At 43.0% G+C, this 130,242-nt stretch overlaps 5 protein-coding genes across 8 annotated transcripts; 2 read left to right on the forward strand and 3 right to left on the reverse strand.

Moving 5' to 3' along the window:
* The first annotated feature begins 46,127 nt into the window (after positions 1 to 46,127).
* cckb (cholecystokinin b) lies at positions 46,128 to 50,856 on the forward strand. The gene is made up of 4 exons (XM_041901954.2): positions 46,128 to 46,195; positions 47,233 to 47,353; positions 47,669 to 47,827; positions 50,439 to 50,856. The coding sequence occupies exons 2-4, from the start codon at positions 47,233 to 47,235 to the stop codon at positions 50,573 to 50,575; spliced, it is 417 nt and encodes a 138-aa protein (XP_041757888.1). The 5' UTR covers positions 46,128 to 46,195; the 3' UTR covers positions 50,576 to 50,856.
* Positions 50,857 to 65,832: 14,976 nt separating this feature from the next.
* Positions 65,833 to 84,530, reverse strand: trak1b (trafficking protein, kinesin binding 1b). Its single transcript, XM_045226081.1, has 16 exons — positions 84,387 to 84,530; positions 84,016 to 84,210; positions 73,883 to 74,076; positions 73,461 to 73,564; positions 73,156 to 73,337; positions 72,663 to 72,793; positions 72,490 to 72,564; positions 72,249 to 72,386; positions 72,046 to 72,122; positions 71,650 to 71,898; positions 71,168 to 71,445; positions 69,910 to 70,028; positions 69,634 to 69,829; positions 69,209 to 69,314; positions 67,282 to 67,413; positions 65,833 to 67,090 (listed from the first exon to the last, which is right to left on the reverse strand). Exons 3-16 carry the CDS (start codon positions 74,048 to 74,050, stop codon positions 66,400 to 66,402), a joined length of 2,646 nt encoding a protein of 881 aa, XP_045082016.1. The 5' UTR covers positions 74,051 to 74,076; positions 84,016 to 84,210; positions 84,387 to 84,530; the 3' UTR covers positions 65,833 to 66,399.
* Positions 84,531 to 92,406: 7,876 nt separating this feature from the next.
* Positions 92,407 to 98,140, forward strand: si:dkey-166k12.1 (organic cation transporter protein). 3 transcript variants are annotated; one of them, XM_041903431.1, is made up of 10 exons: positions 92,407 to 93,670; positions 93,810 to 93,913; positions 95,001 to 95,155; positions 95,585 to 95,753; positions 96,165 to 96,311; positions 96,384 to 96,458; positions 96,826 to 97,037; positions 97,208 to 97,316; positions 97,391 to 97,603; positions 97,948 to 98,140. In XM_041903431.1, the coding sequence occupies exons 1-10, from the start codon at positions 93,293 to 93,295 to the stop codon at positions 98,039 to 98,041; spliced, it is 1,656 nt and encodes a 551-aa protein (XP_041759365.1). In that variant the 5' UTR covers positions 92,407 to 93,292; the 3' UTR covers positions 98,042 to 98,140. The 3 variants fall into 3 exon arrangements, with proteins under 3 accessions (XP_041759365.1, XP_041759363.1, XP_041759364.1); XM_041903429.1 differs by having other exon boundaries at positions 96,165 to 96,279; positions 96,358 to 96,458; XM_041903430.2 differs by lacking the exon at positions 97,948 to 98,140 and having other exon boundaries at positions 96,165 to 96,279; positions 96,358 to 96,458; positions 97,374 to 97,502.
* A 7,724-nt stretch (positions 98,141 to 105,864) lies between these two features.
* On the reverse strand, positions 105,865 to 114,841 carry zgc:110239 (uncharacterized protein LOC550326 homolog). Its single transcript, XM_041903432.2, has 11 exons — positions 114,683 to 114,841; positions 113,577 to 113,642; positions 113,281 to 113,373; positions 112,569 to 112,741; positions 112,206 to 112,467; positions 111,926 to 112,121; positions 111,575 to 111,768; positions 111,216 to 111,307; positions 107,052 to 107,213; positions 106,633 to 106,822; positions 105,865 to 106,334 (listed from the first exon to the last, which is right to left on the reverse strand). The coding sequence occupies exons 1-11, from the start codon at positions 114,726 to 114,728 to the stop codon at positions 106,147 to 106,149; spliced, it is 1,662 nt and encodes a 553-aa protein (XP_041759366.2). The 5' UTR covers positions 114,729 to 114,841; the 3' UTR covers positions 105,865 to 106,146.
* A 5,766-nt stretch (positions 114,842 to 120,607) lies between these two features.
* On the reverse strand, positions 120,608 to 126,808 carry sytl1 (synaptotagmin-like 1). Of its 2 annotated transcripts, none has more exons than XM_041901956.1 (15): positions 126,684 to 126,808; positions 126,084 to 126,206; positions 125,285 to 125,433; positions 125,087 to 125,195; positions 124,440 to 124,497; positions 124,322 to 124,355; positions 124,162 to 124,205; positions 123,938 to 124,042; positions 122,712 to 122,878; positions 122,501 to 122,603; positions 122,147 to 122,308; positions 121,882 to 121,960; positions 121,683 to 121,782; positions 121,308 to 121,513; positions 120,608 to 121,204 (listed from the first exon to the last, which is right to left on the reverse strand). In XM_041901956.1, the coding sequence occupies exons 2-15, from the start codon at positions 126,200 to 126,202 to the stop codon at positions 121,062 to 121,064; spliced, it is 1,578 nt and encodes a 525-aa protein (XP_041757890.1). In that variant the 5' UTR covers positions 126,203 to 126,206; positions 126,684 to 126,808; the 3' UTR covers positions 120,608 to 121,061. The 2 variants fall into 2 exon arrangements, with proteins under 2 accessions (XP_041757890.1, XP_041757889.1); XM_041901955.1 differs by having other exon boundaries at positions 126,680 to 126,808.
* Positions 126,809 to 130,242: the final 3,434 nt, after the last annotated feature.

Here is a 130,242-nt window from a genome sequence, read left to right on the forward strand (position 1 = left end):
CAGGGGTTGTAACTTACCCCTGGGCAAGTGTCTGGGCGCCTTACACTGGGCACACACTGAGCAGGAGGAGACATAAATCCTCACATCCCTGGCTAACGTTGGCCACCAGTACTTTGTACTAAGGCAGTGCACCGTCCGGCCAATACCTGGATGCCCAGAGGAGGGTGACGTGTGAGCCCAATAAATAAGACGATCCCGGACCTCGAGCGGGACGTACGTCCGACCCACCGGACACTGTGGAGGGCTAGGGTCGGTGCGTAATGCCCGCTCGATCTCCGCATCGACCTCCCATACCACCGGTGCAACCAGACAAGACTTAGGTAGTATGGGAGTGGGCTCCACGCACCTCTCCTCCGTGTCATACCGCCGAGACAGGGCATCTGCCTTCCCGTTCTGGGACCCAGGGATGTAAGTGATCTTAAACACGAACCGGGCTAGAAACATAGTCCACCGAGCCTGGTGAGGATTCAGTCTCCTAGCTGCCCGAATGTATTCCAGGTTACGGTGGTCAGTCTGAATGAGAAAAGGGTGTTGAGCCCCCTCAAGCCAATGCCTCCACACCTTTAGGGCCTGTACCACGGCTAACAGCTCCCTGTCCCCTACGTCATAATTACGCTCCGCCGGACTGAACTTTTTCAAATAAAAAGCACAGGGGCAGAGTTTAGGTGGTGTGCCGGACCGTTGTGAGAGAACAGCCCCGATACCGGCTTCAGACGCGTCCACCTCCACTTGGAATGGTAAAGTGGGATCCGGGTGCGCCAGCACTGGAGCCGAGGTAAACAGGTCCTTCAGTCTCCCAAAAGCCCTGTCCGCCTCAGCTGACCACCGCAAGCGCACTGGACCCCCCTTCAGAAGGGACGTTATGGGAGCTGCCACCTGTCCAAAACCCCCGGATAAACCTCCGGTAGTAATTGCAAAACCCAAGAACTGCTGTACCTCTTTAACCGTGGTTGGGGTTTGCCAATTACGCACGGCTGACACACGGTCAACCTCCATCCTCACCCCTGACGCAGACAACTGATAACCCAAAAAGGAGACCGACTCCTGGAAGAACAGACATTTCTCGGCTTTGACATACAGGTCATGCTCCAACAACCTCCTCAATACTCTGCGCACCAGGGCTACATGTTCGGCCCGGGTAGAACTGTACACCAGAATATCGTCTATGTACACCACTACTCCCTGCCCCTGCATGTCCCGGAAAATCTAATCTACAAAGGATTGGAAGACTGATGGAGCATTCATTAACCCGTATGGCATGACGAGATACTCGTAATGACCGGAGGTAGTACTAAATGCTGTCTTCCATTCATCGCCCTCTCTAATGCGCACCAAGTTATATGCGCTCCTGAGGTCCAATTTTGTGAAGAACCGTGCCCCGTGTAATGACTCCGTCATAGTCGCAATCAGCGGAAGTGGATAACTATATTTCACAGTAACCTGATTTAGACCGCGGTAATCAATACACGGGCGCAAACCTCCATCCTTTTTCTTCACAAAAAAGAAGCTCGAGGACGCGGGTGAAGTGGAGGGCCGTATGTATCCCTGTCTCAGAGACTCGGCAATGTATGTCTCCATTGCCCTCTTCTCCTCCTGTGACAACGGATACACATGGCTCCGCGGGAGCGCAGCTCCTGCCTGGAGGTCTATCGCACAATCCCCCTGTCTATGTGGTCCTCTGTAGCTCAGCTGGTAGAGCACGGCGCTTGTAACGCCAAGGTAGTGGGTTCGATCCCCGGGACCACCCATACACAAAAATGTATGCACGCATGACTGTAAGTCGCTTTGGATAAAAGCGTCTGCTAAATGGCATATTATTATTATTATATTATTATAGGTGGCAACCTTGCCGCTCTTGTCTTGCTAAACACGAGTGCCAAATCCTCATACTCGGGGGGAATGTGCAATGCGGGCATCTGGTTCGGACTCTCCACCGAGGTCGCCCCTACGGAAACACCCAGACATAGCCCCTCACACTGAGCAGACCACCCTTTAAGAGCCCTCTCTCGCCACGAAATAGTAGGATCATGGGTACTCAACCAGGGAAGCCCCAGTACCACCGGATACGCAGGAGAGTCGATCAGATAGAGCTGAATCGTCTCCTCATGACCCCCCTGCGTCTCCATCCTAAGTGGCGCTGTGACCTCCCTAATCAACCCGGATCCTAACGGACGACTATCTAGAGCATGTACAGGGAAAGGATTATTTACCGGAAGGAGGGGAATCCCTAACTCTACACATAATTTGCGATCTACAAAATTCCCAGCTGCGCCTGAATCTACTAGCGCCTTATGCTGGGAACGAGGTGCAACCTGTGGAAAACAAACAGGTATGGTTATGTGTACGACAGAAAGCTCTGGGTAAGTGGGGCGGCTACTCACCTGGGAGGACTCCCCAATGTGTGGCCTGCCTTCTTCTCCACCAGGGGACCCTCCCCAGCACCTAGCCACGGTGTGCCCTCCACGGCCACAGTTGGTGCAGGGGACGGCCCCCCTCGGGCTCCTTCTTCTCCTTCCTCTAGCGCCAGCACCTCCGAGCTCCATCGGGCTCGGCTCGGAGGTGCTGGAGGGTGGAATGGGCGACCCCCACCTGGGACGTCCGCGGGTAGCGAGCAGGGTGTCCAGCCGAATGGCCATGTCAACCAACTGGTCAAATGAAAGCGTGGTATCCCTGCACGCCAACTCTCTGCGGACGTCCTCCCGGACGCTGCAGCGGAAGTGGTCTATTATTGCCCGCTCATTCCACCCTGCATCTGCCGCTAGAGTCCGGAACTCCAGTGCAAACTCCTGAGCGCTCCTCATCCCCTGTCGGAGGTAGAATAGACGCTCCCCCGCCGCCTTCCCCTCTGGTGGATGGTCGAACACAGCACGGAAGCGGCGGGAGAACTCCGCGTAGGTGATAGTAGCGGCGTCTATTCTCCTCCATTCGGCATTGGCCCACTCCAACGCCTTGCCGGTGAGACAGGAGATGAGGGCGGAAACGCTCTCGTGTCCCGAGGGCGCCGGGTGTACGGTGGCGAGGTAGAGTTCAACTTGTAACAGGAACCCCTGACACCCGGCAGCGGTGCCGTCGTACGCCCTCGGGAGCGAGAGCCGAATCCCACTGGGTTCCGGAAGTTGGACGGGGAGGGCTGACCGATGGTGATGGTGCGGTAGGTGGGGGTGTGGGTACCCCGCTGGTCTCCCATCGATGGAGGGTGTTCATCACTCGGTCCAGGGCGTGCCCGATTTGGTTGATTCTGTCCTCCTGACCACGAAGGCGCTCCTCCATGATCTCAGTGGGTGCGGGTGCTCCTGCTGATTCCATAGAGATGGTGTGTAATTCTGTCAGGGTTGAGTGTAGAGGGAACGTGGAATCACACGCAGGACACAGAGATTCAAAAACAGATGTCTTTAGTGAAGTCCGACAGTACAAGCCAACACGGCAACAGGCCACAGGCGAAACAAGCGTACACTGGACTGTCCAAAGTAAATGTGCACAACGTGTAGGACTCTCTCAAACAATACGAAAATACAGAGAGCACAGAACAGCGGACCAACATCTACACGTGACATCGAACAATTACACACAACACCTGACCAAACACAAGAGAACTAAATAGGGTGCCTAATGAACACTTAACAATGAACAGATGTAACAAACAGACAAAACCAATCAAACATGAAACATCGAACGGTGGCAGCTAGTACTCCGGAGACGACGACCGCCGAAGCCTGCCCGAACAAGGAGAAGGAGCCGCCTCGGCCGAAACCGTGACAGTGTGTCCAAACTTTTGACTGGTACTATATATATATACTGAACAAAAATATAAATTTCAAAGATTTTACTTAGTTATAGGTCATATAAGGAACTCAGTCAATTTAAATAAATTCATCAGGCCCTAATCTATGGATTTCACATGATTTGAATACAGATATGCATCTGTTGGTCAAAGATATATTTTTTAAAAGGCAGGGGCGTGGATCAGAAAATCAGTCAGTATCTGGTGTGACCACCATTTGCCTCATGCAGCGCGACACATCTCCATTGCATAGAGTTGATCAGGCTGTTAATTGTGGCCTGTGGAATTTTGTCCCATTCCTCTTCAATGGCTGTGCGAAGTTGCTGGATATTAGCGGGAACTGGAACACGCTGTCGTACACGTTGATCCAGAGCATCCCAAACATGCTCAATGGGTGACATGTCTGGTGAGTATGCAGGCCATGGAAGAACTGGGACATTTTCAGCTTCCAGGAATTGTGGACAGATCCTTGCGACATGGGGCCGTGCATTTTCATGCTGCAACATGAGGTGATGGCGGCGGATAAATGGCACGACAATGGGCCTCAGGATCTCGTCACGGTATCTCTGCCATCTGCCTGGTACAGTTGAAACCGGGATTCATCCGTGAAGAGCACACTTCTTCAGCGTGCCAATGGCCATCGATGGTGAGCATTTGCCCACTGAAGTCGGTTATTACGCCGAACTGCAGTGACGTCAAGACTCTGGTGAGGACGACGAGCATGCAGATGAGCTTTCCTGAGTATGTTTCTGACAGTTTGTGCAGAAATTTGGTTGTGTGTCATTCGGCAGTTTTTCTCTTGTTATGTCAATCACTGACAGTCACTCAATTAGCCATGTCAGCTAACAATTTTTAGATTGGTAGTTAGTCTAGCCAGCTATCTAAACTTGTAGTAATCATGGCCGAATATTTCCCAGGCACGCAGGGCACGTGCCCAGGGTCCTGACCTTCAGGGGCCCCCCATTGATTTTGTTAGTCACTCAGATATTATATTAACATGGCATAGGTCATGGCAAAATCTTTCTTAGGGCCCCCAAAAGTCTAGATCCGGCCCTGGCTCTGTGTTATGATCAGAACCGACTAGGTGACAAATCTGTCGATATGCCCTTGATCAAGGCACTTAACCCTAATTTCTCTTGTAAGTCTCTCTGGATAAGAGCGTCTGCTAAATTACTGTAAAAATAAATAAATTATGTACTGTAACCGCATTAGTCATCGATAGTACTACGAACAGGCATTGTCATGATGATCCTGCATGGTTAACATTACCATGTTGAGTGTGGATTAAAAAAACTGAAGAACATATGCACATCCAGGTACTTTCCGCAGGTGCTGGAGTTGTAGACAAACTCATGGAAAACAGAAAGGAAAAAACGTTGTTATTAATAAAAATCACCTGGGAGCATGAGCATCAGTGTGCTGCGTTTTCCTTTCTGTTTTCCATGAGTATGGATTAAAGACATGGATGTGAGTTAATCTGGGTCTACAACCCTGCTAGCCAAATGTCACTCATTAAACACACAGGGGATGTGCCTATGACATGTTTTTACAACAGTTATCATGTTGTAACTCACACAAACACTCAGAGAGAGAGAGAAGGGGATGAGAGAGAATAGAGAGAAGGAGAGATCCTATCACTTGTCTTGTAATTAACAGCTCTTCAACATTGAGTTCAGACTGAAGCGTGTGTGTGTGTGTGTTTGTGTTGAAATGTCGGAAATGGGATCTAGGAGTGGTAATTATTGGGTCGTGTCACAGAGGAGAAGAGGCACATTCATGTGTTGCAGTACTGCAGTCCACACACACACAGGAATTAATCTGGAGAGGTAATTGGATATTCCCCCAAGCAGAATAATTATGCATTTTTCTTATTTCTTTTCTTTTACACATTTAGCAGACACTCTTATCCAGAGCGACTTACAGTTAGTGAGTGCATACATTCTTCATACTGGCCCCCCTTGGGAATCGAACCCACAACCCTGGCGTTGCAAGCGCCATGCTCTACCAACTGAGCTACAGGAGGGCTATTTCTATGTATGTTTCTGTGTGTGCATGTGCGTGCGTGTGTGTGTGTGTCTGCATGCCTGCCTGCGTGTGTGCAAGCGTGCAAGCGTGTGTGTGTGCGTGTATACTTGCACGTGTGTGTGTGTCTGTGTACTTGCTTGCGAACATGTGTGTGAATATCCCACAGACAAGCAGAGGACGTCAGTGTTTTGTAGAAATGACTGAGCCACGGTCATGTCAAAGTGGCCATTATGGAGATGTTGGGGGCACAAAATGGTTACTGTTCTTCAAATCAAATCAAATGTTATTTGCCACATGCGCCGAATACAACAGGTGTATGTAGACCTTACAGTGAAATGCTTACTTATAAGCCCTTAACCAACAATGCAGTTTTTAAAAAATATAATTAAAAAAATAAAGTGTTAAGTAAAAAATAGATAAGTAAAAAATAGAAAATAGAAAATAATTAAAGAGCAGCAGTAAAATAAAATAACAGTAGGGAGGCTATATACAGGGGGTACCGGTACAGAGTCAATGTGCGGGGGCACCGGTTAGTCGAGGTAATTGAGGTAATATGTACATGTGGGTAGAGTTAAAATGACTATGTATAAATAATAAACAGAGTAGCAGCAGCGTAAAATAGGGGGTTGGGGTGGGGTGGGGGCAATGCAAATAGTCTGGGTAGCCATGATTAGCTGTTCAGGAGTCTTACGGCTTGGGGGTAGAAGCTGTTAAGAAGCCTTTTGGACCTAGTCTTGGCGCTCCGGTATTGTCACGCCCTGGCCTATAGAACTCTAGCTAGTTTGGTCAGGGTGTGAATATATTCTAGGTTTTGTATTTCTATGTTTGGCCGGGTGTGGTTCCCAGTCAGAGGCAGCTGTCGCTCGTTGTCTCTGATTGGGGATCATACTTAGGCAACCAGTTTTCCTGCCTGCGTTGTGGGATTTTGTTATGTTTATGTTTAGGCTTGTGTGTTAGCCTTTGGACCGTCAGGGTTAAGTTTGTTGTTTTGGTTTCTGTTTCGTGTGTTTATTAGTTAATAAACATGTTTGCCGTTCACGCTGCACCTTGGTCCGACCTGCTTCTTAACGTATGTGACAGGTATCACTTGAAAATTTCCTGTAGTCCACAATCATCTCCTTTGTCTTGATCACGTTGAGGGAGAGGTTGTTATCCTGGCACCACACGGCCAGGTCTCTGACCTCCTCCCTATAGGCTTTCTCATCGTTGTTGGTGATCAGGCCTACCACTGTTGTGTTGTCGGCAAACTTAATGATGGTGTTGGAGTAGTGCCTGGCCATGCATCCAGAACATGAATTTCTAAGGGCCGATTCAATCAGCTCCGCTTTAGCTGACATCTGCATATCTGATGTTTTGACGGTGTTGGACCTGCAGCTGTCAAATCCACAAGCGGCTCCTGGCATTATACCTAAAATGGACATTGCATTGGCTGCACGGAGTCGCATTAACAGAAATCCCATGTAGCCTTTTTTACAGGTTTGAATACTGGAATGTGAGATGTAATCTACACCTCGATTAGGATGATAGAAATCCTCATTATTTCTTCTGATATTCAATACGAGTGTCATTATTTATTGTTCTGAACTTCTAACGTGAATGGGACGGGTGTGGCTTCCTGACAATGATCACAGGAGCAGCTGCTCACCGATTTTACAGCTCCAACACAGTTCCACCTCAGACACCGCCAAAACAGCTATGCAGGTGTCTGCTATCACCGGTAAACGCTTGATCTTATTGAATCTAGGCCTAAATGGAAATATCATGAAACTGTTGTTGATTATAATGACTAGGGAGAAGATACCAGCGTTGAGCACAGATAAATAGGACAATTAAAATAAATAAGACCATTTTTGAGGCTAAAAGTATTTCACATTTTCTGCATCTCCTGTTAAGTAATCTTAGGCCCAGACACGCACACACATACACATTTGTTTGACTATACTTGTAGGCACCAAACAATTGATTCCCATTCAAAATCCTATTTTCCCTAACCCTAACCTTTAACCTAACCTAACCCAACCCTAACCCTAACCCTAACCCTAACCCCAAACCCATAACCTAACCCCTAAACCTAATTGTAACCTTAAACCTGATCCCTAAACCTAAAATAGCCTTTTTTCTTGTGAGGACCAGCGAAATGTCCCAACTTCTCAGGATTGTCCTTTTTTTACTATCCTTGTGAGGGATTCTTGTCCCCACAAGGAGGAGGGCTTCTGGTCCCCACAAGGAGGAGGACTTCTGGTCCCCACAAGGATAGTAAAACCAAACACACACACACACAGGAATTAATCTGGAGAGGTAACTAGATATTCCCCCAAACAGAATAATGATGCATTTCCATTCTTGTTTCTGTGTGTGTGTGTGTGTGTGTGTCTGCATACCTACCTGCCTGCGTGCGTATGTGCGTATGTGTGTGTGTATGTGTATAATTGCATGTGTGTGCGTCTGTGTACTTGCTTGCAAACATGTGTGTGAGCGTGTGTTAAATGTCTGCCAATATCCCATTACAGGAAGTATTCCAGAACTTTCAGCCACAGATGAGCAGAGGACGTCACTGTATTGTAGGAATGACGGAACCACGGTCATGTCGAAGTGGCCATTACGGAGATGTAGGTGGTACAAAATGGTTGCTGTTCTTCATCCAGAACATGAAGTTCAAAGGGCCGATTCAATCAGATCCGCTTTAGCTGACATCCGCATAGCTGATGTTTTGACGGTGTTGGAACTGCAGCTGTCAAATCCACAAGCGGCTCCTGGCATTATACATAAAAAAGACATTGCCATTGGCTGCATGGAGTCACATTAACAGAAATCCCATGCAGTTTGAACACTGGAATGTGAGATGTAATCTACACCTCAATTAGGCTGATAGAAATTCTCATTATTTAGTTGAATGATTTTCAATTTGAATGTCATTATTTCTATATAGCCTACACTTTCTCTTTCTGAACTTCTAATGCGAGTGGGACGGTTGTGGCTTCCTGAAAATGATCACAAGAGCATCTGCTCACCGATTTGACAGCTCCAACACAGTTCCACCTCCGACACCGCCAAAACATCAGCTATGCGGGTGTCGGCTATCTAGGCCTAAATGGAAATATCATGAAACTGTTGTTGATTATAATGACCAGGGAGAAGATACCACCGTTGGGAACAGATAAATAAGACAATTAACCTCTATGGGATCGGTGTCCCGTATACGGGACAGTTGAGCTAACGTGCGCTATTGTGATTAGCATGACTGTAACAGCAAACTTTCCAGTACATAGACATGTGTTATATGGGCAGAAAGCTTAAATTCTTGTTAATCTAACTGCACTGTCCAATTTACAGCAGCTATTACAGTGAAAAAATACCATGCTATTGTTTGAAGAGAGTGCACAACAACTGTAAGGTCCTGTATTTATTTTCTTTAGTTCACCTTGTGTTCTTGAACGTAGCCCTGTTTCTTTGTGTTCTTGAACGTAGCCCTGTCTTTCATTTTTGTTCATTGATTTCACCTGTGTTAGTTACTCACCTGGTCTCATCAGCTCCTTATTTAGTTCAGTTCTTTCTGTTTGTGCCTTGTGAGGTATTGTTAGTTTTGACTCTACTAAGCCTTTTCCTAGCTCGTTTGTGAGAACCAGTTTTAGCCTTCGGTCCTAGTTTTGTTTCACCTGCCTGTTTACCTACCTGTGTATGACCATTGCCTGCCTGTGACCACGATTCCTGCCTTCTGCGAAGGCGTAATATACACCTGCCGCGCTCTACGCATGAATCTACACCTTTTTCTCCATGAGTATTCATTACAGAATACCTCACCAAAAACGGAATGGATTCAGCGGAGCTACGGTGGCGCCTAACCTGGCAAGAGGAGCGTATGGAGGTAATCGGCCATCTTCTACGCCAGCCTATCCCTACTCCTCCGATGCCAGGTATCGTAACCCATAGCCCTCCTTCATTCATATCCATGCCTGGAAAATATGACGGTTCACCTGGGAAATGTCAGGGATTTCTGATGCAATGCAGCAAATACATTGAGCACAACCCCACTAACTTCGCCACCGACAAGAGCAGGGTGGATTTTGTTGTCTCTACTCACAGGCAAAGCCCTGGATTGGGCCACCGCCATATGGACTGCCAACAGCACAGAACTCGGATCCGAGGCCCATTTCCACACCCTCTTCAAAGAGTTATTCGAATACTCTCCTTCCGGTCGTCCTATAGGGGACCTCCTCATAGACCTTCAACAAGGACGCAATTCAGCTGCCAAGTATGCCCTCGAGTTCCGCACCATGGCTGCAGGGAGTGGATGGAGTGAGGCTGCTTTACTTAACATCTTCCGAAGAGGGCTCAACAGGGTACTTCAGGCAGAGCCAGCCTGTAGAGGTGACCTTCAGGATTTAAATCAATACATTCGTATCTCCATCGCCGACTGCCGAAGAACTCTGCCACCCAGGAACCCGAAACCTTCTCTTTCCATGATCCCGTCCGAGTCTTCCAGAGCCCATGCAGTTGGGTCATGCTCCTCTCCCGTGTATCGAACGTCAAAGGCGGATCCTGCCTATACTATGGAGGGAAAGATAATCTACTCAGCCATTGCCCTGTTCGCCCCCCACGGAGAGATGAGAAGGGTCCCTCCGCTGCCATGCAGGTAGACGGGTCCGTATTTCTAAATATCTCCCAGAAGCAATTCTCCATCCCAGTATTGATAACCGTGAAGGGGGTTACGAAGTATGTAGAGGGCTTGATAGATTCGGGAGCAGCAGGTAGTTTTATCGATCACCAGCTAGTACAAGAGCTTGACATTGATCTTACACCTGTCACCCCTCCCTTAAGGATTAACACCCTGGACGGGCAGCCACTGGGCACGGGCTTCATTACGCATCTGACACAGAGCGTTATCCTCCAGATTGGAGTCTTCCACACTGAAACCATTCAACTCATGGAACTCTCATCCCCCAAACAGCCACTCATCCTCGGACACCCCTGGCTTTGTCGTCACGACCCTGCCACGACCCTGCCGTGGCGACAAGGTGAACTACTGTCCTGGTCTTCTACCTGCTTCACCAGTTGTCTCAGCCTACCCTGCAGAGCCACCACCATTGAGGCCTCTGCAGTGCCACCCACCATACCATCTGAATACGCCCAGTACAGCAATGTCTTCAGCAAAATCAAGGCCTCCACTCTGCCACCACATCGCCCATGGGACTGTGCTATTGACTTACTCCCTGGAGTGTCCCCACTGAAGGGCCGTGTTTACCCACTATCTATCCCGGAAAATGAGGCAATGGAGAACTACATTGATGAAGCACTCAAACGGTTTCATTCATCCTTCTTCCCCGGCTGCGTCCAGCTTCTTCTTCGTTGGGAAAAAGGACGGTGGTCTTCGTCCATGTATTGATTACCATTCCCTGAATGACGTTACGGTCAAGAACCGTTTCCCTCTTCCTCTGATCCCAGCGACCCTTGAACAAGTGGGCCACGCGAACATCTATACAAAACTCGACCTGCAGGGTGCTTATAACCTTGTCCGTATACGTGAAGGTGACGAATAGAAGATGGCCTTTATCACCACACGAGGGCACTACGAATACCTGATTATGCTCTACGGCCTTATTAACGCCCCCGCCGTCTTCCAATCCTTTATGAACTAGGTTTTCTAGGATATGACCAACCGCTTTCTCATCGTTTACATTGATGACATCCTGATTTACTCCCTGAAGGAACACATACAGCATGTACAAAGGGTTCTTCAACGGCTCCTTGACCATAACCTTTATGTAAAGACTGAAAAGAGCACCTTCCATGTAACCTCAGTAAACTTCCTCGGTTTCGTACAGACACCTGGAGGGGTCAGCATGGATGAGAACAAAGTCACCGCCATCAGTAACTGGCCCAAACCCACCACCGTTAAGGAACTCCAATGTTTCATTTGGTTCTCTAACTTCTATCGCCGGTTAATTCTGAACTTCAGTTCTACTGCCGCACCCCTTACTGCCCTTACCAGCCAAAAGACCCGGACCCTTCAATGGACCTATACTGCACTGACTGCTTTCAACACCTTGAAACGCCTCTTCACCTCAGCTGCTGTCCTTCGCCAACCTGATCCAACCCTTCCTTTCACCCTGGAGGTGGATGCCTCTGAAGTAGGAGTACATCCTTGTGCCTTCATCTCCAGGAAGTTATCCCCCACTGAGAGGAATTACGATGTGGGGAACAGAGAACTCCTCGCCATCAAGCTGTCCCTCGAGGAGTGGCGCCACTGGTTGGAGGGTGCACAACATCCCTTTCTCGTCCTAACACATCATCGTAATCTGGAATATATCAGAGGGGCCAAGAGCTTAAACTCCAGACAAGCCCGCTGGGCTCTCTTCTTCACACGCTTCCATTATCATGTTACTTACATCCCTAGAAAGAAAAACATAAAAGCTAATGCTCTCTCCTGCCAGTTTGACATTCCGACCAGTATATCAGACCCTACATACATTCTTCCTTCCTCTTGCATTATGGGACTGGTACAGTGGGAGGTTCACTCTGCCATACAAGAAGCCCTAACCTCAGACCGGCTCCTTCTGAGACACCAGCTGGGAAGAGTTATGTACCAGCAGCTGTTAGACCCCAACTGATGTAATGGTGTCACACATCCTTATGGTCAGGACATCCGGGCATTACACGAACCACCCAACTTCAAGCCCGTAAGTTCTAGTGGTCCTCACTGGCATCCGACGTCAGGAATTACGTACTCTCCTGTCTAGTCTGCGCCCAACCAAAAGCCCTCGTCATCTTCCTTCCGGTAAGCTTCAACCTTTGCCAATCCCTCACAGACCCTGGTCCCACATAGCTGTTGACTTCATCACAGACCTTCGTGAATCCTTTGGTAACAGCACCATCCTTGTCATAGTAGACCGTTTTTCAAAAATGTGTCGTCTGGTTCGTCTTCCTCATTTACCTAACGCCATGGAATTGGCTGAGTATATGTTCCAACAGGTGTTCCATCTGTATGGGATTCCGGAGGACATCGTCTCTGACCGCGGGCCCCAGTTTGTCTCCCGGGTGTGGCGAGCCTTCTGTGACCGACTGGGGGTCGCCCTCAGCCTCTCCTCCGGGTACCATCCCCAGACCAACGGGCAGACGGAATGCCTGAACCAAGAAATAGGGAACTACCTCCGCCAACAATGTTCTGCCTCTCCACACGACTGGAGTCGGTATATGGCCTGGGCCGAATACGCTCAGAACTCACTCATGCATTCATCCCTCCGCCTTACTCCGTTTCAGTGTGTCCTTGGTTACCACCCCCCCCCCCATGTTTCCCTGGGAGGCGGAGCCTGGTACTGTCCCAGCTGTCGACGACTGGTTTCGGCATAGTGAGCGGGTATGGGAGACCGCTCACCGGCATCTGCAGGAAGCCTCTAATACCCAGAAACGCTTTGCTGACAGACGCCGCCGACCTATGTCACTCTTTCACCCCGGACAGCGTGTGTGGATCTCTACCAGAGACATCCGGCTCCACCTTCCATGCAAAAAGTTACTGTAAGGTTCTGTATTTATTTGCTTAGTTCACCTTGTGTTCTTGAACGTAGCCCTGTTTCTTTGTGTTCTTGAACAATAGCCCTGTCTTTCATTTTTGTTCATTGATTTCACCTGTGCTAGTTACTCACCTGGTCTCATCAGCTCCTTATTTAGTCAGTTCTTTCTGTTTGTGCCTTGTGAGGTATTGTTCGTTTTGACTCTACTAAGCCTTTTCCTAGCTCGTTTGTGAGAACCAGTTTAAGCCTTCAGTCCTAGTTTTGTTTCACTTGCCTGTTTGCCTACCTGTGTATGACCTGTGACCACGATTCCTGCCTTCTGTAACGGCGTAATAAACACCTGCCTCGCTCTGCGCGTGAATCTACACCTTTTTCTCCCTGAGTATTCATTACAACAACAAACGTATCACGGCAACTGGTTTGATACATTCACCTCTGAAGGTAAATAACATACTTACATTCAGTAATCTTGCTCTGATTTGTCATCCTGAGGGTCCCAGAGATCAAATGTAGCGTAGTTTTGTTTGATAAAATCAAATTTGATATTCAAATGTAGGAACTGGGTTCTACAGTTTGAACTCTTGCTGTCTCTGGCTCCACACCCACCCCGCCCGGCCATCTAGATGTGTGAAAGTTAGTGTATAAGCTAGTGATCAATCATGTATGACATTCCTGGGAGTGTGTAAACTTACATTTTGTATTACCATATCATTTCTGTATGTTATATATAGTTATGTACTTGAAAATGTATCAATTGACCATTTGGGAAGACTTCATACAAAATAGTCCAGTATTGCAACGCTTCACTGGATCAATCTGAAACTTTGCACACACTGCTGCCATCTAGTGACCAAAATCTAAATTGCGCATAAACTACATTATATTGTGGCCTTTCTCTGGCATTTCAAAGATGACGAAAAATATAAATAGAAAACGCATGTTTTTTTGTTTGTATTATCTTTTACCAGAGCTGATGTGTTATATTTAACCACATTAATTTCACATTTCCACAAACTTCAAAGTGTTTCCTTTCAAATGCTATCAAGGATATGTATATCCTTGCTTCAGGTCCTGAGCTACAGGCAGTTAGATTTGGGTAGGTCATTTTAGGTGAAAATTGAAAAAAAGGGTCAGATCCTTAAGAGGTTAAAATAAATAAGACTATTTTCTAGGCCAAAAGCATTTCACATTCTCTGCATCTCCTGTTAAGACATCTCAGGCCTACGCACGCACACGCACACGCATACACACAGATGCACGCATGCACACACACAGACTCTTGCCCAGCGGCCAACAGTAAATATGGGAAAACTTAGCTTTCATTTTCCTCTGAAAAGGAGCGCTTCTCTTTGACCTGAAATCACCCCCTTGGATGTAAACATTGTATAAATATTGTGCTTTCACTCTTCCCTGTAACCTTCATAGCTTTATAATCAATTACATAAATCTCTGATCATGTAACATTAGTAGTAAGCCGTTCACATATTCATATATTCCCCAGAGCAGACAATTAGTGTTGAATATGAATGGCATCATTTACTAAGGAGAGGAAATCATTAAGCTATTAAAGCAACACTTCAGGGGATGTAACGTGTCTTATATGAATCATTACCTTAGTTAGCATCTTGCTGTTCGTTCCGAAGCAATCAACTGGGTCAAAGCAACTAGTTTCTCTCCTTTAAAAAAACATTACTCAATATACAGTCACCTACAAAATTATTGTCACCCTTGATATACACTACCGGTCAAAAGTTTTAGAACACCTACTAATTCAAGGGTTTTTCTTTATTTTTTATTATTTTCTACATTGTAGAATAATAGTGAAGACATCAAAACTATGAAATAACACATATGGAATCATGTAGTAACCAAATTTATTTTTAACAAATCAAAATATTTTTGTGTCCTTTGGTCTGGAGTCCAAATTTGAGATTTTTGGTTCCAACCGCCGTGTCTTTGTGAGATGCGGTGTGGGTGAATGGATGATCTCTGCATGCGTATTTCCCACTGTAAAGCATGGAGGAGGAGGTGTTATGGTGTAGGTGTGCTTTGCTGGTGACACTCTCTGTGATTTATTTAGAATTCAAGGCACACTTAACCAGCATGGCTACCCCCGCATTCTGCAGCGATACGCCATCCCATCTGGTTTGGGCTTAGTGGGACTATCATTTGTTTTTCAAAAAGAAAATGACCCAACACACCTCCAGGCTGTGTAAGGGCTATTTGACCAAAAAGGAGAGTGATGGAGTGCTGCATCAGATGACCTGTCCTCCACAATCCCCCGACCTCAACCAAATTGAGATGGTATGGGATGAGTTGGAGCGCAGAGTGAAGGAAAAGCAGCCAACAAGTACTCAGCATTGTGGGAACTCCTTCAAGACTGTTGGAAAAGCATTCCAGGTGAAGCTGGTTGAGAGAATGCCAATAGTGTGCAAAGCTGTCATCAAGGCAAAGGGTGGCTATTTGAAGAATCTCAAATCTCAAATATATTTTAACACTTTTTTGGTACTACATGATTCCATATGTGTTATTTCATAGTTTTGATGTCTTCACTATTATTCTACAATGTAGAAAATTGTAAAAAAAAATAAAGGAAAAACCCTTGAATGAGTAGGTGTAAAAATATTTATAATAATAATATAATTTCCCAATTTCTTTGAGCATACAATGTAGCTCAGTTTTTGTATTTTTTATTTTATACAAATACTGTTTACTGAACAAAAAAATATAAACGCAACATGTAAAGTGTTTGTCCCATGTTTCATGAGCTGAAATCAAAGATCCCAGACATTTTCCATACGCACAAAAAAACGTATTTCTCTCCAATTCTGTGCACAAATTTCTTTACATCCCTGTTAGTGAGCATTTCTCCTATGCCACAGATGCCTTAAGGTTTGAGGGAGCGTGCAATTGGGTGCTGACTGCAGGAATGTCCTTCAGAGCTGTTGCCAGATAATTTAATATTCATTTCTCTACCATAAGCCGCCTCCAACGTCATTTTAGAGAATTTGGCAGTACGACCAACCGACCTCACAACCGCAGAACTCGTGTAACCACGCCAGCCCAGGACCTCCACATCCGACTTCACTTGCGGGATCATCTGAGACCAGCCACCCGGACAGCTGATGACACTGAGGAGTATTTCATTCTGTAATGAAGCCCTTTTTGTTGGGAAAAACACATTTTGATTGGCTGGGCCTGTCTCCCCACCAATGGCTGCGCCCCTGCCCAGTTATCTGAAATCCATAGATTAGGGCCTATTGAATTTATTTCAATTGACTGATTTCCTTATGTGAACTGTAAAATAGTTGAAATTGTTGCATGTTACGTTAATATTTTTGTTCAGTATAATTTAAACAAAATCTCAAATAGATAATTGTCAAAATGATTGGCATCGCTGTTTTCAATACATTTTGCACCCTCCCCTTGCTAGGATAACGCCACTTATCCTTTTTCTATAATGTTTTATGAAATTGGAGAACACATTGGGAGGGATCAAAGACCATTCCTCCATCCAGATTCTTTCCAGATTCTTGATATTCTTTGGTCTGCGCTTATGGACTGCCCTCTTCGATTCACACCACAGGTTTTCAATGGGGTTGAAGTCAGAAGACTGAGATGGCCATTGCAAAATGTTGATTTTGTGGTCAATTAACCATTTATTTGTAGATTTTATGTGTGCTTGGGGTCATTGTCTTGCTGGAAGATCCACTTCCGGCCAAGTGTCAGCCTCCTCGCAGAGGCAAGGTTTTTGGCAAACATTTCCTGGTTCTGGGTAAAGTTCATGATGCTGTTGACCTTAACAAAGGCCCCAGGACCAGTGGAAGCAAAACAGCCCCATAACATCAAGGATCCACAACCATATATTACAGTAGGTATGAGGTTCTTAGGTTATTTTCTGCATATGCATTCTTCTTTCAAGGCCAAACACACCACTGGTGTGCGTGGCCAAAGAGCTCTATTTCCGTCTCATCTGACCATGGCACCCGGTTCCAATCCATGTGACAATTCCCTATAGCAAACTCCAGGCATTTACATTTGTTGGTTATTCCCAATGAAGGTTGTTTTTTATGGCAACCCTTCCAAATAGCCTTTTGGCATGGCCGTGGCGTCTAATTGTAGATTTGGAGACTTGGTGACTCCAAGATTCGACCAAGTTCTGTAATTCTCTGTGGCCATGGTACTTTTCTTCGCCTCCCAAACCATCTTTCTCACTGTGTGTGGGGACAGAATACACATGCATCCTCTACCAGGCAAGTCTACCACTGTTCCAGTGGTTTTACATTTCTTGTTTGTTGGGTTATGGGGCCAGTTGGTTGTACACCTGTTGTAGGGGGTTATGTGGCCAGTTGGTTGGACTCCCTGCCGTAGGGGGTTATGTGGCCAGTTGGTTGGAATCCCTGCCGTAGGGGGTTATGTGGCCAGTTGGTTGAACCCCTGTCGTAGGGGGTTATGGGGCCAGTTGGTTGGACTCCCTGCCGTAGGGGGTTATGTGGCCAGTTGGTTGAACCCCTGTCGTAGGGGGCTATGGGGCCAGTTGGTTGGACTCCCTGTCGTAGGGGGTTACGGGGCCAGTTGGTTGAACCCCTGTCGTAGGGGGTTATGGGGCCAGTTACATTTACATTTAACATTTTAGTCATTTAGTAGACGCTCTTAGCCAGAGCGACTTACAGTTGGTGGGTGCATACATTTTCATACTGGCCCCCCATGGGAAACGAACCCACAACCCTGGCGTTGCAAGCGCCATGCTCTACCAACTGAGCTACACCTGTTGTAGGGGGTTATGGGTCCAGTTGGTTGTACCCCTGTTGTAGGGGGTTATGTGGCCAGTTGGTTGAACCCCTGTCGTAGGGGGTTATGTGGCCAGTTGGTCGAACCCCTGTCGTAGAGGATTATGGGGCCAGTTGGTTGTACCCCTGTTGTAGGGGGTATGTGGCCAGTTGGTTGGACACCCTGTCGTAGGGGGTTATGGGGCCAGTTGGTTGGAACCCCTGTCGTAGGGGGTTATGTGGCCAGTTGGTTGGACACCCTGTGGTAGGGGGTTATGGGGCCAGATGGTTGGAACCCCTGGAGTAGGGGGGTTATGGGGCCAGTTGGTTGGAACCCCTGGAGTAGGGGGTTATGGGGCCAGTTGGTTGGAACCCCTGGAGTAGGGGGTTATGGGGCCAGTTGGTTGGAACCCCTGGAGTATGCGGTTATATGTGAAGTCGGCTGTGTTGACAACTATGCCGAACTCCAGTACTTTGTAATTTCTTCAATCCTATCTATCTATGCCTTGCTGGTTTTGTCCACTGTCCATATTGATTCTCAGTCGATGAGATCATGACTGTTCATATTGATTCCAAGGTATAATTACATAATATGCATAGAGGTATTCTCAGGAAACTCAGGTACCATAAACCATTAAGGCATGTTGACCCAAGCACATCCCTGACCTAACACAGCTAACAACTGCTAATGTCAAACCCACATAGGAATCAATTATATAGAATCATAGAAATCAATACCAAAGCTGAATCATAGAGTTCTGTAGATCAGCTGATATTTACCAAGAGATTATGTTGGGTCGTCACTAGTTTCCATCCCCACAATATCATAAACCTGTGGAATCTTACTTTGTGGATATAGCAGCTAGTGGAAACCATTATGTTGTGTACTTTAGCTATTTAATACCAAATGTTACATCAGGGTCTTTCTCACGAAACTGCCCCAAAAAAACAAAAAAATATCAAGTGTACTTTTTCACAATTTTTTTCTAAATAAACAATTGTATAAGGTGATAAGAGCATTTAATCCAGAGCATGTTGGTAATGAGAATTTGGGCTGAAAATGTACAAAATTCTGGCAAAAATGTAAAATGGATTTAAAATAAGACACTTTCCCAAAGACTACACATCTTAGTCCTCAGAATGATAGTAGATTTTTGCAGATGCATCATTTTAAAAACTAGTTTCATGATGGTGCTTGTTATGATGGATTTAAAATAAACCAAATAGGATTTATTAGGTAGTTACGTAGTTGCTACAGTTTTCATGTGTAATAACTAAGTAAATACCAAACAAATAGTGGACTGTAAGATACAGCACTATCAAATCAATTTCCAAGGAAAACAGCCAGAGAGGGAAAGAGAATTCCTCAATTATGTAGGGCCAGGAAAAACTCTTGATTTTCCTCAGGTCACATGGAAAACTTCAAGCCCGATGTTAAAACATCAATTAACTAGTTAGGGCCCAGAGTATTTCCTACATCTAGAAATGAGGTGCACAAGCAACATATACATAATTGTGCACAATCTATGGCTACAAAGCTAGCTGGCTAGCAACCTACTCTGTAAGTTAGCTTGACGTGCCAAAAAGTCATAGAAACAAGTTGAGAAAAAAAGTTACTAAAATAAACCTGTTTTATTTTCTTCTGAACAGGGATGTAGTGCTGCTGGAGCGCGAGGGAGCGGCACTCCATCACTTTTTTCAATTTGAGAACACATATTTCTGGAAAATTATTTCTGAAGCTGAATCAATGTCCCGCATGATCACATAATGATGAATGAGTATTTTACATAACAGAACCGAATGTAATAGCATAGCATAGTAGGCCTAAAATGTTACTGTGTTACACCAAGAACACCTAATTTCTAGTGAGATTTTAGGATGGTTAGCTGAAACTGAATAGTTGCATTTATTTTCTCATGCAGCCAAAACTCAACAGCGTGCCCCACTAGGCAGGATATATGCTTTGTTAACACCATCTGCTCTAATTCGCTCACCAAACAGTAATTCAAGAAGATCTAAATGTATATTCCCATGAAACTGATTGAGATCAAATGATTGGCATGCGGATTCAGTTTGGACATTTCACCGGTAAAACTTGAAGAACTATCATTCCCGATTGACAGTGATGATGGCCTATTTAGAAATGAGCCTAACTTGGTGTTTGAAGGTATTAAAAATATACAATATGTGTGGGCAGAGGCAGACGTTGTAATTGGAGGATGCAGTTTATGCATATTCCATAATAATGATCAATAGCCTATATCTGTCAGTACAAACTTTGATTGAGAAATGATGTAAAAAAATAAAATAAATTGGATGCCGCACCAACAAAATTGCACTACACCACTGATAAATCAATTTGTTTCTCCTGTCTTGAATGTAGAAGTTCTATTTTGCGATCTTCCTAAATAAATGTGATCTCTTTGAGACATTCAGTCAGTGAATCAGGCCATTTCCATGGTAACCAGAGACTCTTTCTACCATACATGCCTTTAAACTACCATAAAACCTCTCAAGTATGCCCTTATGCATCATACAGGCTGCATTTCTATATTTTGGAAGTTATATATCTTGAAAACGTGATTGCTGCCATAAAAAACATTGTAGGACTATATCAATAATGAAACGAATATATATTTTTTTAAAGATCGTTTTTAGGTGGAATTTTCCTTTAAGGTAAACCAATAAGGAAATTGTTTTATGCAACCGGGCCCAGAAATGATTGCCTCTGATCTAACCATTCAGTGGTGGAACTGAATTGAACTTTGAGCGCTGTTAACCTCCCAGAGGCAATAGGAGAAAATAAGGAGACTAAAAGATGTAGACTCTCCATGACAATGAAAATGTCAACAGAATCATTGTGACTGCTTACTACTGGTGGATAGATTAGAGTATATGTTATGATACAGTTTCTATTGGTCAAATAACAGTAGGTTATTGCGTAGGGAGAGGAAATGAGAGAAAGAGAGAGGAAGAGAGAGAACATTGTCTCCAAAAAGGGGAGATGATGAAAATACAGAGGGACGGATGAAGAGGAAAGACCGAGAGATGGAGAGATGGAGAAATGCAGTGATGGAGAAGAGAGGTATGCAGACTGACAAAGAGATAGAAAGAGACAGAGGAGATAGAGGGAGGAGGAAAGAGAGAGAGAGAGAGCAGGAATGCAATGCCAGACGTTTATAATAGCTGCAAGAGAAAGAATGAGAAAGAGAGACAGAGGGATAGAAGGAGGAATAGAGAGAGAGAGAGAGAGAGAGAGAGAGAGAGAGAGAGAGAGAGAGAGAGAGAGAGAGAGAGAGAGAGGGAGAGAGAGGAGAGAGAGCGAGAGAGAGAGAGAGAGAGAGAGAGAGAGAGAGAGAGAGAGAGAGAGAGAGAGAGAGAGAGAGAGAGAGAGAGAGAGAGAGAGAGAGAGAGAGAGAGAGAGAGAGAGAGAGAGAGAGAGAGAGAGAGAGAGAGAGAGAGAGAGAGAGAGAGAGAGAGAGAGAGAGAGAGAGAGAGAGAGAGAGAGAGAGAGAGAGAGAGAGAGAGAGAGAGAGAGAGAGAGAGGGAGGGTACAGGTGCACATTACCAAGGCGGTGGGAGCCTCTCCATCTGCTCAACAAGCCCTGGCATGCCAGATATGAAATATTCATCAAGAGCTTAAACACACACGCAGCATTTGAGTGCCGTAGGCATAAAACATCCATATGTGATGAGTTTGTAGGAGGTCGAGACCCACTAGACCCTTAGGTAAATGAGACCAACCTGTTGTGTTGGTGTGTGTGTGAGTGTGTCTGTCTGTCTGTCTGTCTGTCTGTCTGTCTGTGTGTGTGTGTGTGTGTGTGTGTGTGTGTTATACCTGGGGGATCAGAGTTATCTATTGACACACAACAGATGGGACTGTCTCTTTGTTTATGGATGAATGGCTTCGTGATACACAGCAGTCACAGACCAACACACATACGAGCCACTGCTAGAGACCACCTCTGTTGAATCACAGATGCATTGCAAGTGTTTAACTGGCACTTCTCATTCTCAGTCCATGGTGAACAAGATGAGACATACCCAAAGAAAAGATTTGTCCAATCTGCATAATTCATATTTGTAAGTCTGGTCAAGCCAAATTATTCACTTTGCCACTCTCTTAGCGACTTGTTCCTTGTTTCAAAAAAAAAGTAGACTACAACCCTTCCTCAGGAAGCGGCGCAGGTCATAATCCAGGCTCTTGTCATCTACCATCTAGACTACTGCAACTCTCTGTTGGTGGGCTCCCTGCTTGTGCCACAAGCCACCTCTGGTCTCTTGGTCGTCTCCCCCTTCCACCCAGTCAAAGCTCTTCTCTGTCCTGGCACCCCAATGGTGGAACCAGCTGCCCCCTGAAGCTAGGACAGCAGAGTCCCTGCCCATCTTCCAAAAACCTCTGAAACCCTACCTCTTCAAAGAGTATCTTAAAGGTGCAATATGCAGAAATCACTCCGTCATTTCCTGGTTGCAAAAATTCTAATAGTTCGCCTAATTTCAGTTTATGTGACAAAACAAGCAAGCGTGTAGAGAATCATTGTACTATCTAAACTTATTTGAAATACCTTTTCAATAACCAAAAATATTGTATTTTGAAGTTGTTGTACAAAACCGAAAGTAAAAGACGCAAAAATGAAACACACACACTGTTTTGAAATAGCGTACATAGAACATATCTACCACTTCTTAGACTTGCTTTCAATGAGAATGCCAGATCTATACGTTTTGGTTGGGTCACCCAAAAAGTAAAAGTACAAAAAGTTACAGTACACATTGCAGCTTTCTCTTAAAAAAAATATGTTTTCCTACTAGAACTGACTGCTGATGATTACTTTATTTATAGAAAATGTACTTGCTACGACTGTGATATGTGGTTGTCTCACCCAGCTACACTATACACTACCAGTCAAAAGTTCGGACACACCTACTCATTCAATGGTTTTTCTTTATTTTGACTATTTTTTACATTGTAGAATAATAGTGAAGACATCAAAACTATGAAATAACACATATGGAATCATGTAGTAACTGAAAAAGTGTTAAACAAATCAAAAAATATTTGAGATTTGAGATTCTTCAAATAGCCACCCTTTGCCTTAATGACAGCTTTGCACACTCTTGGCATTCTCTCAACCAACATGAGGTAGTCACCTGGAATACATTTCAATTAACAGGTGTGCCTTCTTAAAAGTTAATTTGTGGAATTTCTTTCCTTCTTAATGCGGGTGGGGGGGGGGGGGGGGGATACAGAAGATAGCCCTATTTGGTAAAAGACCAAGTCCATATTATGGCAAGTACAGCTCAAAGGTCAGTCAATCCGGAAAATTGTAAGAACTTTGAACGTTTCTTCAAATGCAGTCGCAAAAACCATCAAGCGCTATGATGAAACTGGCTCTCATGAGGACCGCCACAGGAATGGAAGACCCAGAGTTACCTCTGCTGCAGCGGATAAGTTCATTAGAGTTACCAGCCTCAGAAAATGCAGCCCAAATAAATGCTTCACAGAGTTCAAGTCACAGACACATCTCAACATCAACTGTTCAGAGGGAACTGTGTGAATCAGGCCTTCATGGTCGAATTGCAGCAAAGAAACCACTACTAAAGGACACCAATAAGAAGCAGAGACCTGCTTGGGCCAAGAAACACGAGCAATAGACATTAGACCGGTGGAAAGGTTCCAACTGCCGTGTCTTTGTGAGACGCGGTGTGGGTGAACGGATGATCTCTGCATGTGTAGTTCCCCCCCATAAAGCATGGAGGAGGAGGTGTGGGGGTGCTTTGCTGGTGACACTGTCTGTGATTTATTTTGAATTCAAGGCACACTTAACCCACATGGCTACCACAGCATTCTGCAGCGATATGCCATCCCATCTGGTTTGGGCTTAGTGGGACTGTCATTTGTTTTTCAACAGGACATTGACCCAACACACCTCCAGGCTGTGTACCAAGAAGGAGAGTGATGGAGTGCTGCATCAGATGACCTGGCCTCCACAATCCCTTGACCTCAATCCAATTGAGATGGTTAGGGATGAGTCGGAGGGCAGAGTGAAGGTAAAGCAGCCAACAAGGGCTCAGCATATGTGGGAACTCCTTCAAGAATGTTGGAAAAGCATTCCAGCTGAAGCTGCTTGAGAGAATGCCAAGAGTGTGCAAAGCTGCCATAAAGGCAAAGGGAATCTCAAATCTCAAATATATATTTTTGGTTACTACATGATTCCATATGTTATTTCATAGTTTTGATGTCTTCACTATTATTCTACAATGTAGAAAATAGTAAAAAATAAATAAAAACCCTTGAATGAATAGGTGTGTCCAAACTTTTGACTGGTACTGTATATACAAAAGTATCTGGACACCCCTTCAAATTAGTGGATTTGGTTATTTCAGCCACACCTGTTGTTGACAGGTGTATAAAATCGAGAACACAGCCATGCGATCTCCATAGACAAACATTGGCAGTAGAGTGGCCTTACTGAAGAGCTCAGTGACTTTCAACATGGCGTCATCATAGGATGCCACCTTTCCAGCAAGTCAGTTTGTCAAATTTCTGCCCTGCTAGAGCTGCCCCGGTCAACTGTAAGTGCTGTTATTGTGAAGTGGAAACGTCTAGGAGCAACAACGGCTCAGCCGCGAAGTTGTAGACCACACAAGCTCACAGAATGGGACCGCCGAGTGCTGAAGCGCTTAGCGTGTAAAAATCGTCTGTCCTCGGTTGCAACACTCACTACCAAGTTCCAAACTGGCTCTGGAAGCAACGTCAGCACAATAACTGTTCATCAGGAGTTTAATAAAATGGGTTTCCATGGCCGAGCAGCTTCACACAAGCCTAAGATCACCACGCGCAATGCCAAGCGTCGGCTGGAGTGGTGTAAAGCTCACCGCCATTGGACTGTGGAGCAGTGGAAACGCGTTCTCTGGAGTGATGAATCATGCTTCACCATCTGGCAGTCCGACGGATGAATCTGGGTTTGGTGGATGCGAGGAGAACGCTACCTGCCCCAATGCATAGTGCTATCTACCCCAATGCATAGTGCCAACTGTAAAGTTTGGTGGAGGACAAATAATGGTCTGGGGCTGTTGTTTGTGGTTCGGGCTAGGCCCCTTAGTTCCAGTGAAGGGAAATCTTGACGCTACAGCATACAATTACATACTAGACGATTCTGTGCTTCCAACTTTGTGGCAATAGCTTGGGGAAGGCTCTTTCCTGTTTCAGCATGACAATGCATCCATGCACAAAGCGAGGTCCATACAGAAATGGTTTGTCGAGATCGGTATGGAAGAACTTGACTGGCCTGCACAGAGCACTGACCTCAACCCCATCGAACACCTTTGGGATGAATTAGAACACCAACTGCGAGTCAGGTCTAATTGCCCAACATCAGTTCCCGACCTCACTAATAATCTTGTGGCTGAATGGAAGCAAGTCCCATATTAATGCCCATGATTTTGGAATGAGATGTTCGACGAGCAGATGTCCACATACTTTTGGTCATGTAGTGTATCTTAAGATGAATGAACTAATTGTAAGTCGCTCTGGATAAGAGTGTCAGCTAAATGACTAAAATGTAAATGTAAAAATGAAATCACAAGTGAAGTTTGTGTTACACACTGATTTCCACAGTCACATTAACACAAGCAACTACATGAGGGACAGCACATCAGCCAATTATGCACGCTATCCCCCATCTCCCTCTCAATAGTGTTGGAGATGTATTGTGACAAGAATCTGGTGATTATAGTCTAATAAAAAGCATGAGCTGGCGCACACCCAGAGAAAATGATTTAGTGTAGAGGTGCTGACTAACGGGGAATAAACTGTAAGCTATAAAAACAAAGGGAGTCGCACACTCTATGTATAAACTCCCAGTAATGTATTGGGTAAACCACCAAAGTTTCGGCATCACGTTGCCTTCTTCAGGGTAATGTCATGAATGCTTGAACCTGGTTATGTAGACAAAACAGTGCAATTAGTGCAACCAATGTCATAATTATTAGGTTGATTAGAATGAATTGAGTGAAACTGTTGAAAGACAATAGTTTACAGCATATTGAATACATTAGGCTATTGTTATCATTATCATTAGCATAAGATTAGCATCAACATACATTATTGTTTAATTTAATTTCACATATATATTTAATTGTTTCCAATTTCATTACATTTTTGTTACATGTAATCTTTTGGTTCAACCATAATGCATAATAAGCATCATCAACAGGGGGAACATATTGGGTGTACGTGGATAAGATGTAGAAAGAAAATATAATTGTTCATAAGAAGGGTATGAGATCAAAGTCAATATTCAGACCACTAGGGGTCAATGTTTTTAAATAGGATATCCAGTAGGATCTCGATGTTACCTCCTCTCCTTGGTAGAGCAACATGCTCAATTCCTGTGTGTTGGAGATGGGATGGTTAGCTTCAACAAAGTGAGCTGCTACTGGATAGTCAGTGTTCTTACACCTGACTAAGCTGCGGTGTTCAGCTATGCGTTGTTTGTATGAAAAATAATAAAAAATAATGTATGCACTCACTAACTGTAAGTCACTCTGGATAAGAGCATCTGCTAAATGACTAAAATGTAAATGTAAAATGTTTTAAAGACAATGATGCATTACATACAGACTTATACACAAAGCCCACAGACCGCAATACCCTGATAAGTGCGGATAGTATGCATCCTGTTCACCTCAAGAATGGTCTACCGTATAGCCAGTCACGCAGGGTTAAACGAATCTGTGGCCACCAGTCAGATTTTGACAGCAATACATTACTGGGAGTTTATACATAGAGTGTGCGACTCTCTTTGTTTTTATAGCTTACAAGAATCTGGTGATTACCAGAAGAGACATGCCCGACGTGACTTAGAAAGACTCGGACACACACACTTTACATTTTAGTAGACACTCTTATCCAGAGCGACTTACATGAGCAATTAGGGTTAAGTGCCTTGCTCAAGGGCATGTCGACAAATTTTCTCACCTAGTCGGCTCAACACTCTTAACCGCTAGGCTACCTGCCACACTCACACACATGCACGCATGCACACACATATGCATGCATACACACAGAGCTGCACACTTACACACACCAGTGGAGGCTCCTCAGAGGAGGAAGGGGAGGACCATCCTACTCAGTGAATTTTAGAAAAATATAAAATTGTGAAACATGAAAAAAGTTGTCATTTTTAAATAGAACTACATTAAATATATTTAAGTCACCAAATAATTGATTAAAACACACTGTTTTGCAATGAAGGTCTACAGTAGCCTCAACAGCACCCGTAGGGTAACATCAAGGCATTGCCAGAGGACAGCTATTTTCCGTCCTCCTCTGGGTACATTGACTTCAATACAAAACCTAGGAGGCTCATGGTTCTCACGACCTTCCGTAGACTTACACAGTAATTATGACGACTTCCGGAGGACGTCCTCCAACCTATCAGAGCTCTTACAGTATGAACTGACATGTTGTCCATTCAATCAAAGGATCAGATAATGTACTGAAAGCACATAGTAAACTTCCGGTTTTATAAATGTATTGCCACCGGGGCCAACCAGTGTAACTGCTAAACTGCTTGCTGGACGCTGTACTTTGTGATTGCACACATGGATTGGATTGTGGGTTTACTAACTATAACTTTAATATGGTGACAACGATGTAGGCTGTGTAGAGGTTATGGTATGAAGGTTTGGCTTAGAGAGGTTTTTGCGGCGGGTTACAGACAGCTGTTGTGAAGAAGAAAGGTGGAGACCGTGTAGATGTGAGAAGGAATTATGCAGCATGCAAAGTGATGATGCTGTATGTGGCTGATATTTACATTTTAGTCATTTAGCAGACGCTCTTATCCAGAGCAACTTATAGTTAGTACGTGCATACATATATAATTTTTTTTTTCATACTGGCCCCCTGTGGGAATCGAACCCACAACCCTGCCGTTGCAAACGCCATGCTCTACCAACTGAGCTACATCCCTGCCGGCCATTCCCTCCCCTACCCTGGACGACGCTGAGCCAATTGTGCGCCGCCCATGAGTCTCCCGGTCGCAGCCGGCTGCGACAGAGCCTGGATTCGAACCAGGATCTCTAGTGGCACAGATAACACTGCAATGCAGTGCTTTAGACCACTGCGCCACTCGGGAGGTGGCGGTGCTATGAAAGTGAACTGTGTGTGCGGGTGATCAGGGGTATATTCATTCCGCTGATTCTGTTTCAAAATGTTTATTAAATGGAAACAAATGGAATGAAACGGGACCTACCTGAATTTGTCCAATAGAAACTCTCGATTTGGACTAATGATTACACCCCAGATCAGCTAAATGCAGGTAAGAGTGTGCAAGGCGGTATTGAATGTGTCAATGTCTGTCACGTTGATTACTCAAATTTTTCTCTTGACCTTTGCACCTACGTTATAAACTTTTATGTGTAGGCTAAGTTGTAGCAACCTCATGATGGGTATAGGGCAAATTCGAGTATCATGTAGTAGCCTAAATCTATCAATGTTACGTTGAGCTGGGTGAATGGAATATGAATGACATTCACCCAATATGCTGTAATAGAAATAAGGCCATGCTCATGAAAAAAAACAGTTATCCTTCATTTTAAACGGCACCGACTGACACTGACACACACACCCCCCTTAGACATTGTGCTGTACCTCTCAAGTCTTGACTAATTTGAAATAATTTGATAAATAGATTGCATCACTTGGGACTAATTTGATCAACATTATTTTCCCAGCCTGTCGATACTAAAGTCAACACATACTTACAACTCTGTTGAATATCCATTACTGTTTCAGTCAATACAGTCTAAGTGATCAATTTAGCCGTAATTGGACAGCGATTGATTTTAGTTAATGATTTCCCCATGACGTGTATAATGACTGGTTAATACTTAATGCCTAGGTGATCCCTACACAAATGCTCGCCTAAAGTCGTCAGGACGTTGTGTCATAGTCTTGTGGAGGTTTTGTCTAGTTTCCAGTTTTTCCGGGGACGTCCCCAAGGATGTTTATAGGACCCTCTTAAAATGCTCTGTCATCGTCCCCTGGAGGTTTCTGATGGTCGCAAAGAAGAAGAAAAAAATAATTATACCCAGGGCATGCGCACCCTAGTTTCATTACACAGCACCCATTGTTACTGTTGCCAAGCCCATCAAGGCCCTTATTGGTGAACCACTGATCCATTCACAGCTCTTTGTCTGTTGGCAATGTTGGGAACACCCACACAAACAGTTTTCAACATACAGTTGAAGTCAGAAGTTTACATACACCTTAGCCAAATACATTTAAACTCAGTTTTTCACAATTCCTGACATTCAATCGTAGTAAAAAAGTACCTGTCCTAGGTCAGTTAGGATCACCACTTTATTTTAAGAATGTAAAATGTCAGAATAATAGTAGAGATAATTTTTTATTTCAGCTTTTATTTATTTCATCACATTCCCAGTGGGTCAGAAGTTTACATACACTCAATTAGTATTTGGTAGCATTACCTTTAAATTGTTTAAACATGGGTCAAACGTTTCGGGTAGCCTTTCAAAAGCTTCCCACAATAAGTTGGGAGAATTTTGGCCCATTCCTCCTGACAGAGCTGGTGTAACTGAGTCAGGTTTGTAGGCCTCCTTGCTCGCACACGCTTTTTCAGTTCTGCCCAAAAATGTTCTATAGGATTGAGGTCAGGGCTTTGTGATGGCCACTCCAAAACCTTGACTTTGTTGTCCTTAAGCCATTTTGCCAGAACTTTGGAAGTATGCTTGGGGTCATTGTCCATTTGGAAGACCCATTTGCGACCAAGCTTTAACTTCCTGACTGATGTCTTGAGATGTTGCTTGAATATATCCACATAATTTTCCTTCCTCATGATGCCATCTATTTTGTGAAGTGCACCAGTCCCTCCTGCAGCAAAGCACCCCACAGCATGATGTTGCCACCCCCGTGCTTCACGGTTGGGATGGTGTTCTTTGGCTTGCAAGCAACCCCCTTTTTCCTCCAAACATAACGATGGTCATTATGACCAAACAGTTATATTTTTCTTCCATCAGACCAGAGGACATTTCTCCAAAAAGTACAATCTTTGTCCCCAGTTGCAAACCGTAGTCTGGCTTTTTTATGGCGGTTTTGGAGCAGTGGCTTCTTCCTTGCTGAGCGGCCTTTCCGGTTATGTCGATATAGGACTCGTTTTACTGTGGATATACATAATAGTGTACCTGTTTCCTCCAGCATCTTCACAAGGTCCTTTGCTGTTGTTCTGGGATTGAGTTGCACTTTTCGCACCAAAGTACGTTCATCATACATGATTACATTATTTATACAGTAATTATTATTTAACATGTCCTCACTTGGGATTTGAACTCACAACCACTTGGTTGACAGCATTCCAATCTGCCTGCTATGTCTGTGTCAATGAGTGATTTCACCTGTATTCCTACACTTCAAAGTAAATCTTACTATTATGTTTATCATAGTGATTCAGGAGTAACATTAAAAACAGAAAATATGCTCCACCAACATAAGACAACTTTCTAGAAAAACCCAAAATTGCTGAAATAAGTAAATTAAATAAATAATGAGAGAATAGTCAGATTAACTGATAACTATTATAGCAGTGCAGATGGCACTCTTTAGCTAAGTGAGAGATCTATTACAGGTAATGAATGTGTAGGGCAGGGATTATCAACTACATTCCGCAGCGGGACAATTTGGTCTTGAGTGGATGGTCGGGGGGCCAGAACATAATTACAAATAATTTGTAGACTGCAAATTGACCGCAAGAAGCCCAAACTATCAAGGCTCAGGCTAAGACCCAGATGTAGACACAGGAGGTGGATAGTACGAGTCTCAGAGTTTATTACATAACAAGGGGCAGGCAAAAGGTAAGTCCAGGCAGGCAAAGAGTTGTAATCCAAATCAGAGTCAGGCAGGTACAGGACGGCAGGCAATCGGTAGGTCAAGGCAGACAAAGAATCGTAATCCAAATCAGAGTCAGGCAGGTACAGGACGGCAGGCAGGATCAGGGTCAGGACAGGCAGAAAGGTCAGAACTGGGAAGACTAGGAAAAACAAAAACTAGAGCACAGGAAACATGGGAACATGCTGGTAGGACTTGACAGGACAAGACGAACTGGCAACAGACAAACAGAAAACACAGGTATAAAATACACAGGAGATAATGGGGACAAATGGGAGACACCTGGTGGGGGGTGGAGACAAGCACAGGACAGGTGAAACAGATCAGGGTGTGACACAAACAGATATAATATTTGACTAATACATAATCATTTCAAACCTTGCTTACATTTGTAAACGATCACGTGTCTCTCTCTGTATTATGGGAATGCTTGGAACAGATTTCCAAAATTAAAATCACTTGGAGCTGATTTCCTGTTGTTTTTAGTATATTATGTCCAACAATAATACAAAATATATACAGTACCAGTCAAAAGTTTGGATACACCTACTCATTCAAGGGTTTTTCTTTATTTTTACTATTTTCTACATTGTAGAATAATAGTGACGACATCACAACTATGAAATAACACATATGGAATCATGTAGTAACCAAAATAGTGATAAACAAATCAAAATATATTTTATATTTTAGATTCTTCAAAGTAGCCACCCTTTGCCTTGATGACAGCTTTGCACACTCTTGGCATTCTTTCAACCAGCTTCACCTGGAATGCTTTTCCAACTGTCTTGAAGGAGTTTCCACATATGCTGAGCACTTGTTGGCTGCTTTTCCTTCACTCTGCAGTCTAACTCATCCCAAACCATCTCAATTTAGTTGAGGTCGGGAGATTGAGGAGGCCAGGTCATCTGATGCAGCACTCCATCACTCTCCTTCTTGGTCAAATAGCCCTTACACAGCCTGGAGGTGTGTTGGGTCATTGTCCTGTTGAAAAACAAATGATAGTCCCACTAAGTGCAAACCAGATGGGATGGCGTATCGCTGTAGAATGCTGTGGTAGCCATGCTAGTTAAGTGTGCCTTGAATTCTAAATAAATCACAGACAGTGTCACCAGCAAAGCACCCTCATACCATCAAACCTCTTCCACCATGCTTCATGGTGGGAACCACACATGCGGAGATCATCCGTTCACCTACTCTGCGTCTCCCAAAGACACTGCGGTTGGAACCAAAAATCTCAAATTTGAACTCATCAGACCAAAGGACAGATTTCCACCGGTCTAATGTCCATTGCTCGTGTTTCTTGGCCCAAGCAAGTCTCTTCTTCTTATTGGTGTCCTTTAGTAGTGGTTTCTTTGCAGCAATTTGACCATGAAGGCATGCTTCACGCAGTCTCCTCTGAACAGTTGATGTTGAGATGTGTCTGTGACTTGAACTCTGTGAAGCATTTATTTGGGCTGCAATTTCTGAGGCTGGTAACTCTAATGAACTTATCCGCTGCAGCAGAGGTAACTCTGGGTCTCCCATTCCTGTGGCGGTCCTCATGAGAGCCAGTTTCATCATAGCTCTTGATGGTTTTTGCGACTGCACTTGAAGAAACTTTCAAAGTTCTTGAAATGTTCCATATTGACTGAACTTCATGTCTTAAAGTAATGATGGACTGTCGTTTCTCTTTGCTTATTTGAGCTGTTCTTGACATAATATAGACTTGGTCTTTTTCCAAATAGGGTTATCTACTGTATACCAACCCTACCTTGTCACAACACAACTGATTGGCTCAAACGCATTAAGGAAATAAATTCCACAAATTAACTTTTAAGAAGGCACACCTATTAATTGAAATGCATTCCAGGTGACTACCTCATGAAGCTGGTAGAGATAATGCCAAGAGTGTGCAAAGCTGTCATCAAGGCAAAGGGTGGCTACTTTGAAGAATCTAAAATAGAAAATATATATACACTTTTTTGGTTACTACATGATTCCATATGTGTTATTTCATAGTTTGGATGGCTTCACTATTATTCCACAATGTAGAAAATAGTACAAATAAAGAAAAACCCTTGAATGAGTAGGTGTGTCCAAACTTTTGACTGGTACTGTATATTTATTTTCTCAGAAAACTTGGGGGACTGAATTTGGCCTGTAGGCCACCAGTTGGAAAGCTGCTGTAGGGAATATCTGAGAATGCTACAGACTATGTGGCGCAGCAGAAAGATCAGCCTGCTGCAAATCCAGAGGTTGTGAGTTAAAATCCCAGGTGGGGTCATGTTGATAAGTCAGTAATCATGTCAAATGTAATCATATTGATCTAAGATTTGTGAACAATTTTAGCTGTACAGGGTACCACTTACCTTAAAACCCCCATACCATTTCATTAGTTTACTTATAATGGGTTGGGACACTTGGGACCGTCACGTGACGTCCTGACCTCCAGGGGACCATGAGACAACATCCCAAGCACGTCCTAAAAACATCCTCAGGGACATAACCAGAACAAACCGGGAGCTAGACAAAACCTCCAGGGGAACATGACACAACGTCCTGACCACTTTAGGTGACAATTTTGTGATGTTCCGGAGTTTTCCTAATGACTCATTTTGTTTGCACGGACGTTCCCTTGGGACCAGCATGCAATGTCCTAATGACTAGTAAAATGAAAGTCCTGAGAACGCCCTAAAAAGGTCCTGACATGGTCCTGACAAGGTCCTAAGCGATGTCCTGGTAACTTACAGGGAACTAGACAAAGGTCCCACCGGAGAATGTTACCTTGGGACTATCACGCAACGTCATAATGACTAGTAACATCCTAAAAAGGTCCTGACATGGTCCTCAGTGATGTCCTGGTAACTTACAGGGAACTAGACAAAGATCCCCCAGAGTATATTCCCTTGGGACCATCATGCGACGTCCCCTTGACCATCATGAAACGTCCCCTTGTGGTCGTTGAATGTCCCATGGATAATGTCTTATCAGAACCAAATAGGAACCTTTTCGTAACGTTCCCTAATGGACATCAAAATACCTTATTACAACGTTATACTGCGACAAAACCGGGACCTGTACTGAACGTCCTCTTATGGTCCAGAGGTTAACGTCATGTTTTAATGTTCCTAGAACGTTCTCAGAATGTCAGTGGGATAATGTCTTCCCAAAACCGTTTAAAGGACCTAATGGGAATGTCGCCTAATGTCGTTAGGAGGTCCCCTGTTTGCTTGGTAGTTATTCACAATACACACCATTCATCTTACTATTGTAATTCCTTTTGTATACTGTTGCTATTTCTGAACTGTACTATTCCATCATGTAGAATTAAAGATAACAGGGGCTGTTGAGTAGGAAGAAAGTCTTCAGATAGTTTTGTCATATTATTATTAATGACAGTCAGTAAGCCTAGCTCTCCTGAATCCCTCTCTCCGTTTTGACCAGACCTTTCTCTGACACTGTCTCTGCATCAAAAACCTTTTTAATTGCAACGAGTTTCCGAGTGTAGAATAATTGACCCTTATCAATTGAATTAGATAAAAATGCTTAATGTACACACACACACACACACACACACTTTCATCAGAATGTATGTGGTTGGTTAAGATTAATTGTTCAGGGATCTGACCACTACCTATTAAGTAATTGGAAAATAAATGCAATTCCAATGGCTCATACACTGTGGACACCCCTTCAAATAATTGGTTTTGGCTATTTCAGTCACACCTGTTGCTGACAGGTGTATAAAATCGAGCGCACAGCCATGCAATCTCCATAGACAAACATTGGCAGTAGAATGACCTTACTGAAGAGCTCAGTGACTTTCAACGTGGCACTGTCATAGGATGCCACCTTTCCAAGTCAGTTTGTCAAATATCTGCCCTGCTATAGCTGCCCCGGTCAACAGTAAGTGCAAAACTCACTACCGAGTTCCAAACTGCCTCTGGAAGCAACGTTAGCACAAGAACTGTTCGTTACATTTTTTATGCTTAGCAGGACAGAACATTTTCCATTTCACGCACTTATCAAGAGAACATCCCTGGTCATCCCTACTGCCTATGATCTGGCGGACTCAATAAACACACATGCTTTGTTTGTAAATTATGTCTGAGTGTTGGAGTGTGCCCCTGGCTATCCGTAAAGAAATTTTTTTTTAAAAATAAGAAAATTGTGCCGTCTGGTTTACTTAATATAAGGAATTTGAAATGATATAAACTTTTACTTTTGCTTTTGATACTTAAGTATATTTTTGCAATTATATTTACTTTTGATACTTAAATATATTTTAAACCAAATACTTTTAGACTTTTACTCAAGTAGTATTTTACTGGGTGACTTTCACTTTTACTTGAGTCATTTTCTATTAAGGTATCTTTACTTTTACTCAAGTATGACAATCGGGTACGTTTTCCACCACTGTGTAACAGTGAGAAAAAAAAGGTTTATACGGTAAACAATGCATATGTCGGCTCAATTGGAAAATACCTTTACATTTAAAATGCGCTACAGCGCTGGACTTCGGCGATCAAGATTGAATCAAGCCCCTTAACTGCTTCACCCTCTGATGACTTGTGACTGTACTGGGCTTCCATATAGCAGAGGCAGTTTGGTGTCTTGCCTGATGAGTAACCTTGCTTGAAACATAAAGACTTGTGTTAGCTCCTTAATGCCTATGCTTTATTTCAAAAGGCAAACTCAGACTAGGAGTTGTGAGCACCACCCAGATTCGATACCTGGCCAGTCATACAAGCAGACTATCCACACTCTCTTTTCAGAAGCTTGAGGAGATAACATCTGTCTCCAGATCACCATGTGAGCATAGAATGCCAAACCACCTCCAATACACATATTATACAGACAGACCTACAGACTGTCTGAGGAGCGTCAACACCATGCAGGACATCAAACTGTCTAATTAGTATTCCTTATTCAACTTCACACTGGAGATTCAGTGACAGAGAAATGACTGTAAATGTGACTGTGTGTGTGTGTTAGGTCAAAGTAACCCAGTTTCTCCACTTCAAACTGAATTAATTCTGTCAGAAACCTCCCTTCTCCCATCAACACTATCTAAGCATAATTATGCGCACGTAAATTATATATGTAAAGGGTTCAAACCCTGGTTGGTCTATGTGCCACAAGCCCGTGTTTAACCCTCTGAGCATAACTGGGTTCAAACCCTGGTTGATCTATGTGCCACAAGCCTGTGTTTAACCCTCTGAGCATAACTGGGTTCAAACCCTGGTTGATCTATGTGCCACAAGCCCGTGTTTAACCCTCTGAGCTAAAGCCTCTGCATTAACTAGGGGAGCCAACAAACGTCTGACAGTCTGTTCCCCAAACCACCTCTGTTACATGAATAAATGTTGTTTGTTTGTTTGTTTGTTAGATCATTGTCCTCTAACCAGTTTCTGCCCAGTTTTTATGTTTTCTCATAAGAATTGTTGTTATCTCAGAATGATGCATTAATAACGTGCGCGCGCCTGTGTGTGTGTGTAAAGGTGATGCTACAGAGATAGATGCATTAATACCCCGGTGAATAATTGATTGGATTGTGTTTACTCGGAAATGGAGGCTCTGTCTATAATCTGTCATTTACATGCCCTCTGCAATGGTTTCTCTCTCTTTCTCTCCCTCTCTCCATTTCATTCTGTTTCTGTCCCCCTCTCACTCTGTCACTCTGTCTTTTTCTTTCTCTTTCCACCTCCACCCTCTCTCTCCCGTTGTCTTATTGCCCCCTCTCACTTCTTTCTCATTCTTCCTCTCCGTCCCCCTCTCCCTCTCCCTCTCTCCCTCCCTCTCTCTCTCTCAAATGTGTTTACATCGATAGAGGTATGAGGAATGGTTGAGATGTTTCAGCTTTAGGAGTCTTTCTATAGCAGTGGAAGGTTTCTATTGTTAAAATAAAATAAATCTCATAAAGAATCTCTCTATGACTGAGCAAAATACATTCTGGATCCTACATTCAGAGTGCCTTTTATGTCCTTCAGACATTATGTGTGTACATTTTGATAAAGTGTTCAATTTAACAGCTGGATTACATACTGTACATCTATGCTCTAGAACAATTCTATATCAGTGTGTTTCCATTCAAATAAAGTTTTTCTCTGAAAATCCCCATTTTGAAATGTTCCACTCCTACGTCATGTTTGTCCAACTTCTAGGAATATTTTAACACACTTAACCCCAAGATTTTCCATAGTTTTCACCATCATTATAAAGGCCTAAATTCAATCAGATCAAGCATTAACCGGCGATAGCAGACACCTGCATAGCGGTGTTGGAGCCGTCAAATTTGTGAGCAGCTGCTCTTGTCATCATTGTCACGAAGCCACACCCGTCCCACATGCGTAAAATTGCATGAAAATAACCCCTAGTTATGTTGTTGCTTTGGGAAAGTAATTTCTGAAGATTTGTACTTATTTAAAGGGAAAATCTGCAGTTGCTGTTGCTACATACATTTGGGGATTTATACATTTATGATATGTACCCATTGATTCCTGGAGAATATAACTTATAAATGCCTCATGAGCTTAGTTCAATTGTCGTACACCATCAGAACCCAAAATATAAGCTTGTTTTACTACAATGTTTGTAAACAAAGTAAATGTAAACAAACACCATACAGCCTCAAAACATGGTTAAATCTATATATTTTACATCATGGATGGCCAGCCATTGCATCCATACAGTAGCTCTGTCTATGAATTTGAGAGTGGTAACATTTCTTCAGCCCCATCCCTTAGCTTGTTATCGAAACAGGGGTGGGGAGTCCACTTTGTTATAGTTTCAACTGCTGATTGCCGCTTTAAAGCGATTAGTGATTTACATTTTTTCCATAGGTGTAAGGTCAACCCTGTAACGTGAACTGACCTCTTGTTTTAATAAGGTAAAACTGTTCCTTTTTAAATATTTTTATCGAAAGAAACATTGAACATCTAATAGGCATATTATAGTGTTAAAGCAGGTGAGCTGGTTCTACACAGTTTTGCCATTTTCTGGTGTTTTGTGATGGAAAATTGAGCGTGTCGAGCATCACACGTCAACCCTGTAACCCATAGATAGACAGGTTAGAAATAAAACATTCCCAGGCTTGCATTCAATTGCCCCTCCCTGTTGCGCACAACACACTTCCATTCTCTTGTCACAAGGGGAGTTATGACTGACTTAAGATGCAAACATAAACCCTGTCACTTTACAGTTTTTCCCAATTGCTAAAACACAATTTTGCAAACTAGGCTGGTTTTATCAAAATACTTAACACAATTCACAAAACCACACACCCAAACTGCAAAATACCTCATATATCCTGCAAAATGAAACACTGCAACCAAAACTACATATAGCATTATCAAAATCAAACATTTGCACGAAATTGCACACCCTTCATTCATATTACCAGATTTTTGTCTAACCAACTACACACTGTTGGGCATAATGAAAAGCACTCTCATCTTCAGTATGCTTTGATATAATACTAAAATAGTTCAAATTGTAGAAAATTATTCAGATTGTTCACATGCACAGAAATATTTGCAGATACACACACATGCTGTTGAAACATTTATTATTTGATTTTTCACCAAACAAGTCAGTGCAACATATGCACAGCAGATATATTTACATTGGACTGAACAAAAATATGCTCACAAAAAACAGTAAACTGAAAAAGAAAATTGAAGAAAAAATGTGCAGAAAAAATATATAGAAAAAAAAAAGAGGCAAGAAAAATAATTAGGCAGCATCTTGCCGCACAGCTGGGTCTGGCCACAACGCCTCGTCCACATCACAGGCAATATCTTCCCTTGCCAGACATCGAGGGAAGAAGCGCCTTGAGTGCCTTATCCATCCCTGAATCGCATCCACATCAATCTCATCACATAGCCTGCACAAGAGGCATGCGCACAAAGGGCTGCCGGTCGTATACCTTCCACCGCCATGCCAAAAATAACTATTCTATGGGGTTCAGAAATGGTGAGTATGGTGGGAGGTATTGCACGAGAAATGGTGGGTGGTCAGCAAACCAGTTTTGGACTGGGGCTGCACGATGAAAGCTCACGTTGTCCCATACTACAACGTACCGGGTTCTTTGATGGTCTGCATCATTCATACGCTCTGGTGGTATGAGAATGTTGTGGAGTCTGTCCAGAAATGTGAGAATATGGGCTGTGTTGTATGGTCCAAGGTTGGCATGACGGTGGAGGACACCATGCGTATTGGAGATGGCAGCGCACATTGTGATGTTCCCACCACGTTGGCCAGGAACATCTATAATGGCTCTGTGGCCAATGACGTTTCTCCCCCTTCTTCTGGTCTTTGCTGAACCCAGCCTCATCTATAAAGATGAACTCATGTGGGATTGCATGAGCATCCATTTCCAGTACTCCCTGAAAACAAAGAACAAAAGCAGTCAATCCAGTACACTGGGAAACAATGTTGCGTGTAGTGTACTGCAGTCAATATTGTACTTACATCCACATATACTCGTCTGACCTCTTTGTTTCTTTGAGAGTTTCTCTCAAACGGCACCTTATAAAGTTGTTTCATTCTGATTTGGTTTCGCTTGAGAATGCGAGCCAATGTGGACAGACTGACTCGTTGAATGTTGTTGAATATGGTGTTGTCTTGGATGATGTGGCTTTGAATTTCTCGTAATCTGATTTCATTATTTTCCAAAACCAAGTTTACAATGGCAGCTTCCTGTACCCCGGTGAACATTTGGCCCCTTCCTCCACCATGGTTGCGTCTCTCAGTCCTTTAGAAGAAAAAAATATATATACAGTGGGGGAAAAAAGTATTTAGTCAGCCACCAATTGTGTAAGTTCTCCCACTTAAAAAGATGAGAGAGGCCTGTAATTTTCATCATAGGTGCACGTCAACTATGACAGACAAATTGAGGAAAAAAAATCCAGAAAATCACATTGTAGGATTTTTAATGAATTTATTAGCAAATTATGGTGGAAAATAAGTATTTGGTCACCTACAAACAAGCAAGATTTCTAGCTCTCACAGACCTGTAACTTCTTCTTTAAGAGGCTCCTCTGTCCTCCACTGGTTACCTGTATTAATGGCACCTGTTTGAACTTGTTATCAGTATAAAGACACCTGTCCACAACCTCAAACAGTCACACTCCAAACTCCACTATGGCCAAGACCAAAGAGCTGTCAAAGGACACCAGAAACAAAATTGTAGACCTGCACCAGGCTGGGAAGACTGAATCTGCAATGGTAAGCATCTTGGTTTGAAGAAATCAACTGTGGGAGCAATTAGTAGGAAATGGAAGACATACAAGACCACTGATAATCTCCCCTCGATCTGGGGCTCCACGAAGATCTCACCCCGTGGGGTCAAAATGATCACAAGAACGGTGAGCAAAATCCCAGAATCACACGGGGGACCTAGTGAATGACCTGCAGAGAGCTGGGACCAAAGTAACAAAGCCTACCATCAGTAACACACTACGCCGCCAGGGACTCAAATCCTGCAGTGCTAGACGTGTCCCCCCTGCTTAAGACAGTAAATGTCCAGGCCCGTCTGAAGTTTGCTAGAGTGCATTTGGATGATCCAGAAGAGGATTGGGAGAATGTCATATGGTCAGATGAAACCAAAATAGAACTTTTTGGTAAAAACTCAACTCGTCGTGTTTGGAGGACAAAGAATGCTGAGTTGCATCCAAAGAACACCATACCTACTATGAAGCATGGGGGTGAAACATCATGCTTTGGGGCTGTTTTTTCTGCAAAGGGACCAGGACGACTGATCCGTGTAAAGGAAAGAATGAATGGGGCCATGTATCGTGAGATTTTGGTGAAAACCTCCTTCCATCAGTAAGGGCATTGAAGATGAAACGTGGCTGGGTTTTTCAGCATGACAATGATCCCAAACACACCGCCCGGGCAACAAAGGAGTGGCCTCGTAAGAAGCATTTCAAGGTCCTGGAGTGGCCTAGCCAGTCTCCAGATCTCAACCCCATAGAAAATCTTTGGAGGGAGTTGAAAGTCTGTGTTGCCCAGCGACAGCCCCCAAAACATCACTGCTCTAGAGGAGATCTGCATGGAGGAATGGGCCAAAATACCAGCAACAGTGTGTGAAAACCTTGTGAAGACTTACAGAAAACGTTTGACCTGTGTCATTGCCAACAAAGGGTATATAACAAAAGTATTGAGAAACTTTTGTTATTGACCAAATACTTATTTTCCACCATCATTTGCAAATAAATTCATAAAAAATCCTTCAATGTGATTTTCTGGATTTTTTTTTCTCATTTTGTCTGTCAGAGTTGACGTGTACCTATGAGGAAAATTACAGGCCTCTCTCATCTTTTTAAGTGGGAGAACTTGCACAATTGGTGGCTGACTAAATACTTTTTTTCCCCACTGTATATATAGGGCTTGGACAATGCAGCCTAAAGATATTTCCCCCACAGTAGAGTAAATTGTACAGGACACTTGTGCAGTTAGTGTATGACATCAGCCATTCATGAAGTAAACAGGTGTCACCCAACTGATACACTATGACATGGGGTGTACTGCATAGTGTGAAAGAAATGTTGGTTACATACCTGTACTCCAGTCTAAATGTCCGGATGACACTCTGTCCAGCCTCTCGCATTGTCAGCCCATGGTTGATGACATGATCAACTAAGGTTGCTCTGATTTCATTTGAAAGTTGTTGTCTTCTTTGGCCATGAACTCCTCTACCAGCTCTACCCCTACCTCTCACTCTTCCTCCCCCTATCATTCTCTCTCACCCTCCCTCTTCCTCTTCCTCTTCCTCTCTCTGCAACGTCTTCCATTGTTGTTGTAAAACAAAAGGTGCTCACCTGTGATCTTTTCATAGTGCTTACTTCCTGATTGAAGTGGTAACAATTAACCATTGAGGTGTTTGGCCAGGTGGCACATGTATTGGCCAATTAGCTCATGTAGTGTCATTTTGAATGGCAGTGTTTTGAAATGGCAAAAATGTGACTTTATGTCAGATTGTTGTGTCTTATGCAGAGAACCGTGTGCAGTGCATTTAAAAAGTGCCATTTTGAATTGCAAAATGTGTGTAAAGCAGAAAATGTGTTTAGACTTTTGGAGACTTGAGAAGAGGTTTTGCTCTCTGTGTGTCAGTTTAAATAATTGTGCTGTGCATGTCATTTTAGTGTATTAGCAATTGGAAAAAACTGTAACTGTCACTTTTATAGTCAATTTTTCTTAAGATGGGAAAACATGTGCGTTATGAAGTTGAACATGTGCTCTTTATGGCAGCATTTTAAAATTAGGTTAAATAAATAGTTATTTTTGACAAAATGACACTACCCAAAAGGTACTCTATTCGTAAAATGACACTTCACTTTCAGCAGGTTTATATACAGTGGGGGAAAAAAGTATTTAGTCAGCCACCAATTGTGCAAGTTCTCCCACTTAAAAAGATGAGAGAGGCCTGTAATTTTCATCATAGGTACACGTCAACTATGACAGACAAAATGAGATTTTTTTTCTCCAGAAAATCACATTGTAGGATTTTTTATGAATTTATTTGCAAATTATGGTGGAAAATAAGTATTTGGTCAATAACAAAAGTTTCTCAATACTTTGTTATATACCCTTTGTTGGCAATGACACAGGTCAAACGTTTTCTGTAAGTCTTCACAAGGTTTTCACACACTGTTGCTGGTATTTTGGCCCATTCCTCCATGCAGATCTCCTCTAGAGCAGTGATGTTTTGGGGCTGTCGCTGGACAACACGGACTTTCAACCTCCCTCCAAAGATTTTCTATGGGGTTGAGATCTGGAGACTGGCTAGGCCACTCCAGGACCTTGAAATGCTTCTTACGAAGCCACTCCTTCGTTGCCCGGCGGTGTGTTTGGGATCATTGTCATGCTGAAAGACCCAGCCACGTTTCATCTTCAATGCCCTTGCTGATGGAAGGAGGTTTTCACTCAAAATCTCACGATACATGGCCCCATTCATTCTTTCCTTTACACGGATCAGTCGTCCTGGTCCCTTTGCAGAAAAACAGCCCCAAAGCATGATGTTTCCACCCCCATGCTCCACAGTAGGTATGGTGTTATTTGGATGCAACTCAGCATTCTTTGTTCTCCAAACACGACGAGTTGAGTTTTTACCAAAAAGTTATATTTTGGTTTCATCTGACCGTATGACATTCTCCCAATCCTCTTCTGGATCATCCAAATGCACTCTAGCAAACTTCAGACAGGCCTGGACATGTACTGGCTTAAGCAGGGGGACACGTCTCGCACTGCAGGATTTGAGTCCCTGGCGGCGTAGTGTGTTACTGATGGTAGGCTTTGTTACTTTGGTCCCAGCTCTCTGCAGGTCATTCACTAGGTCCCCCCTTTGTGGTTCTGGGATTTTTTGCTCACCGTTCTTGTGATCATTTTGACCCCACGGGGTGAGATCTTGCGTGGAGCCCCAGATCGAGGGAGATTATCTGTGGTCTTGTATGTCTTCCATTTCCTAATAATTGCTCCCACAGTTGATTTCTTCAAACCAAGCTGCTTACCTATTGCAGATTCAGTCTTCCCAGCCTGGTGCAGGTCTACAATTTTGTTTCTGGTGTCCTTTGACAGCTCTTTGGTCTTGGCCATAGTGGAGTTTGGAGTGTGACTGTTTGAGGTTGTGGACAGGTGTCTTTTATACTGATAACAAGTTCAAACAGGTGCCATTAATACAGGTAACAGTGGAGGACAGAGGAGCCTCTTAAAGAAGAAGTTACAGGTCTGTGAGAGCCAGAAATCTTGCTTGTTTGTAGGTGACCAAATACTTATTTTCCACCATAATTTGCAAATAAATTCATTAAAAATCCTACAATGTGATTTTCTGGAATTTCTTTCCTCAATTTGTCTGTCATAGTTGACGTGTACCTCTGATGAAAATTACAGGCCTCTCTCATCTTTTTAAGTGGGAGAACTTGCACAATTGGTGGCTGACTAAATACTTTTTTTCCCCACTGTAAGTACTAGATCACATTGATTTAGGTTGTGTGCTGTTCTTACAAGTTGTGCGCTGTCCATACAAGTTGTGCACTGTCCTTACAAGTTGTGTGCTGTTCTTACAAGTTGTGTGCTGTTCTTACAAGTTGTGTGCTGTTCTTACAAGTTGTGCACTGTCCTTACAAGTTGTGTGCTGTTCTTACAAGTTGTGCACTGTTCTTACAAGTTGTGCGCTGTCCTTACAGGTTGTGTGCTGTTCTTACAAGTTGTGTGCTGTTCTTACAAGTTGTGTGCTGTTCTTACAAGTTGTGTGCGGTTCTTACAAGTTGTGCACTGTCCTTACAAGTTGTGTGCTCTTCTTACAAGTTGTGCACTGTCCTTACAAGTTGTGCACTGTCCTTACAAGTTGTGCACTGTTCTTACAAGTTGTGTGCTGTTCTTACAAGTTGTGTGCTGTTCTTACAAGTTGTGTGCTGTTCTTACAAGTTGTGCACTGTCCTTACAAGTTGTGTGCTGTTCTTACAAGTTGTGCGCTGTTCTTACAAGTTGTGCGCTGTCCTTACAAGTTGTGCGCTGTTCTTACAAGTTGTGTGCTGTTCTTACAAGTTGTGCACTGTTCTTACAAGTTGTGTGCTGTTCTTACAAGTTGTGCACTGTCCTTACAAGTTGTGTGCTATCCTTACAAGTTGTGTGCTGTTCTTACAAGTTGTGTGCTGTTCTTACAAGTTATGTGCTGGTTGGCTCGACACTGCTATGGATCCAATCCCACACACCCATACACCCACACACACACACAACCAAACACACACACCCACACACACATACCCACAAACACAAAACCACACACACACACACAACAACACACACGAACGCACCCACACCATCACACAAACACACACCCAAACACACACACCACACACAACCACACAACCACACACACGCATGCACCTTCGCTATCACACAAACACGTACCCACGCTCACACACACATACATACCTCCTACGCCACCCATAGCAGGGCTAATCAATTCAAATTGGAACAGGCTTGGCTGCGCCTCCCACACTAGTGTATGTGTGTGGCTACAGCCAATGTTACACCATCTCCACCTAAAGACTGAAAGACAGAAAGACTGTGTGTGTGTGTGTGAGTGCAGAGTGTGAATTACAGGGGGGAGGTTGTATGGGTGTGTGTGTGAGTGAGTGAGTGAGTGAGTGAGTGAGAGAGAGAGAGAGAGAGAGAGAGAGAGAGAGAGAGAGAGAGAGAGAGAGAGAGAGACAGGAAGGAGGAAAGAAAGAGCGTTTCTAGCGAAAGAGCGGGAGAGATAGTTTAGAATATGAGAAAAAGGAGAAGGGGGAAGTATAAGAGAAAGACTCTCAGTCCACATGCTTACAAGCTTCATCTGTGGTAATGATATCATAATATAAGTGGCTTGAAAGGGTCCTTGGAGCTGGAGGAGACCAGTGAAAAGACAAGTGAAGACTTGCTCTCTGTGACAGCGTTGTAAACCCTCTGATAGATTGTTAGGATGTTGTTCCCTTAACGAGGATATTAACCTGAGACAGCTGATCAATGCCTAGTGATTAGAACTGATTGATCAGGTCACCACGGTGATCGAAGAGTCGCTTTAATCCCTCATATTCCCATCCAATCAACTGAAAGAGAGCAAGAGAGAGATAGAAAGGGAGGATGGAGGGGGAGAGAGAAAGGAGAAGGAGAGAGAGAGAGGGGGAGAAGAGAGAGAGAGAGAGGTGGTGGGGAGAGAGAAAGGGGGAGACATAGTGAACATAGCTGTGTAATTGTGGGACTGGAGAGGTAGATACCAAGGGCCATTCTCTTCTCTCTCTCTCTCTCTCTCTCTCTCTCTCTCTCTCTCTCTCTCTCTCTCTCTCTCTCTCTCTCTCTCTCTCTCTCTCTCTCTCTCTCTCTCTCTCATTACATCTGGAAGTCTGTCATACCTAATTCAAAATCTAAATTCTACAATATGTGTTTACTGGTTGCAATCCAGGTTAGCTGGTCTGGTCTAACATATAGGTAATGCCCCCTAGAGGGCCTAATGGGCATAACCAAGCTCACACAAACACACACCCTTAGAAAACACAAAATGACACACAGACTGAGTCATCATTGAGGTAAAAGCTGACACAAAACATAGCGCACACACACACTGGTTGGAGAGCAGGGGTGTATATAAGGGGTGTCTCTCTCTCTGAGCGGAGAAGTCCCTTCATCCCTCTCTCACTCACTCCTCCAACACAAGGACTCTCTCTCTTTCCTCAAGGTAAGAACAGAAATTCTTCCTTTTTTCTCTTGCTCTATGAGTGTTTTTCTCTCTATTTCTCTACTTATCAAACCTTTATTCAGTTCATTGAGAACAAATGAATTACCTAATTGGATGTAGTTGTTCTTGAGTCAGGTATAAGAACAAGAAATCTGGAGAACAATCTTTTAATGTAATTAAAATGCTATATTTTCTTGTTAGGTTGTAATAATAATAATATAATATGCCATTTAGCAGACGCTTTTATCCAAAGCGACTTACAGTCATGTGTGCATACATTTTTACGTATGGGTGGTCCCAGGGATCAAACCCACTACCCTGGTGTTACAAGCGCCATGCTCTACCAATCGAGCTACAGAGGACCACAGTTGTGTTTGATCAAGTAGATCAATTATGTAGCTTGGACTGCCGTGTGTGTAATGAGTGATCTGTTGAAGTGTATGTGAATGATCGGTTGAAGTGCATCAGCTTAAGTGTAGGTTTAGTGATGGGAACAACTGACAGTGACCTCACTGGTCTCCCCATAGACCACATTACAGACTGCTGACATTTATCAGCCATTCAGATGGACAATTAATGTGCCATACTTAACTTTGTGTCATTTTGTCTTTTAGGGTAAAATATGTCAGATTTTCCAAAGATCACTTTAGTCTCCATTATATTCTATTCTGGTATATTCTATTGTAGCATATTTTATTTTGACTAATAATCAGTAATTCAGTAATATTCTGACTCAATGAGTGAAGAGATCTCTGAGGGGAGGGAAGAGAAAGAAAGATCAGGAGTGAAAGAGGAGGAAAATGATTTTTGCGGTTTTGCTAAGTATCTCCAGAACAATTCAATGACCTTATCACATCACTAATGCCTCTTTTGGATAAACAAGTCAACACTTACAGTAAATGAGTTAAGTGGTAGCTTGGTTTTTCCCGGAGCAGCGCTGAACATAGCAGACAGAAGAAAGAAGCAGTTTACACCTTTATGTCACAGTCCTCTCCACTCCTCTCACCGCTACCCCTCTTCCGCTCTCTCTCCCCTAGATGACTGCGGGGTTGTGTGTGTGTGTTCTGTTGGTGGTCCTGTCCACTGGCTGTTTGGGACGACCCCAGTCCTCTCCCCCCCTCCAAGAGGGCCGCCCTGCCATGCTCCCTTCTTCTGAAGGTAAGAACAGGGAGATGTACCACATCTGGATGTCAAATACATTTCTATCAAATACCTTCAAATACCTGAGCTGCGCTTGATTCATCTTTCCTGGTACAATGGAACCGATTAATACATTTTTGTTCAAACTGGTGTCCTGATGATATGATTAATGTTTATGCTTTTTATGGCAATCCTTGGGCTCTAGAAAGAGGCAATAGCAATAAAAGATTATATCCATTATATTATCATAATTTTTGTAGCTATGTCATTGAATTGCACCAACCCAAGACAGTAGACAAAAGCTAACAAGGTGTTTCGTATTCCCTTTGATAGCACGTCTTGAAGCCAACGCCCACTACCTCTCCGAGCCACGCCTCAGACAGACACGCTCCGCCCCTTTGGACAATACCATCCCATATACGGTAGAAGAAGGTGGAGACTCCAGAGCCAACCTCAGTGAATTGTTGGCTAGACTCATCTCCTCACGGAAAGGTGGGTGAGTGAGTGAGTGAGTGAGTGAGTGAGTGAGTGTGTGAGTGTGTGTGTGTGTGTGTGTGTGTGTGTGAGAGAGAGAGAGAAAGAGAGAGAGAAACAGGCAGGAGAGAGAGAGGCATGAGGGAGGGAGTGGAAAGAGAGAGATGAGGTAGAGAGAGAAGAGAGGGAGAATGATAGAAGATATGAGGGAGAGAGAGAAGAGAGAGACAAAAGGGAGAGAGAGAGAGAAGCGAGAAAATATGAATAAAGCTCACATTGTTCTCTTCAAGTAATTTTTAGAACCTCTCCCTCTCTCTTTCACTCTGATCGCTATTAAAGTGAGAGTGTGTTGTTTGGTCTAAATGGCTTGTGGTTTTGAAAAGCTTTCGTGGTTTGTACATGAAAGTGTGTGTGTGTATATCTTTCTGGTCTTTGGCTTTCGTTCCATCTCCTTAAATGTCTCTGCTTTGTCAGTGACAGGATCTATAAAGACACTTGTTCTGTGACAGGATCAGGGGAGATCTCAGTCGGGGCTTTTACACTAGCTGACAACAACTGTAGAGATATTCTGTCCGAGCTTTAGATATTCTGTCTGAGTTAGTGTGATGTTATACACACACGCACACACATACACAGACACACACACACACCTCCGTTCAGAAGATAACAGACAGAGAACAGCATGATAAAGACGTGGACGGATAGTACCATGGGGCTACTGAAGATAGCCTTGGTGTCATCACAGTCTATCTAATGAGTTAGTTTTGGCATGTATTCTGTAAGAGGTGCCGTTATACTCAAGCGGTAGAACATTGTAAGTGCCCACTTCAACAACTACTTATGATAAAGTTCACAAAACAATCCGAATTTACTACTTCCATCTGAGATAAATATATAAGTGCTTCAATAGAATAGAATAGCTTCTTAGCAAAGGGCAATTTCTCAAGCAAGAATTTTGCTGGGACTGTTTGGATTGGTCTGAGTGGGGAGGGGGAAACAGAAAATTAGCTGTTATTGACAGAGAGGTTTGGAACACTTTCTTATTGGTCTATTAACTAATTTACTACATTACGATGTCACCTAGCCTGATGACTCACACTAAATTCTTCCGCTGCTCTGTCGTTCGCTACATGCTTTAGTCTGAGACCGCCATCATTGAAGTCGTTTGTGGTGAAGAGGGGCGTTGTACAAAACAAAGTCATCATCGATTGGATTGTCTTTAACCCATCAGTGTATCAAAGCCTATGACCAATTTTCAAACCCCCGCTTTATCCCCGTGTGTTCTGGCTCTGGCCCAACCCATTGGTTTCTGGACCAATCACACGGCCCCAAATGTGTTCGCATTCGGTGAAGGGTTGGGGAGGAACTCAGATCCAGACACATTGCGAAGAAGAAACTAAAGTCTGTGGGCGTGGCGTAGCATTTGGCCGGAGCAAGGAGTCTGGGTAGCCAGGCAATATGTCAACATTGAAGGCCAAAACTCCATCACACCAAAACAAGCTGACATTTCTGGCGACCTTTTCAAACAGCTCTTACACTGAAAGGGTATTATCATAATTTTCACAATTTCACAATATTATTCCAACCTCATAGTGTGTAAATATATATAAAACACAGGAAAATCTAGTTTTTGACAGCACTGGGCCTTTAATGCAACATGCCAGAAATTCTAACTTTATTGCTTCAAAAGTTCATGTTCACAGTTTGTACCATGAAATCACGACCTACACAGCTAGTCTGTTATTATGTGCATCACTCTACGGTGTCAATGAGACAGAGACAGGGGGAAGGGTCAGAGAAACAGATGTAAAGCAAAAGAGAGAGAGGGAATACAACAAGTCAGAAAAATTGAGAGGGAGAAAGAGGGGTTTAATATTTGCTCTGAACCCAAATAAGTATTTAACATTTTAGTAATTTAGCAGATGCTCTTATCCAGAGCAATTTACAGTTAGTGAGTGCACATATATATTTTTTTCATACTGGCCCCCCGTGGGAAACGAACCCACAACCCTGGCGTAGCAAACACCATGCTCTACCAACTGAGCTACAGGGGACTATAGTAAAGGCTGTTATTCATTATATAACCAGACGGAGGGTTGGGCTTAGAACACTGGCCTCTGACACACATGCACATGCACAGGCACAAACACACACACACACACACACACAGAGAGATCATTCTGAGACCTGTGAAGTGTCTTGGCTCACAGGGAGTATGTGAGGGACTCGCTGTAACACGCTTGACAGTTACACCTCCTACAATGACAATGTGTGTGTGTGCGTGTGTGTGTGTGTGTGTGTGTGTGTGTATGTGTGTGTGTATGTGGGTGGCATGGGAGGAGTGTTAAAAGCTCCCCAGTGACACGAACACCATCAATATTACCATAGTTCACACGCCAGTCAAACAACCACGATCAGATATCTCCAGTGTTAGCCATGTCTTATGTTACCTACTCTCTATCTGGTTAATTCCTTAGCTAATAAATCACATTCCCACAGCCCTTCTGTTGATATAGTATGTCTCTGCATGCGTGTGGGGCAGCCAAATTGTTTAACCCGTCACAAAGACTCACACCAGTAGAAGAGAAACAGGTGTTATAGCTCTCTCTTCTTTCCTCCCTCCCTCTAGGTTCTATCCGTAAGAACTCGACAGTGAACAGCAGAGCTAGCGGTCTCAGTGCTAACCACCGGATAAAAGACCGGGACTACAACGGGTGGATGGACTTCGGCCGCCGCAGCGCAGAAGAGTACGAGTACTCCTTGTAAAAAAGTAGTCCCTCTCTCCGAGAAAACAACAAACTCAGTTACTGTCCCGCGATAACAGTATATTTATTCTGTATTGATGTACATTTGTTTGTAAACACTACATGATGCAATATATACATATGCCACATTTTGCAGAAAATCTTTAAAGTTCTGGTTTTCTTTCCTGGTTTTCTGTCTGTTTTTGGTTTTGGAGGGAATTGAACGGAATGAAAAAAGGTGTTAATGGTAAAATATATATGATGTCATGAGATGAACTTGGATCAATAAAAGTTAAGAATGAACAGTATCTCAACAAAATGAGTTGACACGCACACCCACATAAGCATGCACGCACAGATAACAACTCACACAAACGACATAATACACTCATGGTATCACCTTAAGATGTTAAAGTAGAAATGTAAATAGTGAGCAGTGGCCCATTATAATGCATAAAGCTGGTAGAATGCAGAGCTCGATTCCTCTAGGACCCCAGTCCTGCTGCTTTTCAGTTCTCTTAATTAACCAATTAATAGAATTTATTGATTTATAAAGTGCAATGATTGGTCAGAGTGCACACACCTGGTTTCCCAGGTCTGAATCAGTCTTTGATTAAAAGGCAAGGATGAAAACTAGCAGACACTTCAGCTGTGCCCCCTTGACTTACAAACATGTCATTTGTGAACAACAGTACTGCCTGACATAACTGCTTTGCTCCAACAACCCACTGGGAATAGACTTCAACATCATGTTGTGATTCATATGTATTTTGTTGACCAACATCATTCAATGGCAGATATATCAAACATCAAGCCCAGTTACTGAAATTGAAGTTGAAATTATTTAGGGAAATGTACATCTTGATGTGTTACCAATCTAATTTGTTTTTTATTAATTACTTAAGTTGACAAAATGTTTAAATAACATGAAAACAACATTAGGGTTAACCTGTTTGTGCCTGATGGGAATGTACACAATGGGGCCTACATACTAAACTGAAAATGAAATACAGTGTTTTGAGATACAGTATCTTGGGATCGACTACAGAGAAGTGTTTTATTACTTGATGTGAATATCATACCATGAATCAAAGATGAGAAAACACAGGAATCTGGAAAATACCCAAATCATAAAATAGGCTTGATTTTGTGTTCTGCTTGGTTTGTGTTCTGTCTGTTTTGTTTCTCTCTACCTGCTGAAATAAAGACTGTTGGAGATACAGACTGTAAAGTGACTGGAACACTGGCATTCTAACTGGTGGAAATAAAGAAATGACAGCAGTGTAAAGAGATACTGCTCATTCATCTCCTAATAAATAAACCAATTAATAACCAAATCACATCATCAATAACCCAATCACATCATTAATAACCCAATCACATAATTGATAAGGCGATCGACAGACAATCTCATGAGCACACTAAAGATAGAATGGGTAAATATTGACAGAGCTGTGACAGAGAATAACCCAATCACATCATCAATAAGACAATCGCCAGACTATCTCCTGAGCACACTAAACACAGAACGGGTAAACATTGACAGAGCTGTGACAGAGAACAGGTAAATATTAGGTAAATATTGACAGACCTGTGGGAATGAAGAGAAATGGACAGAGATTAAATGTGAATAAAATATTCACTTATTCACCTCAGAACAGAGAGCAGTGCATGACAAGTAGAAGAAGAGACAGAAATACAGCACGTCATTGCTATAATGAATATTCAGCAATGGGTGCTATAGGCCAGACGTTCCCAAACCTTTTTGCTTCCTGACCCACCAATTGAGATGTCTTTTGAATCGCGACCCACCATAAGGGTTGAGCGGTGAAAAAACACACAGACCAAAGAATAAGTACAAAATATTATCTTGTCAGCAGAGAGAACATTTTGCCCTTTCAAAGCTAATCTCCTGCAATCCCACACATCCTGCCATGGAGATGGAGAACATTTTGCAGTTTTAAAGATAATTTCATAAAATTCTACGCATTTTGACATGGCTAATGCTATGCTCAAACATAACAAAATCAATGGAGGCCTGATTGTCTAGCTGCTATTTTGTTGATTGTAAATGCTCAAAGATTATAGGCTATTATTGAAAAATAAATAGGTCCATTATCTTTTCTATATAGTTTCTATTTGGTTTTAGTCGTTTAAGTTTACACTGAAAGTGTTTTTCTATCCTGAAAATGTATATATAAAAAAATGTGGGCAATGTCATCCCGCAACCAACCTGGACACCTGCTGCGACCCACAAGTGGGTCCAGGCCCACAGTTTGGGAACCACTGCTATGCCTACATTGGTGGTACATGGAGTGTGATTAAATGCTTCAGTGAAAATGGTTCAGATGTCCTAGAGAGAATTTCAGAGAAGGGCATTTCCATGTAAAGAGCCCTATGAGCATTAATGTGAAGTTCATAAGAGCATATTACATTTGGTGTCAGATGAAAGCTAAGAGTCAGTTTTTTTAGTTTTTTATCAAGACATAGACACTTGTCTATTTTCCATCCTAAAAATGTGGAATAGGCAAAGGCTTTGATATCTGGTCAAACCGATGGAAAAGGGGTCTTAGAAAACATCTAGCAGCAAAAGACTTAAGGTATTAGAAATACATAAAAACACAATTTTGAAGTAAATACACCTGCATACTAATATCAACATTTTTATTTAGTTTTGCAAAAATTATTTTCCTTCTGTCAGTTTAAGAAATATTGCATATTGTCTTTTCATTCTGTTACCAAAACATCTTTAAGATATTTTCGAATTTCTCTCCCTCATGAGGGAGGATAATGAAAGTTCACAGAAGTAACAAGTAAAGGTAGACCTACCAATTAGTTATAGTGTTTTTACTGATAATAATTAGGTTTATGATTTATTAAGTGGTTAAAGTGTTACCAAATTGGTAATAGAATGACCAACAATATCCGTAACAGAATGACTGCAACTGAATTGGCTACAATGGGAATTCATAGAGGTCACAAACCACAGTTGGGTCACTGGAATACTGTTATGTTCAGCTCATAACTGTTTCCTTTCTCTTTCTATCGCATGGTCAAAGCAAGCGTGTGAAAACAGTCTGGACAACCCCTCCCTTTCTCTCTCCCTGTCTCTCTTCTCTCTCTCTTCAGTTAATGTCACCTCTCCCATCTCTTACTGACACCTACCCATGAGCCCCCTCTCTATCCATTTACTTTAACCAGCCCTCTCACCCACTGAGCACTGACCGACACCGGACGTCCATGGACGTTGAAAGTTGTTGAAATGTGGTCAGTCCAAATCTTAACCAATCACTGATCGGTCTGTTTCACAAGTTTGGACAGCACAGTACAGAACAGTAAAGAACAGAAGAGTATAGTATAAGTCAGTACAATACAGTATAGTACTGTATAGTAGAGTAGAGTTTAGTACACTAGAGTAGAATACAGTATAATTTACTGTATTGTGTACTATATTGTGCTGTACTGTACTCTACTGAACTATACTCTACTGTACTGTACTGTGATTTCCAAACTTGTGAGACATAGACATCTATAATTGTTACAGATTTGGTCCGGTCCAGACCTACCAACTTTGATCTTGTTTGGAAATTGTTTGCTTACAATTATAGCCAGTTTGTAGAATAATACCCAAACATGCAAAGGAGTATATTACATTTTTCTACCTAATTACATTCATAATTATGCATTTATGTATAGTACAGATCAGGGACCCATGATGTCATTCTGTTACCATCATTCTGTTACCGGGTGTTAATCCACTTCACTTACTGTAGTTCAATAACCAAAATATATTTTTTCAAACTCAAGGTGTCATATCATAGCTGACACCCCATTCTTTCTGCAGACATCTTTGAATCTTAATTCGGAGTAGATATTTAGAGTTTTTGTAAAATGTGGTCACATTAAAACTGGGGGAAATTTTACCGTCATTCTGTTACCAAATTTTACATCTGCACTGTTATTCGAGTAAATGTGTTTTTGGAAAATAATTCAGTGGAAATTGTTTAAAATAGTCATTGTGTATGTACAGTATAGTGGGGTCCGAAATTATTGACACCCTTGATAAAGATATGCAATAATGACTGTATAAAATAAAAACGTTCTAACTCACGTTTTACAGCCTTCTATCCAATTGTACTATTATGTGTGTTTTTCCGCATTATTTGGAATTTATTCTGTACATAATGTTTCTGCCATCGTCTCTTATAACCAAAAAGAGCTTCTGGATATCAGGACAGCGATTACTCACCTCGTATTGGACAAAGATTATTTATTCAACAAGTCAGACACGAAGGATATCCTACAGACACCCGACAAGGCCCAAATCCCCGTCATTCGCATGAGAAAGAGACAGAGATATCGTGGACGTAGGTCGGGTGCCTTGTAAGGATCCGACGGCGAGTGAGTAAACTGCCTCTTCCATCAATCCTTTTAGCCAATGTTCAATCATTTGAGAATAAATTGGATGACCTAAGATTACGGTTATCCTACCAACGGGACATTAAAAACTGTAATATCTTATGTTTCACCGAGTTGTGGCTGAACGACGACATGGACAACATACAGCTAGCGGGCTATACGCTACATCGGCAGGATAGAACGACTGACTCCGGTAAGACAAGGGGTGGCGGTCTGTGTATATTTGTAAACAACAGCTGGTGCACAAAATCAAATACTAAGGAAGTCTCGAGGTTTTGCTCGCCTGAGGTAGAGTATCTTATGATAAGCTGTAGACCACACTATTTACCAATAGAGTTTTCATCTATATTTTTCATGCTGTCTATTTACCACCACAAACCAATGCTGGCATTAAGATTGCACTGAATGAGCTGTATAAGGCCATAAGTGAACAGGAAAACGCTCATCCAGAGGCAGCGCTCCTAGTGGCCGGGGACTTTAATGCAGGGAAACTTAAATCCGTTCTACCTAATTTCTACCAGCATGTTAAATGTGTAACCAGAGGGAAAAAAACTCTAGACCACCTTTACTCCACACACAGAGACGCATACAAAGCTCTCCCTCGCCCTCCATTTGGCAAATCTGACCATAACTCTATCCTCCTGATTCCCGCTTATGAACAAAAACTAAAGCAGGAAGCACCAGTGACTCGGTTAATAAAAAAGTGGTCAGATGACGCAGATGCTAAGCTACAGGACTGTTTTGCTAGCACAGACTGGAACATGTTCCGGGATTCTTCAGATAGCATTGAGGAGTACACCACATCAGTCACTGGCTTATCAATAAGTGCATCGATGATGTCGTCCCCACAGTGACCGTATGTACATACCCCAACCAGACGCCATGGATTACAGGCAACATCCGCACTGAGCTAAAGGGTAGAGCTGCCACTTTCAAGGAGCGGGACTCTAACCCGGACGCTTATAAGAAATCCCGCTATTCCCTCCGACGAACCATCAAACAGGCAAAGAGTCAATACTCTTGAAAACTATTACAGACTACAAAGGGAAGCACAGCCGCGAGCTGCCCAGTGACACAAGACTTCCAGACGAGCTAAACCACTTCTATGCTCGCTTCGAGGCAAGCAACACTGAAGCATGCATGAGAGCACCAGTTGTTCCGGATGACTATGTGATCACGCTCTCCATAGCCAATGTGAGTAAGACTTTTAAGCAGGTCAACATTCACAAGGCCGCAGGGCCAGACGGATTACCAGGACATGTACTCCGAGCATGTGCTGACCAACTGGCAAGTGTCTTCACTGACATTTTCAACATGTCCCTGACTGAGTCTGTAATACCAACATGTTTCAAGCAGACCACCATAGTCCCCGTGCCCAAGGACACTAAGATAACCTGCCTAAATGACTACCGACCCGTAGCACTGACGTCTGTAGCCATGAAGTGCTTTGAAAGGCTGGTCATGGCTCACATCAACACCATTATCCCAGAAACCCTAGACCCACTCCAATTTGCATACCTCCCCAACAGATCCACAGCTGATGCAATCTCTATTGCACTCCACACTGCCCTTTCTCACCTGGACAAGAGGAACACCTACGTGAGAATGCTATTCATTGACTACAGCTCAGCATTCAACACCATAGTGTCCTCAACGCTCATCACTAAGCTAAGGATCCTGGGACTAAACACCTCCCTCTGCAACTGGATCCTGCCTGGACTTCCTGACGGGCCGCCCCCAGGTGGTAAGGGTAGTTAACAACACATCTGCCACACTGATCCTCAACACGGGGGCCCTTCAGGAGTGCATGCTCAGTCCCCTACTGTACTCCCTGTTCACCCATGACTGCATGGCCAGGCACGACTCCAACACCATCATTAAGTTTGTTCGGACTATTTGCACTGACATTTCGGATCCCACTGTAGTTATATGGTTTGTTTAACTTTGCAATCAATGGTTTTGTTCAGTCTACGTTTAAAGTGAAAAAGTCTCAGCGTCATTCTGTTACTGTGGAATTGTCCAGAAGTTAGGTCTCCTCTGAATGCAAAGTGCTTTGAGTTCTTTAAAGTGTGATACAGTACTGTACAGTTCAGCCAGATCATTCAGAATCACATGCTCTGACTGCTGCTGTCGAACCCATCTAGCAGAGCAATCTAGACCTTATATCTAATCAAACGTTTTAAAGACAATTTGAGACGTTTTAGAGAGAATTTCTGATTTATTATTTGACATCTCTTTTAGTCATAGGCTATTTTTATTAATTTGACTAAAGGGAAATGTGTGTGTGTAAACTAGTGAATTATTCAGGTAGCGTGATGAGGTCTTTAGGGAGAGATGTGAGGAGCAAGTGTAAACAGAGTTCCCTGAGGAGCTTCTAACAACAGATCTAGGATCAGTTTACCCTCACCTCAATCATTAGCATTTTAGGAGACACTCTTATCCAGAGCAACTTACAGTTAGTGAGTGCATACATTTTTTCATACTGGCCCCTTGTGAGAATCAAACCCACAACCCTGTTGTTGCAAGCGCCATGCTCTACCAATTGAGCTACAGGAAACACAACACACTGACCTTAGATCATCGTCTAGTGGACACTTCATCCTTCTCCCTGGAGAAGTCCTAAACTGAAGCAGAGAAGAAAAGAGATGGTGAAATATCAATCAGGCCTACCTCAATCGTTGAGTGTAATGAAGAAGCCAATCTCACCACAAACGCGCATTCCTATTAGAAATTGAATCATGAATCATGTTTTCCCCTTATATTTAGTTATTCATTCCTCCAAAATGTATCGGCGTTATTTTCCTCTTTTGCCAGTATCATTAATATTTAGGCCTAGTCTACTGTGTGCAAGCTTAATTTGGATCCTGGGCTCATGGGATCCTGAGTGGCGCCGCGGTCTAAGGCACTGCATTGCAGTGCTTGAGGCATCACTACAGACCCAGGTTTGATCCCGGGCTGTATCACAACCAGCTGTAATCGGGCACAATTGGCCCGGCGTCATCCGGGTTAGGGGATGGTTTGGCTGGGGTAGGCCATGATCGTAAATAAGAATTTGTTCTTAACTGACTTGCCTAGTTAAATAAAATAAAATCTTGTAGAGGAAATGTTTGGTTTGAGTTATTGGCGGATTTCAGATTTAAATACAGTAATTTACCCGTTTGCAATCCTCCAAGTGTATGCCATGTTCAGGTGTACATGAACACTCTATACCCTTATGAGAAAGACATTTTTTTATTTTCATATAGTAATGTTTCCTTGGTCTCTGAGCTCCAGTCTGTCAGTGTTTGTCATGGAACGGGCAGTCCTTCCCCGGGAGGAAGAGCAGCTCCGTCTTGCCGAGGTTCAGCTTGAGGTGGTGATCAGTCATCCACACTGATATGTCTGCCAGACATGCAGAGATGCGATTCGTCACCTGGTTATCAGAAGGGGGAAAGGAGAAGATTAGTTGTGTGTCGTCTGCGTAGCAATGTTAGGAGAGGCCATGTGAGGATATGACAGAGCCAAGTGACTTGGTGTATAGCGAGAATAGGAGTGGGCCTAGAACTGAGCCCTGGGGGACACCAGTGGTGAGAGCACGTGGTGCGGAGACAGATTCTCGCCACGCCACTTGGTAGGAGCGACCTGTCAGGTAGGACGCAATCCAAGAGTGAGCCGCGCCGGAGATGCCCAACTCGGAGAGGGTGGAGAGGAGGATCTGATGGTTCACAGTATCAAAGGCAGCAGACAGGTCTAGAAGGACAAGAGCAGAGGAGAGAGAGTTAGCTTTAGCAGTGCGGAGAGCCTCCGTGACACAGAGAAGAGCAGTCTCAGTTGAATGACCAGTCTTGAAACCTGACTGGTTTGGATCAAGAAGGTAATTCTGAGAGAGATAGCAAGAGAGTTGGCTAAAGACGGCATGCTCAAGAGTTTTGGAGAGAAAAGAAAGAAGGGATACTGGTCTGTAGTTGTTGACATCGGAGGGATCGAGTGTAGGTTTTTTGAGAAGGAGTGCAACTCTCGCTCTCTTGAAGACGGAAGGGACATAGCCAGCGGTCAAGGATGAGTTGATGAGCGAGGTGAAGTAAGGGAGAAGGTCTCCGGAAATGGTCTGGAGAAGAGAGGAGGGGATAGGGTCAAGCGGGCAGGTTGTTGGGCGGCCGGCCGTCACAAGACGCAAGATTTCATCTGGAGAGAGAGGGGAGAAAGAAGTCAAAGCATAGGGTAGGGCAGTGTGAGCAGGACCAGCAGTATCATTTGACTCAACAAACGAGGATCGGATGTCGTCAACCTTCTTTTCAAAATGGTTGACGAAGTCATCCACAGAGAGGGAGGAGGGGGGGAGGGGGAGGAGCCTATTGCTAGTAGCCTATTGCTAGTTACCCATTCTAAAACTGACTGGAGCTCTATGTTAAGGGTGTCAGTTATTTATTTTACTGTTGCAGCCGACATGTATACTGTTGAGTTGTCAGTGTACATAGACACACATGCTTTTGCCCTGTGGTACACCACACTCAACTGAATTTGTATGAAAGAGGCTTCCATTAACGAAAAGCTTCTGTGTTCTATTAGATAGGTAACTCTCAATCAATAATAATGCAGAGGATGCAAATCCATAACACCTACGTTTTTTCAATAGGTTATTATCAATCAAAAGCTGCACTGAAGTCTAACAAATCAGCTCCCGCAATCTTATTATTATTATGGTGTCAGAATCTTTCATAAAATGTTCCACAACACTATCAATTTCTTTCAGCCAATTATCAGTTATTTGTGTCAGCGCCGAGCATGTTGAGTGCCCTTCCCTATAAGCATGCTGAAAGTCTGTTGTTAATTAGTTTTCTGTAAAATAACTTTTTACAAACATTTTTTTCAAAAGTTTACTGAGCACTTGTAACAGGGTGATTGGTCGGCTGTTTGAACCATTAAAGGGTGCTCTGCTATTCTTGGGTAGCGGAATGACCTTTGCCTCCCTCCATGTCTGGGGGCACACACCGTCTTCTAGGCTTAAATTGAAGAACTGGCAAACATGTCACAATGTATTCCGCTACCAATCTCAGCAATTTACCATCCAGGTTGTCGGTACCAGGTGGTTTGTCCTTATTTATTAATATTTCACCTCTTCCACACACACTTTGCTGAACTCAAAACTACAGTGCTTGTCAATCATTATTTTGTCCATTATGTATGAACATGAAGGCTCAGCATTTGTTGTTTGCATGTAATTAATTAATATTAATAATATGCCATTTAGCAGACGCTTTTATCCAAAGCGACTTACAGTCATGCGTGCATACATTTTTGTGTATGGGTGGTCCCGGGGATCGAACCCACTACCCTGGCGTAACAAGCGCCGTGCTCTACCAGCTGAGCTACAGAGGACCACGAATCTTGTCAACAAAAAAGTTATTAAAATGGTTGGCAATATCAAAGGGTTTTGTTATGAACAAGCCATCTGTCTCAATGAAGGATGGAGCCGAGTTTGCTTTTTTGCCTAGAATTTCTTTTTAAGTACTCCAGAGCTTTTTACTATCATTCTTTATATCATTCAACTTTGTTCCATAGTATAGTTTCTTCTTCTTTTTGTTTAGTTTAGTTACGTGATTTCTCAGTTTCCCAGTCTGCTATGTTGTCAGACTTATTTGCTATTCCCATTGCCTCATCCCTCTCAGCCATACACTTTTTCAATTAATAATCTATCCATGGGGATTTGGCAGTTCTGACAGTTAGTTTCTTGATGGGCACATGCTTATCAGTAGCCAGAAGAAGCAGTTTCATAAATGCTTCAAGTGTAGCGTCAGGATGTTCCTCATTACACACATCAGACCAACAAATATTTTCACATCTTCGACAGGTAATTGGTCAGGTGTGTTAGGATTGGAGACAGGAGTAAATGTATGACCCGAGGACCCAAGCTGCCATCCCTTCATCTGATGAAAGATAGATATAAAGAAGCATAACGAATATTTAGTGCAGTGTTTGGTCATCAAATAACTATCTTCACACACACACTTACACACACTCACACACACTCACACTCTCTCGCTCTCTGTGGGAGTTAGTCTTCAGAAGCTTAAGAAACAGTCAGTCCAGCGTTCAGACTGCTAATTCCCCGGAGAATTGCTCATCAATCCAAACTCACTTCAGTCTGATACACGATGTCTCTGCTAATCATTCTCCCCATCTCTCTTTATTTTTCTCTCTTCTTCTTATTCTCCCTCACTCTCTCTTACTCTTCCTGTACATCTTTTATCTTTCTATCTTTCTTTCTCCCTCCCTCCCTCCATCTCTAACCTTCTTTATCTCTTTCTCTTTTCTTTCAATTAACTCAAATCTGACACACAACAATTTCCATTCACATTACAATACTGAAAACAAGTTTCACCGTTTCTCAGGTAGTTTGATCTCAATGACTTACAGAATGTGATTAAAATATAATTATGAAACTTTACACACATTATCTTAGTGATCGACACCAATGGCATTTGAAACGCAATAATCCTCTGTTGATATCTAATTGTGTTGGATTAGAGGCAGCCATAGTGATATTTGTGGTTATTGAAGGGAGAACACACACACAAACACACACATACACACACACAAACACACACAAACACACACACACACAGGTATGAAGGTTGAAATGTTCCTGTTCATTTTTCATTTATCCACCAATCATCCTCCATCTTCTTCTCAGCAGCAGTCGCAACACTTATGGAGAGGGAAACATTTTATCTGAGTGTGTGGGTGTGTGAATGTTCTGAAAACAAGTTCTTCAAGGAAATAAGCTGTCAAACAGTGCCATCTGCTGGTAGTGGTGTGCAGACTTTTGCTCGCGCCATGCTCTACCAAAATAACTCTACAAATCAGCTGTTCATTAGGACCTTGATTAGCTAAATCAGGTGTGTTACAGTCTGGCTGGAGCAAAAGCCTGCACTCCAAGCAATTCATCATTATCAGGAGAAGGGTTGGCCACAAACGTATAACTATATAACTGCAGAAACACAACTGTGTAAACATACACTGAATTAAAATATAAACACAACATGCAACAATTTCAAAGATTTTACTGAGTTTCAGGATCTCGTCACGGTATCTCTGTGCATTGAAATTCCCATCGATAAAATGCAATTGTAGCTTATGCCTGCCCATACCATAACCCCACCGCCACCATGGGGCACTCTGTTCACAATGTTGACATCAGCAAACTGCTCGCCCACACGACGCCATACATGCAACTCTGTCGGCCATCTGCTCTTTACAGTTGAAACAGGATTCATCCGTGAAGAGCACACTTCTCCAGCATGCCAGTGGCCATCGAAGGTGAGCATTTTCCCACTGAAGTCGGTTACGACGCCGAACTGCAGTCAGGTCAAGACCCTGGTGAGGATGACAAGCACACAGATCAGCTTCCCTGAGACGGTTTCTGACAGTTTGTGCAGAAATTATTTGGTTGTGCAAAACCACAGTTTCATCAGCTGTCCAAGTGGCTGGTCTCAGACGATCCCGCAGGTGAAGAAGCCGAATGTGGAGGTCCAGGGCTGGCGTGGTTACACGTGGTCTGCGGTTGTGAGGCCGATTGGACATACTGCAAGATTCTCTAAAACGATGTTGGAGGCGGCTTATGGTAGAGAAATGAACATTACATTATCTGGCAACAGCTCTGGTGGACATTCCTGCAGTCAGCATGCCAATTGCACGCTCCCTCAAAACTTTATCTTGGCAAAGGACAAATGCTCAATAACAGGGAGGTAAACAAATTTGTGCACAAAATTTGAGAAAAAAAGAAAAAATGCGTGTGCACAATTTCTGGTATCTTTTATTTCAGCTCATGAAACATGGGACCAACACTTTACATGTTGCGTTTATATTTTTGTTCAGTATAGAACACCACCACTCTATTTCACCGTGATTCACGTCTGAATTTTTATTGGAAAAGAATACCCTCAAGAGAACCTAATTTCATGCTCACTTTTCATCATCAAAAGGTGAGTATTATCCAAAATGTACATTTATGTGATGATAACCTATTTTAACTTTGTTGTAAATGAGTGTTCCAGTACTAATGACAATTAATGAATATAGTGTTATATACTGTATATACCGCAAATGTGTTTTATGTGTTCAATCTTAACATGTAAAAAAGCTTGTGAATAATAGTTTTGCGTATTCAATCAAAAGACTGTTTAGTAAATAAATTACATAAGTACACATATCAATGTAAGAGCTAACGAGTGTGACTCAGTGGACAACTGTTTAGTTAGAATAAGAACATAAACAACCAGTATGAGCATAGTGATGTAGAAACCATATTGAGGCACTAATGCTTCTTTATTAATTTCATCAATTGAAATTCTCTAGAGTTGGTGAAGAAAGAAGCAGGAAAAGCTTCCGACCACAAAGACTGTTTAACCTCTATACCTTCCCTCCATTCCTCCTTCCCTCTCTCCATTCCAGCAGTGGGTATATTGATATTTTCATAATTCCCTCAGTCACTGACCACTCTGAAACCACTATCCATTTCCCTTTGTCTATAGTCATTTAGAAAAATAACACTAATTTAACTTTAACACAGACAAACAAAACATTAACAAGACTCTTAAAAGTGACTTATGACATATTCTTCCCATTGAGAACAGGGTGGAGGGGAGAGAGAGAGAGAGAGAGAGAGAGAGAGAGAGAGAGAGAGAGAGAGAGAGAGAGAGAGAGAGAGAGAGAGAGAGAGAGAGAGAGAGAGTGGAAGAGAAAGCAAGGGAAGGCGAGGAAGAAAATAACGAAAGAATGAGAAAGAGTTTAGCAAAAAAGTTGATGATCTATTTCATGAATCTGGTGGAGAATCTTTACCATTAACAATGGTACATATTCAACATTATCTCACAATCCATTATTACTTAGAATCTAAGTGCTACATTATACTAGTAATCTAAATACATGGTGATGAAGAGGCTCCAAATCCAGCTGACATGACAATCACATGACATGTAAGTTTGATCTAACTTATTCAGCAAATTGTCAAAGACTCCAGATAGCCAAGTCATAGACTGTTCTCTCTGCTTCTGCATGGCAAGCGGTACCGATGCACCAAGTCTGGAACCAACAGGACCACCCCGAACAGCTTCTACCCCCAAGCTGGTAAATCGTTAAATAGTTAACCAATAGCTACCTGGACTATCTGCATTGACCCTTTTTGTACTAACTCTTTTGACTCATCACATATGCTGATGCTACTGTTTATTATCAATCCTGTTTCCTAGTCACTTTATCCCTACCTATATGTACATATCTACCTCAATTACCTCATACCCCTGCACATAGACTCGGTACTGGAACTCTGTGTATATACAGTGCCTTGCAAAAGTATTCATCCCCCTTTGCGTTTTTCCTATTTTGTTGCATTACATCCTGTAATTTAAATGGATTTTTATTTGGATTTCATGTAATAGACATACACAAAATAGTCCAAATTGGTGAAGTGAAATTAAAAAAATAACTTGTTTCAAGAAATTCTAAAAAATAAATAACGGAAAAGTGGTGCGTGCATTTGTATTCACTCCCTTTGCTATGAAGCCCCTAAATAAGATCTGGTGCAACCAATTACCTTCAGAAGTCACATAATTAGTTAAATAAAGTCACCTGTGTGTCACATGATCTGTCACATGATCTCAGTATATATACAGCTGTTCTGAAAGGCCCCAGAGTCTGCAACACCACTAAGCAAGGGGCACCACCAAGCAAGCTGCACCATGAAGACCAAGGAGCTCTCCAAACAGGTCAGGGACAAAGTTGTGGAGAAGTACAGATCAGGGTTGGGTTATAAAAAAATATCCGAAACTATGAACATCTCACGGAGAATATGGCACCACAACAAACCTGCCAAGAGAGGGCCACCCACCAAAACTCACGGACCAGGTAAGGAGGGCATTGCTCAGAGAGGCAACAAAGAGACCAAAGATAACACTGAAGGAGCTGCAAAGCTCCACAGCGGAGATTGGAGTATCTGTCCATAGGACCACTTTAAGCCGTACACTCCACAGAGCTGGGCTTTACGGAAGAGTGGCCAGAAAAAAGCCATTGCTTAAAAAAAACACAAAAAAAACACGTTTGGTGTTCGCCAAAAGGCATGTGGGAGAAGGTACTCTGATCACCCCGAGAACACCATCCCCACAGTTAAGCATGGTGGTGGCAGCATCATGCTGTGGGGATGTTTTTCATCGGCAGGGACTGGGAAACTGGTCAGAATTGAAGGAATGATGGATGGCACTAAATACAGGGACATTCTTGAGGGAAACCTGTTTCAGTCTTCCAGAGATTTGAGACTGGGACGGAGGTGGTCTTCCAGCAGGACAATGACCCTAAGCATACTGCTAAAGCAACACTCAAGTGGTTTAAGGGGAATGGCCTAGTCTTGGAATGGCCTAGTCAAAGCCCAGACTTCAATCCAATTGAGAATCTGTGGTATGACTTGAAGGAGCTGGAGCAGTTTTGCCTTGAAGAATGAGCAAAAATATCAGTGGCTAGATGTGCCAAGCTTATAGAGACATACCCCAAGAGACTTGCAGCTGTAATTGCTGCAAAAGTTGGCTCTACAAAGTATTGACTTTGGGGTGGGGGGGGGGGGGGAATAGTTATGCACGCTCAAGTTTTCTTGTTTGTTTCACAATAAAAAAAAGATGTTGCATCTTCAAAGTGGTAGGCATGTTGTGTAAATCAAATGATACAAACCCCCCAAAAATCCATTTAAATTCCAGGTTGTAAGGCAACAAAATAGGAAAAATGCCAAGGGGGGTGAATACTTTCGCAAGCCACTGTAGCCAAGTTATCATTACTCATTGTGTATTTATTCCTCATCTTATTATTATTATTTTTTTCTCTTTTTTTCTCGCTGCATTGTTGGGAAGGGCCCGGACGCATTTCACTGTTAGTCCACACAAATACAATTTGATTTGATTTGAACTACATACGCTTAGTGTACATGTGAGGAGGTTACCCCCCACTGGGCACAGACGTCAATTTAACGTCTATTCCACATTGGTTCAACGTAATTTAATTGACTACAGCAGGGAGAAGTAGCTGTGTTCCAGGGCTAGAGAGGAGAAGTTTTAGCCAATATGGAAGACCATTGTTTATTTGTGTTAGTCCTAGTTTGGTAGCTGATTAAACGGTAGCAGACAGCAGGGTAGCCATTTGGTTTTGGAGCTGGAAGGATAAGCATTGGATAAAAGCAGAAGACAAACTAGTTGTCAGTATCTGAGAAAGGTGACTGGTTGTCATTTGTCAGTAGCTAGACGAGGAGTCCCAGTAGTTTGTATGATTTTGAAAAACTAGCTATAGTACCAGAGGTCTAACAGGACAGTAGATGTAAGTAAGAAGTTGAGTCTCCTGGGGAAACTAGTTGGTTAGGGTTAAGGTTAGTATTAGGGGTCAGGGGTTAGAGACCAGAGGTCCCAGATACTACTTGAGGCTCTTCTGTTTAGGCATTCTGTTAGGAGGCAGCAGTAGTTCTGAGTCCTCCTGGGGCCCCGGGCCCTTCATCGCCATACTGGCCCCTACCATAGCTGGATAGCTCCTGTTCCTCCTCATCCCCTCTGGTCCAAAGGGCGACCCGGGCCTCCGTAGCCCACCCAGAGGCCCCAGGAGGGGGCTTGGTCCCCCGGGTACACCCCCTGGTCCTGGAGGACACCCAGCCACACCCAGGCGCCTCACCTTGTCCACCAGGTTGAGGTTATGAACCGTGACGCTAACATCTGTCTGGCTCTCACAGTCTCTCCCCCTCTGCTGCCTCCTGCTCCCCATCCCCCCCGCCACCTCCTTCAGAATGGACCGCGCCGGCTTGGAGGCAAGGAAGTTTTCATAGGAGGGAGACTTGAAGTCGAACCCCGCAGGGGTGTTGGTGCCCGAAGATGGGGGGTCGTGTCCTGTGGGGGAGTTGGGGGGAGTGGAGGGGCGGAGGGTGTCGGGGTGGGGAGCTGGGTTGAGGTTAGGGGTAATAGAGGTACTGAACAGCACCCCTCCTCTCCCCACCCCGGGCCCGCCAGCTCTGTCCCAGCCCTGGGTCTGGTGGTGGTACATGGCTGCAGAGATGCCTCTCTCCTGCAGAAGGCGCACTAATCCCAGAGAGGTACTGGTGGTACGTGTGGCTTCCCTGAAGAAGAGGAAATCATATACACACGGGAAGGCGCGCACACACACACACACACACAGACACACAAAGTCCTGGGAATGAGACGTAGTAGCTAGAGTTAATCTATCAAGTTGAGTGTGTGTGTGTGTATGTGTGTGTGTGTGTGTGTGTGTGTGTGTGTGTGTGTGTGTGTGTGTGTGTGTGTGTGTGACCTGAGGTTGGTAGAAGACTCAGAGGGTCGTAGTAGACTCATCCTTCGGGGTGTGTGACAGGGCGTGGCAGCGGGAGTGGCCAGGATAGATGATGTCATCACACAGGATGACGAGGACACGCCGGGGTTAACACTGGAGAGGGAAAGGGAGACCAACACCATTTGAAAAAGAGAAAAAACGGAGAACATGGAGACTGCACACTGCAACAATTGTGATCTATTAGATAACATGTGGCCACAGTGAGCAAGTGTACACTTCAGAGAGAAGAGGGAGAATGGGAACAGAGTTATGGTGAAGGTAGAGGTAGAGGTAGAGAAGGAGGAGAGATACAGTGCATTTGGAAAGTATTCAGACCTCTTCACTTTTTCCACATTTTGTTACGTTACAGCCTTATTCTAAAATGGATTAAAATTACCCCATAATGACAAAGTGAAAACAGGTTTTTAGAAATTTGTGCAAATGCGTTTAAAAAACCCACAGAAATATCACATTTACTTAAGTATTCAGACCGTTTGCTATGAGACTCGGAATTGAGCTCAGGTGCATCCTGTTTCCATTGATCATCCTTGAGATGTTTCTACAACTTGATTGGAGTCCACCTGTGGTAAATTCAATTGGTTGGACATGATTTGGAAAGGCACACAACTGTCTCTATAAGGTCCCACAGTTGACAGTGCATGTCAGAGCAAAACCAAGCCATGTGGTCGAAGGAACTGTCCGTAGAGCTCAGAGACAGGATTGTGTCGAGGCACAGATCTGGGGAAGGGTACCAAAAACATTCTGCAGCATTGAAGGTCCCCAAGAACACAGTGCCTCCATCATTCTTAAATGGAAGAAGTTTGGAACCACCAACACTCTTCCTAGAGCTGGCCGCCTGGCCGCCTGGCCAAACTGAGCAATCGGGGGAGAAGGGCTTTGGTCAGGGAGGTGTCACTCTGACAGAGCTCCAGAGTTCCTCTGTGGAGATGGGATAACCTTGCAGAAGGACAACCATCTCTGCAGCACTCTACCAATCAGGCCTTTACGGTAGAGTGGCCAGACGGAAGGCACTCCTCAGTAAAAGGCACATGACAGCCCGCTTGGAGTTTGCCAAAAGACACCTAAAGGACTCTCAGACCATGAGAAATAAGATTCTCTGGTCTGATGAAACCAAGACTGAACTCTTTGGCCTGAATGCCAAGCGTCACGTCTGGAGGAAACCTGGCACCATCCCTACGGTGAAGCATGGTGGTGGCGGCATCGTGCTGTGGGGATGTTTTTCAGCGGCAGAGACTGGGAGACTAGTCAAGATCGAGGGAAAGATGAACGGAGCAAAGTACAGAGAGATCCTTGATGATAACCTGCTCCAGAGTGCTCAGGACCTCAGAATGGGGCGAAGGTTCACCTTCCAACAGGACAACGACCCTAAGCACACAGCCAAGACAACGCAGGAGTGGTTTCGGGACAAGTCTCTGAATGTCCTTTAGTGACCCAGCCAGAGCCCGGACTTGAACCCGATCAAACATCTCTGGAGAGACGTGAAAATAGCTGTGCAGCGACACTCCCCATCCAACCTGACAGAGCTTGAGAGGATCTGCAGAGAAGAATGGGAGAACTCCCCAAATACAGGTGTGCCAAGCTTGTAGCGTCATACCCAAGAAGACTCAAGGCTGTAATCGCTGCCAAAGGTGATCAACAAAGTACTGAGTAAACAGACTGAATACTTATGTAAATGTGATATTTCCGGGTTTTTTTAAAAATACATTTGCTAAAATGTCTAAAAACCTGCTTTCAATTTGTCATTATGGGGTATTGTGCGTAGATTGGTGAGGGAAAAAAACTATTTAATCAATTTTAGAATAAGGCTGTAACTTAACAAAATGTGGAAAAAGTAAAGGGGTCTGAATACTTTCCGAATGCACTGTAGGTGTATGGTGTGTCTCCCTACCTAGGTGTGACGCGGGTCAGCTCGTCAGTTGGATGTAGGATACGACAGGTAGTAAAGGTGTAGGTAGAGCTGGTATGGGCCATGCATTTACCTGGGTAGTACACCGCTGAAAACACAAAGACACAAACACAATAGTCTATCTGTTCTCCTCTACCTTTCCTGGCTGGAAAAGTAGCCGTGAACCACTGAACCACTCAGTGAACCACTGAACCAGTGTGTATATGACTGAACCACTGAACCACTCAGGTAACCACTAAACCACTTTCTCTTTCTGTTTCTTTATTTCTATCGCACTCTCTCTGTCTTTTGAATCGCTCTCTCTCTATCTTTCTATCGCTTTGAATATAAAGGGTAAATTATTCTTAGTATCTAACGTGTTCTATTAGCATCTATCATAGTATCTGTATGTGCATATAGAAACATACCTGCAGGATCAGTGTTGCTTAGGTGAGGGGAGGGAGAGGGGGTTGAGGGGGAGGCGAGGTGGCTGAGGGGGGTAGAGGGGTGAGGAGGGTGAGGCTGAGGGGGGAGGGCGGGGGAGGCGGAGGCTGAGGAGGTGGGGAGACTCTGGAAGTACTGCTCTCCTGGTTCATCCTCCTCGAAACCACCCCATGGATACACCTGCAACACCCAAACGCACACACAAACACACAGGTTACTCCATATACACACACACCCATGGGAAACACACACACACTTACCTGTTCCAGCTCTAGTTCCAGAGGCCTGAAGCCTTTAGGTACAACCCCAGGTCTAGCATCCAGGATCACTCCTAAGTGGGGCTGAGCCAACTGCTGCCAGTGGTGCAGGGTCGCAGAGCCTGGAGAGGACAGGACCAAGAGGGAAATGCAGAGGGTGAGAGAAAAATATTACACAGACACAATCACAGACACAAACTCACAATTTGCTATATGTGGTTAAACATTTGAGAGAAGTGAAGAAAGACGGTGTATTTTATAGTACTGCATGAAAACATCTCAACTCTAGACTATGGTTAAAGACATAACAGTAAAGGCCAACACAAAGCTAGGGAGGCTGGAGAGAAAGATGAGACTGCAGAGTAAATCAACAGACCTTATTATAGAGGAGAGGAAACACACAGCTAAATACAGGCAACAGAAGTGAAAGAATAGTGAAATGAAGAAGGCAAAAGAAGAGAATGAGGTCAGATTTTTATTGAAGATGCAGAGTAAAGGAGAGTTAAACAGAAGCTAAAAATGAACAAAGGATTTCATTAAAATTAGCAAATGAGAGATGACAGAAATGAAAGTATTATAAGAAGAAGGAAAGTAGCATAGGAAAAAATGAATACACCAAAACAAATGGAATGGTGAACTAATGAGAAAATAAAGAGTTAAGACTCAGATATCTAACATATTTATGGGGTGGTAAAGTTGACTAAAACATTACATCAAAATGTGATCATGTTGTATGTTTCTCCCCTCACCAGCAGATGGCAGCAGAAGCACAACAAAACCCCACACTGCTCATGATTAAACTTCTATTTTATCCCCAGCCAGCCTCTAGGCTGAGGGTCTCTATAGTAGGATTGTGAGGTGGAAAGGCCTGACTTACGATGGTGATGCATCAGAGACCAGAACGAGTTAAACAACATTAAAGATACAGGACGCTCTCCTCTTCCCATCCCTCCCTCTGTCTCTCTCCCCTGTTCTACCTCTCTAGCCCATCTCCTCCCTCGCTCCCTCTCTCTATCTAACACCCTCTTCCTGCTCCAACTTCTTCTCCCTCTCTCCCTCTCTCCTCCAGTCTTTTCCCCATTCCTTCCCTCTCCCTCTCTTTCTCTCTCTACCTCGCTCCCTCCTTCCACCTCTCCCTGCCACTCACTACCTCTCTCCCACAGCTTGACCAGCCCCTCCCTCTCTTCCCTCTCCCTCTTTCTCCCCCACCCCATCCCTCTCTCCTCCTCTCCCCTCATCCCCCTCTCCTTCTCTCCCTCACCTTCCAGGGGTTTAACGATCTGTAGTTTGTCGGGGAGGTATGGTCGGGAGGCCCACAGGTGTAACGACCCCAGAGACATTATGCTATCTGAGGGGGTCATCCCACCCCCCTGCCCCCCGCCCCCGTCCTGCACAACTCCTCCTCCACCTCTCCTCCTCCCTCTCTCCTCCTCGAAGAAGCGTCTCTCGCTCAGGTTGTTCTGGCGGCGCAGGGACAGGCGACGTAACGCCAGCTTCAGGTCCTCAACACCAGCTGCTTTCTTAGCACGGGTGTCCACACTAATGCCCAAACAGAGATATTTTAACATTATTAGACTGATGCACAGAAATAGAAAAAGGGGGAAAAAATCACCTGGTAAATATGAAAAGATTGCTTTAATTTCATTCAATATGGTTCCTGCAGGCGAGATCTGGTCAACTGTACATCTATACTGCGTCAGAGACAGGCTGGAACAATCCCAGGTTCAGGTATGTACGACTCACCTGTCCTGATTGGCTGCTGCTGACTCCATGAGCATGCTCTGTTGTCGGTTGTCAAGGGCAACGCCGTCACCTCTGACATCACAGCCAATGCTACCAGCCATGGGCGTGGTCCTGCCACTGGAGTGAGCGGAGCTAAGAGATGACGCCTGATTGGATCCCGGGATGTTGGCGTTGGACAGGATTGGAGAACGCTGTCGGACCGTCTGGTTGATGTTCTTCACTGTCTCAAACACACGCTTGTGGTGCACCCTGCTCACACACACAAAATTAAATAGGCATGAGTGTAGGCAAGTATGATAGCTATGAATATATATTATGAGTATAGGTGAGTTTATGTTACTAGACAGTATTTATAAAGATTAGAAGAGTGTTATAAACTAATAGAAGCGTGTGTACTTCTGTTCCTCGCACTCAGGGTCATCCAGACTCATCTCCTTCCTCATCGTCCCCTCTATCTCTGCTGCCAGGGAGTCCTGCCGTACACACACACACACAGCACAGACACACACACCATCAGCTCTATGATATGCACCTACACTCTCAAAAGGAGATCACTCTTTTGAGAGTGTATGTTCTGATAACCCCTACCACACACATACCATAGGGTAGAGACCCAGAGGATGGAATCTGCGTGGTGTTCCAGCAGGATAGTTTCTGTTCCTCAAGTACTTCAGCTCTTCCTGAGCCTCATGGAGCATCTCTATACACTCTGAATACTTACCATCCAAATCTGTTAGCTAGAGCAAGAAGAAAGAAAAGAGAGCAGGCTTGATGACTGTTTCTCATTGGTAAAGTATACATGAGGTGTAGGATGGCAAAGGGATAGGGTGTGAGTCTAACCTCGACTGTGAGTTGTCTCTGGGCATCTTTAGCTGCCCCTAGGTGCTGAGAGAGCTCCTCATTCTCCACTGCGTACTAAAGAAACACACACAAAGAGAGTATTGTACTGAGCATATATACCACAATGCGTGCACTATAGTACTGAGGGTAAAGCATGAGTGTGCGTCTCTCACCGACTTGGCTTTCTTCTGTAGGTCAACTATCTGAGAGAGCAGGTGTGTGATCTCCTCCTGCTGTCGCATGGCGTCCTCTGTCTTCCGAGCCAACTCCTCCGCTATGGTGTTGATCTGCAGACTGGACTGTCCTGGAGACAGGAGGGGGGAGAGGGGGAATTCATTAGTTGCTCTGGCAACATACATTTACATTCATGCCAATAGAGGCATTAAATGCCAGTGAAGTATATTTTAATTGATAGAAAAGGTGGAGAGCATAGAGAGAGAGAGAGAGAGGAGAGATGAACAAAATAAGTGAATGGACAAAAGAGGAGAGTACAGAGAAAGGAAGCACATAGAGAGAGAGAGGGAGAGAGAGAGAGAGAGAGAGAGAGAGAGAGAGAGAGAGAGAGAGAGAGAGAGAGAGAGAGAGAGAGAGAGAGAGAGAGAGAGAGAGAAAGCGAGCGAGAGAGAGAGAGAGAAGAAAGAAAGAGTATAATACTCCTCCACTCACTGAGTTCTTTAACACAGTCGTTGACAAGCTGTTGTTCCTTCTCCTCGTAGATCTCAGTCTCAGTCTTCAGATTACAGGCCTCTGAGCGGAGGGATAGGTTCTCTTCCTCCAGCTCTCTGAGTTTCCTCTGCATAGAGTCAGCTCCAAACCCTGATACACCCAGCAGCTTACTCCGCTTACCCCTAGAGAGAGAGAGAGAGAGAGAGAGAGAGAGAGAAGAGAGAGAGAGAGAGAGGGAGAGAGAGAGAGAGTGAGACAGAGATAGAAAGACAGTCAGGAATAGTAAACACACAGACAATACTAACGTGGGTGAACCAGTAGTAGACTCCTCTTCACTCTCCTCTGATGCATTGGTGTAGAACTGCAGCAGCTCATCCTTCAGGTTCAACTCATGATGCAGCTGGGCCACCTGAGAACACACAGAACACCGAGCTGGTGATGCAGCACTAGCATTCAGTGTTGTTTAATCATATCAAGAACTAAATATCTATAACAACGGTTCTTTAAAAAGTCATGTTTATACTACTAAAAAGAATATGTTTACTCTTTCATATACTCAAAATGTATTTTTAAAAATTGACCATTGACACCTAACTTTGCAACATTGTCAAAAACAGGGAGCTGGGTTTATGCGTGAGGAACTACTGCCCTTGTAACTCAGTTCTTAGAAATGCAGGTGTGTGTACATGCACATGTGTGCTCCTCTATGACCCAATGTCTCTCTCACCTCCTCTGTGATGTGTCCCACTTGTACCTCCAGGTAGTCATTCTTCTCTGTGAGCGTTCTGTTCTTCTTGAGCAGTGATTGGCCGATCCGAGCAGCCAACTCCAGGTCCCTCTCTTTCTCCTCCAGCAGACGTGTGACAGCATCGATGTCATTGTAGGTCTTCGTCATCTGGCCCACTCTGTCTGCACATAGCACTATGGATGGAGAGAGGAGTTAGAATACGCACACTGTTTATAGAGAAGTGTAAGAAACACATTAAAATCTGATTTTAACCATTAGCCATAACCTCAACCTAAGCCTTAACCATACCCCTAACCCAAACCCTAAATTACAACTAATTGACTTGCTAAACCCGCCCGCAATTGCTAATAACCCATCCGCAACCGCCCGACTATCAGCGACTTTATGTGATAAAGTGAAAATCTGAGGCCCGCACCCGACACTAACCCGCTAATATAGAAAATGCGCTGTAGGCTACAGTCAGTTGTTTGCCTAATTTAGATACATTGCCTTCAGAAAGTATTCACACCCCTTGACTTTTTCCTCTTTTTGTTGTGTTACAGCCTGAATTTAAAATGGATTACATTTAGATTTTTTGTCACTGGTCTACACACAATACCCCATAATGTCAAAGTGGAATTATGTTTATAGAAACGTTTACAAATTTATAAAAAATGAAAAGCTGAAATGTCTTCAGTCAATAAGTATTCAACCTCTTTGTTATGGCAAGCCTAAATAAGTTCAGGAATAAAGATTTGCTTAACAAGTTACATATTAAGTTGCATGGACTTACTCAGTGTGCAATAATAGTGTTTAACATAATTTTTTTATGACTACCTCATCTCTGTACCCCACACATGCAATTATCTGTAAGGTCCCTCAGTCGAGCAGTGAATTTCAAACACAGATTCAACCACAAAGACCAGGGGAGGTTTTCCAATGCCTCGCAAACAAGGGCACCTATTGGTAAAAGAAACAGACATTGAATATCATTTTGAGCATGGTGAAGTTATTAATTACATTTTGTGTATCAATACACCCAGTCACTACAAAGAAGATACAAGCATCCTTCCTAACTCAGTTGCCAGAGAAGAAGGAAACCGCTCAGGGATTTCACCATGAGGCAAGTGGTTACTTTAAAACAGTTACAGAGTTTAATGGCTGTGATAGGAGAAAACTGAGGATGGATCAACAACATTGTAGTTACTCCACAATACTAACCTAATTGACAGAGTGAAAAGAAGGAAGCCTGTACAGAATAAAAAATATTCCAGAACATGCATCCTGTTTGCAACAAGGCACTAAAGTAATACTGCTAAAAATGTGGCAAAGCAATTAACTTTCTGTCCTGAATACAAAGTTTTATGTTTGGGGCAAATCCAATACAACACATTACTGAGTACCACTCTCCATATTTTCAAGCATAGTGGTGGCTCTATCATGTTATGGGTATGCTTGTAATCGTTAAGGACTGGGGAGTTTTTCAGGCTAAAAAATAAATTAAATGGAGCTAAGGACAGGCAAAATCCTCCATGAAAACCTGGTTCAGCCTGCTTTCCACCAGACACTGGGAGATGAATTCACCTTTCAGCAGGACAATAACCTAAAACACAAGGCCAAATCTTCACTGGAGTTGCTTATCAAGAAGACAGTGAATGTTACAGTTTTGACTTAAATGTACTTGAAAATCTACTTGAAAATCTTCCTTACAAGACGTGCTGCAAGGAAAGACCTAGTTAAGCTGCAGCTGGCCCAAAACAGTGGCACATATTGCTCTTCATTGTAGTCAGAGGGCTGATATAAATACTATGCATGCCAGTCTCTCTTGGCTAAGAGTTGAGGAGAGACTGACTGCATCACTTCTTCTTTTTATAAGAAACGTGTTGAAAATCCCAAATTGTTTGCATAGTCAACTTACACACCGCTCTGACACACACACTTACCCCACCAGACATGCCACCAGGGGTCTTTTCACAGTCCCCAAATCCAGAACAAATTCAAGAAAGCGTACAGTATTATATAGAGCCATTATTGCATGGAACTCCGTTCCATCTCATATTGCTCAAATAAACAGCAAACCTGGTTTCAAAAAACAGATAAAGCAACACCTCACGGCACAACGCCTCTCCCCTATTTGACCTAGATAGTTTGTGTGTATGTATTGATATGTAGGCTACGTGTGCCTTTAAAAATTTTTTATGTAGTTCTGTCCTTGAGCTGTTCTTGTCTATTAATGTTCTGTATTATGTATTGTTTCATGTTTTGTGTGGACCCCAGGAAGATTAGCTGCTGCTTTTGCAACAGCTAATGGGGATCCTAATAAAATACCAAATACCAAATATGGCAAGACCTGAAAATGGTTGTCTAGCAATGATCAACAACCAATTTGACAGAGCTTGAAGAATTTAGAAAATAATCATGGGCAAATGTTGCACAATCCAGGTGTGGAACGTTCTTAAGAGACTTACCCAGAAAGACTCACAGCTGTAATCACTGCCCAAGGTGATTCTAACATGTATTGACTCAGGGGTGTTAACATTTCTAAAAACATGTTTTCACTTTGTCATTATGGGGTATTGTGTGTAGATGGGTGAGAAAAAAACTATAATGTAATCCATTTTGAATTCAGGCTGTAACACAACAACATTTGGAAAAGGTCAAGGGTTATGAATACTTTCTGAAGGCACTGTACATGTATGTTTCCGCTTATAATTTCCAACATTTTGGTAGGCTATTTGACAGTCATTAATTAGATACATGCAGATTCTCATTTGTCCTTATATGTTGCCCTAGGAGACCAAATAAACCCTTGCTCACCAGAACAATGTCATAAATCAATAGAATGAATGCTTTAATCTAGTTGCCATCGGTAAAGTGTTCTCTGTCATCTCTGCTTCTTTCGCGGACAAAGACCTTTAGGGACCTGGGAGAAAAATGCAATAACTCTAAAAAAAACAATGTGCAAAATTTCGAAATGACATCAGTTTGACCGGTTGTAATGAAATAGAAAGCTGTGAAAACGACCCAACATGCTTCTGATAAGATTTCACTTTGGCTTGGATGCATATTTTATGTGGTTGAAAAATACTATCAGCTTTTATGATGCTGATAAAGATAGCACGTCTACAGATGGTATCTAATTGCTTTCGCATTCTCTCAAGATGCTGAAATAAATCATATTTCTTGTCACGGTTTCGGCCGAGGCTGCCTCTCTTCCTTGCTCGGGCAGGCTTCGGCGTTCGTCGTCTCCGGAATACTAGCTGCCACCGTTGAATGTTTCTATGTTCGTTTGCTTTTGTCTGATTGTTGTACACCTGTTTCTCGTTTAGTGTAATTAGTGTCCTATAAGTTCTCGTTGTGTTTGTCTAGTGTTGTGTGTTATTGTTTTCACTGTCGTGGATTTTGCTAGACGTATTTTGCATTTTGCTCGGTTGAGCTGTTCCTCCATAGTTTGGAGTGTTTTTGTCGCACCTGTTTGTGCGCGCGTATTTGTTTCGCCTGCATGCGGAGTTTCGCCTTCGGGCTATTTAGTGTTTGCACTGTGAGTATTCACTAAAGTCTTTGGAATATACTTCTGCGTCCTGCGCCTGATTCCACCACCACACCCACCTACTACATCCCTGACATTTCTCCACTCATGTTCCCTAGTCTAAATGTTGCATATATTTGGTGTATCATTTTACTGAAAGAAATGCTTAATTCTGCAGGAGTTAATATTTAGGCTATGTGAGAGGTTATAGACCTACAGCCAGTGTCCAGATTTCAGTTACCATTTAACCCATCTGAACAGTAGGCTACAGTTCCCTTGATGTGCCATAGGTCTATTTGAAGTCCATGTCTTGTGACTGTCAAATTTGTATAGCGCCTCACAATCATCACACATAACATAGCCGGCACTGCTATCATCCTCTTTTACAACTTCACCAAATCTTTCCCAAACATGACTTTTCTGTCCCTCCCTTCTCTTTATTTTCAACTCTCCTTTTTGCAGCTTTTCTCTTATTGAATTAAACTTAACACCACAGACACATTGTCCTTTTTGCCTCCATGGATCGATGTTAACTTTTTCTGCCCATTCCCAAAAGCATTTTGCTGATTGCCATGTAGGCTATTTGGCACATGTAAGCTTAGGCTTATGCACTAATGCACTAAAATAATGGGGGGGAAAAACTCAATGTGTAGCCTATAGATATACTATTGCACAAGAATGATACATTTATGGATTTAAGGCATTGTTTTCTCTTTATCAACCGTCCGCCACCCACCTGCTCTTCAGCCACACAATATTTCATGACCCTAAACCTGCCCGTCCCGCAGATATAACCGCGGGGACTGCGGGTTATGAGTCAACCCGTGCATCACTACCGGGGAATGATTTACCTGGAACACACTGAGGGTTCAGATAAGGGGACTTTTTTCCATGTCGCACACAGCTGATGCGCTCAATAGGCAAGAAGCTGATATTGATCAGAACTCTAATAATCAATACTGCACAGTTTAATTAGTAATGACCTAGAAAACCACTAAAACATAACATAGCCTCTTCTTAATCAACCAGCTTTCAATAAACTTCCAACTAAATTACAGTTAAAGAGAGCTAGAGCATCCATAAAATACAATACTTATTTAGCTTCCACAACCTCCAATAGACAGACACTTCCTAAAACCTGATGTTCTGTCAATAAACCAATACCAAAACAAAAACAAACATGAATCGAGACCCTGGGAAGCGTGTTTGTGAGCCTGAGGGCAGACATATCACACTGAACCAGCTCAACATCACACAGCTCCATCAGTTGCTCTTTAAACCTATTATAACACATTATTAAACATTATTATAAACTGGGTGGTTCGAGCCCTGAATGCTGATTGGCTGACAGCCGTGGTATATCAGACCGTATACCACGGGTATGACAAAACATTTATTTTTACTGTTGTCATTATGTTGGTAACCAGTTTATAATAGCAATAAGGCACCTCGGGGGTTTGTGGTATATGGCCAATATACCACGGCTAAGGGCTGTATCCAGGCACTCCGCGTTGTGTCGTGCATAAGAATAGGCCTTAGCTGTGGTATATTGGCCATATACCACACCCCCTTGGACCTTATTGCTTAATTATACACTTACTAGCCTTTACTTCTCTGGAGCCACAGCATGAGAGTCAACTATGAGTGGAAAACAAGCTACACTAAAACAAATGACAGACAAATGTCAAATATGAGCCTGAAGCACCCTTCTCTCTACACAATACAGGACCAAATCACTTAATGATGGAGTCTTACAATCTCTCCACAACATACTGAAAAACAGATTTACACCTAACACAACTCTCTCCCTCTTTATCTCTCTCTGAAATACAAATAAAACCACAGACACACTCAGACACACACACACACACACACACACAAACACAAACAGCAGTGTTACCCTCAGTTCCCTCCTCATAGCACCAGTCCTCCAGCTCACATCCATCCCCTGTTATTCTCTCCATCCTCCTCATCCCTCTCTCCTCTCGTTCCCTCCCTCTACTCGTTTCCACAGTGACAGTATTTAGGTAAGAAAGTCACACACACACTCCAGTCTACTGCTGAGTGAGCGCTGTAGCTGAGATAGCATCCTGATAGGAGGGGAGGAAGACAGAGGGAACCAATCAGAGATTGCAAACTCAGGGACAGACCCTCCTCCCTTCCCAGTCACACCCACAGTCATGCCCACAGGCCATCTCAATACAGTAAACACAAACACACGTATTCCCTCTCTGTCCAAGGACACAGAGCATCCATCCACCTATATAATCATGGTTAAGCTTCCATCCACACTCTGAACACACACACACATCTCATCCCACACGACCAAAACAAGGCTGGGAACGATTGATTGGACTTCCCCCTGATGGTGTAGACCCATTTGATCTCTCTTCAGGAATACACTATACACCAGGGATGGGTAGATTACATTTTAAAGTTAATTTCCTGCAATTCTACACATTTTGCTATGGGGCAGACAGATTTTGCAATTTTATAACTAATTTCATGCAATTCATGCAAATGTTTGCATTTTTATATGATAACTGATGATCAATGGGCCCCACACCAGTCGGTAATTCGACCATGCTTACTACAAGTTTAGATAGCTGGCCGCTAGACTAACTTGCCAATCTAAATAATGTTAGCTGACATAGCAAGCAAGCAAGTTTATTTATATAGCACAATTCATACATCGAAGCAATTCAATGTGCTTTACAAAGATGTTTATCAAAAATAATGAAAACATCATAATAATAAAAATACAAAAAAACAACATATAAAGATTAAAAATTAAAAATGGGATAAAAACACAGGAAGCTATAAGGCTAAACAGTGTGGTTAAGTTTAAGTGCTCAGTCGTAGGCACGTGAAAAGAGAAGTGTTTTTAACCTGGATTTAAAAATGGATAAGTTTGGGGCACATCTAAGATCTTCTGGTAGTTTATTCCAGTTGTGTACAGCATAAGTGCTAAACGCAGCTTCTCCATGTTTAGTTTGGGCTCTGGGCTCTACTAGCTGACCTGTGTTCATGGATCTAAGAGCCCTGCTCGGTTTATAATCTTCAAACATATCAGACATGTACTCGGGTCCTAAACCATTCAAAGATTTATTAACTAAAAGCACCACTTTGAAATCAATTCTGTAACTGACTGGAAGCCAATGTTAAGATTTAAGAACCGGAGTGATGTGCTCCGTTCTCTTGGTCCTGGTTAACATTCTAGCAGCTGCATTCTGAATGAGCTGCAGCTGTTTTACATGATTTTTCAGGAGTCCTGTTAAGAGGCCATTACAGTAGTCAACCCTACTAGAAATAAAAGCATGGATGAGCTTCTCTTGATCTTTTTGGGACACCAAGCCTTTGATTCTGGCTATATTTTTTAGATGATAGAATGCTGTTTTGGTGACCGCTTTGATATGACTGTTAAATGTGAGGTCTGAGTCTATCAGAACACCAAGATTACGCACTTGATCGCTGGTTTTAAGGACCCAAGAATCCAGCTCTTTACTAATACTTGTTCTTTTATTTTTGTTGCCAAACACAATAATCTCAGTTTTATCTTGGTTTAATTGTAGACCATTTTGGATCATCCAGGTATTTATGTGCTCTATACAGTGACACAGAGAGTCTATTGAGCTGTTGTCATACGGTTCGAGAGCCATATATATTTGAGTATCATCAGCATAGCTGTGGTAGTTAATGTTGTTGTTCTGTAAAATTTGGCCCAGAGGTAGCATATTGAGATTGAACAGAATCGGTCCGAGAACTGATCCCTATGGAACTCTGCATGCCATAGCCACCCTCTCAGATTCATGATTACCAATGGTGACAAAGTAACTCCGGCCATCTAGATAAGATCTGAACCAATCAAGGACTGTCCCAGAGAGTCCTACCCACCTAGGCTAATTGAGTGACTGCTGATGCACAACTAAAATTCAAAATTGCACCTTGTGTATTCTATTATTCTAACTCTCAACAGTAGGTTGAGACCCCGACTGAGTTCCAAAAAAAATTATATATATATATACACTGCTCAAAAAAATAAAGGGAACACTAAAATAACACATCCTAGATCTGAATGAATGAAATAATCTTATGAAATACTTTTTTCTTTACATAGTTGAATGTGCTGACAACAAAATCACACAAATATTATCAATGGAAATCAAATTTATCAACCCATGGAGGTCTGGATTTGGAATCACCCTCAAAATTAAAGTGGAAAACCACAGGCTGATCCAATTTTGATGTAATGTCCTTAAAACAAGTCAAAATGAGGCTCAGTAGTGTGTGTGGCCTCCACGTGCCTGTATGACCTCCCTACAATGCCTGGGCATGCTCCTGATGAGGTGGCGGATGGTCTCCTGAGGGATCTCCTCCCAGACCTGGACTAAAGCATCCGCCAACTCCTGGACAGTCTGTGGTGCAACGTGGCGTTGGTGGATGGAGCGAGACATGATGTCCCAGACGTCCTCAATTGGATTCAGGTCTGGGGAACGGGCGGGCCAGTCCATAGCATCAATGCCTTCCTCTTGCAGGAACTGCTGACACACTCCAGCCACATGAGGTCTAGCATTGTCTTGCATTAGGAGGAACCCAGGGCCACAGCAAACCTTCTTGCCACAGCTCGCATTGATGTGCCATCCTGGATGAGCTGCACTACCTGAGCCACTTGTGTGGGTTGTAGACTCCGTCTCATGCTACCACTAGAGTGAAAGCACCGCCAGCATTCAAAAGTGACCAAAACATCAGCCAGGAAGCATAGGAACTGAGAAGTGGTCTGTGGTCACCACCTGCAAAACCAGTCCTTTATTGGGGGTATCTTGCTAATTGCCTATAATTTCCACCTGTTGTCTATTCCATTTGCACAACAGCATGTGAAATTTATTGTCAATCAGTGTTGCTTCCTAAGTGGACAGTTTGATTTCACAGAAGTGTGATTGACTTGGAGTTACATTGTGTTGTTTAAGTGTTCCCTTTATTTTTTTGAGCAGTGTATATATATATATATATATACACACAGTACCAGACAAAAGTTTGTACACAGCTATTCATTCAAGGGTTTTTCTTTATTTTTACTATTTTGACCGGTGGAAATCTGTCCTTTGGTCTGATGATTTTTGGTTCCAACCACCGTGTCTTTCTGAGACACAGAGTAGGTGAACGGATGATCTCTGCATGTGTGGTTCCCACCGTGAAGCATGGAGGAGGAGGTGTGATGGTGCTTTGCTGGTCACACTGTCTGTGATTTATTTAGAATTCAAGGCACACTTAACCAGCATGGCTACCACAGCATTCTGCAGCGATACGCCATCCCATCTGGTTTGCACTTAGTGGGACAATCATTTGTTTTTCAACAGGACAATGACCCAAAACACACCTCCAGGCTGTGTAAGGGCTATTTGACCAAAAAGGAGAGTGATGGAGTGCTGCATCAGATGACCTGGCCTCCACAATCACCCGACCTCAACCCAACTGAGATGGTTTGGGATGAGTTGGATCGCAGAGTGAAGAAAAAGCAGCCAACAAGTGCTCAGCATATGTGGGAACTCCTTCAAGACTGTTGGAAAAGCATTCCAGGTGAAGCTGGTTGAGAGAATGCCAAGAGTGTGCAAAGCTGTCATCAAGGCAAAGGGTGGCTACTTTGAAGAATCTCAAATATAAAATATATTTTTTGGATACTACATGATTCCATGTGTTATTTCATAGTTTTGATGTCTTCACTATTATTCTACAATGTAGAAAATAGTAAAAATAAAGAAAAACCCTTGAATGAGTAGGTGTGTCCAAACTTTTGACTGGTACTGTATATATATATATATATTATTATTATTAAAAAACATTTAATTGGTCCGCCGGCCTATAAAAGGGCCCGCCAGTTGCCCATCCCTGCTATATACTATACATTGAGTATACAAAATATTAAGAACACCTGCTCTTTCCATGAATCCAAGTGAAAGCTATGATCCCTTATTGATGTCACTTGTTAAATCCACTTCAATCAGGGGAGGAGACAGGTTAAAGAAGGATAAAGAAGCCGTGAGACAATTGAGTGGGTGAATGGGAAAGACAAAATATTTAAGTGCCTTTGAACAGGGTATGGTAGTAGGTGCCAGGAGCACCGGTTTGTGTCAAGAACTGCAACGCTGCTGGGTTTTTCACACTCAACAGTTTCCTGTGTGTATCAAGAATGGTCCACCACCCAAAGGACATCCAGCCAACTTGACACAACTGTGGGAAGCAGTGGAGTCAACATGGGCCAGCATCCCCGTGGAATGCTTTTGCAACTCAATATTAGGAAGGTGCTCCTAATGTTTGGTATACTCAGTGTACATTACACACTACACACTATACACTATACACTATACATTATACACTATACACTATACATTATACACTATACATTATACACTATACACTATACACTATACATTATACACACGGAGATCTAATATACTTGCAGGGGTTATGCAACAGAGATCTAGAAACTGTGTGGAAACTGTCTGCCATCTCCCCAAGCACTAGAACAGCAAAAACGACTTACACTACACACACACACACAAAACCGCCCTCACACACATAACCGCCCTCACACACAAACACTTACAGAAGTATTTGAGCGTCTCCTCGATCTGTTCTGTGGTCAGGTCGATGCGTGCCTCTGGTGACAGTAGCGGTGTGTGTAGCCAGTCGTCATGGTCATAACCGAAGACGGTGTCGGCACGTAACCGGTACACCGGCAGCTGCTCCTCCAACAGACTGATGATCTCAACCTCCGGCAGGTCAGCAGTGTTACACACATCTACAGAGAGGGGGGAGTCAAATCTGTACACTTATTTATGAATGAGAAAAGAATCACTGCCATCCAACAGGATACTGAGGCCCACAGCCAGAAACAGGAGACACATCACATCCTATAACTATTTTCTCATTTCTGTTAGTAGATGCACACAAACACACACACGCACACACACCTACCAGTGAGGGTCTCAGCGTCCCTGCATGGTGGTGGTGGGGTGGGTGGTTCAGGCAGGCTCACATACTGCTCCTCCTCTAGGCTGCCCGGGCCGGGCTCTGGCTCTGGCTCTGGGTCCGGGGGCAGGGCGGGGGCTGGGGAGGCCAGCGTGGATCACCTCTCACTGGGGGAGAGAATGGAGGGCCATGGGCCTACAGAACTGGAGTTCTATCTGGGTTCCCAGGTACCTGCAGAGCAAGGAGAGGTGTAGAGGTCTGGACCTGAGAATGAGAGAGGGGGAGAGAGAGAGGGGGCTGAGAGAGAGAGAGGGGGGAGAGAGTGAGAGAAAGAGAGAGTATGAGAGAGAAAGGGAGGGAGAGAGAGAGGGAGAGAGAGAGAGAGAGAGAGAGAGAGAGAGAGAGAGAGAGAGAGAGAGAGAGAGAGAGAGAGAGTAGGAGAGAGAGAGAGAAGGAGAGAGTAGGAGAGAGAGAGTAGGAGAGAGAGAGAGAGAGAGAGAGAGAGAGAGAGAGAGAGAGAGAGAGAGAGAGAGAGAGAGAGAGAGTAGGAGAGAGAGAGCAGGCGAGAGAGTAGGAGAGGGGGGAGGGTTGGCAAGATAAAGTGAAAGGGTGAAGAAGAGAGATGAGATAAATGTTGGGGAGAAAGAGAAAGAGACAGACAGAAGCCACTTTATAAATCAATAGACCACTAGAACATGCTGACAGTGCACTTGGCCTCCTGCCAACCATGCAATGGACAGACCATGGGCACATAGTAACTCACAACAACTACTGCAGTGGCACTGCTTCTACTCTGGATAGTATTTACTTGTATTTGTACTTTCATACCCTGGTCCCTGAATCTGTTCGTGCTGTCTTGCCAACTCCTATGGTCATTGTCACCCAGCGTGAGGAGTTGGCAAGACAGCACAAACAGATCTGGGACCAGGTTAGTACTTTCCTGATGTACTAGAATATCCATGTCTGCCTGCCAGGAGAATGCACTCTATTTTTAGACTGCAGATGGATAGAGCAGAGAGGTGAGCAGAGGTTTCATCTGAACAGCTGGCTGCAGTCACACCACACACCCCACACACAGTCACACACACACACACACACACACAACGCACACACCTTGCAGCACCTAACAATCTCATAAAAGATTACATCACATCACTCAAGTCATATCATTCAACTAACTAACAATCTATCAATACAGAAGTCAATCACTCAGTACATTTCAGACAACGTAATTCCAAACATGTTATATTTAAACTATATTTCACTGGTTCCTATTTCCTCCAGGTGATGTCTGTTCTAATGTTATGAATGCAGCAGCTGGCTGGCTGTAATGTTGTTACTTACTATAAAGACTCTGTAATGTTGTTAATATAAAGACTCTGTAGTGTTGTTACTATAAAGACTGTAATGTTGTTAGTATAAAGACTCTGTAATGTTGTTACTATAAAGGCTCTGTAATGTTGTTACTATAAAGGCTCTGTAATGTTGTTACTATAAAGACTCTGTAATGTTGTTACTATAAAGACTCTGTAATGTTGTTACTATAAAGACTCTGTAATGTTGTTACTATAAAGACTCTGTAATGTTGTTACTATAAAGACTCTGTAATGTTGTTACTATAAAGACTCTGTAATGTTGTTACTATAAAGACTATGTAATGTTGTTACTATAAAGACTCTGTAATGTTGTTACTATAAAGACTCTGTAATGTTGTTACTATAAAGACTCTGTAATGTTGTTACTATAAAGACTCTGTAATGTTGTTACTATAAAGACTCTGTAATGTTGTTACTATAAAGACTCTGTAATGTTGTTACTATAAAGACTCTGTAATGGTGTTACTATAAAGGCTCTGTAATGTTGTTACTATAAAGACTATGTAATGTTGTTACTATAAAGACTCTGTAATGTTGTTACTATAAAGACTCTGTAATGTTGTTACTATAAAGACTCTGTAATGTTGTTACTATAAAGACTCTGTAATGTTGTTACTATAAAGACTCTGTAATGTTGTTACTATAAAGACTCTGTAATGTTGTTACTATAAAGACTCTGTAATGTTGTTACTATAAAGACTCTGTAATGTTGTTACTATAAAGACTCTGTAATGTTGTTACTATAAAGACTCTGTAATGTTGTTACTATAAAGACTCTGTAATGTTGTTACTATAAAGACTCTGTAATGTTGTTACTATAAAGACTCTGTAATGTTGTTACTATAAAGGCTCTGTAATGTTGTTACTATAAAGACTCTGTAATGTTGTTACTATAAAGACTGTAATGTTGTTACTATAAAGACTATGTAATGTTGTTACTATAAAGACTCTGTAATGTTGTTACTATAAAGACTCTGTAATGTTGTTACTATAAAGACTCTGTAATGTTGTTACTATAAAGACTCTGTAATGTTGTTACTATAAAGACTCTGTAATGTTGTTACTATAAAGACTGTAATGTTGTTACTATAAAGACTCTGTAATGTTGTTACTATAAAGACTATGTAATGTTGTTACTATAAAGGCTCTGTAATGTTGTTACTATAAAGACTATGTAATGTTGTTACTATAAAGACTATGTAATGTTGTTACTATAAAGGCTCTGTAATGTTGTTACTATAAAGACTCTGTAATGTTGTTACTATAAAGACTCTGTAATGTTGTTACTATAAAGACTATGTAATGTTGTTACTATAAAGGCTCTGTAATGTTGTTACTATAAAGACTCTGTAATGTTGTTACTATAAAGACTCTGTAATGTTGTTACTATAAAGACTCTGTAATGTTGTTACTATAAAGACTCTGTAATGTTGTTACTATAAAGACTATGTAATGTTGTTACTATAAAGACTCTGTAATGTTGTTACTATAAAGACTGTAATGTTGTTACTATAAAGACTCTGTAATGTTGTTACTATAAAGGCTCTGTAATGTTGTTACTATAAAGGCTCTGTAATGTTGTTACTATAAAGACTCTGTAATGTTGTTACTATAAAGACTCTGTAATGTTGTTACTATAAAGACTCTGTAATGTTGTTACTATAAAGACTCTGTAATGTTGTTACTATAAAGACTCTGTAATGTTGTTACTATAAAGACTCTGTAATGTTGTTACTATAAAGACTCTGTAATGTTGTTACTATAAAGACTCTGTAATGTTGTTACTATAAAGACTCTGTAATGTTGTTACTATAAAGACTCTGTAATGTTGTTACTATAAAGACTCTGTAATGTTGTTACTATAAAGACTCTGTAATGTTGTTACTATAAAGACTATGTAATGTTGTTACTATAAAGACTGTAATGTTGTTACTATAAAGACTCTGTAATGTTGTTACTATAAAGACTATGTAATGTTGTTACTATAAAGACTCTGTAATGTTGTTATTATAAAGGCTCTGTAATGTTGTTACTATAAAGGCTCTGTAATGTTGTTACTATAAAGACTCTGTAATGTTGTTACTATAAAGACTCTGTAATGTTGTTACTATAAAGACTCTGTAATGTTGTTACTATAAAGGCTCTGTAATGTTGTTACTATAAAGACTATGTAATGTTGTTACTATAAAGACTCTGTAATGTTGTTACTATAAAGACTCTGTAATGTTGTTACTATAAAGACTATGTAATGTTGTTATTATAAAGGCTCTGTAATGTTGTTACTATAAAGGCTCTGTAATGTTGATACTATAAAGGCTCTGTAATGTTGTTACTATAAAGGCTCTGTAATGTTGTTACTATAAAGACTCTGTAATGTTGTTACTATACAGGCTCTGTAATGTTGTTACTATAAAGACTCTGTAATGTTGTTACTATAAAGACTCTGTAATGTTGTTACTATAAAGACTCTGTAATGTTGTTACTATAAAGACTCTGTAATGTTGTTACTATAAAGGCTCTGTAATGTTGTTACTATAAAGGCTCTGTAATGTTGTTACTATAAAGACTATGTAATGTTGTTACTATAAAGACTCTGTAATGTTGTTACTATAAAGACTATGTAATGTTGTTACTATAAAGACTCTGTAATGTTGTTACTATAAAGACTCTGTAATGTTGTTACTATAAAGGCTCTGTAATGTTGTTACTATAAAGACTATGTAATGTTGTTACTATAAAGACTCTGTAATGTTGTTACTATAAAGACTCTGTAATGTTGTTACTATAAAGACTATGTAATGTTGTTACTATAAAGGCTCTGTAATGTTGTTACTATAAAGACTCTGTAATGTTGTTACTATAAAGACTCTGTAATGTTGTTACTATAAAGACTCTGTAATGTTGTTACTATAAAGACTCTGTAATGTTGTTACTATAAAGACTCTGTAATGTTGTTACTATAAAGACTCTGTAATGTTGTTACTATAAAGGCTCTGTAATGTTGTTACTATAAAGACTCTGTAATGTTGTTACTATAAAGGCTCTGTAATGTTGTTACTATAAAGACTATGTAATGTTGTTACTATAAAGACTCTGTAATGTTGTTACTATAAAGACTATGTAATGTTGTTACTATAAAGGCTCTGTAATGTTGTTACTATAAAGACTATGTAATGTTGTTACTATAAAGGCTCTGTAATGTTGTTACTATAAAGACTCTGTGGTGCTCCTATATTATAAAGGCTTACGTATAGAGACACTGCAACCTTGGGATGTCTCTCTCTCTATGCAGTAAACCTATACACTACAGGTAGATCCTGCAGCCACATTACAGTTTACAGCTTTGGTCAAACACACACATGCGCAAGCACACACGCACACGCACACGCACACACACACACACCACTACTAATGTATGGTACGAATTTGGCTGCAATTTCCTTGGTAATACCCCACTCCATGCTTACATATGCTGATGTGAGCTAGGAGAAAGGGAGAGAGAGGGGGGGAGAGATTACAAGTCAAGCATCTTATCACACTCTCACTGACTCGTCTCCCCTGACTTACTAACACTCAATCTGCCCTATAGGTTTTTTCTCTCCATATTGCTAGTAATAATAGACCTACCTATCCAATCCTTTGTACATGTAATGGATCTGGTTACCTAGGGGTAGGAGCAAGGGGTTCAAGTGGAATTGGTCAGAAAACCTTCCTCGAATCACTGCTCTGTGATCAGTCAGTTCTCTTCACTAGAAAATTAATAGGCTGACCCTAGGACTGTTCCATAGACCTTCAGGCATCAGCAGGATTGGACATAGTGTTCAGGTAGAAATACCTTCTATAGAACACACATGATCATTCTCTGTCATGTAAACATAATTGTACCAGTTCTACAGCATACATCTCTGTCTACATCATTGATCCCCAAAAAGCCGCTCCATAGGCCTACATTTACCTCATATCACACCCATTGCCTATTATAAACCCGCTATGATTTTACATCCCGCTTTACATCCGCACTGTACCCACGCTGGGTGTGGCCACTGCACGGATACATCATGACGTTACGTCGCGGATGCAGTGTGCTCTCTCCCCTCTCATTGCATAAACAAAGGCAACGATGTGTAGGTGACATGTTATCACAAAAACCCAGTTGGCAACATAAATACAACGTCTCTTAGATTACCTTAACCGTTATTCTGCCCTGCAATGCCACGTTGTATGTTGTTAGTAAACAACGATGCTTCATTAGGGAGTATAAAAACGCTTACTCACGCACAATCAGGACTCAAGAAATCCAGTCGATAATAGCCGATTTCCCCTCGTATCTCAAGACCAACCGGGTGGGAACTATTGTAGCAAATGTGGAATGTAGGATTTATTCTATGTGCTGCAAGGGCACGCGGTAAAATCCCCGGTAGGGTATCGAGAAGAAGCGTAAAACGGTACGTCAAACACTGGAACTTTCCCTACCGGAAAAACGGCCGTTATGTCAGTTGATCAAGATGATGGATATGTCTGTCTAGTCAAGGTCATCTTAGATGTACTAGTTTCTTCTATTTCTGTCCGCTTTCCCACGTCAATAGCCATCTCTCTCTTTCTCTCACTCTCTCTCTCTCGCTCTCCGTCCAGCTTTTACCGAAAAACACCGACCGCACTGTACCGACCGTGACGTCACGAACGTCCACAGCTGCTGCAGGATTGTATTATAAAATGAGCGTGGATGTTTAATATGATTTTGGAATAGCCCATTTCTCAGCATTCTGACATTCTGTTTGCAATGAGTGAATGTTGAGGAAAAATAGACAAATGCCTAAAGGATTGTAGATAGCCCAACCATACTTCATGAAAATCTAAATCCTCATTTTGGCAGTCACAAATAAGCCGAAATGATTTTCAACCCACTGACAGGCACATGACGTGCCCACTGGTACACTCGTATGACTGACTAAGCTGTGTGTGTGTGTGTGTTTTATTTAATGTAACCCTTATTCTACCAGGTAAATTGACTGAGAACACATTCTCATTTACAGCAACAAACTGGGGAATAGTTACAAGGGAGAGGAAGGGGGATGAATGAGCCAATTGGAAGCTGGGGATGATTAGGTGGCCATGATGTTATGAGAACCAGATTGGGAGGACACCCGGGTTACAGAGGAAAGCCAGTAGTGGGATGCAGGGTGGTATGCTGCTGCTGCTGCTGATGTGTGTGTGTGTGTGTGTGTGTGTGTGTGTGTGATGAACTGTGTGAGTTGGGGACACAGAGGCCCCATTGTCTCTAGGGAAAAATTAACAGCTCTTGGCTGAGTTTCAATCCAGAGCGTTGCTCCCTCCCCTCTGCCCTCGTTCCCTGTCCTTCACAACAGCTGAGATGACAGTGTGTCCCAATAGTCGGAAGTGGTTTACTTTCTCCATCTCTCCTTCATCTGAACTCAATTTAACATTTTATGAAGGACGGTACTCTTTGGAAGGCAGTGTCCCCATCACTGGTCAGGGGCCTTGGGGTCTCCACTTCCAGCAGCACCTGGTCTCCCAGTCGTATCCAAGGATCGACTAGGACCACCCTGCTTAGCTTCATAGGCAACCCTGCAGTGGGATGCAGGCCAGGGTAGTATACATGGCTACTATGTTGATGACTCTATCTTGACCTCTGATTGGCTAGGTGGTTTCCACCATATTGTTAGCATCCATTCAGTTTTGGGATTGTTTTGGGTTTTGGCTTATGTGGGTCTTTTTTGGACTACATCAAGGGTCAGGCCTCCGTCCTGAGTGAACGGAGGGTCCTGCAGTACCACATGTGAACACAAGGCGTCAGTACAGCGCCACTGTTGAGGCTTTCACAGAGGAGATGTTGCCCTGACTGTGACACCAATGTCCATCATGAGTGCAGTGTGGGGACTTTGTCACCAGAGTAAAAGGTCCGATGGTTCTGATGTAAAGTAGCATAAACAAAGAAGCTAATAATAACAGCGATTCAGCACCACTGAAGCGGAAAGAGGCAGAATCAGAATTACGATGTTCAACGCCACTAAATTCTGCACCACCAAACAGTGGACAGGGATGGTCACAGGTGCAGCATCTAGGGCTGCGTCTAGACAGGCAACCCAATTCCGATATTTTTCTCAATAATTTATATTTTGACCAAATACATCTGATCTTTTCACATCAGATCTTTTTCAGAGATCTGATCGTTCAAAAGACCAATTAGTGGAAAAACAATATCAGAATTGGGCTGCCTGTCTAAACGCAGCCTAGTAGGCCTATACTCTCGATTCTCGTTGAAGTTAAAATGTTTTTGAAATCGATACTTTTACCTCATCCTAAATTCAAGTTTATTGTTAGCATATTTATTACCTAACAAATAGTAAATTAAGTGACATCTATGGACACTAAAGAAGACAGACTACATCCAAACACAAACAAACCACTCGGATGATGATAAATGAATCATGCTCCAGCGGTTATTATTCATAGACTACCTATTTATACGATCAATAATTGCCATCCCAAACTACCCCAATAATATCACAACGCTCGCTCCCGATTAAAGTGCGCGTTCATGTCTCTCCGCGCTCTGCTATTGGTCCGCTCGCGCGGTTTCCCCTGGTTCCCCGGTTTTGTAGCTACAGCCCCCCTTCATCACACAAAAACACGGTATTTATAACATCCACCCTCGGGGACACGCATCGGACACTGGCTTTCACTGGTGCATATTCTTTTGTGGGACAATGTTCTTCGTAACTTGTGCGTTTGGTTAACTGTTTATATGCTTTCCAGTTGACTTATGATTTGAGGTGCATGTTAATACAGAAGATTGTTGTGCCGTTCTGGGTTTCGGAAGGGCTTCTTCAGAGGGACTCTGCCCGAAGCGCGATTCTGAGGATTTATTTTATTTACGATGTTCTGAGAGAAGGCTTTGATTGTAATATAAAACTGTGCATACTTGAATGTGAGACACTATTATGCATAGTTGACCACCATATGCATTGTAAGGAAAAGGAAGATAATCTACTGCAACTGATTTTAGAGAGAGGAGGAGGTGGGGTGGATTGTTAGATAAGAGGGATTCTTTCGAGTGATTTTGTAAGGGGCTCAGCCAGGACATGTGAGAAGAACAAAACCATACCCCTCACTGACGGCTGAGAGCGGACACCGGACACACGCACCTGTCTGTCCACTGTCACACGGTGGCACATGTTGGTTTGTTGTTGTCTGGTTTTCTCTCCAGGAGACAAACACGCACACTGCGATTGCGTGCAGGCAGGCTACTACTATAGACTATAGCCTAGTGATTTACAGCCTTTTGTTGGCTATAGTGATTCGGTTTATTTTTGTCCAGCCTATAGCCTAGTACAATAGGAGACACTTGGACCAAAATATATTCGTTTTTTCTTTTTCATTTATTTATCCAGATCACTTTAATCTCAGATTAAATCTATTTTGCAAAAGAGACTTGGTCAAATAGCAGCAATAGGGCAAATGTCTAATTTAGATTAAAATAATATATTTTTCAAAAGAGCATTGAATTGATTGAAAATGAATTTTGACGAGATTCTAACAGCTGTAGGAGGGTTTGGAAAGTACCAGAAGATTCTGTACGTGTGGATCTGTCTCCCTCAGATCCAACTGGGTTTTCACATGATGGCCAGCATCTTTACCGGGGCTACACCAGGACATCGCTGCCGGGTCAGCCCGAGCTCAGCCCCCGGTAATAACGTTCATAACGGTAGCATGGCCTTGACTTCATCCGTTACTGTTACCGCAAACCTGAACCTCAGCATCCCGGTGGACCCACAGGTGGACGACTCCTGCTTCCTCACGGACATTCTAATAGAGAACGGGACTGCGCGCGCGCCTTGCAAGTACGGATGGGTGTACAGCCAGGAGATGTATCAAAGCACTACCGTCACCGAGGTAAATAATGCCTTTCCCTTATAATGTGTTCGGATTAATGGGGTTACTAGGAAAATGTTAGTCTCATCTGTTCACTTCCATACTACCATGGCGCTGTCTCGCCACACTCACTCTCTCTCTCTCTCTCTCTCTCCTACAGTGGGACTTGGTGTGTGACAAGGCATGGCTCAACAGTCTGGGGTCTTCTGTCTATATGTTAGGTCTTCTGGTGGGAGCAGTCCTCTTTGGAGCTATGGCAGACAGGTACATAACATAACCCTTGACCCCAGACCTCTGACCTCGGACCCTCTCTACATGTTAGGTTTGCTGGAGGAAACTGTCATCTTTGAAGCTATGGCAGACAGGTACAGATGTAGGATCTTAATTTGAGACATACTACAGCAGGAAAAAATCCTGCAGCAACAGGAAATGTGAATTACTATGTGGATTATAATTAATGGACATTTTTGTAGGGGTTGATACATTTCTTCGTAAGGGAAATTTCAAAGTGGAAATTACAAACTTCAGAATCCTTTTTAAACATCAAATACACTACTAGTGTTTCTGAATTGCAGGAATGTTATCCTGCAACAGGGTGATCAGATTAAGATCCTACATCTGTAGAACCTACAATAAACCTTGACCTCTACCATCAGATCCTAAACCAGCCATACTCCCAGAACGGGGTCAATAAGGACCACGGGTCCCGACTTAAAGGAACAGTCAGACTTTCAATTTAATGCTGTTATGAGTTGTAATAGTAGAATGCACAAGGTACAATTTCGAAATTTGGTAATGCATGAGCAGTTTTCCTCTTGTTATGTCATTCACTGATAGACCTTAGAGAGCTATTTATAACCTGTCAGGAATTTACAGTTGATTAACTACCAGCCTATGTTAGCTAGAAAGGATGTTAGCTAGGTAGGTAAGTTAGGCAAACTAACCAGCTATCTAAATCTTGTAGTTACCATGGCCAGATTATGTAAGCCCCATGGCAAAATGTGTAGAATTGTAGGAACTTATCTTCAAAACTGCAAAATGTTTTCTTTGCCAAAAAGAGGGGTGTGAACAATTTGGGGTCGCATGGGTCGCGAGGTGGGGGTTTGGTACTACGCCGATAAATGACAATATCCATCCAGACCTTAGCCATCTAGGAAATTTGTGTGACTGGACCTTCTCAAATAGTATTTGAGTACACCTGCCCTAAACCCTAACCTCTGACCCCTACCTAAAACCTAACCCATTGTCAACAGGTACAACAATGAATTTGTAACTTCGATGTCATACAATTTGATAAATACTTAGTCTCCCTCCCTCCCTCCCTCCCTTCGCCCTCTCCCTCTCTCTGTAGGTTTGGTAGGAGGTATGCCCTGCTCCTCTCCCTAGCACTACAGACAGTGTTTGGAGTGGCTGTGGCTTTCGCTCCAAACTTCCCTGTGTATGTCCTACTGCGATTTATAGTGGGGACTACTATCTCTGGAGTCATCATCAACGCCTTCGTACTGGGTACACACACACACGCACACGTATACCCCCCCCCCAAAAATGTTGACAATCATTTTGTCATTGATATAAGACTGTTATTTACACGAGACTAATTTACATGAGACCATTCTGCCAAACATTCAATCCATTATTAGAATTTAAACAGTACCACAATGACATCACCTACATTCCTTCTTTCCAACCCCAGAACACACATTATTCCTAACCCCTAACCCCTAGCTCCATTCTCAGAAACCTAAACCCCTTAGTTCCACACCACCCGATCCACTCAAACCTTAATCCCCCTTCCCCTAATCCTAACCCGTATTATACCTCTCCTTCCTCTCTCCTCTGCCTTCCTCCCACCCTCTCCTCCCCCTCTCCTTCCTCTCTCCTCTGCCTTCCTCCCACCCTCTCCTCCCCCTCTCCTTCCATCCCTCCTCTCCACAGGTACGGAGTGGACGTGTACCCAGCGTCGTATGTTAGCTGGTGTCTTCACTGACTACTTCTTTGGCCTGGGCTACATACTAATAGCTGGACTAGCCTACCTCATACGAGACTGGAGGAAACTACAGCTGGCTATATCTGTTCCTGGCTTTCTGTTCATCTTCTATATATGGTGAGGACACACACACACACTTATGCTTGGCCGGTTGCTCTTCACTATTCATGTCTCTTTCTCTCTCCCAGAAGAAAAAAGTAATGTCTGCAACTCTGGTATTCTCCCATGGTGACGTTTCGATCCGAATTGGATCTTCGTCAGGTCATCATACACCACTGAAACACACCTACCTAAATAACCTTTAGATGAATGAACATCCGGTCACTTGAATACATATAATACATTAACCTCACAATAAATATTACACAGTAGACATTATAGAAAAACAGAAATACATTTTGTTTTTTATCCAGTAGGCTAAAATAGGTGTGCAATAGATAAAAAAAGGGGTGAGACAAACGCGTCAATCATTTTGTATACAATACAATATGATATGATATATTATATACTCATTCTCTCTCCCCTCAGGGTGCTTCCTCAGTCAGCTAGGTGGTTGCTAGCCAATGACAGGAGAGAGGAGGCCATTGTTCTACTACGCAAAGCTGCTACAGTCAACGGACGTGTATTTCCACCTACTGTACAGGTACCACACAGACACGTCTTGTGTTTTTCACAGTGTTTGAGCATGCAAATAAAGTATTTTATGTGTGTGTATGTTTAGGTGGACAGGTGTGATATGGAAGGTAGAAGGAGTCACTCAGCTGCAGATCTCCTTAGAACACCCCAGATGAGGAAAAGAGCTCTCATCCTTTTCTATGTCTGGTAACTAAGAAGTGTGGGTGTGTGTGTGTGTGTGGATGTGTTTAACTATACCTGTAGTAAACTAACAAAAATTTGACCAACTGGGGACATTTTGTTAGTCCCCACAAGGTAAAATGCTATTTCTAGGGAGTTTAGGGTTGAGGTTAGAATTAGTGTTAGGGTTAGAATTAGGTTTAGGGTTAGAAGCTAGGGTTAGTTTTAGGGTTAGGGTTAAGAGCTAGGGTTGGGTTTTTGGGTTAGGGTATAGGTTAAGGTTAGGGAAAATAGGATTTTGAATGGGACTGAATTGTGTGTCCCCAGAAGGTTAGTTATCCAAGACTGTGTGTATGTGTGTATCAGTGTCTAACCCTGCTCTCTCTCTCTCTAGGTTTGTGAATGTATTGGTGTATTATGGCCTGTCGCTAGGTGTAGCTAAACTGGGCTCAGACCTCTACCTGACTCAGTTCATCTTTGGATTGGTGGAGATCCCTGCCAGGTCATTGGTCCTCCTGTTCCTCCCCTGGAGCAGACGCCTATCCCAGAGTGGCTTTCTGGCCCTGGGGGGCGTGGCCTGTCTGCTCACTCTAACTGTACCTACAGGTGTGTGTGTGGGGGGGGGGGGTGTTTGTAACATATTGGGTGAATTCTGTCCACAAAACAGCTGTTAGTCTGTCCACAAAACATCACGGCAGGTAGCCTAGCGGAAAAGAGCGTTGTGCTAAATGACAAAAACATGTACAAAATATTCTCTCTCTATCCCTCTCTCTCAGACCATCCCAACCTGTTAACAGGTCTAGCCATGGTAGGAAAGTTTGGTATCACTGCTTCCTTCGCTGTTATCTATGTCTACACTGCTGAGATCTTCCCTACTGTACTACGGTAAGAAGTGTGTGTGCGTGCGTATTCATTTGTGTGATTGCTAACTTCAATTACCAGTGTGTGTGTGTCTACAGGCAGACAGGGATAGGTGTGTCCAGTATGTTTGCTCGTGTAGGGGGTGTGTTAGCCCCCCTTATCAACATGCTCCATACCAGAAGCCCCTCTCTGCCCATGCTCATCTTTGGCTCCGCCCCCCTGCTTGGCGCAGTTCTGGCCCTGGCACTGCCAGAGACTGCTAACAGACCGCTACCGGATACCGTGGAAGACGCAGAGAACTGGGATACTAGGTACTATGTCTACTGACAGACAGACAGACAGACAGACAGACAGACAGACACAAACACACACCAGGTTTGGGGTCAATTCCAGTCAATTCAGGAAGCACAATGAAATTCCAACTCCAATTCCAATTCTCGTCCAATGCTTTTCAATTAGGAAAATGTGGAATTGGAATTTGGTTAACATTCTGAATTGACTGGAATTGATCCCAACCCTGACACACACACTGATACACATACTCTACATACACACATCAACACACAATCAAGTCCACAAACTAACCCCTATTTCAACCATAACCTGTGTGTTTGTTGACTGTGTTTTTGTTTTAAACGTTTGTTTTCTACTTCAGGTTTCCTCCAAAGAAGGACCAAGAAGAGGACATTAGCCAATCAGCAAGCAGCACAGAGGGGCAGGAACTACAGCGCCTAGCAACGGAGTCCTAACCACACACACACATCCCAGCAACCCTCACACAAACACAGAGAGTAGAATCTACATGATGCAACCTCTCAATCATTACAAGATTCAGAACCACATACCATACAGAAGATCTGTATAGAAGCACTATGCAATACAAGTAACAGACCAACATGTGCACACACACACTCATATGCACACGCACACACACAAGCAATAAGGGGGTCATTCATAAATCCTACGGTAAATGAATCGCCCATGTTTTCCTATACAGAAAGAACACTTTTTTTAGGGCTCTTCATTCAAACTTGTAGCATTGGTTTTGGTTTTCAGAAATTAGATACAATTGCTGGGGTGGTAATAACGAATGAATAACCCCAAAACACACACAAACGTGCCAGGTGTGTGAGCCAATCAGAACTGCTCTGAGTTCTTTAGCATGGAGACTCGTTGCTGATTGGACAGCTTGTTGCAGACAGCTTTTCATTGGCGGGGACAGGCCACTAAATAGGACAGAATCGGCACATACTCTTCCTCTTTGCACCAAAACTGACAGAAAAAATGACAGTTTTTCAACAACGTTTTAGGTAGTTTGGTGTAACATGCTCATGTGATGAGTAACCTTGTCTGAGACCTGAAGATTTGCATTAACTCCCTGAGCAAATGTCTAGGCTTTAGTTCTGTAGGCTATACGCTTTATTGCGCACTGATGACCTGTCAACCTTCTCCTTTCTAAAACAATAAACATTTTTATTTTATTGAGAACCAATTAACTATTATCATGGTACTGTATGTCTATGTCATTACATATCTAAATCGTATGTGGTATATCTATGCCGTTTTGGTACTTACTATCTTACTGCCTTTTCTATCTTATCTTTTTCCAGATAACTATTACTCGAGAATACTAGCTTGAGAATACATCAGAATAAAGCTTCTGAATGTGAACGCATGCACTATGTAGCTTATTACAATACCCGAGTCTCCTATGTAGCGCTAACTTAGCATTATGTAGCTCTTATAAAGTCCCTATGCAGGTATAATTCAGAGGTTTGCAAGTGTTTTGGTTGATTGTAGTAATATGTGTTGTTGAAATGTAGTACATCTGTCACTGCTGTATCTTGTTTGTTTGCTGTTTTATTGAGTTAATATGATGTGAATTTTTTGTTCCGAGGGCACCATTGAGAATGAGACTCTGGTCTCAATTGGGCTCCCTGAATAAACGTAAAAGTTATATATAAAAAATGTAATGGGGCATCTGACCCAACGCTGCATGGTTGGGGTTTGGTAGGATATGTTAGGATTGATTGGCAAATGTTAGATTTGATCCATAGCCATATACACTACATTTCCAAAAGGATGTGGACACCTGCTTGTCGAACATATCATTCCAAAATCATGGGCATTAATATGGATTTGGTCCCCCCATTGCTGTTATTTCAGCCTCCACTCTTCTGGGAAAACTTTCCAGTAGATGTTGGAACATTGCTGCGGGTACTTGACCCCATTCAGCCACAAGAGCACTAGTGAGGTCCGGCACTGATGTTGGGCGATTAGGCCTGTCTCGCAGTCGGCGTTCAAAATCATCCCAAAGGTGTTCGATGGGGTTGAGGTCAGGGCTCTGTGCAGGCCAGTCAAGTTCTTCCACACCGATCTCGGCATCCATTTCTGTATGGATCTCGCTTTGTGCACAGGGGCATTATCATGCTGAAACAGGAAAGGGCCTTCCCCAAACTGTTGCCACAAAGTTGGAAGTGCAGAATCGTCTAAAATGTCATTGTATGCTGTAGCGTTAACATTTCCATTCACTGGAACTAAGGGGCCTAGTCCGAAACATGAAAAACAGCCCCAGACCATTATTCCTCCTCCGCCAAACTATACAGTTGGCACTATGCAGTTGGGCAGGTAATGTTTTCCTGGCATCAGCCAAACCCAGATTCGTCCATCGGACTGCCAGATGGTGAAACGTGATTCATCACTCCAGAGAACGCGTTTCCACTGCTCCAGAGTCCAATGGCAGCTAGCTTTACACCACTCCAGCCGACGCTTGGCATTGCACATGGTGATCTTAGGCTTGTGTGCGGCTCCTCGGCCATGGAAACCCATTTCATGAAGCTCCCGACGAACAGTTCTTGTGCTGACGTTGCGCGCAGAGGCACTTAAGAGTTGACCGGGGCAGCTCAAGCAAGGCAGAAATTTGTCAAACTGACTTGTTGGAAAGGTGGCATCCTATAACGGTGCCATGTTTAAAGTCACTGAGCTCTTCAGTAAAGCCATTCTTCTGCTAATGTTTGTCTATGGAGATTGCATGGCTGTGTGCTCGATTTTATACACCTATCAGCAACGGGTGTGGCTGAAATAGCAGAATCCACTAATTTGAAGGGGTGTCCACATACTTTTGTATATATGGCGCTACTGCTAGCAACAACAAGGCTTCCAGATCTGCATTATTTAATTATGTGTCTAGAACGACTGATTGAGTCTGCTAAATGGCATATTATTTATTATTATTGAGTGTGTGTTGGGAAGAGTAAGGTCTTATTTAAGCATTAGGTTTTTTTTTTTAGGGGGTAGATCAGCTTTAATATTGCAGATAGATTGTAACTTCCATCAATGTAATTGTCTGCATTACTTCCAATCCCCCATATGTTTTTTTAGTTTTTCTCGAATATATACAGTGGGGAGAACAAGTATTTCATACACTGCCGATTTTGCAGGTTTTCCTACTTACAAAGCATATAGAGGTCTGTAATTTTTATCATAGGTACACTTCAACTGTGAGAGACGGAATCTAAAACAAACATCCAGAAAATCACATTGTATGATTTTTAAGTAATTCATTTGCATTTTATTGCATGACATAAGTATTTGATACATCAGAAAAGCAGAACTTAATATTTGGTACAGAAACCTTTGTTTGCAATTACAGGGATCATACGTTTCCTGTAGGTCTTGACCAGGTTTGCACACACTGCAGCAGGGATTTTGGCCCACTCCTCCATACAGACCTCCAGATCCTTCAGGTTTTGGGGCTGTCGCTGGGCAATACGGACTTTCAGCTCCCTCCAAAGATTTTCTATTGGGTTCAGGTCTGGAGACTGGCTAGGCCACTCCAGGACCTTGAGATGCTTCTTACGGAGCCACTCCTTAGTTGCCCTGGCTGTGTGTTTCGGGTTGTTGTCATGCTGGAAGACTCAGCCACGACCCATCTTCAATGCTCTTACTGAGGGAAGGAGGTTGTTGGCCAAGATCTCGCGATACATGGCCCCATCCATCCTCCCCTCAATACGGTGCAGTCGTCCTGTCCCCTTTGCAGAAAAGCATCCCCAAAGAATGATGTTTCCACCTCCATGCTTCACGGTTGGGATGGTGTTTACATTTTTACATTTTTAGTCATTTAGCAGACGCTCTTATCCAGAGCGACTTACAGTTAGTGAATACATCTTTTTTTTATACTGGCCCCCGTGGGAATCAAACCCACAACCCTGGCGTTGCAAACGCCATGCTCTATCAACTGAGCTACATCCCTGCCGGCCATTCCCTCTCCTACCCTGGACGACGCTGGGCCAATTGTGCGCCGCCCATGAGTCTCCCGGTCGCGGCCGGCTGCGACAGAGCCTGGATTCGAACCAGGATCTCTAGTGGCACAGTTAACACTGCGATGCAGTGCCTTAGACCACTGCGCCACTCAGGAGAGTTCTTGGGGTTGTACTCATCTTTCTTCTTCCTCCAAACACGGCGAGTGGAGTTTAGACCAAAAAGCTCTATTTTTGTCTCATCAGACCACATGACCTTCGCCCATTCCTCCTCTGGATCATCCAGATGGTCATTGGCAAACTTCAGATGGGCCTGGACATGCGCTGGCTTGAGCAGGGGGACCTTGCGTGCGCTGCATGATTTTTATCCATGACGGCGTAGTGTGTTACTAATGGTTTTCTTTGAGACTGTGGTCCCAGCTCTCTTCAGGCCATTGACCAGGTCCTGCCGTGTAGTTCTGGGCTGATCCCTCACCTTCTTCATGATCATTGATGCCCCATGAGGTGAGATCTTGCATGGAGCCCCAGACCGAGGGTGATTGACCGTCATCTTGAACTTCTTCCATTTTCTAATAATTGCGCCAACAGTTGTTGCCTTCTCACCAAGCTGCTTGCCTATTGTCCTGTAGCCCATCCCAGCCTTGTGTAGGTCTACAATTTTATCCCTGATGTCCTTACACAGCTCTCTGGTCTTGGCCATTGTGGAGAGGTTGGAGTCTGTTTGATTGAGTGTGTGGACAGGTGTCTTTTATACAGGTAACGAGTTCAAACAGGTGCAGTTAATACAGGTAATGAGTGGAGAACAGGAGGGCTCCTTAAAGAAAAACTAACAGGTCTGTGAGAGCCGGAATTCTTACTGGTTGGTCGGTGATCAAATACTTATGTCATGCAATAAAATGCAAATTAATTACTTAAAAATCATACAATGTGATTTTCTGGATTTTTGTTTTAGATTCCGTCTCTCACAGTTGAAATGTACCTATAATAAAAATTACAGACCTCTACATGCTTTGTAAGTAGGAAGACCTGCAAAATCGGCAGTGTATCAAATACTTGTTCTCCCCACTGTACATATACATTCATACATATCCTTTAAAAATATATATATTTCCCTTTATTACTTTCCAACCCCACCATCCCCTCCCTAATTGGAGTAAACTAGTGAACAACAATGATTAGGCCTCTACTTCATGCTTATACATACTGTATACATTTTATGGACACAGTCACTAATTATATTTTGTTTGTTTTTACTCCTGAACTTCCTCCGATCATTTTCATGATGTTCATCTGGTATGCTTCTATATGCCATATCTTTCTAACTGTGCTCTTTCACAAAATCTCACAATATATAACCTATATACTTATTATGGACACAGCATGTCTTACACTAGTTATCTTGTTGTTATTAGTTGTTATTAGTCCCATCCTTCAGCTCCATTCAACACCTCCCATCTATCTCTTAACACCATCCATATTGGATTTCTATTTGCCATATATTTTTCAACTGTACTGTGATGTTTTACAAAAGTTCTCAACCTTTCTATTCTCATTGTTTCTACAGTTTGTGAATTGAAAATAAACATCTTTGCTAAAAGTATTATTATATTATTGATCGATTGACTATGACTTTTCAGATCACCCAGTAGTGCTATCTGCAGGGTCAGCTTCATGCAAATATTGCAATCCTTCAGCCATTCCTGGACCTGTGTCCAGAAACAAGCTACAAATGGACAGTACCAAAACAAATGATCTAATGATTCTGTCTCTTCACAGCCAAATCTGCAGAGCTGGGAAGATTGTATCCTCCATACAAATAACATTCTATTGGTAGCAAGAATTTTATATAATAATTTAAATTTAAAAATTCAAAGTTATGAATCCGGTGTCGTTTTTGCGTATCAGTTCATAAACACTATGCCATGGAATCGGTATGTCAAAAATCTCTTCCCAACTATTTTACAATCTATATGGGATGGCTGTCAATCTTTTGGTCCTTAAATGAAACTGGTAAACCTTTTTATTAATCACAATTTTCTTTAACCAATTATGTTCTTTAATGCAAGGCCGACAGACAAGTTCTTTACTTTTTCCTCCTTCCACTTTCCTCTTCCATTTTTGCGGTAATGCTGCAATTATTTGGTTGTAATTTTGGGTAGAGCAGACATTTCCATGTGTTTTTGTTAGCTGCATGTGTGACATAACTCCACCATTCCTACCGATAATATCATTTTACGAAGATTATACCTTTTATAAACATTTTCTCAAAAGATTAAGTTTTTTTTTATCAATTAGTATATTTGAGTTTAACCACAATATTTGTTGCAATATTTGTCCTGTCATTTCTGGAGGATTAAATTGAAATTGCAACCAACTTTCTATGGCTTGTTTTAGAAATAGTGATATTTGGGAGATTATTCCCTTTTCAAATACCTGAAAGTGAGGGGTTGTAATCTGAATTAAGGGAAAAAGTCCCTTCTTGAACATTGGGTGAGACAATCTTACTAGTTTGCTAGAGAACCAGTTCGGATTTAAGTATAATTTTTGTATGACTGAAGCTTTTAGTGATAGGTCTAATGCTTTAATATTTAATCATTTCTGTCCTCCTAATTCATATTCATTATATAAATAGGCCCATTTAATTTTGTCTGGCTTGCCGTTCCAAATAAAATAGAATATTTTTTTTCTCATATAATTTAAAAAAACTGTTCGCTAGGCGTAGGCAAGACCATAAGCAAATAGGTAAACTGGGATAATACTAAAGAGTTAATCAGGGTGATTTTTCCACAAATTGACAGGTATTTACCTTTCCATGGTAGCAAGATCTTATCTATTTTTGCTAACTTTCTATAAAATAAATTTGAGATCATTTATTTCATTTGGGATATGTATTCAGAGTATATCCACATCACCATCATACCATTTTATTGGTAAACTACATGGTAATGTAAAAGTTGTATTTTTTAGTGATCCAATACGTAATATAGTACATTTATCATAATTTGGTTGTAATCCAAAGAGGTTAGAAATGTATCTAGATCCTCTATGAGGCTGTGGAGGGATTCAAGTTGTGGATTTAAAAGATAACATGAATCATCAGCGTACAATGACACCTTTGTTTTTAAGCCCTGGATTTCTAATCCCTTGATATTATTGTTGGATCTGATTTTAATAGCTAACATCTCGATGGCAATAATAAATAGATATGCCGATAGTGGACAACCTTGTTTCACTCCTCTTGACAGTTTAAAACTTAAGAAATAGCCATTATTTACTATACATGATTTTAACCCAATTTATAAGAGATTGTCCAAAATTGAAGTGCTCCAGGCATTTCTATATAAACCCCAGTCGTACTTTATCAAATGCCTTTTCGAAGTCTGCTATGAATAGTAGGCCTGGCTTCCCAGATTTTTCATAGTGTTCTATTGTTTCCAGTACTTGCCCTATATTATCTCCAATGTATCGCTCATGTAAAAAACCTGTCTGATTAGAATGAATAATGTCCGACAACACCTTTTTAATTCTATGCGCTATACATTTTGCTAGAATTTTTGCATCACAACACTGAAGTGTAAGAGGCCGCCAATTTTTTTAATGAACTGGATCTTTATATTTTCCACTTGTATCCTTTTTCAGTAATAATTAAATCAGGCCTTCTTCTTGAGTGTCTGATAATCTACCATTTACATAGGAGTGGTTAAAACATGCTAATAACGGTCCTGAGTATATCAAAAAAGGTTTGGTATACCTCGACTGGTATGCCATCCAACCCTGGGGTTTTCCCAGACTTAAAGTCTTTAATTGTTTTTCCTCTAATTTATTCTGTGCCTCTATGTTACAGTTTTTATTGCTCTCTATCTGTTCTGTTAGACCTTCTATTTCCTTTGTTAGTATGGACTCTTTTGACCTAAATTGCTTTTGTTTTCGAGATGAGTACTGAATTGCATGGCCTCTAAAGGCACATTTAAAAGTGTCCCATACAATAAGGGGATTTGCTGTACCTATGTTATGTCGGAAAAAAAAAAAAAAATCAGTAATAAATTCCTCTGTCCTAGTTAAAAACAAGTTATCATCCAATAGGCTTTGATAAAATTTCCAATATCCTCACCCACATGGAAATTCAGTAAGAGTAATGTATATGCCAATTATATGATGGTCCGACCGCATTCTGTCCCCTATCAATACTTTTAAAACTTTTGGTGCCAACGAGAATGACTTAAGATTTTTTTCACATGAGTTCGCAAAACACTATTGCTTCACACAGCATGATGCACCTATAATGTCATGAATGAAAAACACAGAGCGTCGAGTACAAAAACATTCAACATTTATTGAGACGATTCCAAGATTCCAGAACACAAGTGTGTGACACACAAAGTGTTTATATATGACAGGGAGAACAAGGCACTGTGTGCGCGTGTGAGCCGACCATCAATAAACATATCTAAAAACATCACTACCTGAACAAGATTACTTCATCCCGTGCACAACACACACTCCCGATACTATTCCACAATTTCAAATACCCACTCCTTTCATAATTTAAAAAGGAGTGGTAACTGTGTGTGCGTGTGTTTCATGTCTCCCTCGCTCTATGCCAGTGTAACATATGTAGCATCAGTGGTAACACCACAGTTGTTATCCTTCATAGACATCAATATGTACCCGTCGTTGCCCCAGTAGGTTGACCAGGAGTTCTTCACCAGCCAGTACGGCTCCGCCTCCATGACGCCATAACCCACTGCAAGCACCGCGTGGTCCAGGGAGTCAGTGGTGTTTCCTAGGAGAGAGAGGAGGGGGAAGAAAGAAAGAGATCGAGTGAGAAAGAGAGGAGCCCTTAGGAACACCTCAGACAGATTTGAAGAATAGCTGTGTATACCCTATAGCAGGGGTATTCAACTCTTACTCTACGAGGTCTGGAGCCTGCTGGTTCTGTTCTACCTGATAATTAATTGCACCCACATGATGTCCCAGGTCTAAAAATCCGTCCCTGATTATAGGGGGGAAATGAAAAAACGCAGTGGAACTGGCGTCGAGGTCCAGAGATGAGTTTGAGGGCTCTATAGAATATAACTCACCACATTTGGGTTCGTAGTAGACTCCGTGGCTGTAGAAGACAAAGGATCTATGTCCTGCGTCAATACTGATGGCCACTGGGCCGTTTTTAAACAGCGCCACCTTCAGGGCCTCTGCATCACCTGACGTCACATTGGTGTAGCTCTGGACACGGGCTGTCAGCTGGGAAGAGTTGAAGTGGCACAGGCCGTTCTGTTAAGAGAGAGAGATAGAGTCAGACACTAGGTTAAAGTACAGTATATTGTAAAGATTTACATGTCCTGTTTGTCAGAGTATATGAGTTTATAAAATGTGTGTAAGAGATGTGAATAGTGAAGAGCTGCAGGCAAAGCATAGAGCCCTGGGGATTACCTCCGTAGACTAGTTCTCTGTGTGTGTGTGTGTGTGTGTGTGTGTGTGTGTGTGTGTGCGCGCATCTCACCATGCCCATGTAGGATCCATAGGTCTCCGTTGTGGCGATGCCTCCATGTTTCATGATCCACTCGTAGGCCCTCCACTCCTCTCCTCCATCACATCCATTATTACCAAAGCCCCAGCTACAGTCTACCAACATCTGCTGGGACAAGACCTGGAGAGACCCTGACTACAGGGAGAAGGAGGGAGGGAGGAATTGACAATTAAAACTGGGTGAGAAACATTCTACTTCTCCGGGGCAATAAATAAAACAGACCTGTTAACAGAAGACTGGAAATGAAGAGTTGAGGGGAAAAAAAAAAAAGAGGGAGAGAGAATGCGAGAGGCTAATTACTGTTTATACACAGCGACTTCCACAGCTGTGTCTGTGGGTTGCTATGAGGTTGCCATGAGGTCACAAAGGGGAGGAATCTGATTGGCTCCCTGGGAAGAAGTATGTTTATGAACCTGCCAATGCGGTGGGACACAGCACCTCCCGGTCACTTCCTACTGAGAGGACGAGGTCATTTCCTTTGAGCTGGCAGAGGTACAAAGGAGGACCACTGTGACACAAGACTAACAACCATCTCCCTCCTCAACTCACACCCCTACTCCAACTAAGACTACCCCTCACCTCTCCCAAATAAGTCCCAACTTCACCTTAATTGACTCATGTAAGTTCAACGAACTCCCTGAACCCCCCCCACACACGTCCCATTAAAAATCTCCTGAACTGCCATCAGTTACTACTGCTAATGAGGGTGTGTTGTTCTCAAGGGAATGGTGAATCCTCAGCGTGACAGCACATAATAATAAACCTGTCTTGAAAATGTATAGTTGCTAGGCAACGCCAGAAGGGAAGGAATGCTGGTGGATATGGACTGTGTAGTATTATTGGGTGCAGGGAGACCAGAGGTGGTGGTGATGCATTGAAGTATATTACAGAGTACATTGCAGCTAGACAGAACTTAAAACACACCTAAACTACATAATTATCAACTGACAATACAAATACGTGGGAGGAAAAATAGTGTTCACAAGCTGTAGCTAATTAAGTGTGAACAAGTTGCCAGTTTATTTATTTTTCATCCATTTTACCTTCTGAATAAATGACAATATTAATCATCATCCTCAGGGATGTGCTACAGCTCAGACTGCTGATATTATAGGCAGAAAATCCTATTAATTTCCATTGTTCATTAAGTTGATGGGTCATTTCTAACAAAACCTTTAGATAATCTGCAATAATTTCAACAACTACAAGTAAAGTGGAAAAACTCAGAAGTGAAATGGCCACCTTGAACAGTGAACCATCAATTTCTGCTATAAAAGATCTAATAATGAAAGAGAAGGATTGCCGTTTTGAATTTGGTCAAGTTAGTGTGGGAATCCTTGATGGGAATTTATGGAGAATGGTAGCAGACTGTATTGCCACCCCCATTTTCTATAGTCTAAAGAAGTGTGTGTCCACAGGCGTGGAAGGGAGCTAATGTAATTCCACTGCCTAAAAAAAATAATAGTAAAGCACCCTTTGCTGGCTCTAACAGCCACCCAATCAGTTTGCTGCCTGTTCCTAGTAAACTGATGGAGAGAACTGTGTTTGACCAAATACAATGCCATTTTTCAGAGAACAAGTGAACTATTGACTTTCAGAATACATAGAGAAGGGCACTCAATTTGTACTGCACTGAATCAGATGACTGATGATTGGTTAAAAGATAATAAGAAGATAGTTGGAGCTGAATTGTTAGATTTCAGTGCAGCCTTTGATGTTATTGATGAAACTCACTCGCTATGGCTTTACTTCACCTGCCATCACATGTTGTGAAGATGGATGGGATAGGTGTTATAAAAAAGATGATCGGTGTTCTTCTACACAAAAATCAACTGTACGGGTCTTGTCCCATCTTGATTGCTGTCTGGTAATATGGTCAAGTGTAGCAAAGAAAGACCTAGCAAAGCTGCAGCTGGCTCAAAACAAAGCAGCATGCCTTGCCCTTAACAGCACATACAGAACTAACAACAACATGCACAACAGTCTTTCCTGGTTGAGGTTGAGGAGAGATGAACTGCTTCTCTTCTAGTTTATGAGAAATATTCCTGTGATGAAAATTCCAGATTGTCTGCATAATCAAATAACAGCTCAGACACCCATTACCCCACAAAACATGCCACCATGGGTCTCTTCACAGTCCCCAAGTCCAAAACAAATTCATGGCAACGCACAGTATTCTACAGAGCCAAGTACTCACGCAAACAGCAAAATTACCTTGAAAATAAAGATTAAACATGTCATGGAACACAAACACCAGGGTTTCCTAATTTAGTGGAATTAAATAGCCCTGTGTGTATTTTGGTTAGTCATCATGCATCTTATTTATCCAACACAACTATCATATGCACACAGCATTCAGAGCCTATTTTGAGTGAGATTTCCCCTGCTGCTTCTCAGCTGGTGACTTCTGGAGTAAAACATGCTTTTATAAGCCCATTCATTGCACAACAACTCTAAACGCAATCATGTGTTCAAAACAGTTTTGGTGCGCGATAAAAAAAATTAACTGCTACCATTTGTATCAATTGGTAATTGAAGCACATCTCCCATTCAAAGTGCAGGCAACAGACTATCAGCGCGTCACCAACCATTTTAAAAGGTGAGTTGGAGGCAGTACGCATTTTGAAAATATACATAATTGTTTGAAACCTGAATGTTTGTCTTACCTTGCTTCAAAGTAGCCTATAGGCAAAATCTGACCATGGAAACGTGGAGGCAATTATTTTATAAAAACACTTCATAGGCGGGAAGTGAGTTTAAAGCTTACCATTTATCCTACCATTTCTACGTGCCAGTTATGATTTCCATATGCGCATTTTTCGTGGAACAGTTTCATTTCAATAATGTTTTTCGTTTCTCAAAATCATTGTCACGTGGTTAATCATAAAAATCTCAAATAAAGTCCAGGTAATTCTGTGTGATCAGGCGCGCACACGCTCCCTCAACATTATGAAGAGAGAAACCAGACAGACAGTCTCATTGCTCTCATGGAGCCCTTCAAACAAAATACAATGAAACAAATTTACAAATCTCTTAAATGATGGTTATGAAATAAACCTAAACTTGTTTCTCACCAGTGTAGCAGGTTCTGAACTCTGCAAAGAACGTTTCCACTCTGAGAATGGTAAATTACTAATTAATACATGCATTAACAGAAATTAATGTAACCAAATGACAGGGGTTAACAGTATATTTACTACTGGTGACATATGTAATGGGGAATTTATTTATTTTTAATCTCAAAGGGCAAACAACTCGATGAATGCGCAAGAATTGGTAGGAGACAGCTGAGCCATTCTGGAGAGAGACTGGCCTAGATCTACACCACACACACCCCTCCCCTTCTTCTTGTCTAAACATAAAAAATGATACTCAAGACACATCTTAGATGCTTTTCACTGACCGCCGCAACTCAATAATCAGCTCGGCCTATTGCCACGCACGCTGCCCGAATAGGCATAGGCCTACAATCTTGTGATTTGAAACAATCCACAGCTATTTTTTTTTTAAAGAAGCTAATAATCCTTGATTCCTCTGTGGCTAAATCATGCTTTCTGGCAAAGTATTTTGATTTACGTCTGTACAGACGGAGTAATTATATTATTTCCATTTACTTCCCTACTGGAACCACCGCTATGCTATTTCACTCCTGTTCTATTGGTTTTCATATGAACTTCCTTTCGTTGTCCAGAAGCCAAAGGCACAATCCTAGTCATATTAGCAACCCATCCTAGTTGTTGCATCTTTAGATCCCCCCCTCTGTTTTTAACCAAGATTTTAATCCCTGTCACATATGGTACCGCTATCAGGTGCCCGGTTTAGAATTGCATTTTGGCAAATGTTTGAAAATGACATTTTATTGGCTGCTTCATTACATGAGTTGCAGGTTCTGTTAAGATGCATTAACATTTGTTGCATCGTTTGTATTCTTTTTTGTTGTATTGTTTGTATATCGTTGTATTTTACATTTATGTGACTGTCCTTCAGTCTATCAGTGTTTTGCCACTGGTCATGTTTTTTGTGGACCCCAGGAAGAGTAGCTGCTGCTTCTGCAAAAGCTAATGGGGATCCAAATAAACAGCTATAACACCCCTCCAACTGAAGTTATTCTAAATCACTGTGTGTGAGATATATTACTTTCAGGAAGAGAGCGCCCTCTATTGCTCCAGTGGTGGCAAAGCTCCAACATGAACCACAGATCGCCTGGTCCTTCACTGGAGTCACAGCACCTAGAAAATACAGACATTATGTTACAATACACACACACACACATTCCCGCCCTCTACACCAGTGGAGGCTGGTGAGTGGAGCTATAGGAGGACAGCTCATTGTAATGGCTGGAACTGAATAAATAAACACAAACATATGGAAACTACGTTATACTCCGTTCCATTTATTTCATTCCAGCCATTACAATGAGCCAGTCCTCCTACAGCTCCTCCCACCAGCCTCCTCTGCTCTACACACACACCCTACCCTCCCTACCACACACGTACCATAGAGCCTCCAGTCCAGCTGATCAGGGACCTGTACTCCAGTGTATAGATGCATGGGGAACTGCAAGCCATTGTTGGGTCTCTTCCCTCTGTTTCTGCCCCTCATAGCAGACAGCTCAGACATGGAGCGGTCAGACAGAGAGTTGACCGCCAGGGAGAACGACAGGCCAGCACGGTTCATAGAGTGGACATACCTGGGAGAGGGAGTGATGGAGGAAAGAAGAGTGAGGGGGGAATAGAGAGAGAGAGGAACAGACAGAATTTGTAACAACCAAATGCCCTAAAACCCTTTCAATCCCTCTCTTCCCTTTAATTTGTTTATCTCTTGCCCTCTCCCTCTAGCTCCCTCACCGGAGGTTGTGAACGAATGCGTGCTCTCTCTTCTCGTGCTCCCTCTCATCACCATAACGACGGCCAAACTGCTCCTTGAAGTGGCCAAACAACCGCTGGGCATGGCCTAACGAGGAAGTGTGGATCAGATCTTTCATCGGATTGGCCAGCAGGTGGTGCTCCACCCCCGGGCCAGGAAATGAACCACAGCTCATCCCTAAAGAGAGAGATGTGACCGACAAGGATTAAGATTGTTCACTAATGGTCACATGGCGTGAGGGCTGTGTTTGTGCGTGCTAACCGTCAGGCAGGGCGAAGACCTTGGGGTCAAACTTTGAGCTGAACTCCTTGTAGTCGACCAGATATTTATCATAATGGGACCCCAGCAGGGTGTTGTAGCCCATCATCTCGTAGTGTAGGGGCGTGGCCAACTCAGATCCTCCCATAACCCCTCCTTCAGGGCGTGTCACCCAGAGTGTGTAGGTATTCTTCTTGTGTCCGACTGCTGTCACGTTCTGCCAGACCTCACACAGCGCTCCGCCATAGTACTCCATCTTGAGGAACTACACACAAATACCTTTCTTTTTTTACGTATAACTTCTCAAAACTACCTGTATTCATTGAAAAACTCAATGAATTACCACGCACACATACACACACCTACCGTAAACCCCTGGAGGTCGGGTAAGGATCCCTGAGGTGTGACTGGCTCCTCTTTGGTTCCATTGACCTGGAAACACTTCATAATGTTTAGCTCCACCTCTGTGGTCTCAGGAGTGATCTTATAGGCCGATCCCCACAGAAGCTCCACCCCAATCTGGTACGTCGACACCTGGCCTGAGGGTCACCATGACAACACAGAAAATAAGAATTGAAGTTGACTGCATGTTAGTGCTGGACTAACAAAAGTCTGCACACCCTGGAATAGAGTTAGAGATCCCTGGTCTTAGTGGTTCTCTCCTCATTACTTATCTTATCTCCTCATCTCTGGGATTTTATAACATGATTTAAAAGAAGAAGCTGAGGTTTCAGTCTACTGATGTAGACTCAGAACAAAGGCCTCTCAGTTCCACACGTGATTCACTGACAACACGTCTCAAATGACATCCACTACAACCCTGCTGCTAACATGCACTACTTCTGATCAGCGCTGCAGCACAGGGCTCTGCTCAAAAGGATGTAATTTGAGACAACAACAAAAAAAATCACAGGCCCTGTCCACCCAAAAACAACCCCTAGCCACTTCACCTAGTTTCTTGCTTAAATCTGCAAGGATTTTATAGGCATAAGCAATATGATGGATATTCCAGCTTGCCTGAGCGAGAACATGGAGCCATTTTGCTTGAATATTGTACAGCTAATGTGTAAATAGTTACCATGGTAATAGTCGATGCGGCTTGTCCTCCCCGTCAGGTCAAACCAGGCCTCGAACGGTTCCTTTATCTCAGCATAGGGCAGGGAGATCACACCTGATACACACAAATGTAATTAATTAAAGTAACTAACTGTATTTCGCTATGATAAGAGCGTCTGTTAAATGATTAAAATGTAAATGGTGTAATCTAGTAGTTACTGACAGCTCATAAAAAAGGACAGGATATATATATATATATATATATTATACCGATACATTAAGTGACCCCTCAGTTCAAAAACAATAGGTCTCACTCACCTTTGACATGGTATGCCTTCCCGAAGTCTGGGACTGAAGGGACAGCTTTTCCCTCTATGGTTGTGGCTGAGGAGAAAGACCATGTCAATGCCAGACGTGTATGAAGATGTCATATTCCAGAGTCTACCCTTAACCCCTCTCATACTATTACTGCTAACATTACCCCTCCACTGTGACCTAAGAGAAGAAAGTGGGTTACAGATGTGGAGTGGGGTTTGCACTTATTGTTGCAGGACAACAAAGTAAACAACACATAGGATAACAGTCGAGACCAGGCTTGTGACCACCACGTGTCAAAGTCTGAAGCTCAGTTGGCTGGATGACCTTTGACGACTTATCAAAGACTGAGATGAGGTTTACTTTCTCACTCACTCTTGTATTCTTCAAAAATAATAATTCGTTGCCTACTTTAGTCAGAAGCAACGCGAGTCAACAGTCGGTGCCCACAGAATGGAAAAGTATACACGATTCCAGTTTAGAGATAATGTGTTAATGTTATGCCAAAATACATCTAGTTACAAGCCAGCTTGCAGTGGCACACGCTTCCTCTTTATATAAAAAAAAAAAAAAAAGACTAATGTTAATCACGATTTTGTAACTAAATTAGTTTGACAGTTACTAAACGAGTTATGCGACATGGCGCTAACGTTAGCTGACTAAATTCCACTCCGTGGTTCCTTCACCATGGAGTGGAGTTTTTCTCAGCTACAATAGAGCAGTATCCTACCCCTGAGTCAGAGTCAACGACATTTGTTTACCAGTGCAACATGCAGGGTCTTGTCATAGAAGTTACTGTAATTTGAACCCGGTCATTCTGAGATATTTGACTGGGAGTTTTAGCAGTGCGGTCAGGTCGCCCGGTGTCACGAGATCTGTGCAGGCGCGGCAACTGTTATGTTCCCAATTAGCATTTTATCAAAAACACCAGAATAGAATTCAGTTCAGACAATAACAACACTACAAATAATTCTATAGTAGGCCTACATTTGGGTGAGTAAAGACAGGACGCATCGAATACGCAATACATAAACAAAGAAAACGATCAGAATCTATCAACTTCCAATGAACTCGGTCTTGACAAAAACGCATACATCTCGAGAGCTTACCAACTGCGCTCCACAACAGCACAGTTACGATGTACCAGCCCCTCATAGCTTCTTGTCATAGGTTGTTCAAAGCGAATATGAGAGCAGTCAGAAAGACAAAAACATATCGTTGTGTGTTCTGCAACGACTTGATTGATATAAAATGTATCAATTTATGTTCATGCTCTAAATGATTGACATCTATTTGGGCCAATCAGATGGAAGTCCTAGTAGAAGCACTCCAATCACAGGACAGGGGTGGCTGATTTGGGCAAGTCATGTGATTTCGGTATTTATTGTGCATTTCTACAGAGATATTTTGGCATTATTCGGCATCTTTAGAGTCTGTCAGAGAGAAAATAACAATCATGTGCATGTAATGTCAGACATTTTTTCGCATTTGATAACATTTCCCCTGGTCTTTTAAGTCTGTATTCCGCAGTGGCACTGCCTCATAAAAGGACAAATACAATTGCGAATCTGCGCCACTTTGTGGATCCATGTTCTTACTGTCAGTGATTATATGTGAGAAGGACACTATGTCGGAAACACAAAAATAAAATCTCGCGTAATTGAGTCAGACAATAAATTAGTAGTGTACTCTTGTCTGCGAGAGATCACAAAACTATGGTTTAGTCGAGGTATTGATAATGTACAATACCATTACACAGAAACATTCATACAAGTTGATTCACACACTAAATTTAACTTCACAACAGAGAACCAGAACTGGGTCATAATATATTAATCAAATACCTGAGTTGGGCTTGAAGTCGTTTAAACGGTGGCGGTGTCATAATACCCACAAAACCTGAACAGGGAATTGGTTCCAATTGTTTTCCCACCATTAATTTTAGAAACACTTAAAATAAGGGTTGTGTTTCGTGTAGGCTTACCCTGGCGTGACATTTTGATAACATGTACAATGTATTCGGAAAGTATTGAGACACCTTGACTTTTTACACATTTTGTTACGTTACAGCCTTATTCTAAAATGGATTACATTCGTTTTTTTCCTCAAATCTACACACAATACCCCATAATGACAAAGTGAAAACAGCTTTTTAGAAATGTCTGCACATTTATAAAAAATAAATACCCTATTTACATAAGTATTCAGACCCTTTGCTATGAGACTCCAAATTGAGCTCAGGTGCATTCTGTTTCCATTGATCATCCTTGAGATGTATCTACAACTTGATTGGAGTCCACCTGTGGTAAATTCAATTGGTTGGACATGATTTGGAAAGGCACACACCTGTCTATATAGGGTCCCACAGTTGACAGTGTATGTCAGAGCAAAAACCAAGCCATGAGGTCGAAGGAATTGTCCATAGAGCTCTGAGACAGGATTCTGTCGACGTACAGATCTGGGGAAGGGTACCAAAACATTTCTGCAACATTGAAGGTCCAAGAACACGGTGGCCTCCATCATTCATAAATGGAAGAAGTTTGGAACCACAAATACTTTTCCTAGAGCTGGCTGCCCGGCCAAACTGAGCGAGAAGGGTCTTGGTCAGGGAGGTGACCAAGAACCCAATGGTCACTGACAGAGCTCCAGAGTTCCTCTGTGGATCTGAGAGAACCTTCCAGAAGGACAACCATCTCTGCAGCACTCCACCAATCAGGCATTTATGGTGGAGTGGCCAGACGGAAGCCACTTCTCAGTGAAAAGCACGACAGCCCGCTTGGAGTTTGCCAAAAGGCACCTAAAGGACTCCGAACATGAGAAACATGATTCACTGGTCTGAAACCAAGATTGAACTCTTTGGCCTGAATGCCAAGTGTCACGTCTGGAGGAAACCTGGCTCCATCCCTACGGTGAAGCATGGTGGTGGAAGCATCATGCTGTGGGGATGTTTTTCAGCGGCAGGGACAGGGAGACTAGTCAGGATCGAGGAAAAGATTAACGGAGCAAAGTACAGAGAGATCCTTGATGAAAACCTGCTCCAGAGCGCTCAGGACCTCAGACTGGGGTGACGGCTCACCTTCCAACAGGACAACGACCCTAAGCACATAGCCAAGACAATGCAGGAGTGGCTTCGGGACATGTCTCTGAATGTCCTTGTGGCCCAGCCAGAGCCCGGACTTGAACCTAATCGAACATCTCTGGAGAGATCTGAAAATAGCTGTGCAGCAACGCTCCCCATCCAACCTGACAGAACTTGAGGATCTGCAGAGAAGAATGGGAGAAACTCCCCAAATACAGGTGTGCCAAGCATGTAGCGTCATACCCAAGCAGTCAGGAAAGCAAAGGCAAATTTTTTCAAACAGAAATTTGCATCCTGTAGCACTAACTCCAAAAAGTTTTGGGACACTGTAAAGTCCATGGAGAATAAGAGCACTTCCTCCCAGTTGCCCACTGCACTGAGGCTAGGAAACACTATCACCACCGATAAATCTACAATAATCGAGAATTTCAACAAGCATTTTGCTACAGCTGGCCATGCTTTCCATCTGGCTACCACTACCCCGGCCACCAACTCTGCACCCTCCGCTGAAACTTGCCCATGCCCCCCCCCGCTTCTCCTTCACACAAATTCAGACAGCTGACGTTTTGAAAGAGCTGCAAAATCTGGACCCCTACAAATCAGCTTGGCTAGACAATCTGGACCCTTTCTTTCTAAACTAGCCGCCGAAATTGTCGCAACCCCTATTACTAGTCTGTTCAACCTCTCTTTCATAACGTCTGAGATCCCCAGAGATTGGAAAGCTGCCGCGGTCATCCCCCTCTTCAAAGGGGGTGACACTCTAGATCCAAACTGCTACAGACCTATATCCATCCTGCCCTGCCTTTCGAAAGTATTTGAAAGCCAAGTTAACAAACAGATCACCGACCATTTCGAATACCACCGTACCTTCTCCGCTATGCAATCCGGTTTCCGAGCTGGTCATGGGTGCACTTCAGCCACGCTTAAGGTCCTAAACGATATTATAACCGCGATTGATAATAGACAGTACTGTGCAGCCGTCTTCATCGACCTGGCCAAGGCTTTCGACTCTGTCAACCACCTCATTGGCAGACTAAATAGCCTTGGTTTCTCAAATGACTGCCTCGCCTGGTTCACCAACTACTTCTCAGATAGAGTTCAGTGTGTCAAATCGGAGGGCCTGTTGTCTGGACCTATGGCAGTCTCTATGGGGGTGCCACAGGGTTCAATTCTTGGGCCGACACTTTTCTCCGTGTATATCAATGATGTCGCTCTTGCTGCTGGTGACTCTCAGATCCACCTCTACACAGACGACACCATTTTGTATACATCTGGCCCTTCATTGGACACTGTGTTAACAAACCTCCAAACGAGCTTCAATGCCATACAACACTCCTTCAGTAGCCTCCAACTGCTCTTAAACACTAGTAAAACTAAATGCATGCTTTTCAATCGAACGCTGCTGGCACCCGCCCACCCGACTAGAATCACCACTCTTGACGGGTCTGACCTAGAGTATGTGGACAACTACAAATACCTAGGTGTCTGGTTAGACTGTAAACTCTCCTTCCAGACTCACATAAAGAATCTCCAATCCAAAGTTAAATCTAGAATCGGCTTCCTATTTCGCAACAAAGCCTCCTTCACTCATGCTGCCAAACATGCCCTCGTAAAACTGACTATCCTACCGATCCTTGACTTCGGCGATGTCATTTACAAAATAGCCTCCAACACTCTACTCAGCAAATTGGATGTAGTCTATCACAGTGCCATCCGTTTTGTCTCCAAAGCCCCATACGCTACCCACCACTGTGACCTGTACGCTCTTGTTGGCTGGTCCTCACTACATGTTCGTCGTCAAACCCACTGGCTCCAGGCCATCTATAAATCACTGCTAGGCAAATCCCCGCCTTATCTTAGCTCATTGGTCACCATAGCAGCACCCACCGGTAGTCTGCGCTCCAGCAGGTATATCTCACTGGTCATTCCCAAAGCCAACACCTCCTTTGGCCGCCATTCCTTCCAGTTCTCTGCTGCCAATGACTGGAACGAATTGCAAAAATCTCTGAAGCTGGAGACTCTTATCTCCCTCACTAACTTTAAGCATCAGTTGTCAGAGCACCTTACCGATCACTGCACCTGTACACAGCCCATCTGAAATTAGCCCACCCAACTACCTCATCCCTATATTGTTATTTATTTTGCTCTTTTGCACCCCAGTATCTCTATTTGCACATAATCTCTTGCACATCTAGCATTCCAGTGTTAATACTATTGTAATTATTTTGCACTATAGCCTATTTATTGCCTTACCTCCATAACTTGCTACATTTGCACACACTGTATATATATTTTCTGTTGTATTTTTGACTTTATGTTTTTTACCCCATATGTAACTCTGTGTTGTTTTTATCGCACTGCTTTGCTTTATCTTGGCCAGGTCGCAGTTGTAAATGAGAACTTGTTCTCAACTGGCTTACCTGGTTAAATAAAGGTGAAATAAAAATAAAAATAAAAAAAGACTCGAGGCTGTAAACGCTGTCAAATGTGCTTCAACAAAGTACTGAGTAAATGGTCTGAATACCTATGTAATATTTCGTTTTTTTTATTTTTAATACATTTGCCAACATTTCTAAACCTGTTTTTGCTTTGTCATTATGGGGTATTGTGTGTCGATTGGTGGGGGGGGGTTGCTAAATTGGCAACACTGCTCATACTGTGGAATAGTCCAAAAAGTGCCAACTCCAAGCTAAATTAAACACAGCTCAAATACTTTAAATTGTTTACTTGACATATGTATGACACATCCATTTTAGAATAAGGCTTTAACGTAACAAAGTGGAAAAAGTCAAAGGGTCTGAATACTTTCCTAATGCACTGTAAATCTCTCCCGGGCAAGATGATTTATCAATATTAAGCTCTATTTACTCTGATACGAAAATGCTAATTAGCATTAAAGTAGACATCATGCAAGACTACAAATCCCTGCAAGCTCCTGCACTTAATTTCTAGCTGTCATCTTTGCTAACAGGTTCACCGCATTGTCCATTTAAAGAAATGTAGCCAATTTATTCATTACTACATTTAGCTAACAGATAGTTAATCCAGAGATGACCTTTGCCTCGAGTCGGCAGTCTCGTCCAGATCATGGCATTTGTAGTTATTTTACGATCGCCACATTAGCAGCTAATTAGTGTTTCATTTTTGGGGGGTAAATAGGAGGTGACTATATTGATAAGTCACCTTGTCCTATAGAGATTTAGACGGTTATCAAAACGTCACGCCACGGTAAGCCTACCATGAAACACAGCCCATATTTTAAGTGTTTCTAAAATCCCCTATGGGAAAAATGAATGGTGGAAAAACGATTTTAACAATTTCCTTGCTTGACCGCTAGGTTTTATGGGTATTATGACTCATACTCAGTGTTGCCAACTCCTCAGTAAGGAAATTAGCTATTGGCTGTCCTAAAAGTCGCTAAATGATGTCATCACCTAATTTGCATAATTGACCATGTGCATGTAATTGTGATGGACGCTGTAGGAGAGGAATAACGTTGTGGGAAAGACAAAACGTGAGTAAAAAACACCCTACATTTACATTCCGCCCTGAATGTAAGCCAGGGCGGAATCAGCCAGCGGTGGCTTCCCGCATGCGCGATTCATTTGCAGTCTGGACGCGGAGGGGTGAACATCTCCTGCTCTGACAGCCTGGAGGGAATCCTGCGCAAGGACTGGGCCGCCTGTGAGTACTTTGGGACGGGGGTAACAAAGCACCCGCTACTCGTTGAGCAGAGTAAGAACGATACGTGCTTTCACGTCAGTCTCCAAAAGTCTCCAATAACACCAGAAAAAGTCGCTAGATTTGTCGCTAGTCTCTTTTTTGAAAATGTGTCGCTAGAGGGGTCTGAAAACTCACCAAATATAGTGACAAAGTCGCTAAGTTGGCAACACTGCTCATACTGTGGAATAGTCCAAAAAGTGCCAACTCCAAGCTAAATTAAACACAGCTCAAATACTTTAAAATTGTTTACTTGACATATGTATTTGACACGTCTTTAGATTACACATTATTTTATACAGCAGTTTTAACATAACACCACACTGATTAAGAGTTCATGTCTTTGTTAACTAACACACATGCATTTCATCCCCCTAGTTTCCTCTTTCTTGTTCCTTATTATTGTGCAATTCAACAGTGATCATTTGGGTATTTATACACCACTAGCTAGGCTTGGGGAAGTATAGCTGACCCTATCCTAATTTAAACAATAGCCCTACACTTCCCTAACTGAAATGTATTTGATTAATCTGGGTCTCTAAAACTAGTCCTACAGGTAGGCTAAAACTATACCCATACGTATCCTACTGTAGGCAACAAAACCCAACACATATTACCAGCAACACTACCTTTTATATGTACAGATTCTGATGGGAAGTGTAGTGTGTGTGTGTGTGTGTGTGTCTGTGTTATTCTGGGCGGTCAGCCAGGTTAGTTCTGATAGGTAGTGTAGTATCCATCCAGTGGTTGGGGTTCAGGATCATGGAGTTCCACACAGTGGCTTCTTCCTCTGTTGAATCCATCCAACACACTGCCACTCCGTAGCTCAGACCTGTAACACAAACCTTGTTACAATGTCATCTGTGCATACACAGTGCGTATCTATCTATTTGTATTTGTGTGTGTGTGTGTGTGTGTGTGTATATATATCTCACCAGTCCCACGGCTGAGTCTGACCCCTCCCAGCAGATGTGTTTTTAACCCTTCACGGTGCCAGACGGTCAGCTCGGCGCAGGCCTCTCGCAGGTCAGCAGGCTGGAACCCGTCGTAAACCATGGTGTGGTTGTAGGTCGGACTGACCGACCGCTTAACTACGCGGGTCTTCTGACCACTCAACCGGCTGGTGTCCGGCAGCACGTAGCTTGGATTAAAGTCAAAGTAGGGTTAAAGAACAGTTATTATACACATTCCGCTATACTGTAAACAGTCTTATCCCACTAACTCTAGACCCCCGTTCCTCAAATCCAGACCTTGAGATCAGCCACACTGCAGGTTTTCTTCCTACTCCTGACCTCTAACCCCTAACTCACCTTTTGACGAAGGAGTCGACGGTGCCCCCTTTGGTGGAGAGAAGACCCTGCGCTTCCCGCAGCCAGATGTGTAGCTCCCCTGTTAGAGGTAGACCTCCACCTACACACACACACACATAATAAGTTCAGAGTAAATTCAGACAGAGTATGAGAGAAAGAAAAAGTGCCATGTGTGACGAGCGTAGTGAGCTCAGCTCACCCTCAGATCTTGCTGGGGTGAACTTGATAGAGAGCAGGATGTTTCCTCGACTACTGATAGACTCTGGACTACACTGGACCTGAGAGAGAGAGAGAGAGAACAGAGAAAAAGAGAGGAGAGAGAGATTGAAGAGAGGAGAGATTAGGTTAGAAGGGTTACATAAGAGTTAGTTGAAATTCTCAGCACCTTCTCTCCTCCTTGCCAGTTAAGACCAGATACAATGTAGGACTTACTGCATGCTGTGTGTGTGTTGGGGGGGTCCTACCCGTGTCTGTAGCTGGTACCAGTCAGAACGCGTGTGTGTCCAGTCCCAGTGAGCCAGCTCAAGCTCCACCTCTCCTAGGAACAGGTTTCTGCCCAGGGGGGCAGCGTGCCACACAGACAGGTTCAGAGTCCTGCCACGCACCTCTGACACACTGATCTTATACTGAAACACACACAATTATACTGAGAGACACACAAGTGATAAATACATTCACATGTACATCAGAAAGACAGAGAGAGACAGACAGACCGGCAAGTAGACAGAGAGAGGAGACACACGACAGATGCTGAGGGAAAGGAATCGAGAAAGAGAGAGACAGTGTATGTGTGTGTGTGTGTATGTGTGTGCTCTCACTTTCAGTGTCTGGTCAAAGACTGGGTTGAGAGTCTTTTTCTTCACTGATGTTTTCTTCTTACTGTGAGATGACTTATCAGGCAGGAGATATGCCTTCACATACCTACAACACACACACACTTCTTAACACAAAACAAGTGCTTCTCAAAGGGATAGTTCACATCAATGATGCCTGTAAGCATCCTCGAAATAGCAACCCTACTTTACTTACGGGTCGGAGTGGTTCTTGCGTGCGGCGGCCAGGTCTTCACAGCGACACACTCTGATCTGTAGCTCTTCCCTCTGAGTGTCATATTCCAATGAGAATAGGACACGCCCTTTCACCTCCACTGCTCCGAACTCCCCCGAACTGAACAGACTCATCATACTGCCACTCAACTATATACACACACACAAAAAAAAACGTCAGTGTTTTGTGTGTATGTACACTACTGTTCAAAAGTTTGGGGTCACTTAGAAATGTCCTTGTTTTCTAAAGAAAAGCAATTTTTTTGTCCGGGATGCTGACCTTCTAGGCAGAGTTGCAAAGAAAAAGCCATATCTCAGACTGGCCAATACCACGAAAAGATTAAGATGGGCAGTCTGAGATATGGCTTTTTCTTTGCAACTCTGCCTAAAAAGGTCAGCATCCTGGAGTCGCCTCTTCACTGTTGACGTTGAGACTGGTGTTTTGCGGGTACTATATAATGAAGCTGCCAGTTGAGGACCTGTGAGGTGCCTGTTTCTCAAACTAGACACTAATGGATTTGTCCGCTTGCTCAGTTGTGCACCGGGGCCTCCCACTCCTCTTTCTATTCTGGTTAGAGCCAGTTTGCGTTGTTCTGTGAAGGGAGTAGTACACAGCGTTGTACGAGATCTTCAGTTTCTTGGCAATTTCTCGTATGGAATAGCCTTCATTTCTCAGAACAAGAATAGACTGACAAGTTTCAGAAGAAAGTTATTTGTTTCTGGCCATTTTGTGCCTGTAATCGAACCCACAATGCTCCAGATACTCAACTAGTCTCAAGAAGGCCAGTTTTATTGCTTCTTTAAATCAGCACAACAGTTTCCAGCTGTGCTGACATAATTGCAAAAGGGTTTTCTAATGATCAATTAGCCTTTTAAAATGATAAACTTGGATTAGCAAACACAACGTGCCATTGGAACACAGGACTGATGGTTGCTGATAAATGGGCCTCCGTACGCCTATGTAGATATTCCATAAAAAATCTGACGTTTCCAGCTACAATAGCCATTTACAACATTAACAATGTCTACACTGTATTTCTGATCAATTTGATGTTATTTTAATGGACAAAAAATTTGCTTTTCTTTGGAAAACAAGGAAATGTCTAAGTGACCCCAAACTTTTGAACGGTAGTGTATGTATGTATATAATGTGTGTGTGTGTGTGTGTGTGTGTGTGTGTGTGTGTGTGTGTGTGTGTATGCGTCTCACTGTGTAGTTAGAATGTAGACTGCTGATTGAGCTCCCAGGCCTTAGAGGCATCGGATCAGCATCTGTCACACCACTGGACACAGAGTTTCTGTCTCCTTCTGAGTCCTACACACACAGATGGGAACACACACAGTCAGCATGTTTCTAGAACAGAAAGAGGCAATAGTAGGATAAAACGTTATTATCCCCAAACAAGGATATTGGTGAGTGTCTGTAGACTGTACCTGCAGTGTTTCCTCTCTGTGTCCATTCCTCCTGCTGTAATACTCTGGAAGGTGCAGACACAAACACATTAATCAGACAGAATGAGAGAGGGAGAGTGCGGTGGAGGAGGGGGTGAGAAATTAAGGGGGGATGAAGAGAGAGACAGGGAGGAATGTGTACCTGAAGATGAGATGCTGTTGCTGTCCTGGAGACTCTGGAAGGAAAGAGAGGGAGAGATTACCTCTCCACAACTAGACAGACAATCCTCCTCCTACACACACACACTGACATGACTAACCTGTGTGTTTGGGCTCCTGGTTCTGGGTGTAGGTGTGTGACGATTTTGACTCCTGTAACTGAGATGTTTAAAACTACATACATTAAAACTGTACATACAAGTACTTATTCAACCATACACGCACTTCTTTAAGCACTAAGGGTATGTTTATACAGTCATTCTAAGAACACCATTCAGATTTTTTTTCTCCATATCTGATCTTTTTGTCTGAATGTCCACACTCAGTTCTACATGTGAACCATATCAGATTTGCACATTCACACTGATGTAGCCTCTCAAATAGCACAGACGCAATGCTCCTGTTTCTTACATTTTGGATGGTTGTCATGGTAACAAATGTGGTAAGACTCAGAACTCAAAAGATCAGATTCTGTGTGCTTTTTGCTGTTTACACATTGGGCAAAAGATCAGATATGTATCAGATATTTCAATACATCGGATTGGGGTGGCTGTGTAAAAACACACACAAACAAATATAACAGCACAATCCAACCCCTCTTTATTATACATTTTAGTCATTTAGCAGACGCTCTTATCCAGAGCGACTTACAGTTAGTGAGTGCATACATTTTTCATACTGGCCCCCCGTGGGAATCGAACCCACAACCCTGGCGTTGCAAACGCCATGCTCTACCAACTGCCTTTACCTTCTCGTGTCATCCTCCTCTTTCTTGTCATCTATCTGAGAAGTTGGGTCTTTGTTAGTGGGAGGAGCATCTTCTGTCTGCCCGTTAAACACCCCACTCAGAGGCAAATCTGTCAATCAATAAATCAATTAATTAATCAATCAATCTATACCAATGTCCTGCTTCTTGGCTATTATTGGTATGTGTGTGTAGTCTGACCTGATCTTGGCTTCCTGCGTCGTATAGAGGCCTGTACGATGTCAACGCCATCCTTCGTGCCTCGGTGGCATTTGCTTCTCTCCTCATTAAACCACGCGCCCGACAGTGACCTCAAACGCACCGGGTCCGCCTCTTTCTGCTGCAGGGCCCTGAGGTTTAAACATCATGTTCACTATATTTAAGCAATAAGGCCCGAGGGGGTATGGTATATGGCCAATATACCACGGCTAAGGGCTGTTCTTACGCACAATGCAACGCGGAGTGCCTGGATACAGCCCTTAGCCATGGTATATTGGTCATATACCACAAACCCATGAGGTGCCTTATTGCTATTATAAACTGGTTACCAACGTAATTAGAGCAGTAAAAATAAATGTCATACCCGTGGCATACGGTCTGATATACCACGGCTGTCAGCCCATCAGCATTCAGGGCTCGAACCACCCAGTTTATAATATCATTTATATTACCACTTATTAATGAGGGTTACTTGCAATGACAGTCATGTGATTGTTTTCACAACTAAACTTAGTTGAATGCACTGACTGAAAGTCAGTTTAGAAAAATCGGTCTGATAAATTACTAAAATGTCAAATAAAACAATGTAATGTTTTAGTTATATGAATCAGGTGTGTAAGTGCAGGGGGGAAAAAACCAACTTGCACCCACACCGGCCCTCTGTGGATAACATTAACAGCCCCTGGGTTTGACAGCCCTCTATATTTGGAAAAACTTCAATCAATCAGTCAACTTGATGCCCATATGGGAGCTAAAGGGTTAAATAATAATCACCTCTGACCTTAAACGACCTTCATCACGGGAACGCAGCTCAGAGTCCCTTAGCAACACTTCCAATATGGAAGCCTGCTCTGCCTCTGACAGGTGACTTAGGTCCAACAACTCCCCTTCTCCCTCCATCACCCTGAGAGAGAGAGAGAGAGATGACATTGTAAAGTACAGTAGTACTAGTATGACAGACTGCCTGACACAGGGATCGGTTTACTTAGTTTATCAGTTGCTACTTCCTCCTAAAATGTGTGTGTGTATGGTCTGACCATAAACGGTGGTCTCACCTGTGCAGTTTGTGCATGCACTCAGACCTTCCGTGTGTTTTTTAAGTTTGTTTTGCAATCAGGATACAAAGCGCAACATCCGCGGCGCGCGAGCTTTCCCCACTACAACAGTTCCCCAACAGCCTGTTTTAACTTGTTACTGAAAAGTCTGTTAAGCACCTGTGACCTCGGTACACACCTTCTAAAAGCAAACATGCACAATACACATAACACACACAGTGCGAGAGAAGGCGCACCTGTCCCAACTTGCTCATAAACTGGAATGAAACTGTTACAAAGTTTTCAAACACGCTGGGGGAAAAAGACAAATAACAGTTCATACCTACGTCAATGATGTCCAGTATTGGTGGATATTTTCTCCGGGAGAAGTTTTGGTGTCTGAAAAGTCCAAGCGGAGTGGTGGAACTTGGTGAGGTTGACGAGACACGGTAGACTGCTGTGTAAACGCGAATACGCCTTCTTTTCCAGGCAGGATGCAAAACACGAAATGGAGCACAAAATAAATAGCATTCGAGAAAGGTGTAGGCTATTAGAGTTTTATACGAAGTTTACAACATATAATGGGATGTTGTAAACACGTAGCCTACGCATATGTTTACGCGCCTCTTGCTCTTTATTTTCTAGGACGATTCAGCATAGCCTTAATAATAATCAATAATCGGTTCGGACAGGAGCAGTGTGTGTGGGCCGGTTCATTAGCTTAGTTGCATTTGCATTAGAAAAACACAGTGTCTCAACATGTGGTGGTCACAACAGCCCAGAACTCCATTCATAATATTTGAATAAACATAGTAAAAGTTTCATTATTTGCAGAAAGCAAGAGGGAAATTGAAGAGGGTGGTAGAGAGAAAGCTGATGTGGCTTGCTGTGTGTATATTTTGTGGTCCATCATAATAAGTATTATCAGACAGTATCATGCTGTGTTTGATAAAAAGGTGTGTGTGTGTGTCTGTATGTGTGTGTGAAAGAGAGAGAGAGAAAGAGTTGTATTTGATAGAGGTTAGAACATTTCCTTCACGGATATCTGGCCATATGGCTAGGTGGGGTACTTTACAGTAGCTGCCCACACCTTTTAAACACACATAGGTAAGCCTACACAGTCTAAAGCACACACATACACAGAGAGAAATTGATACACTTACACAGTCTCACACAAACACAGCTACACTAGCACAGAACAGCGTGTACTGACAGTCTGTGTGGTTAAAAGAGAGAGAGAGTGTGTGAGTGTGTTTCAGAATGAGAGGGAGAGAGACTGTGTGTGTGTGTGTGTGTGTATGTGTCTGTGAGTGGGTAACTCCAGCACTAAGCCTTTTGTCAGTGTGTGTGTGTGTGTTTTTGAGAGAGAGAGAGAGAGAGAGTCCAGCATTCAGTCCTTTGTCAGTAGAACTGGAGGACAGCCAGTTTGTTTGTGGGATTTCAGTTCACTGAGTTGGGAGGTTTTATAACCAATCAGTCCAGAAATTACGTTCTGGCTGAATAACCCCAAACAGTCCCAACCAGCCATCTAAACAGCCAACCAGCCAACCAGCCAACCAACCAGCCAATCAGCCAGCCAACCAACCAACCACCTACTGGCCAACTAACCAGCCAACCATCCAGCCAGCCAACCAACCAGCCAACCTACCAGCCAACCAACCAATAGCACCAGGACATTATGTCCAACTGAACCTGGCTACTGGTCCACAATCCATGCTCTGTTCCCTCTACGATCCTAATAAAATACCAAATACCAAATACCAAATCCTCATGTTGAGGAACCCATAGTCACCCAGCTCTACCAGCCTCATGTTGAGGAACCCATAGTCACCCAGCTCTACTAGCCTCATGTTGAGGAACCCATAGTCACCCAGCTCTACTAGCCTCATGTTGAGGAACCCAGACACACCCAGCTCTACTAGCCTCATGTTGAGGAACCCATAGTCACCCAGCTCTACTAGCCTCATGTTGAGGAACCCATAGTCACCCAGCCTACTAGCCTCATGTTAGAACCCAGACACACCCAGCTCTACTAGCCTCATGTTGAGGAACCCATAGTCACCCAGCTCTACTAGCCTCATGTTGAGGAACCCAGACACACCCAGCTCTACTAGCCTCATGTTGAGGAACCCATAGTCACCCAGCTCTACTAGCCTCATGTTGAGGAACCCATAGTCACCCAGCTCTACTAGCCTCATGTTGAGGAACCCAGACACACCCAGCTCTACTAGCCTCATGTTGAGGAACCCATACTCACCCAGCTCTACTAGCCTCATGTTGAGGAACCCATAGTCACCCAGCTCTACTAGCCTCATGTTGAGGAACCCAGACACACCCAGCTCTACTAGCCTCATGTTGAGGAACCCATAGTCACCCAGCTCTACTAGCCTCATGTTGAGGAACCCATAGTCACCCAGCTCTACTAGCCTCATGTTGAGGAACCCAGAGACACCCAGCTCTACTAGCCTCATGTTGAGGAACCCATAGTCACCCAGCTCTACTAGCCTCATGTTGAGGAACCCAGACACACCCAGCTCTACTAGCCTCATGTTGAGGAACCCATAGTCACCCAGCTCTACTAGCCTCATGTTGAGGAACCCAGACACACCCAGCTCTACTAGCCTCATGTTGAGGAACCCATAGTCACCCAGCTCTACTAGCCTCATGTCGAGGAACCCATAGTCACCGAGCTCTACTAGCCTCATGTTGAGGAACCCATAGTCACCCAGCTCTACTAGCCTCATGTCGAGGAACCCATAGTCACCGAGCTCTACTAGCCTCATGTTGAGGAACCCATACACACCCAGCTCTACTAGCCTCATGTTGAGGAACCCAGACACACCCAGCTCTACTAGCCTCATGTTGAGGAACCCATACACACCCAGCTCTACTAGCCTCATGTTGAGGAACCCATACACACCCAGCTCTACTAGCCTCATGTTGAGGAACCCAGACACACCCAGCTCTACTAGCCTCATGTCGAGGAACCCATAGTCACCGAGCTCTACTAGCCTCATGTTGAGGAACCCAGACACACCCAGCTCTACTAGCCTCATGTTGAGGAACCCAGACACACCCAGCTCTACTAGCCTCATGTTGAGGAACCCATAGTCACCCAGCTCTACTAGCCTCATGTTGAGGAACCCATAGTCACCCAGCTCTACTAGCCTCATGTCGAGGAACCCATAGTCACCGAGCTCTACTAGCCTCATGTTGAGGAACCCATACACACCCAGCTCTACTAGCCTCATGTTGAGGAACCCAGACACACCCAGCTCTACTAGCCTCATGTTGAGGAACCCATAGTCACCCAGCTCTACTAGCCTCATGTTGAGGAACCCATAGTCACCCAGCTCTACTAGCCTCATGTTGAGGAACCCATAGTCACCCAGCTCTACTAGCCTCATGTTGAGGAACCCATAGTCACCCAGCTCTACTAGCCTCATGTTGAGGAACCCATAGTCACCTAGCTCTACTAGCCTCATGTTGAGGAACCCATAGTCACCCAGCTCTACTAGCCTCATGTTGAGGAACCCATAGTCTCCCAGCTCTACTAGCCTCATGTTGAGGAACCCAGACACACCCAGCTCTACTAGCCTCATGTTGAGGAACCCATAGTCTCCCAGCTCTACTAGCCTCATGTTGAGGAACCCATAGTCACCCAGCTCTACTAGCCTCATGTTGAGGAACCCAGACACACCCAGCTCTACTAGCCTCATGTTGAGGAACCCATAGTCACCCAGCTCTACTAGCCTCATGTTGAGGAACCCATAGTCACCCAGCTCTACTAGCCTCATGTTGAGGAACCCAGACACACCCAGCTCTACTAGCCTCATGTTGAGGAACCCAGACACACCCAGCTCTACTAGCCTCATGTTGAGGAACCCATAGTCACCCAGCTCTACT

This window comes from Coregonus clupeaformis, chromosome 17, assembly GCF_020615455.1.
Source record: "Coregonus clupeaformis isolate EN_2021a chromosome 17, ASM2061545v1, whole genome shotgun sequence".
Classification (NCBI taxonomy): domain Eukaryota; kingdom Metazoa; phylum Chordata; class Actinopteri; order Salmoniformes; family Salmonidae; genus Coregonus; species Coregonus clupeaformis.

Bases quoted from the DNA above. Each gene is read 5' to 3' on its own strand.
- zgc:110239 (XM_041903432.2), bottom strand. From the start codon at position 114,728: ATGAGGGGCTGGTACATCGTAACTGTGCTGTTGTGGAGCGCAGTTG. The intron at 113,643-114,682 runs GTAAGCTCTCGA...CTTTCTCCTCAG, and splicing joins GCTGTTGTGGAGCGCAGTTG to CCACAACCATAGAGGGAAAA. The intron at 112,742-113,280 runs GTAACTATTTAC...GGTGACCCTCAG, and splicing joins CCGCATCGACTATTACCATG to GCCAGGTGTCGACGTACCAG.
- si:dkey-166k12.1 (XM_041903431.1), top strand. From the start codon at position 93,293: ATGAATTTTGACGAGATTCTAACAGCTGTAGGAGGGTTTGGAAAGTAC. The intron at 95,156-95,584 runs GTACACACACAC...TCCTCTCCACAG, and splicing joins CATCAACGCCTTCGTACTGG to GTACGGAGTGGACGTGTACC. The intron at 97,604-97,947 runs GTACTATGTCTA...TTTCTACTTCAG, and splicing joins GCAGAGAACTGGGATACTAG to GTTTCCTCCAAAGAAGGACC.
- trak1b (XM_045226081.1), bottom strand. From the start codon at position 74,050: ATGACGAAGACCTACAATGACATCGATGCTGTCACACGTCTGCTGGAG. The intron at 72,794-73,155 runs GTGAGTGGAGGA...TCCTGTCTCCAG, and splicing joins CGACTGTGTTAAAGAACTCA to GACAGTCCAGTCTGCAGATC. The intron at 72,123-72,248 runs GTATGTGTGTGG...TGTGTACGGCAG, and splicing joins CTCTGGGTCTCTACCCTATG to GACTCCCTGGCAGCAGAGAT.
- cckb (XM_041901954.2), top strand. From the start codon at position 47,233: ATGACTGCGGGGTTGTGTGTGTGTGTTCTGTTGGTGGTCCTGTCCACT. The intron at 47,354-47,668 runs GTAAGAACAGGG...TCCCTTTGATAG, and splicing joins CATGCTCCCTTCTTCTGAAG to CACGTCTTGAAGCCAACGCC. The intron at 47,828-50,438 runs GTGGGTGAGTGA...CCCTCCCTCTAG, and splicing joins ACTCATCTCCTCACGGAAAG to GTTCTATCCGTAAGAACTCG.
- sytl1 (XM_041901956.1), bottom strand. From the start codon at position 126,202: ATGGAGGGAGAAGGGGAGTTGTTGGACCTAAGTCACCTGTCAGAGGCA. The intron at 125,434-126,083 runs GTCAGAGGTGAT...TTTAAACCTCAG, and splicing joins CGTGATGAAGGTCGTTTAAG to GGCCCTGCAGCAGAAAGAGG. The intron at 125,196-125,284 runs GTCAGACTACAC...ATTGATTGACAG, and splicing joins ACGCAGGAAGCCAAGATCAG to ATTTGCCTCTGAGTGGGGTG.